Source organism: Symphodus melops (genome assembly GCF_947650265.1).
Source record: "Symphodus melops genome assembly, chromosome: 14".
NCBI classification, from domain to species: domain Eukaryota; kingdom Metazoa; phylum Chordata; class Actinopteri; order Labriformes; family Labridae; genus Symphodus; species Symphodus melops.
The window spans coordinates 21858213-22001021 of NC_136704.1; the positions used below are offsets into that span (position 1 = coordinate 21858213).

General features: G+C 40.8%; 9 protein-coding genes across 14 annotated transcripts in view; 4 read left to right on the forward strand and 5 right to left on the reverse strand.

The window, feature by feature from the left end:
• The first annotated feature begins 14012 nt into the window (after nt 1–14012).
• On the forward strand, nt 14013–21718 carry LOC306835003 (acyl-CoA-binding domain-containing protein 5A-like). Of its 2 annotated transcripts, XR_013780554.1 has the most exons (14): nt 14013–14528; nt 14832–14970; nt 15312–15432; nt 16013–16085; nt 16169–16286; nt 16752–16967; nt 17292–17477; nt 17733–17827; nt 17950–18154; nt 18513–18715; nt 19685–19744; nt 20081–20190; nt 20282–20641; nt 20674–21718. XR_013780554.1 is itself a non-coding variant. In XM_079361366.1 (13 exons), exons 2-13 carry the CDS (start codon nt 14868–14870, stop codon nt 20292–20294), a joined length of 1503 nt encoding a protein of 500 aa, XP_079217492.1. In that variant the 5' UTR covers nt 14013–14528; nt 14832–14867; the 3' UTR covers nt 20295–21718. The 2 variants fall into 2 exon arrangements, 1 of the variants encoding a protein (XP_079217492.1); XM_079361366.1 differs by having other exon boundaries at nt 20282–21718.
• Nucleotides 21719–22514: 796 nt separating this feature from the next.
• Nucleotides 22515–28851, reverse strand: mastl (microtubule associated serine/threonine kinase-like). Its single transcript, XM_079361426.1, has 12 exons — nt 28540–28851; nt 28323–28460; nt 28092–28231; nt 27893–27981; nt 27681–27787; nt 27429–27588; nt 27118–27266; nt 25962–26969; nt 25196–25337; nt 23917–24030; nt 23628–23729; nt 22515–23402 (listed from the first exon to the last, which is right to left on the reverse strand). Exons 1-12 carry the CDS (start codon nt 28693–28695, stop codon nt 23245–23247), a joined length of 2463 nt encoding a protein of 820 aa, XP_079217552.1. The 5' UTR covers nt 28696–28851; the 3' UTR covers nt 22515–23244.
• A 659-nt stretch (nt 28852–29510) lies between these two features.
• Nucleotides 29511–38088, forward strand: LOC306835418 (ATP-dependent zinc metalloprotease YME1L1-like). 2 transcript variants are annotated; one of them, XM_079361922.1, is made up of 18 exons: nt 29511–29790; nt 30401–30520; nt 30708–30876; nt 31063–31164; nt 31257–31366; nt 31458–31608; nt 31698–31805; nt 32172–32345; nt 32449–32601; nt 32716–32848; nt 33947–34009; nt 35052–35164; nt 35629–35784; nt 35903–36054; nt 36153–36279; nt 36585–36658; nt 36966–37052; nt 37170–38088. In XM_079361922.1, the coding sequence occupies exons 1-18, from the start codon at nt 29767–29769 to the stop codon at nt 37314–37316; spliced, it is 2163 nt and encodes a 720-aa protein (XP_079218048.1). In that variant the 5' UTR covers nt 29511–29766; the 3' UTR covers nt 37317–38088. The 2 variants fall into 2 exon arrangements, with proteins under 2 accessions (XP_079218048.1, XP_079218049.1); XM_079361923.1 differs by having other exon boundaries at nt 31698–31781.
• A 983-nt stretch (nt 38089–39071) lies between these two features.
• On the forward strand, nt 39072–46246 carry pks1 (polyketide synthase 1; the record flags this gene model as incomplete). Its single annotated transcript, XM_079360771.1, has 6 exons — nt 39072–39129; nt 39226–39379; nt 39466–39626; nt 39726–39929; nt 40024–40205; nt 40310–46246. The coding sequence occupies 6 exons, from the start codon at nt 39072–39074 to the stop codon at nt 45800–45802; spliced, it is 6252 nt and encodes a 2083-aa protein (XP_079216897.1). The 3' UTR covers nt 45803–46246.
• Nucleotides 46247–46946: 700 nt separating this feature from the next.
• Nucleotides 46947–54545, reverse strand: LOC306835186 (phthioceranic/hydroxyphthioceranic acid synthase-like; the record flags this gene model as incomplete). Its single annotated transcript, XM_079361613.1, has 6 exons — nt 46947–52511; nt 52748–52929; nt 53089–53295; nt 53394–53554; nt 53889–54042; nt 54488–54545. 6 exons carry the CDS (start codon nt 54543–54545, stop codon nt 46947–46949), a joined length of 6327 nt encoding a protein of 2108 aa, XP_079217739.1.
• Nucleotides 54546–55357: 812 nt separating this feature from the next.
• rdh12l (retinol dehydrogenase 12, like) lies at nt 55358–59617 on the reverse strand. Its single transcript, XM_079361542.1, has 7 exons — nt 59466–59617; nt 59096–59211; nt 58100–58255; nt 57906–58010; nt 56521–56730; nt 56193–56385; nt 55358–55943 (listed from the first exon to the last, which is right to left on the reverse strand). Exons 1-7 carry the CDS (start codon nt 59477–59479, stop codon nt 55841–55843), a joined length of 897 nt encoding a protein of 298 aa, XP_079217668.1. The 5' UTR covers nt 59480–59617; the 3' UTR covers nt 55358–55840.
• A 29567-nt stretch (nt 59618–89184) lies between these two features.
• On the reverse strand, nt 89185–95747 carry LOC306834751 (carbonic anhydrase 1). The gene is made up of 7 exons (XM_079360901.1): nt 95532–95747; nt 95081–95278; nt 93284–93402; nt 92637–92729; nt 92473–92535; nt 92224–92379; nt 89185–90701 (listed from the first exon to the last, which is right to left on the reverse strand). The coding sequence occupies exons 1-7, from the start codon at nt 95563–95565 to the stop codon at nt 90582–90584; spliced, it is 783 nt and encodes a 260-aa protein (XP_079217027.1). The 5' UTR covers nt 95566–95747; the 3' UTR covers nt 89185–90581.
• Nucleotides 95748–97343: 1596 nt separating this feature from the next.
• On the forward strand, nt 97344–99842 carry rbis (ribosomal biogenesis factor). The gene is made up of 4 exons (XM_079361297.1): nt 97344–97467; nt 98684–98799; nt 98904–99023; nt 99112–99842. The coding sequence occupies exons 2-4, from the start codon at nt 98689–98691 to the stop codon at nt 99178–99180; spliced, it is 300 nt and encodes a 99-aa protein (XP_079217423.1). The 5' UTR covers nt 97344–97467; nt 98684–98688; the 3' UTR covers nt 99181–99842.
• A 24944-nt stretch (nt 99843–124786) lies between these two features.
• Nucleotides 124787–142809, reverse strand: part of ralyl (RALY RNA binding protein like) — a 94766-nt gene continuing 76743 nt past the window's right edge. For all 4 annotated transcript variants that reach the window (XM_079361927.1, XM_079361926.1, XM_079361925.1 and 1 more), the window contains 7 exons: nt 137760–137835; nt 136635–136682; nt 134957–135135; nt 129926–130042; nt 128249–128418; nt 127160–127198; nt 124787–125781 (listed from right to left, as the gene is read on the reverse strand). In XM_079361927.1, the coding sequence (XP_079218053.1) occupies nt 127166–127198; nt 128249–128418; nt 129926–130042; nt 134957–135135; nt 136635–136682; nt 137760–137835 (623 nt within the window). In that variant the 3' untranslated portion in view covers nt 124787–125781; nt 127160–127165. The remainder of the gene's footprint in view (nt 125782–127159; nt 127199–128248; nt 128419–129925; nt 130043–134956; nt 135136–136634; nt 136683–137759; nt 137836–142809) is intronic.

Here is a 142809-nt window from a genome sequence, read left to right on the forward strand (position 1 = left end):
AAACGCCTTTTTGCCTCTCTTCGCTCGTCACCATCCATCTTCAATTTCCCTTCCGACTCCCCTCTGATTTGCTGGATACCGTCTCTCTCTCTCTCTCTCTCTCTCTCTCTCTCTCTCTGAAGCCCTGGAGTCTTGCAAGTCATCTTTTCTTCCATTAGACTAAAAATCTGACCTTCAGTGTTTCCTGAAGGAATTTCTGGCACTCTGAACACGAAGGAAAATACAGATAAAAGACATGGGAAAGAAAATAGGAAACTTTCCCCTCCACACTGTTTTGAAAAACAAACTAATATCTCTTTATTTATCAAATTCTAGTTTAAATGTTTGGATTCCACCATGAGACTGTTACAGATATTCCACGTTTGTTTAATACATCGTATTTCAACATATAATCTCAATATAACGAGTTCACTGACAGACCTTTAATAACACGACTTCATGTGTTTCTGTGCTTCTCTTCATTGCAAAGCAATAAAACGCAGGATTAAAAACTAAAGACCGACCACGCTAAATGTCCTCCAGTATTTGTGAAACTCTGAAAACGACAGCAGCATAAAAGAAGGACAAACAGAGCAGCAGTCATTAAGCTGAACACACATTCAGTCAGACAAAAAGACAAGACTGAAACCCCCCAAAAAAGGGAACCATGGATTCCACTGAAGGCCTCGTACTGTGTTTGAAAATAACCGAGTCTGTGTGAAAGTAAGAGGAGAAGTGGGAAATGTGGGCGACCATTCTTCACAGCTGTACGCTCTGTGGTTTGTGTAAATATGTGTGCATGTGTGTGTGTTTTTGTGTGTATTCTGACCTGGGAGATGTGGTTGATGGAGGACTCCATGCGTCGCAGCTGCGAGGCCTGGATGTCCAGCAGCTGGAGCACATTGTTGGCTAAGGCATTGATCTGGTAGGCCACGCTGGCCAGGGATTGGGTGGTGTAGGCTTTGGTCTCCTCCAGAGCTTTTCTCTTGTCTTGGGCCTGTGCACAGAAGACGGAAACAGAGAGGAAGGGGGGAAAAAGATGGAAAAAGGAACACAGTCAGTATTATTAGAGGTAACGTAGCATAACATAACGTTTGCATCCACCCTATAGCCAAGCATCCAGGTCAGGTTTGTGGTGGATTTGGGCTAATGGAGGAGGGTAAGACAACTCTCTCCCCAGCTTTCATTCCTGATGCCTCCTTATCTCTTCAGATTTGAGATGATGCAACACTTCCTGAAGCAGCCATATTTTAAGCTTTGAAAACTGAAGGTTACCACATTTCAAGTTAGCTAGCTTGATAAATCTAACAAACACATTTATCAAAGCGTGGCCAGATTTTTGTTCATTTAGTATAAGAAGTCAATCTTTGCTATGGACATGCAAAATATGCTTAAACACATCAAACAAATTCTAGAGATTTTCCCTTTAGCCTACATGCTTCGAAGTGTAAGCTAACGCTAACATCTAACTGCACAAGCAACAACACAGGAAATATGTATTATTACAAAGAAATTCTAAGATGTGACATTAGAGATCTATGAGTATGTTTGAAGCACAACCGTTGCTAAAATCTTCTGTTACCAAAATTAGGGATTGAAAGTACAGCTAACATTTACGGGTAAGATTTAAGCTAACTAATGTAGCTACAAAGTTATTTTAGTGGACTTAAACATTCAATGGTCAAAACACGAATTTTGGTCGAATATGGTATCATATAAAAGAAACTCATATCAAAAAGAAAAAAAAGAAAAGCGAGTTTAGTTATCAAACAAGCTTCTTGCTAGTTAGCAGCCAAACGAAGAAGCTAGTTGTGTTTTTGTTTTTTCAGTTTTCTAGCCTGCGAATTATATTCTAATAATGTTAAATTCAGCTTTATTAAGAAACTAGGAATAATAAGAAAGTACTACAATTTAATAAGAAAATAAAAATACTTCACTATTGATGTCTACAGGAAATGCTAGTTTAACCAGGCTAATAAGCAAAGTGTGCTTCTTCTTTATTTACATGTTAAATGAGCTAAGACAGTCTCAACCTTATCATGCTTGGAGAAGTATTTGTTCTCCACAATATCCTAAACATGTGACACACACAAATACCCATTACAAAGCAACTCGTTCTTATTTGAATAAACTTTGTGGGATTGATTTCCCAAAATAGAGAGTCCTGAAGGAAACACTGACAGTTTGAAAAACAAGGTACAAAAAGTGGTCGAACCAGACAGACTGAGGTAATGACGTGTCATACATCAAACAGGCAGAGGCAAAGAGCTGAGCTCCCAACAGAGCCACCATGTTTGATCTCTGCCGTCTCTTCACTCATAAAGTCCAAAGAGCACGGCCTGGAGGGACGACACACAAGGGGCTTTGATAACAGGCGGCTGTAAGAGGGGAGGAGATGATTACTGGTCGTAGTGGTTTGGGGGGAAAACGAGGCCGGAAAAAAAAGGGAGCTGTCTGCCACATGAACAAAAGGGGCCAGAACAATAAAAACAACCACGTCAGTGTGTAACATTACTGATTCCTCATGGCACTGCGCAACTAATCCAGCAGCAATCTGTACGGCTAAAAACCTTTTGACCTGCAGAGCTGACGTGTTGGTTTGCCCCGGTCCGGGTGGGGAGAGTCGGGGCTTCTTTTAGCGGGGAATCAGAGCAGCAGATGTGTAGTGAGATAACAGCCTCAAGAAGGAGGAGAGATTCCTCCAGAGGGCTCAGAGCAAAAGGCCATCTGTTGAAAGCACATAAGTCATTCATGTGCACACACAGACACCTACTACTGACACTGCAATATGCAATGTGGTAGAAGAAGGAGCAGCTGCAGGAAAATATACGAATCAACAAAAACAAACAAACAAAAGACTTTTATCCATGTCGGCATTTTCTAACTTGCAAGTGGAGGCTGTTTTCGCTGTATAGGGACGAGATTTTAACCAGATTACTGAACAACATATGCTTGGCTGTGCAGAACTGCTGGCCTACATATCACACTGTAAGCCAGAGACTCTGAGTTTCCTTAAAATCAAAGTCCTCAGACGATCTCTATATTATTTGAAAAATACACATTTTTCAATAAAGTGTCTGAATACCAGGAGAAAGAAATTTGATTAAGCAAGTTTAAAGACACAGAGGTTAATGAACAATCAGGGAGGCTTTCCTGTTGTTGTATTCTGGGAAATGTAGGAACAAAGGTTTTGATGCTTTACTCGTACTCGGGACAAAGGTCGTCAAATTTGTCAATACTTGAGAGAGAGAGAGAGAGAGAGAGAGCATTGGTCCATTTGAATTCACAATTCAGTCCAGCGTGGTTTGACCTTGTTTGACCTGATCAGCCCTTGTGTGAGGTTCAACAGAGAGAGTGATATTTTCTGTGACCGCCGTTGTAATCGTGATTATCCTTGTAATTATCCTCACACGATCTGCACACCACTGCTGAAGCAAATGTCCTTTAATGCCTGCGATCCACTTTCACACCTCTTGAGTTTGTCTTGCATCTTTAATTTGTGAGTTGCGTTAATGTTTAAGTAGCCGACTCATTTTTAGCTTCAATGCACAAACACATTGTCTTTCACACAGCTACAAGAACAGACACAAAAAAAAACAGAGCAAGCTGGCTATATCAGTATCACATCGAAGCCTGTTAAAGTCAGCTTTAAAATTAGTGCACCATAGACTATTACCAGTCGTTTTCTCTGTTACAGTTTCAGTTTTATTCCTCCCTGCTGTGAGAAAGTCCATCCCTTCTTTTCCTGTAAATCATGAGATTAGCTTGTTAACAAAATGTCATTCTTTAAGTACAGAACTTAACCTGTTCAAGAAAGCAAAATAAATTCAGGCAAATCTGCTTTGTAGTTCTTGATCGAATGACCCAAACTGCACAAGTTGTCGGGGGCTGTGATGTGAGGTCAGTGGGGGCCGTTGGGAGGACAGATGAGACACTTGATTGCATCCACACTCACTGGCAGCATCTTAGCATGCCTGCTCCAGCTAAAGCCCCTCGTCCTTTTGAATCAGAGGCTGGATGACCAAAAAAAAAATCCTCAAACTCTACCAGACTTGTTTGAATCCTCTCTCGTTATATGACATCAGGAAACAGCAGATGTGAAGTGCAAAAACAGTGAGACAGTGGGGAGAAGAAAGAACAAAGTGGGTGCATTCACCGTGCGAAAGGTAAACAACAGCAGCATAGAGGTGAGGGTGCGATATCATAATAGGAAATGCAGAGAACGGGGTAAGCTCCCAGAGAGCTTCAGAGCTCCTGGGGCATTTTATCTCATATTTCTGAGCTGAGTAATGACTGGAAGAGACTGCAGAGGATCCCGGCAGTATAGTAGAGACGGGCTGTCAGCACCTCAGCTGAGCCTAAAAAAGGAGTACAAAGGAATGCATGGCCCGTGTAAACAATGAAATTATAGCTGGGAGCTGAGGCAAGCTAGATCACCAAATAACCAGTTAAAATCCAGTCCTGGTGTCGCAACGATTGTTCGTCAGAACTTAGATATTCTCAAAAAGAGGTAGACATGTTTAAAGCTATTGGCTGTGAAGACTGCATGTAAGCATGTCGGACTGCACGAGCGGCAGTCAATAGAACAGATCTGTCTCCAAAGATGTTAATCAAGACTTTCATTTCACTTTGTCACCCATCCAGTCTGGCATGATGATAGCCGGTGAGAGAGTGCAAACAGGTTTTTTTGTTTTTTTTTAATCATTGCGACATGTTTGTGTGTGTCAAGGCCAAGACACAACTTCTGGGACTAAAACAGGAAGCCAATGTGGAAGTGTCAAAAACTGCACTTCAAGATGACACTGCAGGCTGGCACTGAAAGCGACGTAATCCTTGTTAGACCTCATGTTGAAAAACTTTACAGCAGAATTCAACATATTTCCATCCTGGTATGAAGAATGGTTTTGGTCTCTATAGATTTAGTATTAATTATGTTTACAATAGTCGACGACAGTATAAAGGTTATTAATGTTATGAATGATAAAACGATAATTAACACATAATTGGGCATATTGTTAGATTGTCTGGCGGCTTTCAGGGACACAGAAATGCTGCCATTAACTTAGCTGATAAAGTCTGTTCAGCTGGGTTCTTGGTTTCGTTGCCTTTTGGACATTTTTTGAAGCGAATCAAAAGTGTTTTTTTGTGAAGAATAATGTGAGCATTAATAGGTACACGAGGTTTTCCTGGTGGCCTCCATTTGAGACAGGATAAATATTGGCTTTTACATGCAGAGAAGTCGGTGGGTCATCATGAGGACAAGCTCGTGCTCCTTTAAGTCACCCAGTTTGAACAGGGTGACTTAAAGGACACTCATCACAAATGGACAACAGAGTTCTTTGGGAAATACCGTCATCGTGTATCCCATCAGTCAGCCAATGAAACGGCTTTGGAAACTGATCCAACCCCTCGCTCCTTTCTCCAAATATGGTCACTTCAAGCCCCAAAAAAACAGCAACATAGCAACCACTATAATGCCCATGCCAAGGCTTCAAAACTTCCCCACCAATGGGCGATGTTACAGTGGATATGGTATGTTTATACAATCCACGGTCAGAGCTGCTGGCTTGGTTAAGACAGTTCGACTTCCTCTCCGGGGATGAAAAACTCTTCACCCTCCACAAGAGGCCTGAACATAGAAGGAAGGAAACGGACAAAATGAGTATCCCTCCTGACTCCGGGACATGACTAATGGAAAATCAGGGGAAGTCTGACAAAGTATCTAAATCCAAACTCATGAGTAGATCGCACTGAATCATCCCTCCAAGTGTTTGGAACATAAACATGCGTCCCTCTTGACACGGGGTTTAAAATAAATAGCAAGCTCAAGTTTGTGCTGCACTGAATGTTCAAACATGTCGTTACATTTGACAACCAAACAGAGTTTCCACTGTGCTTATCTGCTCCTGGATTTGCACAGTTGACAACCACATGTGCTTGTATGTGCTCCCACTTGTCCGGAGGGGGAAAAGCTACAAGGAACAAAAATAAAAAAACTTTCAGGAATGTTTGGAATTCAGCAACATGTCAGAGATCTTCAAATGTTCAAGTACTTGCTGGAGAGCTCACGGGAGAGTCAGGGATACATGGACGGATACAAAACAAACACTCTGTAACCAGACCAAAGAGGGGGGGTTTTTTTTGGTTCAGTGATCTTGAAGAAACAAACAACAGCCGGAAATGACGTTCAGAGACGACCAATCACAGTCCTTGCGGTTCGCGTCGACGCAACGCGTAGTCAGGATTCTTTGGAGGTGAATCGACCGCGTAGCTGCGACACCGACGCGACGATAAATTAGGCTTCAGTCGACCTCAAGTCAAGTGCTTTAAATCTGCTGAATGAAGTTTCTTATCCTCAAACCCCATCTGAACAGGTTCATACCAGAACTGTTCAGTGCTCTCACAAAGACTGGACTCAAACAAACATCTGCATTGACCTCTCATTTAACTGAAGGGTTGCTGGCCTCGGTGCGTTTCAGAAGCACGAGCAATTAATGGAGATCAATTGTCGTAATGGTTTTAGAATTAACCTATTGATCTTTCTCTGGATACACCGGCCCACTATCTCTTCTACAAACTGTTTATCCAATGGAGGAGTTAGCTCATTTACAAATGTTGCTTGTGAGAATTTCAACACAACACGGCGAAAACCTGTGGACCTCAGCGTGCTGATCCTTCCTTCAGTCGTAGCTCGACAAAAACTCAGCAGTGAGTCCATAATTCTTCCTCCTCCACCTGAGGCAGATGGAGGCTGACAGAGAGGCCATAAGGTCCACCTGACCTTGAAGATCTGCCAACGCACAATTAAAAATTCCTTCAGTGCGTCAGGGAAGAGTCACGAGGGGGGGGGGCAGAAGGAGGGAACTCATTAGCCTTTGCTGAGTGACTTGTTAATTGTTTCGACGCGGCAGAGACTCACTCTTCTTCACCTGAAACAACACGAACAACGAACTGATCAAGAAGGAGAAAACAAAACGCTCTGGGTCGGACTGACACAGATGGTGTTTGGATTATTCATACTAAACGATACAAAAACGAAAAGAAAAAAAGACGACTAAATCAAACTCCAAGGAGACATTTTAAGTGTTAAACAATGAGTCAGTAAACTCTGAAACTCCTACATAAACTCCAACCAGACTGAGTGAGATCAGTCCTACAGTCTGGACCGATCTGACCCCCGTCAGCCGAGGAGGAGGAGGAGGAGGAGGAGGAGGAGGAGGAGGAGGGGCAGATAGTCAAAAGGATGAATGATGCGGCCTGGTAGGCTGAGAGCTGCAATGCCACTCTCCATGCTGCGTGGAAAACCAGGCCACTCAAGAGAGAGAGAGAGAGAGAGAGAGTGAGACAGAGCGAGAGAGAGAAACTGAAGGACAGGAAACGAGGCCTCGGAGTAACCCGGAGAGACAGAACTGTGTTAGAGGAAAAAAAAAAAAAAAAGTGTCACATTCGCCACCTGCTCTCGTCAAACTCTCTTTAATCCTCCTGGGAAAGGTACAGGACAGGTAACACCAAAGTCATACAAGCAGGACACAGAGAAGACGTCACAGCTGTCCTCTTAGACGCTCGGGGTGTGACTGTGGTGTTGAATTAAAAAACCAAACCCCAGAAGACTCATGTTTTAAAAGCTGCTCATTTCTAAAAACGGTCCCGACCAAAAGCACAAGCGGGCATCATGTCGGCTCAGTCGGCAGTCACATGCTCGGAGATTACGACACTGGATCTGACTGACCGTGTGACCTCCTTCTTTGCTTCACAACGTCCTGCTTCCATTTCCCCCCCCCCCCCCCCCCGGTCGCTCTTTATGTCAGCTGTCTGACAGAATTCCTGGTGCAATCAATGTCAGAGGCACAATTAAAATAATGTTTTGCACAAAAGAAGGGGAAAATCAATGCAGTGGTACTAAACCAAGGTGTCACAGTTAAAATGTATTTTTGAAGGCAGTGCGTCACTTTCTTTCACACGGGTCTTGGCCTTTCTTTGGGGGGGGGGGACACAGGTTGGGGACCCCCGGTCTGCATCATAAACTTGGCATGTTCCTTCTGTTGGGACGTGGTCAAAATAAGGTTTGCAATTATATTATTTACTTGCTACTGACACTGACATTTTCTCGTACGAACAAAACGTCTCAATATTTAAATCGTGTCGAGCTGGAGCGGCGTGCGGCCGGTGCGATCTTCACGCGCGTTAAGAAAAAGCCTCTTAACTTTCATCGCTTGATATTTTGAAAATGTCGACCGAGAAGTAAGCTCCGATATAAAAGGCGGATATTTCTGCACCGTTGTCTTCCCTCCCGTCCGACATCGAGGCGGGAGAGGGACGGTGTTTCCATCGTCTGCTTGGATCTTCATGCTCGCAGTGAAACTTCTTCCTACTCTTTTGCTTCTCACCACTTTCTCTTTAACACCTCCATTAACACTGTGGATGCATTCACTAACAGGCTGCTCTAAAGGCTCTCAGCTGCCCCACAGTCCTTCATCATGTTTAGTCTCCTGAGGAATAAATGCAAACAGAATCTTTCTCTCATTTAGTTTTCAGCCATGAAGAATTAAAAACGGAATAGACTTTTAGTTTCAGCTTTTCAGACACCAACCCGAGGCTGAGTGTTGGGTTAGTGTGTTGAATAAAGCAGCCAGCCGCTCTCTCCGTCAGCGAGTCCTGCCAACACGGCCAGGTGGCCCACTTTGCATACAGCCAGCGTGTCCTTGTCACCGAGGTCAAAGCCACTGCTGCGACTCGCTCACAACAGTAAAGAAAGAGAAGTTATTGGGGGGGGGGGGGGTGTCATGTTTATTGTTATAAACACTACACCTTTGTTTATCTGAATAATCTGTGTGCATGTGTCGTAATGTGACAGGGTGTTTCCACTTCCTGTCATGGAGAGAAGGCATTTCCAGGGAGCTACAGTCCTCGGAGTCAGCAGGGCAGACAGGAAACATAACTCTGTCCTGTCAGTGTGTCAAATAGGATACACACACACACACACACACACACACACACACAACAATACACACACACACACACACACACAGCGAGAGAAAAAAAACTTCCTGGGATGAACAAGTCACCATGAAGTTGAGAAAGTGGGGCAGTGATGTGTCCTTGTTCAAATGCAGCGTTCTCCATCTGCTTCAGCCTGCTGAGCTGCAAACAGTGAACGGCACAAAGCCTCCGTGGCCGAGCGAGAGAGAGAGAGAGAGAGAGAGAAATGTGAGGGGAGGAGTGCTGAGAAGACGAGCCGATTCAAGCTGAGGCAAGTTGATGTGTAAGTGCCACAGTTTGAAGTGTGTGTGTGTGTGTGTGTGTGTGTGTGTGTGTGTGTGTGTGTGTATATCTGCAGCAGACAGGGAGGGTTTATGAAAAGTACGTGTTAGTCTGACGCTCACTCTGACGTGAGCTCAACAGCTTAAAATCCTGATTTTTTTTCTCTCTCTCTTTCTTAAACGTCAGCGCTTCAACCAAAAAGGTGTTTTCGCCGAAACATGAGGACACAAGTGCAAATCAGCCAGACGCATGAAAAGCAACTGAGCTTGTTTTTTTCTCCTATGGGAAGAAAAAGAGGAAAAAAATCAAGTTGGAGACGGGATTTATTTTAATTTTTCCATCAATTTAACTTCTAAAGAATTAACATAGAGATCCATTTTCTTCATTTCATATCCCATTTGGACAGTAAATATATGACATCCTCTAAATTCAATTCTTAGAAGCCTCTTTCTGTTTACCAATAGAAAACATCGAAACACACAAAATACTACTCGTCACTTAATGATGCTGAAATGATCAAAAGAAGATAGAAATACTTCTCCTGCCTTGTGTTGGACAAAATATGATCAAATATCAGTGCTCAACAAAAAGCCTTCAAAACTCAACTGAGCATTGTTTGTGCTGCTGACACCAAAACAAGTCTCTCTGCGATACCTGCACAGCCTCCCTCTTTTCTCCTTTAACGACAAAAGGAGCCAAAGTTCAAAAGTGTTTAACGTGGTTGAAACACAATCAACACAAATCAAGGAGCTGTTCTTATTCTTGATGTCTAAAGATGGTCACACTTTGGTTTTTATGTCAGGAGATATTCTGAAACAAGGCACCGAGTAAAGTAAAAAAGGATGAGACTCTAAATCAGACCAGGCATTCAAGGCTCTTTGAGGTGCTTTCACACATGCACAAAACTCCTGAAAATGTCCAGAGATGTTCAGGGTGATCTTATGTGTGAATGCAAACAGACAGTGTTTTACTCTGACTTCACCCACATTTTTTTTTTCCCCCCCTGCCATCCCCGAGGACATTTTCCACACGTGAAAAATCTCGGGGGCTGAAAAGATGCGAGAGGAAAATATTCGGGAAGATTCACGGCGAGCGAGTGGGAGGGGACGTTTACATCCTGTAACTTGTGCACGATTACACACTCCATAAAAAGCTATGAAACAGCTTCATCTGCTGATACCGATATCTGTAACACCAGTCGAACAGTGACAGCCTCCCGACCTGAGATGCATGAGTGACACACCCGGGAAGATTTCAAAGGGCAGCCTGCCTGAAATTGTCTCGAAATTTTCCGGAGTGCATCCATGTGTGAAAACAGCTAAACACATTTTTGGATGCAACAAACTAAATGACCAGCACTTTACAGAAGTCAATTTTTACAATGGAGGAATGAGAAGGGCCAAATTTAGGACGTGAGGAAGTATCAGCTCAACATGAGCGGAAGCAGGTGTCGGTACTGGACGGACAAAAATGGCTTCAGCGCAAAATCCAATCAGAACATCTTTCTTTGAGAATAACTCCTCTCCCAGAAAAAAACAGAAATATGAGCAGGTGAACGTTTCCGATACCTCACAGGGTCGATTTCTGTCAGTTTGAAGGTTGAACATGCCAAAGAAGAAAATTAATCTGACAGCAGGAGAGACATTTCAGGACACTACGTTTCTTTTTCACTGTTCTTTTTCACTTCTGGCTGACCACATGTCGTTGTCTTGTACTCGCACATCGCACAATGACAATAAAGTTGAATCTGAAAAGTGTGCTTGTTGTTTTAGGATACATTTCAGTATTGGCCTTGAACACATGAACATCTGCTTCCAAAGACAGTGGTGCTGCAAAATATAAAGTCATGGTTGAGAGATTTCAAGTCAAATGACCGGCTCATTGTTTCTACATGACTTTAAAACTGCATCATGATGATGAATAATCATGACGTGTCTCTGCGCTCCCGTGTGTCCAATCTGCACTTCCTGACGTCGTCTCCTCCTCTCTGGACTCTTTCTTTGGATCAAAGTGTCTGCTTATTGAATTGTAGAATAAGTTTGTTACGTCTCCGCCTCTGGAGCTCACTGTGCTCGACGTAACAAAGTTCCCACATTCAAATCCCCAGTATGTCATCTTTCTGTAAAGTTAAATATAGCACTAAAGAGATTTGAAAGTTGCAGTAAAAATAGAAGATTTAGTGACTTCATTTCAGTCCTATTTGGGGCAAAGATGACAACCGTGTTTGCTTCAAGTGGCACGAAGCTCCATCGGAGGACGAGGAAGAGAACCAAATTACAGGGAGTCCTCGGGGGAGTACAGCTGGAGCGGACACACCCTCCGTCTCCGGCTGATATGGTGGCTTGCCTTCCTGCTGAAAATATTTTCTCACCACTGCTTCTGCTCCTCTACTGTCACTCAAGCTCTTCTTCTCATATAAAGAGAGAGGGAGCTCTTTTTAGCCGAGGAAAACCACATGCATCATCGTCCTAAACTCAAACAAGAGGAAGCCACTCGAGGTCAGCGTGACACTAAACATATTTACTTCAAAACCAGATTTAAAAAAAAAAAAAAAGAAAGAAAAGAAGCTGTCACCACACTAGTCAAGGTAAAAAAAAATAACAAGCTACTTCATCAAGAAGAAGGGGGACTTGTAAAGGCCTGTAGAAGTTCAGAGAGAGAAATCAATACCTCCAACATTTATTGACCAACCAGCAATTGCTTTAAATTCCTCCCTGAGTCTCACAGCTGCAAGCCTGCCTGCAAAAGAATTACCTTGAATAATCCCTACTCCCCATTGAGCCCCTGAACGTAGCCAAAACAAGCTGCCTTTCTGCATCCACTGTACGCTTTTATGTTGCACTTTAAATCATTTAGGGCTTTAAAAAAATAAGGCAGGAGACAATAAAATCCATGCACTGGCATTATAATTGCTGCACTGAGTGCTTACAAGCCCATAATGTACACCTTCAATAATGTAATATTGCTGTAGTATCCCAATTGGGAGTTGATTGAAGCGTTTTTGCGGTATTAAATGGTGCGTTTGATGACCTTACGGAATTTAATGGACTACACAGGAGTTACTTTAATATTAATGTTGTGACATTTCTTTTTCCCCTTACTCATATTATAGTGATATGTTCAAAGCTACTGCAAGCTGCAGCAACTTTCCAAATACACGTGAAAATATATATATTTTTAAGCTGCAATAAAAAACTTGGTTCAGCAAGCTGTGGCCTTCTTGTGAGCAATGAGAGTGGGAAGCAGTTTTACCTAATGTAATAATACACAAAAAAAAAGTAGACACACCCTCTATGTACACCGGATAAATGTTCTTAAATTATCAAAACAGATAAATGATTGTGTAATTTCCCACGCTCGGTGAAAGCAACATGCTGTTTTTTAAAGATTTCAGGCGGATAGTTTTTATTCCAACAGCTTCTTTATCCACATTTCCTGTCCCATATACCGAGCTTTTTTGCGACAAAAGGAGCTTGAACGTAGCGCCGAGGTTAACTCACTTACCTGGACATAATTGTTCTCACAGTAGTCCGCTACTCTGGTGAGGTTTTGGTAACTCTCCACGAGCGCTCTTTTGCCGGCCGGAATCTCTTCCTCTAACAACATTTGTAGCTCTGCCATCTTACATCTCACCCCGCTGCAGAGCCTCCGCTTCCCTCTCTGGCTTCCCTTTGATTGAAACAGCCACACCAGCCCAAGCTCTGCTCGGCTCGGCTCGCTATTGTGGGATTCCTGCTGCCCTCGCTTTGGCGTAACCCCAAACCCAAAGATCGTCTGCATCAGGAAAGAGTAGTCACTCCCTGTCTAAAAAGCGCGACCAGGGTTTGGTTCGCCAACATCGTGATTTGTTTTGGTAGAACAACATTGTTTGGTTAAGAAATCAAATTGTCAAGCTGATATGTCTTTGTTGTGCATAATGTAATATTTATATAAACTGGAGTAACAGCACTTTTTTTTTTAAAAACGTTCAATAGGCCCTATGTATCAAAACATGTTTACATGTTTGTTTTGTTATGTTTCTTTGTTTTGAGGTCCAAACGGCACAATTTTTCATTAAATAAATTAGATCCAAAAGAAAAATCAAGACCAAATTAAAAACCATTAAATTTAACAAAATCACCTACAAACTGCTTACACTTAATCCAGTATGGTGCTGTATTCCCCAACATCCCATTACCTGTTAGATTTTGTACTTACTAAAAACTAATTTGACTTTCTTTCACAGTTACTGACTGAGTGACACTTTCATTCATGGCTTTTTATTCACTCTCTGTAAAAAGATTTATATATTTAAATATCCTATAGAATTGGGGCCTTAAATGTTGGACATTAGAGGTGTCTGTTTTAAATTGCGTAAAGTACCCTAATTATTTTTCAGTAATACTTGAAGATGACAGGTTAGCTCACTGACCGAAAATTGGTTAATCCAAGTCTTGTTGTTGATCCTCCCTGTGAAAAAAAAATCTTTACAGATGGCTTATTGTGTTGAATCAACAACCAAAATGAGTTCTTGTTTCATGTATTCATAATTTTAGTGTTGTTATATTTTTGTCATGTATTTTTAATGGGTTATTAAGTATTTAACTACTGGGAGTAGATGACTGTTTTAAGGCGATAAACATGTTTATATTTATATTGACGTAACTCCGCTGTGAATATTTTACAGCGTCTTCAGTCGCTCGTAAATGAGTACAGAGTGAGATCTCTTATTTTTTAAATCCTTGTACCTATCACCATTCCCACAGAAGAAGAAAAATCCCAGGATTTCGATAAGTGCATTGTGGTACATGTAGTTTTCCCGCTTAACGGTCGATACAACAGTTGAATCTGCTTTGAAGTCTACACGTTTTGCATTTTTAACCTATATTCATTTTTTAAATAAATGTATCCAGAACACAACTGTAGTTCTCTGACAAGAGGCGTTTACGATCTTGAAACTACAAAACATTTTCGTAGACAAGGTGGATTGTGGTACATTTTTCCCGCTTAACTGTCGATACAACCGTTGAATCTGCTTTGAAGTCAACTTGTTATTAATATTTAACTTTGAATCATATATTTTTAAATATATCCAGAAAACAAGAGTAGTTCTTTGCGAAACTACAAAACATTTTCGTAGACGAGGTGGATTGTGGGACATGTAGGAAATGCAACATCCGGTCAAAAAAAGAAACCTACAACTCCCATATTGCAGCCGTGACTCGCTTCATCATTATTGTTGATGGCGTCTGGTCGGGGGCTAAAGACAGGTCGCACTGTGACAACCAGATAGTCCTCTGACATTCACGGTGAGTTTATTTGTTTTTGAACATTTACGTCGTGTGTAGATAGCATGTAGCACACATATGTGATTATTTAGACGTGTGTCGCACATTGGATAGTGTGTCCTACATTCACAAATGACTCAACCTCCTCCTACTGGTCACGGTAGCTCACTGGATCAACAGTAACTTGCAAGTTTAGCTCGTCGCAATGGTGTTAAAAAGTGTAGGTTTATCGCTTTGAATTCACATGGATGCCTGGCAGAAGAAGGTTGGCATGTTTAATATTCTGTAATGTTGTGTGTTTGTGTGTGTGTGTGCCGTCTGTAGGTTATTTAGTGTTGTTGACCGTCTCAGCGTGACACCATGGAGGTCCAGAGTGCACCGGGGGAAGAAGAAGAGGAGAGGCGTCTGATCCAGCTGAGGTTCGACGCTGCCGTCAAAGTGATCAAGAGTTTACCTGCGGACGGTGAGTGAGTGAAGACACAGGTGCAGCCTGTCGTTCAGGCCAGTTTAACCAGTTCATGGATCCAAACGGAACGGTGTCAGACTTACAGGCAAGGTTGTTAGTGAAACAGATTGGTCCTCGACCCTGGATCTTATCCCTGGACTTAAAAGGGACTTAATCCACTTTATCTGCAGTGTGTACACAAGCCGGCTTCCCCTGTCAGCAGCGTGCAACTTAAGGCACAGTAACACGGCTGTCACTTCTAGAAGTCTGTCTTGTTTCAGAGTCTTCACAGATGTGTATAAGGTTGAAAAAGAAAAAAATAAACAAGCTACATTGTGCTTTTTTTTCTTCTTCCTCAGGTCCCTTTCAGCCGTCCAATGACATGATGCTGAAGTTCTACAGTTACTACAAACAAGCCACTGTGGGTGCGTGCAATATACCGCGGCCTGGCTTCTGGGATGCAGTTGGCAAAGCAAAATGGTAAAAATGCCCCCCCCCCCCTCCCCTAATTGTATTCCTGTACAGTATGTATGTTCTGTTAAGTAACACACACTCGATTTGGAGTTCCTCTTTGGTTATGTCACTTTGAAGAACAACTTTTCCCTTGAGGGTAAAGCCGACTAGCACGAGTCTTCAAGACTTATCGAGCGACTCAACTGTGCACAAACGAAAATCACAGCAGCATTCGACTTGTGCACGTTGCACAACACTTTCGCCTTTTTTGCTCACCCTGCAAAGCAAAATGAAGCAGAACCCCCCCCCCCCCTTTCTGGTCTCAAGTTGTGTGAGGTGATCTCTGCCGGTCTCGACTTGGAATGCAACCTCTTACCCACTAAGCTGGACAGGCGTCCCTCGTGGTCCCAGACAAAGACAACAGTCCAGGAATCATAAAAGAAGTCACTTTGGAACCGCTCTAGTTACTCATAAACGTTTGACCCACAGCTCACAGAGAATACGTTGGCCCTGATTGAACTGGGTTGTTGACAGAGATGAAAACAGTGCAGATAAATATTTATTTATGCTGTTTTTTTTTTGTTTTTTTTAAATTATATTTACTCAGGGACGCATGGAGTTCTCTTGGAAATATGTCACATGAAGAAGCAATGGCGGCCTACGTGGATGAGATGAAGCTGGTAGGTTTTTCCCGCTCGCGGCAGATCCGCCGGCTCGTCGCACAGGAGCGCTCCCTTTAAACGCCTCTGTTGCTCACACGTAGATCCTGGAGGGGATGCCCATGACGGCGGAGGTGGAGGAGCTCCTGCGTGTGCTCGGCCCGTTCTACGAGCTGATCGAAGAAAAGAAGAAGATCTCGCAGATATCCGACCTGAGCACCGGTGGGTTGACTTCAGCGGGTGTGACCCTCGTACTTTGTTTGTGGAAGGGGGGGGGAAAGGAGAGCGTGCGTAGATTAATGTTTATATGATTTCCCTCTTGTCTGATGCTCAGCCCGTTTGACAATGTTTGCTAGGCAACTGGAAGGCAAGTACACCAGCGTGTAAATATTAGATTCTCCTGATTGTAGCTTTGTATTGGTCTGGTGTTGTAGCTTAGATTCCTTTAGCGCTGATTAGCAGTTAACTCAGGCGTGTTGATGAAGGTCAGGTAAGGTTTACACTTTTTAAGGTCAGATTAAATGTTTGCCTGTAGATGAAATAAAAACTAGTCCTCCCTTTAGTCAAGTCTGTGACTCTGAACCGTGACGCAAACTGTTTAATTCTCTGAAGTGATACTTGGAGAGTGTGTTACTAAAAACGGCGCCCGCTCCTTTCCGCTGGGACCAAATGTTTCCTGTCGCACAGGGTTCGGCACGATGCTGAATTCGATGCCATCGAAGAGCGTCACGAAAAGCATCATCAGGACCATGGAGATGAACGGCACCCTGCAGACTCGCCCGGCAAGGCTCAAATCGAAGGAAGGGAGGGAGAGGTCGGAGGACGAAGCACAAGAGGAGGAGGAAGAAGAAGAGGAGGAGGAAGAAGAAGAGGAAGAAGGTGCAGTACAGGAGGTCAGAAAAGGTAAAGGCAAAAGAAGAGTCCTGACATTTTCAAATAGACACACAAAGCTCCTGTATGGACTTTAGAACTGCTTATGAAACGCACTGAAATGAACACTGAGGCCCATTAAAGCAGTGAAGTATTTCTGTGCTGTTACTTTTTTACATTTCAAATATTCACGACAGGTGGTTCATGTTTATACTGTTTAAAAAAAAAGATCAGATTTTATTTTGATTTATTTATTTATTTATTTATTTTTTTTTTTTGTAGAGAGATCAGAGGTCACGTTGTGTCCTCACCGGAGCTTTAAGTTGACCCAGTTTTCCTTTTTTTTTTTTTCCCCAGACAAGAAATCCGCAGCGTCGCAGCCGAAGAAGAAGGGTGCAGCAAGGAGACACAAAGCACCCCAGTCCAACGGTAAAGTGGCTAACGGGGGCACCCATCTAACAAACGGGAGTCATCATTCCAGGAGCGCCCTGAGCAATGACGAGTCCCAGGAGGGCGACGCCGTGCTCAACGGTCACCACACGGGTAAGGGGACGCGACGCTTCGTGCTCTCCACTCAGAGAAGGGGCGTCTGTGTGCGAGCGCGCCGTGTGATCGGTTAATCTGCTTAGCCGCGTTCCCAGAGCTGCAGCACTGTTTCAGACGCTCCTGGAGAAGTTTAATAGCTCTGTTAGAAGAGAACGCACAGTGCCAAAGTTCACAGAGAGCTTTCTTCCTTCACTTGGTTCAGTCGAGTTTTTACTGAGTTTTTTATTTTTTCCATCTTTCACCCGATCTCAGATCCTGGTTTAGATGCGTCCGGCCACGCTCACCTCGCCAGCGACTCGGACAGCGAGGTCTACTGTGACTCTGTGGACCAGTTCGGCCAGGAAGAGGCAAGTCCCACAACTCATCAGCACTTTTTTTTTTTTACAGTCGATTGGTTGTCCCCCTTGCTGCCAGCATGAAGGGCTTGTTTTCCATCCCTAACGCGCGCTGTGTGTTTGCTCTTCTGCAGAACTCGGAGCACAACCGCTCTCTGGACGAGCTGGACGAAGAGGAGAACCACATCCTGACACCGCTCAGCGAGCCGGAGGAGATTGACGATCCGTCTCAGGCGGTCAGGTGTGGAGGAGAAGACGGAGACGACGGTGGAACGATGTCACAGAGACAGAGGCTGAATGCAGACGTGCCCGACAGCTCTTTGATCAGAAGAGGAAAGGGTAAGAAATCCCAGACGACGGGGGCGCCGATAGCGCAGCGGCAGCGTGCGCGCGCGTACCATGTTGCGAGGCTTTGCTCCTCGCGCGGGCGGCCCGGGTTCGCGTCCGGCCTGTGGCCTCTTTCCCGCATGTCTCTCCCCACTCTCTCCCCCCTTCCGACTCTATCCACTGTCCTCTGACTCTATCAATAAAGGCAAAAAGGCCAAAAATAAATCTTTAAAAAAAAAAAAAAAAAAAAAAAAGAAATCCCAGACGAGAAAAAAATATTAGCAGCTTACTGGATGATGCGAGATAAAAATCTGCTTTATTCTCATACATACTTATGGTATTATTATTTTTTTTATTATTATTCTAAAAGGCTCCAGGTCTCCAGGCCTGGGCTCGGGCTCTCTGGTGCCCATGTACAGCAGTGGAGACGGGGATGGGAGCCGGCGAGGTGGGACGGTGACACCCGGAGGGAGCCTGAACGAGCAGATAGTGGTGGCGCTGGCTCGGCTGCAGGAAGACATGCAGAGTGTTCTGGAGCGGCTTCACACCCTGGAGGCTCTGACTGCCAGCCAGGTCAGACCAGTCTGTTCGCTCGCTCGCTCACAGAGGGGAATTCCTTTTTTTTTTTTTTTTTTTTTTTTTTTTATACAGCATATTTAGAAGAGTAAAAGAGTCAACCAGCTGGTTGTGTTTCAGATTCTTCACAACACACTCAGCAAAAGTTGACAGAGCCCAGCGAAATCTAGAGCTCGACAGAAAGGCTTCAGGATTTTATTAAACGAGCATGAATTCTGGAGGCGACTGGTTGGATTCAGACATAAAAATACAAAGACTGCACAGCTGCATGGATTCTTCAAACAGAAGAAAATAAATAAACCAAAACTGTATAATAAACTTTTCTAAATTTTAAATCAGCAGTCGGTGAGAGGAATCTCCCCGCTTAGCTGACAAAGTTTTGCTAACGCCACTTTAGCATGCCGCTATATTGTCCATGCGTTCATTCGGTTTTGCTCCTTCTTCCCACCTCCGCCTCTTCCTTTCTTTTTCCAATAAAGGTCGGGCTCTGACAACACCAGTGCCGTTTTGACCTTGTTATCAGATTTTTATTCTCGATTTTAGAAGGCTAACGATAAAACGAGTTGTGACAGACAGCGGTGTGAAAATGGTCATCTTGTATCATCACAACGGGCTAACGCCGCTAGCCACTGCTGGCTGGGAGAGTTATTTCCTCTCACGCGCAGAACGTACGCGGTGTTTCGCTGTCTGCTGTTCGGCTGCAGTTCTTTGCGTCGTGATGTAGTGCGACTTTTTGCTCGGTGTGCTCGTGATTGTTTAACACTCAACACGGTGGTTAGATAATAAACTGTAAAAATGAAACTGGGCCTGTCGAGTTCTCATTCCAGTGTAGTTGAAGAGATCAGAGGTTTGCACTTTGAGACTGTAAACAACACTCTGCAGTAAAGTTCAGCACTGAAACAATCAGATACCCTTTTGTTTCTTTCAACGTTTATTGACTTTTCTTTTGTTTCCTTCTTCATGCAGGCGAGATCGATGTCCCTGTCTCCGACGTATGCCCCTCTTCCAGTGAACAAGAAGAGACGGGTAAGCACTTTAGAAGATGTTCTTCCTCTCACTTTATCTAATTTTTTGTAACCATATTTCAGCATCATTTTTTTCATCGCAACTGCAGTGATTTGCCAAAAAGTTTTTAGTCAGTGTAAAGGCGCTTTCACAGATGCACTCTGGGAAATATCGAGATAATTTAGCATGGAGACGTCACTCCTCCCCCTCATGGCTCGAGCGGACTTCTCCTGCTGCTAAATGTAGCTGTTTGTGTTTACTCGTACAGATCCCCCTTGTTTCCGGAGATTTCTTAAAAGCCCGTTGAGGTTATTTCACTCAAAATAATGCTGTCATGTTTGTCCTCTCGTTGCCTAGAAACCATCCTGGTGGCCTTTTGACATTTCTCCGACCAGCTTGGCCTTTGCTGTCATATGGCCTTTCGTGGTTCAGTGGCTTATTCGCCTGTACCTGCAGAGGAGGAGGAGGTGATCTGTTACGCCAAAATATCAACTCGAACGTGGAAGTGCACAAAGTCAAAACTCACATTTAACCCCTTGCTGTCTGCTTCTTTCACAGAAGAATCAACTGAACCTCCATATTGGCATAGATGACGAAGATGAGTCACCTTATTGTCTTTGGTTGGGCTGCTAATGGCTGAATCTCCCTCCCCTTCCCTCCGTCCCCGCTTCAAACCACAGCCCAGTAATTTGCTTTGCACTATGAAGAAGGCGTCTAAAGTAATCAGCGAGCGGAGGATATCTCCGGAGTGTGTCGTACTTCGGATGTGAAATCAGATAGAAACATGAATGTAAGGGCATGCAGCCTTTGGTTATACAACCTTTCTTTTAAGATGATACCACTGTGAAGGAAAGGTGTTGTTTTTTTTTTCTTCACTGTATGAAATGCTTCGGTGATGCGAGGGGGGAAAATGTACAGGTGGGAAGAGGTTGGCGTGTTTAGAAACCAAGAAACGGTAGCTTCTCATTTACTCCCATAACTACGGCTTTGTTGCACAAAGAAGGGCCCGAAACAATAATTTTTGAGCTTCATGCGGTTTGACGTTTTCACAATTCACTGTCATTGGTTGCCCAGGTAATGCTGCTAAAATTGAAAATGTTGTAATAACTGTAGTTTTAAGGAACGAGGATTGAATGTAATGTATTGATATTTTGCGATTCTTTAAAATTCAGAGATTAAGTTAATATTTATTGCTTTTAGGAATAGTTTTGATGGAGGCGTAGCTGGCCAGATTGCAGCTGTGTTATTGAGGTTTCATGTTTAAAGCGAGTGCTAAACGTTGTTAATAAGTTAGAGCAGGTTTCTCTCGTCACACCGGTCACATCTGCGTGAGCTTTACTTGAACTTTGGTCTCCACTTCATTCTTATTCGAAGAGAAAAAGTGCCTCCTCATCAAAAGGTACATCATCCATCCTGTAGGTGGCATTATGAGTGTTTTCACATTCACATACTGTAGCAGAGCCGTTCCAGTGCCGGACCAAATTAACATCAATTGTACCATTTAGTGAAACCACGAGGCAGTGAGAATCTGTGACGACCCGAGTTTCCACTCAGCTGTGTGATCATTAACGCATAACTCTTGTCATCGTCTGTGTCGTTAACGCTGTTTTTCTATATTGTATAATTTTTGATGTGTGATGTAATGTTTGTGAGAATACTGTTGAAATATTTGTGTGAGAGTGAGTGATAATAATCATGAGATGTGAACATGCAAAGCAGTGAGATCTACATGAATTGTATCTATAGATGTACAGCTCAGATTATAATGCAGTATTTTAATTGCATTCCCATTAATGAATATAGAATATATCATATTTACAAAAGGTCTGCTTCTGCAATAGCACTAATTTGCCAGAGCCATTTTGTTTTATTAAAAATTTAAAAAAGTATAACTTTCTACTGAAACATACTAAGGCTTTGTCTCCCTCTCTGCCTGTGGTAGAGAGGTGTTTGCATGTGATAATCCAAGCCTCTAATAAACATTTTCATAAAGCATTTCAACTTGTGTGCTTTTATTAGAAATAAATTGTGCAACAGTTTTGGAAAATGTGTCTGTAGAGAGCGGAAGCGCCTCAATTGGTTGGACTACTGCCAGACTTTGTCACGGAAATCTGTGTTGTAGTCATTAGTGTTGTGACAACACAAATATCCTAATTGTTCATTTTAATTAAAGGGGACACGGGAAAAATCCACTTGTTTCCAGTGTTTTTGAATGTTTGTTTAATAAGAATTTCAACCGATCCAGCCCTTTGTTTGTGGTCTGCGTAAGTCTTACAACACAGGGAAAAATGCTCAGTTTCAAATGTTCTCTCCTTGTGACATCACAGTGGGATTCTGGTTAAAAAAAAATTGTTTTTTAAACTCAATTTTGCTGGTATCTCCACCTCCAGCCGAGAGAAAAACTTTTGTGAAGATATGCCATATTTATTCTCACTACAGAGGAGTGACGTGTACTGAGAAAACTCAGAGGGGGTCATTGCATTTAAAGAGACGCACACCAAAACAGAGCGTTTTGAGAGCTGGTTTCTACAAAAATCCCCAAACTCTGTGAAAATGTCCATTGCCTTTTCTATTTAAATTTCTGTGACAATTTCCAAACATTTTCATGAAAATAGTTTACAATTATTTTCATCAGTCCTCAGTTTTACGTTCCCTTTTTTTCCCCCTGAATATTAAAGTAGATCAACTCACTTGACGTTTTAAAGTCCTGCCTTAAGAAATAAAACCCAGGACATTCCCCTTGACCAGGGCTCGATTTCAGATTATATACCAATAAAAGACAAAACATACATCAGGTTACAAACTGATTTTATTTGTTCTTCGCTTTTTGCTGAGAATAAACAACATAAAATCACACACAAGCAGCGAGGAGCACCACATGAAATGATCTTTAAAATACGAGTAGTGTGGAAACGAGACATTGAAGTTACAAATAGAAACGACATAAAAGCATCCGCAACCCAGAGCTGTCAAAACCAAGTACCTACCAACATCTTAAAACAATGACACAAAATATTAGGAACAAGATTTACATATAAAACTTGTGAATGAATATATTAGCATGTTTTAGTTTAGCCCTTACAGTGACATTTAGGAGGCCCGCCGTCTCAGCAGGGGAACATTGTAAAGGTCACATCAAGCAGCAAGTGCCACATTTACATGAACATATTTATTTAGTCTTTAACCAGAACGACACCATAACAACACAAACATATTATGAACTAAAGCAGCAGTAGCTAAAAATGCCATTTAAGAGACTTATAATACGGTAGAGTACGAATTAAAAGATCTAATGCAAACCTAACTACTGTAACAAATCGGTCAACAGATTCAGCTTTATTCTGGCTCTTATGACCTGTGATTGCACAACAAGGTAAAACCTTTTTTAAAAAATGTGAAGGGAAAAACTATATGAATCGAAGATCTGATTTGGAAGATTTATCAACAAGCATGAAATTCTAATATTATTTTCTTAATCAGAAATGTGTTGTTGATGAGTGCTGTGGATAAAACTGAAAACTCTACAGACTAAAGCCAGACACGGCGATGTGCTGAGCGTTGTTCCTCGCATCAAAGTACGAGGTGTCGGTTTCGTCCTCTGGCTGAGGGATGAAAGCCATCGGCAGGTTCTGCAGGTTGTCCCAGTCCAAGCCTTCAAACAGGGGATGGCATTTCAGCTCTGGGGGTGGTTCAGACAAAAAAATGATTACAATGCACACAACGGGCGTCCTACAGCTAAATGCACTTCATGTGCGCCTTGAAAAAAAAGCTAATTCTTTCATTACTAACCAGAAATTTTTAAATGAAATGTTGTCATTAAAGAGGCAGAAATATCCAGAGAACATTTTTAAAGATAAAGACTTCTTTGGACCTTTAGAAAACACATTTAAAAAGTCTCCCTCACCCTTCAGTCCCGCTCTTTTTGTCATGTCCATGGTCAGGAGGATCTCAATGGCATTTCTTGCATTTGCAGACAGTTCCTCGCCTTCCTCGGGCCAGGGGATATCTGAAGGAATCAGCAGCATGTCGTGAGCACTATCAACGTGATTCAGCTTTAAAATGCAGAACGATGGAGATGAATAAAAGAGGTTGTCAAACAGAGGGCGCCACAATCAGCCCAGCGCTAACGTCACACATTGAAGCTGCGACATTCACGTGAACATACTCAGCATGGAAAAGAAAACAAAACCAACCTCTTTTGAGAATATTCTGGAAGACCAGATGAGGCGTCTCGTCGTTGAAAGGTGGCACACCGGTGAGGAACTCGAAAAGGCACACACCGAGCGCCCACCAATCCACCATGTAGTCTGGATGGGAGTAAAGAAAAAGTCACATTTCATTCAGCTGCTATGGACCAAACACAGCCCTCCCCCTTAGATTACTGTTAGAGTGTGCACTTTTTCTACTGTGGTGGCAGAAGCAGGGGCCAAGTTACACCGAGAAGGGAGAGATTTATACACACATGGAACAACCAATACCGAAAGAGAATTTTTAAGGGATTCAGTTCAATAGAAATTTCAAAATCAGGAAAAACAAATCCTCATGTTTTTTTTTAATCAGAATGTAATATTATTTACCACACATTAAACTGTGAATTGGTCTGTAGTTTTGAAGCAAAAATTCTGCTTTTAAAAGATGCAGAGTTGAAAATTACCATGATCAAAGGTATCTTATATTGATTAAAGTAAGTGATAAGACAGGAAATGAATGAAAACTGACAAACAGAATCATTCATGTCACAGACTGGCTGTTCATTCAGCGCTGGCTCGAGCCATTTTGGCGTTCTCGGCGACTGTCTATGCTGCCCTGTGATTATAAATCCAAACAGCAGTGAACATGCTAAAAGCTAGCATTGTGTAACATAAATACTGCCATCAGCTTGAATACCTTACATAATGTCAAATCAATAAGATATCACCTGATGACTCTTTGCATATAGATTTCTAAATGTCATAAGTAAAGCCAAGACTTAAACGTACAGATCTAAATAGCAGAAAAACACGTTTGTCCAGTTAAAAGCACATGAGCCTTCACAAATCTGATTTCCAAACCTTAAACAATGGTGTTAGTTAAAAGTTAAGAGATGATCCCATTTGTTCCAGCTGCTGAATCACACATTTTAAATATGCTTCCCCATTCCCTCTGATCAGGCCCACAGTTTATCAACCAGTCCAAGGGGCAGAACCAGAACCAGCAGGGAAAAGAAAATGGGAGAAGGATTAGCTCATTTCCTCTGGCACATTAGCAGGCTGGGTGAACATGCAAGCTCGCTCGCAAAAATGGTAATGTATATCAATATAAACTTACCACACTGACAACTGTCTGAAACCCAAAGAAAATACCCGTCACAAGGACTTCAATATCAGGGATCCAGTGCAATAACATGAGACTGTGTAAGGATGTTTTGCAGGGAAAAAACAGCCATTGTTTTGGTGCCTGGATTGTGTATTTTTGTTTCTTTTCTTTTCTTACCATGAGGTTTCCCCAAAAGAAGCTCTGGAGCCAAATAGTCAGGGGTTCCCAAAATGGGTGCACCCTCAACAGGCAGTGCACCCCGTCTCACACTCTTTGGTGTCCTGAAAGGAGTGTGAGAGGTCGACATGGGCTGAGGAGTCTGACAACAGAGGGAAATACAAGGAGATGTAAAAAAGAATGCACATGATAAACATTTTATTGATCCCTCGAGGCATTCTCCAATAAAACACCCCTTCAATAACGAACCTTTAAAAAGTTAAATATTAAGCAAAATACACTTTACCATGTTTTTCTAACAGTAATGTGTCCCTAGTCTGTAAACAATCCCCCCAATTATGAAAAAAGTCCATCCTCTCCAGCTCATGCCTGCTCCACTTTTAGGAAAATGTGTGCTCAAACAGGCCATTTGGAGAGTTTCCCTTTATGACATCACAAAGGGCAGTAACCCCTCCCCCAGGTGGGTGAAACTACCACAGCGAGGTGTTTGTTCTGCCCTCTGAGTCTGCCTTCTCAGCATAAACAATAGGACATGGAGCGAGAAAGCCAGAGACACCCGAGCCCTTAGAGAGAGGGGCGTGGTCAAACACAGCTCATTTACATATTTAAAGCTACAGACACAGAAACAGCCCCGCAATTACCACGAGATGGTTGTTTTACATTTTAAATTAAGAGACTAAAGAAAGTAAAATTGAGACCATGTAGATCTGTTAGGCTTTAATCGAAGTAAGGACCAAAGTGAGGGTCCAGACCCCCGTACACTCACCTGAAACAGAGAGCTGCTGGAGTTTGGTCTTCTTTGCACTGGTGTTGCATTACCAGATGAATAGTGATGAGAAGCTGCGGTGGACACATCCATAGCGTCAACAGAGCCCATGCTATGTCGGGACATGTTGGAACGGTTAATAGAGCTACAGTAGCTACGGAAAGCCACGACATTTCGTGGTTTGAGAAACGAGGGGGACTGCGTGACGGCACACAGATCAGGGAGCCGGTTCAGAAAGGCACGCTGAGTTTCACCTCTCTGACCAAGGTTAACTAGTTTTGGAGTTCCGAGAGCTGCAGAAGATGCAGATTGAGGGAGTGAATCGATGAGGGAGCAGTCTGTGTTTTCATCTTGCATCTCAAATGACAACGAATTCTTGTCGGTGGAACCCTTGTGTGGCTTTAGAGATGCATTGCTGTCAACAGTGAGAGACGTTTCATGCATGGAGCCATCAGAGTCAAGGCTCAGGCTCCTGCAGACGTCGCTGTTCCCTGTAAGAGGCGATGTGAAACTCGAGTGAGACAAGTCTTTGTCTCCGTCTTCAAACACGTCCTCTGGTGGCTCTTCCAGCTCACAAAAGAGACTTTTTGCCACATTGATTGGACTGGAGCGTTTGGGAACCCAATCCCCGGATTGCTCGACCCCCTCGGCGGAAGCTATGAATTCATCCATTTGGATGGTGGAAAATGTTCCAGTCAGGCCAGTGTGAAACCTTGAAGTGTCCTCTGGAATCTCATAGCATCTCTTATAACTTGAATTACATTTTTTAGCTCGGATTTCCAAAGGCTCAGGACTTTTCTCAACATCAGAAAATGTTCTCTTTACAGAAAGAACTGATGGAAATGAATGATCCTGGTTGGTGTTGTGGGGCTTTTTTTCTGCAAGTTGGCCTGTGTTGGTCTTGCTAGACAGATTGCTGGTGGCAGAAATGCCTGGTCTGTTGGACACACAGGCCTGTGAAAGCCTTCTGGCCTCAGAATGTCGCCTCTGCTTCTGTTCATTTTCTTTCTGGAATATGAAAATAAAATGAAATTATTAGGAGAAGAAGGAGATATATATATTTTTTTTTTTTTGGTTAGGAAAGATCTAAGTAATCTAAATAAAAATCTCCGAACACGACAGGTTGCATGAAGTAAGAGGTTTTAAAATGACCTACCTCTTCACACTCCCACAGTGGACTGATTGCACCCTCAGTGTCCGTGGTGCTGCCTGCACTAATAGTCTCAAACCTCCTTCTTGTCTTCATTAGAGAAGGAGTCAGGTTTTTCGTCAGGTTTTGAGAATTAAACACAACGCTGTTAGACGCTGGGAAGACAGATAAAAGAAAACAGTGAGTATATTTGACACATGCGTCAAACGCCAGACTATCACCAGGAGAATACCCCATGTGTTGGTGATGTAATTATGAGTTAATAATGCTGTTGGACACACAGTCATTCCACAAGGTTCATGTATGTAACTACATACTCCTTTTCCAAGGGTAGCGAGTTGGAGAGAGCAGCTGATCTTTTGTCCTCATTAACGGAGAACCAAGAGAGTTGTTTTTCGGCTTCATTCTGTCACAGGACATGGGACTTGGCGCAGCAGATGCGCTGCAGTGACGCTTGCCTTCTCCTGCAGGCGTATTCTGTGTTGAAGGAAGAATAATTATTCAAAACATACTGTGAGTACCTTTTTATGAAGACATCTCTATATGCAAATATATATATGTTCACTCACAAATCCGAGGGAGGTGATCAAGGAGAGGACTTGACCCGGCGTGCGGAAGTAATCTTTTTTTGGTTTAGCCAAGGATGGAGTAGTGAGGATATCCGTAAGATTCAGCTCTGATAGAGAGCAAAGAGGTATTATAAAAATTTTTTTAAAAAGACAACCTTGATAGGAGTTGTGGTAACAATTTGTTCAAGTTTGACCCTGATAAAAGTTCCTACCTCTGTCGAGCTTGACTTTAGAGAGGCCGAAGTCAGTAAGTTTTATGTGTCCTTCGTCAGATAAAAGCATGTTGTCTGGCTTCAAATCCCTAAAAATAATAACTACATGTTAATATTTGGATAGACAATGTATTTCCCCTCTAATTAAATGTTAGTCAGAGTTATACACATTTCAGGATGTAAATGGAAACCGTAGTACCTGTGAATTATACCATGACGATGAAGGTAATCCAAAGCAAGAGCCACCTCTGAAGTGTACTTCACAGACATATCCTGGTCAAAATATCCATAAATGTGAAGCAGAGATTTGACATCCCCACCAATGAGATACTCCATAACCTGTAAGCAAAAATACAAATATTTAGATTTTACCACAGCTTACACATTTTTAAAATGTGTGTGTCATCATTATTGTGTGTCTGGTTGTTACCAGGTAGATCTTGGTGGCTGTCTGGAGAGAGTAAAAGAGGTGAACGATGAATGGGCTTTTGCTTAAAGCCAGTGCATGTCTCTCTGCCTTCATTTGGCCCGTCATATTCTTATCAACCATGTCTGCTTTTTTCATCACCTGAAGAGAAAAAAAACACAAAATTAGCTTATTGTTTTTGTACAAGCAGAATATGTTGCATTTGATGAACCCAGCTCACCTTGATTGCATATAATCGTGCATTGCATTTCTTCCGTGCTAGGTACACCTTGCCAAAAGCGCCTCGACTGATGGGCTTCAAAATGATAAAATCCTCGATAGAAGGCGCTTTGGGAACTTCCACCGATTTTGAGTCGTGCTTTTCATCTGCGTCCATGTTGCTTTGTTGAGTTTTTACGTGTGAAGATGAACTGTGTGACTAACAGCCGACTAGCACAGTGTAAACAGTTTCATGGTAAAACAACAATCCAGGGATTGTTTTGAAATTTTGAATTCTGCTGCTGGACCGCCGGGGTCCTCGTGACGTGCCGCTTAGGTATACCATATGATTGCCTGTGTAAAAAGCCTTGACGTTTCCATCTTTCTGTAAATTATTTGTAAATCACTTTTGTAGTGTACTAAATTGTAACGTAGATTTTGTAGTATGTCAAAAAACGATAAAGAAATTATATTCGTAATTTTATAGTTTTAGTTTTGATCAGGCAGTGAGGATAATTATGAGAAGAAAATATATATTTTTTAAAATGCACATATCTTAACAAAGCTTGTTTTCTAACTACAGGCAGAAAAAAAAATAAAGTTTAATTTAAAACCATATATTATTGAAGGACTGTTAGTCTAATTTCATCAAACGGGTAGTTTACATAATTGTTTTACCGTCTTTAAGGGCAATTTAACATGTACAAAATGGTAATACAAACTCGTTAAAGGATCAACAAACAACAGCAGGATAGAACAAATTAATTCAAAAGATGAATCAAGACTACAGGGGGATTATAATAATTTAAAATCAAACGTATCAAAAAAAAAAACAAGAGCAGACAACAAACTGTAGCAACGAAAGATAAAAACAACAAGGGCCAGGAATCCAAATAACAAGAATTTTGAAGGGTCGTTTACATCATAGACATAGGTTTACGCAGAGCCTGGGTTTACGTCACTCTCCTCTAAACGGCATTGGTGACGTAGCACAAGCTGAACCCGGTAGTAATTTGTCGTGACGTAATTTTGTAGTCAACTTGACCTCCGAAGAAGAAGCCGGAGAAGAATCCATTTGCTGTTGTTAGCTAAGCCTGAAAGTTGTGTAACAGGGAAAAACAAGAGCACACGCCGCCTTAGGGAGGTATCATCGGAGCAGTAACACAGAGGGAACCCCTCCTCATACTAAAAACCCTCCGGTTCCCTGACTATTATTATTTATTTATTTTTAAATATCATCCGGCAAAAAATGTTTTCATTTCAGCCTCAGCAGGTAAGCCGACTGGGTAGCATTTTTTTTTTTAAATGTAGCTATCCTCTGACACTTTCTTTGTCCTTTAACTGTACATTCGTGCTTGTCTTGACAAGTTGTTTTAGAGGTTAAATCCATACGGGATGAGTTCTGTAGATATTTAAAGTCATGTTGTTGGCAATATTTTTGTCTAGCGGTCAATGACACATTTGCTCGGCTAATGTTAGCATGCTAACAAGTGAATAGTCTGTCATAATGAACAACCCGTGCTGACGTCACGTTGTATCGTTTTAGCCGTGTAAAGCTCTGCACGTGCGACATCTGTAAAATGCTTAACTGTGAGAATATGCATTAAAGTTACTGAACTCGAAGCTTACTTAATTTAGAAAAAAGCTGAGGTTACATAACTCGGCATACACGAGACGTGTGAGGGACGAACTGCTCTATGTGGAGTCAGCTGGAGGAGCACTGACATAACACTCCTCTAGACCAGAGACTTACTGTACACGTCTTTATATCAGTGCCCTTTCTAAGTATATGGTACATAAACTAGGGTAATGTTGTGTTTGTCACCATGTGATGATGAGAGATGATGATTATTCACCCTCCTCTTATTGGTGTTTTTTGGAAGATGGTGCTGCCCCTCAGCCAGCTCATCAATGCCCTCCACTCTCTGAAGAGCTCAGCCACAGCTTCAATCCACGCCTTGCACAAGGACATCGCTCCAGACCACAGTTCATTCCTCAAAGAGGTGAGATGCACACCCAGATACGGCGGGTGCACAATGCATAAGCATCATATCTATTTCAGAGCTCCTATTTTGACTTGCATGTGTTTGTGATAAAATATAATGCCAAGTATATTTTCAAGGGCTGTAAGAATCCTAATGTCATTTGAAATATCAATGGTCTTCATTGTGTGTTGTTGACCTCTTCCAGCCCAGCGTGAGTCTGAGGGATCTCGGCCTGTCGGAGGTCAGGGCGAGTCAGCTCGATGAGCTGGTGAGGAGGTTGCTCCCTACATCGGGAACAGAGGAGCCTCCCACTGTCCCCTCTGCATGGAGGACAAGTTATGTTTCTGCAAACAGCTTCTTTCACAACAAGCATGGTGAGCTTTAGCGTCATCTTCAGAAATCGGTCAGCGTACTTCATTGAAAGATGTCTGGTCTTGGTTTTGTTCTGGAAGTAAAGACATTTTTCAAATTTGCAATTCAGGGTAAGCAAAACTGACCTTTCGATGCTTTTTTTTTTTTTTTTTTTTTTTTTTTCTTTCTTTCTTTCTTTTCTCTGACAGGGTTTACACACAGAAGGTCGGGAGGTTTGGGCTCTCAGATATTCCACAGACAACACCACAGTCCTCTTAGAGACATCTGCTCAGAGCTACAATTTTTGCCTGGTAGGAATGTGACACAGAATACTAACCCTGCTGTTTTTACGTAGCCTGAGTGTAAATGTGAGGGTCATTTTTTTTCATGTTTCTCTTTTAAGTTTTAGTCCAGAGTCGAGGTTTTAAGACATTTAGAACAAAGACCAGACGAGCGGCGACTGACTATGATGGCCCTGTGGAGTCTGAGCCATACATACCAGCCTTCATGAAGGTCAGGTGTTCATTCTGCGCACTCTGATTTTTACAGCACACATTTTGAATCTTATCCACTTATGCTTACTTTGTTGTTTTTTTCCTTGCAGGGATTGCTTCAGAGGGAAAAGGGACCAGAGGCACACTCACTGGACCAGGTGATGAAACAAAAGAACCTTCCAGAGAACCAGCAGGAGTCTTTCAAGACTGGTTTCGCCGAGGGCTTCATGAGGTCTCAGGCTTTCACTCAGAGAACACAAGGCATGTTGGGATGCTTGTCATTTGTTTTTTTTTAGATGGTATCGCTGAGTCAAAACACATGGAGTTTATTTCTTCTCTTTTTTCGACAGACTCGCTGAAGAGAACCAGGTTGATCCTGGTGATCCTCCTTCTTCTGGGTATTTATGGCTTGTCAAGAACCCCATTTTTCTCCGGTAAAGGCTCCTTTTCTGATGCTGGTTTGTTCCCGTTTTTATTCTCTCCTATGCATGCAAGTCATCTCACAACTCTTCATGCACCCTGACAGTCTAACGAGGCTGGTTATTGTCAACAAAGTGTGCGTTACCTCTGGGTATAAACCTAACAGCACTGGTTCTTGCTTCTAAGATAGAAGCAAGATCTCCTGCAGTGTGCATGTAGAGTGTGATTGATTGTTCTGCTGCATAACAATTTATACCATATGTATGCCAGTTACAGGTAATATAGAAAGGTAGAACACATTTTTATGTACATCTCTGCATGCTCAAACAGCAGTTATGTTGTCTGCCTTTGGGACACATTTGGAAATATTAGAAAAAGTAATTTTTTTGTTTTGTTTTTCACAGTGAGGTTCCGCACCACGTCTGGTCTCGACTCAGCTGTCGACCCCATCCAGATGAAGAATGTGACGTTTGAGCATGTGAAAGGAGTGGAGGAGGCCAAGAATGAACTGCAAGAAGTTGTTGAGTTTCTCAGGAACCCCCAGAAGTTTACCGTCCTGGGGGGAAAACTGCCCAAAGGTATATTATTATTTCCTGTGCTTTGCCCGTTTCCTTTTTTTTAATTATTGTACTCGTTAATCTAAATGTTCAAAAACGAATGTCTCCTGTTCGACCTTCTCAGGGATCCTCCTTGTCGGTCCTCCGGGCACAGGAAAGACTCTGTTAGCACGCGCTATAGCTGGGGAGGCTGATGTACCTTTCTACTACGCCTCCGGATCCGAGTTTGATGAGATGTTTGTGGGTGTAGGCGCGAGCAGAATCAGGAACCTTTTCAGTAAGTGTGCTTGATGTAAAAAAAAAAAAAAAAAAGAAGAACCAGATGAAAATGTCGCCAATAAAACAACCATTTTGATTTTGTTTTTTTTCTTTTTTGTATCGTGTTTTGCAGAAGAGGCCAAAGCGAATGCTCCCGCTGTGATCTTCATCGATGAGTTGGACAGTGTAGGTGGAAAGAGGATTGAGTCTCCTATGCATCCCTACTCCAGACAAACCATCAACCAGCTGCTGGCTGAAATGGACGGGTCAGTTTTCCAGCTTTGATTTATTTTTATTTTTTTTCAGACTGCAGGGTGTGAAAATGTTCTGCTGGAGGTTTCTGCCTCACACAGGAAGTTCTTGCTCATGATGGATTAATGTTGGGTCTTTGTAGATGATATACCGTAAATTCCGTACTATTGAGCGCACCTGGATATAAGCCGCACCGGCTAAAAATAAGTAAATAAATGTATTTGTACATATATAAGCCGCACTTGATTATAAGCCGCAGGTGTCCACGCTATAACAAGAGCTATTTACACAGACGTAGGCTACCGGTAACATCCGCAAATACTGTAGCGTCCGTACGGACGTTAAAGGACGACGAGAGCGTTCAAATAATAACTTAATAACCCGATCACTGTCGGCCGTGACGACGCCGTTTACAGCAGAGAGCAACACATAACTTGCCGTAACAATCCAACTCTCTCACCCAGCGTTCTCTCATACAGCCACTCAACACGTTCTCGCTGGTGCATTCACTGACTCTCCACATAATCGGAATTATGAACACATTATCAACTACTGACTTTACAACATGAACCGTTACAATACGAAGCCTAGCCGACGGTGTCTGTAACACGGCTGAAGAAAAAGATGACCGTAATATATTTCACAAGAAAAAGTCCATCCATTCACTGCCTCAGAATGACTTCATTACTCACTTCCTCAGTCTCTGTTGTCGCTGTCAGTGTCATCTTAACGTGCAGCAGCTCTGTTAGCTTCTTTGACAGCCAGGTCGATCGCCTTTAACTTGAAAGCTGCATCATATGTATTTCTCCGTGTGTTTTCCATCATGAGGGTGCGTGCATGAAGCGCAAAATGACTGATATTAAGATCCGACGTGACGAAGTCAAATGTTTTTGCGGCAGAAGCTCATTGTCCCCCATAAAAAATCCATGCATTAGCCGCACCGGAGTAGAAGCCGCAGTGCTCGAAGTGTGAGAAAAAAGTAGCGGCTTATAGTCCGGAATTTACGGTAATAAAGAGTGAGCGCTCTTTTCTGAAGTGTCTGAAGATAACATTTGTTCTTCACAAATAGAAATAGATTGACTGATCCATTTTCATGTTTTGGTCTTGTACAGGTTTAAACCAAACGAAGGCGTCATTGTCGTCGGTGCTACAAACTTTGCCGAGGCTTTGGATAAGTATGTTTCCCCTTTCTTTTATCCCAGAGGCTTTAAAAAGAAGTAACAGCTACTTTAAAATGTGCCGAGTTTGAGTTGAAGTTGACAGTATGTGGATCTAGTTAATGATACAGTGTTTATTTCCTGCTCTGTAAACGTTGTCTCCGGTCTGATGCCTCAGGCCTGTTTGAACCTTTAGCCTCGTCCTAGTTTCTGTGTTTGAATCATTCCACAGACACAAAAAACAAAACAAACACTCTGAATATAAATGAACTACTGACTTGTTTTTAGATCAGCTAAATATGAAAAGCAGCTTAAAGTGGAACAGGAAGTTTTTTGTTGTTTACATAGATTAATGAGAAGTTAATTAAAATGTGCTGTGCAGCGAGAAAACAAACATTTTGAGTTTTTGTGCCCCAGTAGAAAATGTTCTAACTATTCAATGTGAATACTGTGATACTTTTTTGGACACAACAAGCACAGAAACCAGAGGTTTGACACTGACTACAGGGTTTAAAGCTGTTCAGTTGAGTCTTGTAACAGAAGTACATCTTTGTGCTTCTGTTTTCACATAAACACTCCTGAAAGTATCGAGGTCATTTCAGCAGGAGATTCTCCTGGCCTGAGTGTTCACATGCGCTCCTCAGAGCGAGAGCTAATTCGGCTTTTTGCTTCCTGTGTTAAGACGTGACCTAAACGAAGCAGGAGTAGAAGTAACGTAGTCGTATATACGACGCTATAATGACAGCAAAGTTATCCAACACCACTCGATCAACGATTAAAACAAACCTCCAGCTAATATCACAAGCTGTCTAAAGCATAAAGGGGAGTGATTTGAGAATTTGACACTGATTTTTATGTTGCTGTAATAATTATAGCAACATTCTCTGATGTTCTCACATTGGCTCGCTCAGACTTGCTGCAGACAAAGAACTCGGGGTCTGGCAGGAGACACTCCGGGATGTATAATGTAAACAGTATATATATACAGCTCCTCTGGGAAATCTCAGGAGTTTTTCAGGAGTGTAACTGTTAGTCATTGCTACTTTGCTTCGACTTTCAGCGCTCTTGTAAGGCCAGGACGGTTCGACATGCAGGTGACAGTCCCTCGTCCAGACGTGAAAGGACGCACCGAAATTCTCAACTGGTACCTTTCCAAGATCAAAGTGGACCCGGGTAGGTCTCAGTGGGAAATATTCAAGATATTTTTGGTTTTATCAAAGAGCAAATCTTTCTCTTTAAAAAAACAGATTAGATTGGAATTAAAATAGATTTATTGAGTGTTCGCCTTAACTAAGACAGAAACTTGGACAGAGCAGCAAATCGGGGAATATGTGGAGAATGACTTGTGAAAGGAGCTAACCACTCGCCATCAGCGCCCCATAGAGCAAACTCTTTCAAGATACTTTTCTTGCTTAAGGGATTTCTGTCATTTTCTATCTTTTTTAAATCAGAGCTGAGGAAAATGATGCACATTTTGCTGAAACATTAGCCAACCTCGTTAACTGAAACTATTTTTAAAAAAAAACAGTAAATCCATCAGAGGATACCTTTGTTTACCTTCCAAAGAAAAGTCAGCATATTGTCTCTTTACAACGGGTCGACTCTATAAGGAAGCCTTTGTGTTTGTTCTGTCACAGCTGTAGAAGCAGAGATCATTGCCCGGGGCACAGTGGGCTTCTCGGGGGCAGAGCTCGAGAACCTGGTCAACCAGGCAGCCCTGAAGGCAGCCGTGGACGAGAAAGAAATGGTCACATTGAAGGACCTGGAGTTCGCTAAGGACAAGATCCTCATGGGTGAGTACACACTGTTTGACTCTGCATCACATGAGAACCATTACCTGGATACACACGCAAGGAAGGAATGAGGGTTTCGTTTTTTAATGTTAATCCCTTCAAATCCTTTTCACACCAGGCCCTGAGAGGAAGAGTGTGGACATCGACAAGAAGAACAAAACCATCACAGCCTACCACGAGTCGGGCCACGCAATTGTCGCCTATTTCACCAAAGATGCAATGCCAATCAATAAGGCCACTATCATGCCCAGGGGTCCAACACTCGGCCATGTGAGCTTCTCCTTATGTCCCGGACTCCAAACCAGTTCTGCCCGTGTTCCCTTCTAGAGGAATTGAAAGCGTTTCATACTGCTGTCGTCTCTTTCCAGGTGTCCATGCTCCCCGAAAACGACCGCTGGAGCGAGACCAGAGCCCAGCTGCTGGCTCAGATGGACGTCAGCATGGGCGGTCGAGTAGCAGAGGAGCTCATCTTTGGAGACGACTACATCACCACTGGTGAGTGTGAGAACAGAAACTAAATGTTATCAAAAATCAATTCGAACTAGATGTGCTGTTAGGATCAACATGTTCCACCCATATGGTACACTCACAACAATAACTCCCAATTATAAGCACATTTTGGTCTTTTTAAAACTTGTTAACTTGACAACTATTGCATGCCATTTTTTTATCCAATGATTCTCTCTCTACTAGTCCAATCTTACAATAGTGATCACCTCAACTACTACCGCCTTTAAAAAGTCTGTTATATTGGTGATTTTAAAGACTTTGTCTTAAATCTGTTTTTTTTCCTGTTTTAGGAGCATCCAGTGACTTTGATGGAGCGACTAAAATAGCCAAAATGATGGTGACCAGGTTCGGAATGAGTGACAAGGTATAATATGTTTCAGTGGTTGATGAGTAATAACTGTGATCCTTTAAACTACCGTAGTCAGTTTCTATTAAATAAACAGTGTTGTAGTCAAGACTAGCCGAGTCATACCAGAGTGCTCCGAGTCAAAATTATTTTGAATCCTAGATAAGACTGAGACCTTAAAAAAAAACCAATATTCTTGTACTACAACACTATCTTAAACTGGGGTTAACTTTTTTTTAACTTTATATAATTAAGTGTTTCCGTATTATCGATGAGCTCTGTTTTTCAGTCAAACTAATTTCTGTCATTTCTGGTTTTGTCGCAGCTCGGTGTCATGACCTACGGTGATGTGACCAAGCAGAGCCCCGAAACACAAGCTGCTATCGAACAGGAAGTCAGGACTTTACTAAAGGTGAAGTTTGTTACAAATTTACTTTGTAATTTAATATAAGTAAACTGTTCTCACCAGACATAATTCATAAAATCTCTTTATCAATTTCTAATTCGCCAATCTTTCTCCTCCTGCCAGGACTCCTATGACCGGGCTAAAAACCTCCTCAAAACCTACAGTAAGGAGCATAAGACGCTAGCTGATGCTTTGCTCCAATATGAAACTCTGGATGCCAAAGAGATCCAAAAGGTGCTGGAGGGTAAATCACTGGACATACCTCAGTAGATATTTTAGACTCTTGTACATATATACAGGACACTGTGCAATCGTGCACAGGCCTTTTGGAGGCCTTGTATTTCATTTGGTTGTATCCTTTTTATTAGTATGAAGACGGCGCTGAAATGACTTAAGTTAAACCCTTCTATACTTTTTTTTCTTTCTTTTTTTCTTCCCCATTTTCTGTGGAAAAGTTTTATTTTCACAGCAGTTTGAAAGCACTTCACAGTTCAAGTGGATGATTTGTGTACAGGTTGCAAATATCTGCGATTTCATCGAGGTCTTTTCAAGACAGAAGAAAAAGACTCCTGCAATAGTTTTAAATACATCACAATCACGTATGACTGGTAATGAATTTTAATACGGATCCCAGTTAATTAAGGTGAGATGACTATATTTGTGTGTCTGATCTTTGTCCAGACTCGTAGGACCTTAAAGTACCTCAATCCAGAATGTACCATTTCGCTGTAGCAGAGTCCAGTTGATACCTCTGTTGAGTCCACTTGGTCCTCTAAATTGTCTCTCTCAGTTACATCCACCTATGCTTTCTATTGTGTGTGTTCTTATTTATTTAAGTGCCCAAAGATGTTTTCTCTTTTTGTTCTCTGAAGCTAGTGATAGGCCTTCATGTGGAATTCTAAGCTCATCTGTAACAGATCAGTGAGGGTAAATCTATGTATATATGTCATTGAGCGTGTTTAAGGGTTGACTTTGTGCTTTTGTCTGTTTCTGCAGACGAAAGTCTTTGAAGCTGAAATAAAGGTTTCTTTTACTCATAAAATGTGTTGTATGATATGTAACTGATGAAATCCTAAAGTGAGACTTTCAAATACAGCGTCTTCATTTCTCTCACTATTGACAAATCAATACAAACAATAAAACATGCAAAAGTCTGAAAAATGTGGCTCCAAATAGTCAGAAATACAGACATGTTGATACCTACAATACTTTAACATTGTATAGTCCCAAATGTCTGAACAGAAATTGGGAAAAGGGCCTTTGGGTATTCTTCACCCTCAGCCTGGAGGTCTTTGCAGACTGACTTAAAACTCATGGATTTAAGGTCCTTACATTTTTTTTAAATGTATAATGAAAGATATGAAAGCAGATTCTATTCAATGCCAATGTTTTAGCTCTATTGCTTGAACAACTGACTCCCAGATTTGACTCACTCGTGGTTCTATTTTAATCCAACAAATTTGAAATTGAATTTTGTCTGTCGTTCTATTTCCGTCTATAGCTTTGTGTGTTTGCTGCTGCCTGTCTTAGCCAGGTCTTCATTGAAAAAGAGATCTTTAATCTCAATGGGACCAACATGGTTAAATAAATAATGAAATAAAATCAAATGGAAGGAGGCTGATTTCTAGAAAACATTAGCAGTAAAGAGCATTTAATCAATTTTGCTGTAATTTGGCCAGAGGTTAAAATCAAGGAGCAGTTGAAGGTTATTAGAGTGTAACACTTGTCCTATTGTTATTTTGGAAACAAGAACAGGGTTATTGAGTGCTGCTCTCGAATGCTCTTAACATATAATTAGCGTATTTAGTCCCAGAAGAAGACAACTGTGATGCAACAAGCCAGGGCATTGTTGTGTCCGCTTGTCTCTTCTCACAGATCTCTGGCTCAAAGATTATAAAAGTTGAGAGTTTCAGAAGCACTAGCTCTCTCATCTCAGTAAGGATAGCCTTTAAATTCACAGAGCCAAGTCATTGCTCTGCATTTGGAATAAAGTGCAGAGTAAATCTCGACCATCTCAGAGGAACAATGGAGGATGACGAGGACGGTATAGCTGTTATTGGAATTGGATGCAATTTCCCAGGAGGTAAGACTCATCTTTCATACTATCCCTGGTATTCTGAATTTCTCTGTGTCAATATAGTCTTTTTAAAGTTGACTGTTCTATGGTATATTTATTTAGGTGAGGGGTTGGACAACTTCTGGAGGGTTCTTTTGGAAGGACAGAACTGTGCTGTAGAAATCCCAAAAGAGAGGTTCGACACCAATTTTTGGTATGACCCTGATGAAAACAAACCAGGAAAGACACAGACAATGAAGGCAGCTCTGATTAAAGGGTCAGTATTTTTCACATTTACTGAGATCAACTCTTTCTTTTGGAAGCTGTTTAAATTTTGATGGTTCTTTGTTTGTTTTATTCTAGGTTTAATGAGTTTGACCATAGGTTCTTTGGCATTACTGAGGCAGAGGCTGATTTTATGGACCCTCAACAAAAACTCCTTCTGCAGTGTACATACAGGGCATTAGAAGATGCAGGAATAGCAATGGAAAGCATTAGTGGTAGCAGAACTGGGGTTTACACAGGTAACTCAAAATTTTCTGTTATACTATTAATGATCAAGCCCATTTCAATTTCAAGTAACAACATTTTCAACAAAGTCTGTCTTTATGATGGTGTTTCAGGTCTTATGAACAGGGATTATGAGATGCTCAGAGGTAACCGTTCTACTACAATAAACCACTACAATGGTACTGGGACAGCGATGAGTATGGCCGCCAATAGAGTTTCCTTCACATTTAATCTCACTGGCCCTTCTTTAGCCATCGACAGTGCCTGTTCTTCATCTTTGGTGGCTGTGCATTTAGCCTGCCAGGCTATAAAACAAGGTATTTCGTTCCCCTGCACCTACAAATGTTATGCCTAAAAGTTAGCTTCAAATATAATTGTTCTATGTTTCATATCCCTCTTTTGTTTAAACAGGAGACTGTGACATGGCTCTGTGTGGAGGTGTGAGCTGTATAATTGAGCCGAGAGTGTTCATTGCTCTCAGCAAGGCCAACATGATCTCTCCTGAGGGAACCAGTAAACCTTTCTCCAGCAGAGCAGATGGTTATGGCAGAGGGGAGGGCTGTGGCGTAGTTCTCCTAAAACCTCTGAAAAATGTAAGTATTTTAAGTAATTATTGTTTTTCCTTTCAGTATTTCATGTCCTTAGAACAGTTTATATCGGATATAGTGTGCTAAAGGGATGACTTTTTATTCTAAAGGCTATAAAAGACTGCAACAAAATATGGGGGATCATCCGCAAAACAGCAGTCAATCAAGATGGACGCTCAGTAATTCCAATCACCAAACCCTCCATGTCACAACAAGAAGAACTCCTACGAAAAATCTACTCAGAATCTGATCTCACAAATGTCCAGTACATAGAGGCACATGGGACTGGAACGCCAGTAGGAGACCCCATAGAAGCAGAAAGCATCTCAAAAGTCATCGCCAAGGCTAAACCTCCTGGTTCAGAGACACTCTGGGTTGGCTCTGTGAAAGGTAACATTGGTCACACAGAATCAGCATCGGGGATGGCAGGACTTATTAAGGTACTCTTAATGATGAAACACAAGAGCATTGTTCCAACAGTTTTCTTCTCAAAAGAAAGTGCAAGTATAGATTTCGAAGCTCTGGGAATAAGTATTCCATCTAAAGCTGAAAAATGGGAGACAAAAGGCTCATTGGACAGGCTGGCTGGAATCAACAGCTTTGGGTTTGGGGGCACAAATGCACATGTGATTTTGCAAGAGTATAAACACACCCACTTACCCACTATGCTCACAAAAAGCTGCCCAACACTCTTTGTAATATCTGCAGCCTCTGCGGCATCATGTAGTCTTACCATCGCAGACACCCAACAGAGGCTTTGCAGAGATCAAAAAGTTGACCTACAGGCCCTGTCATACACTTCAGCATGTGGTAGGAGTCACTCTAGACACAAATACAGGAAGGCCTTTCTTCCATCTTCCCTCTCAGATTTGGAACATCAGTTGACATCTGCATTGAAAACAAAAGTTGAGTCAACAATGTCTGATATCCAGTTGGTCTTTGTGTTTTGTGGAAATGGAGTTGCCTATAGGGGCATGTGCAGGGAACTCCTGAGAGAGTGTCCTGTTTTCCGAGATAAAATCATGGAAATTGATCATCTCTTCCAGCATCATAAAAGTATCAGCATCAGTCAGTGGTTTTCTGGTGATTATGCAAATGATGACTTCAGGATGCCAGATGTTGTACAGCCTCTTCTGTTTGCAATTCAGGTTGGCATTGCCGCTCTCCTTAAACACTGGGGTATCAGACCTGATGCCATGTTTGGACACTCTGTTGGCGAGGTTGCTGCAGCTCACTGTTCTGGTCTTTTGTCTCTTGATGATGCTGTAAAAGTGTTGTACCATCGCAGTGCTCTTCAGACCAAGGTTAGAGCAGGGAAGATGCTTGTTGTTAGTAATGTGATTGTCGAAAAGGTTTTAGATAACCTGCTGGCTTTTTCTGGGAAAATTTGTGTTGCAGCATTCAACAGCCCCGAGTCCTGCACTCTGTCAGGGGAGTCAGATGCTATAGACATCCTCCATCAGAAGTTGAAGACTCTGTTTGAAGATGAAAATATCTTCCTCTATGAGTTAGATGTTCCAGCAGCATACCACAGCCATATGATGGATCCTATTCTTAAAGACATTGAGAAAAGTATTGATACCTTGACTGCCAAAAGCAAGGTGTGCAGGCTTTATTCAACTGTGACTGGAGGTGGTTCTTTAACTGGGGACTTCATAACTGGCAGGTACTGGGCAAGGAACATCCGAGAGCCTGTTTTATTTGAACAAACACTGCATGCCATCACAAAAGACAAGCAATCAAAAAGAAATGTGGTCTTTGTGGAGATTGGACCACGTAGGGCTCTCCAAAGGTACATGCAGGAGATTTTGGGAACTAACACCATAGTTCTTCCTTCTGTCCAGCCAGAAAGAGATTATGACACAATTTTGTCAACTGTGGCAAAACTGTTTGAACTGGGCGTCAATGTGGACTGGCATCACATTTACAACGGTTGTGAGTTACTTCCCACTGCTTTTCCAGTCTATCAATTTCACAATACAAAAAGGGAATTGGATTTTGAAGCTATGCGTAAAGGAGAAGAATCATGGGATTTCTTCCCCCATGTAATTATAACCCAAATAAAGCAGGGTAGCAAAGAGTACATGTGCAATCTGTCCCTAGAGACTGCCCCCTATCTTTGGGAGCATAAAAACAATGGTGTTCCCATTGTGCCAGGCGCTTTGTATGTCGAACTAGCTTACGCTTCAGTGTTGGCCACTTTAAGCCCAATAAAACCTGTCTCTGTCCTCCAGCTCAGCGTAAGATTTGAGAATGTGTTTACACTGACCTCAAACTGTCATCAGTTGAAAGTGACACTGGAGCGAGAAAAGAACGAGGCTTCATTTAAAATTCAGTCTTCAGTCGCAACACATGCCTCAGGCACATACAGATTTACAGATTGCCAACCATCGTTAGAAGAACCAACCATTTGTCTTGGTATGATCTTCCAAAGGTGCAAATTAATCATGAAGAGAGAAGAGATGTATTCAATGCTCTCTCAAGCAGGATTTGAATATGGGCCTCTCTTTAAGCAGCTTGACGATGTGCATTTTGGAGATGAATTCAAGGAAGCTGTGACAGCAATTAAAGTCCCAGGTGAACTCCTACGGCACCTTCATGAGTATTACATTCACCCTGTGCTATTAGACTATTTCTTGCAAATGACTGCTGTTGTGGCTATTGGACGGCTAGCAGCTAAACAAGGATTCCCTTCAGCCATTGGCAGTGTAGTTATATCAGGACCACTACAGCAAGAAATGGTTATGTATTTACGAGCCACTCAAGAGACTCAAGGTTTTCTTGATGTATGTGGTAGCTTTTCCACCCCAGATGGTGAAGTACTGGTGGAACTTAAAGGGTTGAGGATATCCTTTTTGGGTAACTGCTCAAATGTTGTTCAGTCATGGTTCTTCCACAATGAAATTGTTGCAGTTCCAGGTGAGACAAACTTGCAAAATCACCAAATGAAGGCAATAGTTTTCCAAGACAAACTTGGAATTGCTAAAGGACTCAGGCCATACATACATTCAGAGTCAATATTTGTGGAAAGCAGGCAACATTGGACAGCAGACCAAGTTAGAAATGTGGTTTTCCACTTACTTGACACTAATCTGGGTTTGGAAAATGTTCTCTTCATTTGGGGTGTAGAAGACCTTAGTCACTTGTCTTCTGAGAAGATAATGAACTGCTTGGTGACTTGCTGTGAGTTATTTCAACAGATTGTTTTGGCCTTGAAGGAGAGCAAACACAACTACTCTGTACAGGTGATCACCTATAGATCGACAGACACAAATGTGGACCACGTCAGTGCTGGTTTTGTGCTGTCTGGTATGACAAGGGCATGTGCAGCAGAGATTACAGGTCTCTCTTTTCAGTTGATTGATGTTGCTTCTTTAGCCAGTGAAGACATTCAATCACTGGTCCACGTAATTAACACCTGCAAACAGCAAGAGGTCATGATTAGCAAAGGGAATTGGTCAACAACAAGAATAACGCGAACACTTGCAACGGATGGGGATTTGTGTGCAGAGGATATGCTGCTTTCAGATTATCACAGCAACTTTGTTGTGCAGACAACTGATCCATACAGAATGTCTCAGTTGTCTGCTATTCCATGTGACAAAAATGAAAGTCCTATCCAAGAGAAGTCAGTTGAGATTCATCTTACAAATGTATGTGTGCATTCATCGGATTATTTTCCTGTCACCACCTCACATTTAAACTGTGGCAAGACAATATATTGGAACAAGCAAACATCACATAATCACAAGCTACTTGCTTTAGATTTTCATGGAACTGTCACAGCTGTTGGGAAACATGTTAATAGCCTTAAAGTTGGAGATCACGTCGCTTCTTGTTATCCAGTTGCTGCCACTGCAAAGATTATAATTCCTGAAGCAGTGTGCTACAGTATAAAGAGACTACCATTTCTGAGAGAGACGCCATGTGTGTCTTTCTTCATACTGGCATGGGAGATTCTGCAGAGAATGCTGTCAAAAGTAAAACAACAGCCAAGAAAGCTGGTGATTATCTCCTCCAACACTGCCTCCGCTCTGACAAAAGTTTTGGCTATGACAGCAAGCAGGTCAGGCTGGAATGTTTCCTCTTTGCCACTCTTAGGAAGAAATTCTTTCCATTTTGACCAACATCTTGCATTTGTTTTCCTTCCCCCATTTGACGACTCTTGGAAGCAGCTGTTTGAAATTGATGTTCAAGGTAGACATGCTATTTTTGTAAGTAGCAATCAAGTGTCATGCTCACTCTCAACAGACATGCTTGTATTGAAGAGTGAACACATGCATGTGCATACATTGGATGTAACTAAAGTACTCCAGAAAGCCAATCTGCAAGAAGAAACCAGGAATATCTCTTGCTGGCTTCTATCATTAGGCTTTGATACAGCATCTCTACCTCTGAAAAGGGAGACTATTCAGGTGTCTGGCACAAAAGAGCTTCAGACGAACGCAGATTCTGATTCCTACTTTAAAACAAAGACTGTAAAGCAAGTTGTTCTAAGAGATTCTGATTGCCCAGTGTCTGAAATCCACTTGCTTACAAGGCCTGGTCAACTCTTTAAACAAAACAGTGTGTACATTGTCACTGGAGGGCTGTCTGGCTTAGGACTTGAGACGGTAAAGTTCATTGCCAGCAATGGTGGGGGTTGTATCGTAACACTGTCCAGAAGAACTTTGATTGATGAACTGCAGTTTCAAATGGAATGCCTGCAAAGAAGACACAGAGTGACAATCATGAATGTCCAATGTGACGTTTCTGTGTCTAAGCAGGTAGTCAGTGCAATCTCAAAGATTGAACAAATGTTCCCCTCTTGTCTGATCAAAGGAGTGTTTCATAGTGCTGCTGTATTGCATGATGGGTTGATAGATACCCTTGATCGGTCCCTTTTCGAAAAGGTTCTGCAACCCAAAGTTAGTGGGGCTCTAAACCTTCACTATGCAACACTTCACAATAACCTGGATTACTTTGTGTGCTACTCCTCCATCTCATCATTCATTGGCAATGCCTCACAATGTAACTATGCAGCAGCCAATTCTTTCCTTGACACATTCTGTCATTACCGGAGAAATCTGGGCCTTGCTGGACAGTCCATTAACTGGGGTCCTTTAAACCTTGGTCTCTTGTTAAACAGAAACCATTTTCAACAGTTCCTGGAGGCCAAAGGGATGATGATATTGGATGTATGTGACGTTCAAAAAGCACTTGAAAATTGTCTTCTGATAAACAGACCACAACAAGTCATTTGCAAGTTTAACTTCAAAAATCTGAACATGCATGTACTTTCACAGAATGCATCTCTCAGAGAGCGACTGTCAGCTTTAGTGGAAATTGAGCTAAAAGATGATGTGAGTAATGAATCTGTGATTCAGTCTTTGTCATCTACACAGGAAAGTGTGAAAGAAATTGTCAGCAACATCAGCAATGTTAGAGTAGATGAGCTGGAAGAGGACTCAGCTCTGTGTGATCTGGGTATTGACTCAATGTTGGCAATGACTCTGCAGAATAAGATATTCCAGGAGACAGGTGTTAACATACCATTAGTGCAAATTTTGGACCCCCACAGTACACTGGGCACTTTGGAAACGTTAGTTATGAGTAGTAAATAACTTTTCTGTATTGCAATACTTTGAATTTTGAGAAAGAAAGTTTTTTGTAAATTAATTAAAACATACCTTTGTTTAGTGTTTGCACAGGGAGTGCACCATTCCTCTACTGTGATTCTGAGCGTAGTTTGTTTCATACAACCCTAAAACAATCTTTTAAGGTTAATGATGTGTTTCCCCATATTGTATAATTGATCAGTAACAGTTTTTGACCACCTTTATTTACTACTTTCTGGTTAGGATTTAAATGTAAATGTATTTTTCTAAGGAGCTTCAAATCTCTCTTAATATGTCTCCCCAAATAATTTTGTTTATGTTGCACTTATACCAAAAATGTGTCACTTGAACTACAATTGTTAAGAGAGCCACTTGACAAGCCCCTCTTGGCTTACAGTAATTGGCTTCTCCAGCACATTTTGTTCAAAAGATATCCTTCTTTTTGTATCAACTAATCATACTGTCTATTATTTTCCTCATTTGAGAATTTTGTTTGTTTATTTTAAGTGCAATAAATAAATACATTTGAAAAAAAAAAAATCTATATTTGTTTTGTGTCGCTTGCTGTCTTCAGAGTGGGAAGAGTGAGGGTCTCATCATGTTATTTCTTGGTCCCCATAGACTGGGGATATAATACTATTTTCATTTTACCGGCTTGTGTTTCCATTGCATGGCAATTCCCCCAAATATATACAATTTGATCATCCAGGCATACAGTATGAGACAAAAAAAAAATCGTAAGGCAAATAGAAACCAAAGTTTATTAAATCACTGAATAGATAGATAGGAACTTTATTAATTCCTTGGAAAAGTTTACTCAGGGAAATTCTGAATCCTACAACCAAACCAAAACATTTGACAAGCTTTAAATTTTGTCTTTTCTTTATAAAACACCAATTCAAATGAAGCCCATTGCACAGTTGGTGTGTAAAATATATCCATATTCAAGATTCAAGATTGTTTAAAGGTACAACAAAACAATTGAAAAAGTTGAATGCAAAAATAGCACAAGACAATTCCTAATTGGAAAAATTACAGTGTGAAAATGTGACAATATTGATGGTTTATTATTGCTGAGTGCCACAGTAAACCTCCTAAATACAGTGAGAAATAACTTTGGTTGATATGACTTCTTCTTTGCTGGTCTTTATTACAGTCTGGTGGAAACATCATCCATTTCTTGAGCTGAGAAAGACTTTGGGTTATCACAAATATTTTCACCTTCGTCATTTAATATAGCTACAATTGTTGATAAAGTAGCATTGGGATCCAACAACCTGACCAAAGGCACATTCACACCTCTCCCTTGAAAGATGACATTCTGCAAAGTCATAGCCTGCATGGAGTCAATGCCTAAAGTTGAAAGAAGACATTCTTCTTTTAGCTCCTTTTTATCCATGCCAATTGTCTCACAAAGCAGAGAGATAACATATTCTTTGGGTGAGACGGGTTTAGTTGGTTTAGAGTTAGAGTCTATCTCTTTGGATTTTTGGAAAGCTTCCTCTACCAAAACTGATAGGCGCATGGTCAATGCTGCATTTTGAGAGAGGATGTTGTATCTGATGTTTCTGAAGTGAAACTTACATACAGCCTGTTGGGGTTGATTCAGCAAAAGACATTGCTCCAGGCTTTTATGAATCTCGGAAACATCCAAAACCATCATCCCCTTTGCCTCAAGAAACCGCTGGTAATTTTCCTTGTGCAAGAGGAGACCAAGGTTGAGAGCTCCCCAGTTGATAGACTGTCCAGGCAGCCCAAGTTTGCGCCGGTAGTGACAGAACATGTCAAGGAATGTGTTGGCAGCTGCATAGTTTGTTTGTGCTGCATTTCCAAGAAAAGCTGACATGGAGGAGTAACATACAAAGTAATCTAATGGACAGTGCTGTGTTGCATGATGCAAATTCAGTGCACCATTTACTTTGGGTTTGAGAACTTTTTCATAAAGAGATCTGTCAAGGGTCTCAATGAACCCATCGTGCAAGACAACTGCACTGTGAAAAACTCCTCTGATTGGACTATTAGGGAATTTCTGGCCAATGACACTGATAACCTTGTGTACATCCTGAGATACAGATATGTCACATGCTATTGTGGTGATGGAGTTTTTAAACTTCTTCTCTATACTATGTATCTCCTGCTGTACTTTTTGAGTGGGTTTGCTCCTGGAGAGTATGACAATGTATTCACCACATCTTTGTGAGATAAACTTGACAGTTTCAAATCCCAGGCCAGAAAGACCCCCAGCCACTATATACACTGCTCTCTTTTGGAAAAGCTGTTTCCTTGTTGGAAGCAATGGGATGTCAGATAGTGTACAGCCAGTATCTTTTTCCAGACTAATAACAGCCAACGTCTTTGAGTGGAAGTATGACTGTGCTTTTTCTGTGTTTAGGCTCTCGTTGCCATCACATTTCATACTTTGAATAGTGTGGCTTTCAAGAGCGAATTTGCTACTCAGGTTCAAGGACTTCAGCCACTGATAAATGTGTGGCCTTTTTGCACTCAAGGATCCCCTTTGCAAAATGACAGGCATCTGAATTGTTTGCATATGAACACTTTCCTTTATACTGTGGAACAAATCCTGAGCAAGCGAACACTGCATCTGAGAATCACAAATGACGACAACATGTTTGACGCTTGGAAGGTTGCAAATTTTAAGAATCAGAGATTCATCAAATGGAGGCAGGATGACAAATGCCTCCGTTTGATTGACATCTACAAAAGTACCATTGGACTGCAAGCCAACAATCACATTGCAACCTGATTTATAAGAGGTGATTGCCAAGACTTTTATCAGAATAGAATCAGGCACACAGGATTCGATTCCTAGATTATGTTTGGCTTTTGGTAATGCCTGATGCAGGATCTCCCATGCTAGCACGAAGTAGGAAACACAGGGTTGTTTTTGAAGGAATGGGAATCGTTTGGTGCTGTAGCATACGTCTTCTGGAACTCTGACCTTGCTGGCTGCCACAACTGGATAACAGCAAGCTACATGGTCTCCCACTTTCAATTTAGTTACATATTTTCCAACTGCTGTAATTGTACCACAAAAGTCAAGTGCCAGTAGCTTGTGGTTCTGTGATGAGTGTTTGTTCCAGTACAACGTCTGGCCAAATCTTAGATGTGAATCACTGACAGGAAAGTAGTCAGATGAATGAATACATATCCTAGTAGGCTGAATTTCAACGAATCTATCACTGATTGGCTGGACATTCTCCTTGAAAGGAGTGCGATTTAGTTGAACCACCTCATGTGCATCAGCTGTTTGAAGTATGCAGGACTCAGACATTGTAAAGGTACAATTATCTTTTGAGCTGTTTATGATTTCAGGTGGAGTACGAACAATAGAGGGTTTAAGAATCAGCCCATCTTTTACCACCAACTCTGGGTACTTGCTGCATGGACAAGACCTGATGACCTTAGATAGAGCTTCAATATCCTTAGCAGAGATCCTGTCTATATCAATCAGCTGAAATAAAAGATCTGGTATCTCTGCAGCCAATGATCTTGTCATGCCAGAAAGTGCAAAACCTGGACTTATATGGTCCACTGTAAGGTCAGATGAACAGTAGGTGATTGTTCTAATGGAGTTTGGAAAATGAACTCTTTTCAGTTCCAGCACTATTTGACGGAAAATCTCACAGCAGTTTGCTAAATTCTGCAGGACAACATCAGCTGCCAGTGAAGTGAGGTCTTCTTTACCCCACAAAAATAAGACGTCATCAAAGTTACACTCAATATCTGTTATGTTGAGACTTGCCAAGAGAGACGGAAACCCTTGGTCCAAGCAATCTTTTGCATATGTCAAAGCAATGTATCTAGACCTTGAGTCCAAATACTGTCGGAGGCAAAATGAGATCCCTATATGGTCACTGAAGACCAAAGCCCTTGGAGGAGGACCAGATGTGATGCTGTCAGGGATTACACTGAAGTTATTATGATAGAAATACTCCTCAAACACATGAGAGCCACTTCCAATATACTTGATCATGACATGCTTAACCTCAACTAGCACTCTTCCTTCTTTATCTGCAAAACAACCACAAATCTCAAGGTGATCAGTTCCCAAATCAGTTGCTCGCAGATAGACTATCATCTCATCTTGCAGGGGCTCGCCTACTATTAGACTCCCTATTTTGGTAGGAAATCCTTGTCTATCTGCAAAAAAATGCTTAACTGTAACTGGAAGAAGCTGCATCAGGAAATCCAGAACGACAGGGTGAATGCAGTAGTCATGCAGCTGAAAACGGATTTCTTGTGGAATTGTGACAGATGCAATAGCCTCCTTAAGATCCTCTCCATAGTGAACATCCCCCTTATTCTGGAGGACATCTCCATACTGAAAGCCTCCTTGAGAGAGGTACCCATAGAACTCGGGAGCACTCACTACGGATTTGCATCTTTGGAGGATGGATTTAATTGAAATGCACTGCTCCTCAATCAGCCTCTCTTTCTTTGAAATCACTGTGCCTGAAGCATACATTGCAGATGGGGAGAATACCATGAACCTAGTTTCTGTCTCTGTTTGTTGTAGTTGCACTTTCATTTCAGGTGAATTCTGGGTTAAAACAAATGGACTGTGAAAACCAATGCTGAGATGTACTGAGCTAAGTGGTACTTTTGGTTTGGCACTGGTCATGAATGCGGCTAAACCCAACTCTGCAAAGAAGGAACCAGGGATGATTGGTATACCATTGTGCTTGTGTTCTTTCAGGTAAAAAGAGTCAGATGTCAGGTCACAGCTGAAAACATTGTTTTCACTTCCTTTCTGAAAGAGCACAGGGTGATTACTTGTTTTTCTCTGGGCTGCTCCAATGATAACATCTCTGTCTGAGCAATCAAACTGGTATTTTGGAATAGGCAGAGGGATTGTCTCAGATCCTCTGTAGAAAGTGTCCCAATTTACATTGACACCCAGTTCAAAAAGCTTACAAACAACAGATGCTAATGTTTCATGATCTTTCTCAGGCTGCACAGATGCAAGAACAGCTGTGTCGTGTCCCAAAATTTCCATTATGTTTCTCTGCAGAGCCCTTCTTGGTCCTATCTCCAGAAAGACTAGATTTTTATGTCCTTTTGCTGCTGATCTCACTGCCTGCTCAAAAGCTACTGGCTCACGAATGTTTCTAGCCCAGTATTCTCCAGTGCAGAAATCTCCCTGTTGGACTTCCTTGCCTGTCACTGTTGAAAATAACTCTGTGTCAAGGCCATTCACATGTAAGGATCCAATTTTCTCCTTAACTTCTATCAGAATTTGGTCCATCATGCAGCTATGGTAAGCAGCAGGTACATCCAGCAAAGAAAGGAATATATTTTTACTGTTGGCTGAGTTGCTCAGCTTCTTATGGAGGCATTCTATTGCATCCACATCACCTGAGAGGGTACACGACTGTGGACTGTTTAAAGCAGCGAGGCAAACTCTACCAGAGTATTTTGGGAGAAGAGAAACCACCTCTGATGCAGCCATGTTGCTAATGACTAGCATCTTTCCTCTCGTGATTTTTCTCTGGAGAGTGCTGCGGACATATATGACTTTTACGGCATCCTCAAGAGACAAGAGGCCAGAACAGTGAGCAGCTGCAACTTCGCCTACAGAGTGTCCAAGAACCACATCTGGCCTGACACCCCAGTCTCTGAGCAAGCTGGTAATCGCGACTTGGATAGCAAAGAGGAGTGGTTGGACAATGTCTGGATTTGTAAAGTCACTTCCCTCAAACTCACTCTCAAGTCTGTCCAAGACATTCAGTTTACTCAGCTGAGTAAGCTGAATGCTTTCAGCCTTTTGGAAAAGGTTTGAAATTTCTCTAACCTTATCCCTGAATGCAGGTTCATGTTTTAATAACTGTTTGCACATTCCATGGTAAGTGACACCATTTCCACAAAAAACAAACACTAACCTTGGATCTGAGTAGGATTGGAGAACATATTTGCCTGCAGCTGCATTTAACTTCTCTTGAAGATGAACTACAGATGAAACCACAATGGCCTTCCTGTATTTATGTTTTAGATGGCTCCTCCTACAAGCTGATGTGTACAACAGAGAATCCAGATCAACTTCACTATCTGCTTCCAGCTCTTTTATGGTGTCTTCCATTAACAGAGTAAGAGATTTTGGTGAATTTGCTGACAAGACAAAATATTTAGTCTGTTTTGCAAAAGTCTTATTCTTGACCCATAATTGTTTGTGCTGTTTGACAATAGCATGTGCATTTGTACCCCCAAAGCCAAAGTTGTTAACTCCAGCCATTCTTGCACCAGATGTTTCCCACTTTACCGCTTCCTTAGGAACCTTAATCTTCAGTGCTTTGACATTCACACTGGCAATCTCTTCAGAGAAGAAAATTGTAGGAACAATGGTCTCATGCTTCATCATAAGGAGAACTTTAATCAGTCCGGCCACTCCAGCTGCAGATTCTGTATGTCCAATGTTGCCCTTCACAGAGCCAATCCAAAGGGTCTCTGCACCAGGAGGTTTGGCTTTGGCGATGACTTTTGAGATGCTTCCTGCCTCAGTTGGGTCTCCAACTGGGGTTCCAGTCCCATGCGCCTCTATGTACTGGACATTTGCAAGGTCAGACTCTGAGTAGATTCTGCAAAGGAGTTCCTCTTGTTGTGACATGGAGGGTTTGGTAATTGGAGTTACTGAGCGTCCATCTTGGTTGACTGCTGTTTTGCTGATGATCCCCCAGATATGGTCATGGTCTTGAATGGCCTGCAAAAGAACAAGAAAACCAAAATAAGTCAATAATGAAAGCAAAAACATCAAACACACATTTCTATGAAGTCCTATTACACATTCTATGACCATGTTTTGGATTTGTAGATCATTATTTAGGACAAGCATGTTTAACATTTGGAATGAAGTTGCTGGGTATAGTGAAACTATATATACGATACAAATATGCAATACAAATATGTTGTTGCACTTTCATTGATTTGGATTCTGACCTTTTTTATTGGCTTCAGGAGAACTACACCACAGCCCTCCCCTCTACCATAACCATCTGCTAAGTTGGAGAATGGTTTGCTCGTCCCCTCAGGTGAGATCATCTTGGCCTTGCTCAGAGCAACAAACACTCTTGGCTCTATGATGCAGTTAACTCCTCCACAAACGGCCATGTCACAATCACCTAACAAGATAAAGCATATTATTACAAACTCAATACATAAATCCTCATTGTAACATGTATACTTCAAATGAAATTGCTGTGACATGGCATTGCATCTGAATTCTATTACAGGTTGGTCTGAACCTTTTCAGTGATGTTAAGAAGACATGCTTAACAGACCTTGTTTAATGGATTGACAGGCAAGATGAAGAGCCACAAGAGATGATGAGCAGGCGCAGTCTATGGACAGTGAAGGTCCAGTGAAGTTAAAGATGTATGAGATTCTGTTTGCTGCAATGCTCATGGCAAGCCCTGTTCCAGTCCAGTGGTTGATAACACTTGGATGCACATGAGCAGCATTTGTTTCATAGTCTCTGTTCATCAGGCCTGAAATAAAGACAAACATATTGGGAAAGAGCAGTAATAAAAATGTCATGGAAATTTTAATTTCCAAAAACATTGGTACCATCATTTTAGTGACGCACCAAAGAAGACTCCTGTCCTGGTCCCACTGGCCTTCTCCATTGGGATTCCAGCATTTTCTAAAGCTCTGTAGACACACTGAAGAAGCTGTTTTTGTTGAGGATCCATTTGTTCCACTTCATTATCACTGATGCCAAAAAACTTGTGGTCAAATTCATTGAACCTAAAATGATTCAAAATAATTAGGTTCCTTTTTTATTGGCCTGAATAAACAAAAGGGTTACCTGTTCATTTTAAGAGTTGTGAAAATCAGGAATACATTGAATAGCATATTCATTTGGTTCAGTTCTCATTGAGCATGTACAGTATACCGTAAGAGGAATAAAAATACATAAAAGGCCTCTTTCTGCCTGAGAACAATTTCAAAGAAAGACCTGAAAAGAATTGGGTAGAAAATATAGAAACATATGTACTGTATGTAGTTTAAAAACATAAAAAAAAACGAACCTATGCAGACCTCATTAATAGGTTTATAAAATTAGATTTAAAGAGCATACCCGTCAATAAGAGCAGCCTTGGCTGTGCGGGATTTACCCGCTTTGTTGTCATCAGGGTCGTACCACTTGGTTAAGTCAAATCTCTCTCTGGGAATCGGCATTGAACAGTTTCTCCCTTCAACCAGAACCTTCCAGAAGTTGTCGAGTCCTTCCCCTGTTAAGGATACACACAATGCTACGAATTATAAGTTGTTGGAGATGGATAGAACAACCCTCACAGTTTTCATGTGGTAATTTATGATGTCAAATTTCCCCAAATGTGAACACAAAGCTTTGGTGAAAAGTTGTTTCATGTCAAAAAATTGTATATAATTTGAACACAATCAACTTCTCTGTAATATAAAATTATGAACAAAAAACCCCATCCTTTGAGCACAACCAGGGATTCACTTTTAGAAAGTTGTGTGTTTTGATTAAACAGTTTTAATCTGTTTTAATGTGTTGAAATGATGTGATATTTTTGGGAGTTTTAGCACTTAAATTTCCTTTTTTTTAAAGATTATGTTCGAGTATCTGAATTGACATAGTGATGGAAAGAAAATCTGTAAAAGTGAAATTTCCCAAAATAAAGATTTGCAAAACATATTGAAGTGACCTACCTCCTGGAAAACTGCATCCGATGCCGACCACAGCGATACTGTCCTCAGATTCGTCCATCCTGACTAATCATCACTTCGAAGGAACAGAGTCATAAATCTTGACAGCACCACCATCCCAGCATCATTCTGTCTTAGACATCACATTCAGACAGAGCTGTGTTTAGCATCCTTTTAAAATGATGTAATTGGTCCAGTTTGGCCTCACACCAGTGCATCCTAACATCCATACTCTTCTCCTTTCCCTGTGTGATGGTATCAGCTCAGGACTTGTTCATTCTTATAGTCTGCTTCTTAATGTTGATAAAAGATTAATGATTCATTGTATACGTGGCCATGGAGATGAAGGACTTCAGTGCACACATTTATGGCGGCTTACAAAATGATTAGACGGCGTTTAAAACATGAATACCCTTATTGAACAATGGCGGAGACTCTGGTCTCCTATTATTGATTCTAGCTAGCAGTATTCAAAAGTATTATTATTCAGAAGAAGACAAAGTTTCATTGGTCATTCATTGGATTAAGGCCTGCGACATGAAAAGATGAACCCTCAACAAATAGACTACATTGAGAAATGAATTTATACCCAAGACCAGAGAAGTGGAAAGTGATGTCCTATACATCTAATACATTCTGAGCTCCTTTTCCAAAACAATGTTTGTGAGCAGCGTTGTTAAAGCTATCTCTGAACACATTAAGCAAAATCTGAAAAATAAAATTAAACATGGTGTTTGTTGAACTTTCAATGCATAAGAAGGTACTGTGATTCTTTTTTGTCCAACCAATCAAAACATCTCATATTCTGAAATTCAGTTTTGGAATTGTTAGTTTAGTGTAGTGAAAAAAACAACAACAAAAAAAAACGGTATGTAGAAGATTTCAAAACAACAATACTTGCTTTACTTTATTGCCTTTAAGTAGAATCATACAGAGATCACATAGTGGTAATGAAGTTAATCACCGTAGTATTTATCTCTGTTGAGGAAAAAGGAGCGGCAGCTGGTGCCAACTTGGTTCTTTAATACTAATTTACTTCTTGATAAGAAAATATACCAAGCTGCCATAATACATGTAGAAAACACATTGGAGACATTTATTATGTACATAACTCAAATCTAACGCATTAAAAAATCTTTTTCGGAGTGATTCCACAATTACACCTAAAAAAAACAATCAGACAAATGGACAGCAAAGTGTATGATTCAGATTATATCTGTCTATCAGTGTTGTTAGGTTTCACATCTATATGTTAGTATATGTGTTAATAGTTTACATAAATTCTTAGAAAACAAGATTTACTCCATCAGTTAGTAAAAACATTCAGCCATCTGTGGAGTGAAGCATTGCGTTGCCTCATTCCCAAGTTAGCGACAGCAACTCGCAGCTCAACTCCCACAACTTCTGCGCCAAGACGTCGTCTTTGCCGGCTGATGAGCACTTAGCAGGAGCGCAATCGCTGCAATAAAACAAAAACAAACGCACATCAACTTAGTTCAGGGTTCAGTTTCTCTGTGCTTTATCTATTTATATCAGTCTGTGCCATTCTCACTGGGAGGGATCATGTATAAGGACAAGCCATCGTTTCAGATTTTGTGGACAAGGTTCATGGGCTGTTTTTTACATCAACACGTTTGTGTCTTTAGAGCAGATCAGGCCAGTGATTGCAGCTTAGCAATCCCAAGTATGTCACTAATATTCTGTGTACCTGTAGTATCCACCGCTCTCTGTCTCCAGTGACGGCTCAACTGCACAGTAAATGGATGTCTGAGCCCCCTGGGAGGAGTTTTTGGTAAAAGGACTGGCAATCTTCATGAAAAACTGCTGAGGGCCGTTCAGATGTCGCCATAAATCGGTCTTGACGACTCCGGGATGGAGGGAATATGTCGTGACGCCTGTGCCTTAAAGAAAGACACAGCACTGATCAACGTGTGAACAATAGAACAAAGATGTCACTTCACAGCGCTCTGAACGATCACATTCTTTTTATAAGATTTCTTTTTAATGAATGCTTGAAATGAAGGAGCAGCGTTTACCTTCTAGTCTCCTGGCCAGCGAGCGGCTGAAGAGGACGTTGGCGAGCTTGCTCTGAGCGTACGCTGCATTCTTGTCGTAACTCTTCTCGCTGTTCAGGTCATCGAGTTTGATGGAGCCCCAGCTGTGAGCCATGGAGGAAACTGTGATGATCCTGGCTGGAGTTGACTTTTTAATCAGGTCAAGCAGCAGATATGTCAACAAGAAGTGACCTGGAGAAAAACAAGTAATTTTATGTTTCATTTCAGAGTAATATTTGAAAAGAGCATATATTATTTTACATTTCAGAGCTTAATAAACTTTAGAGAATGGCTGCCACTAAATCTACAAGGACAACAAATATGTGCTGTGATGTCTAAATCAAATTCTGTCAGTTAGTTTATACAAAATGAAACAACACTTGTTGTAAAACATTTTCATTATCTATACGTGACTAGGTTGCTCTGCTCTCTGAGCTTACTTTGAATAGTAATATACAGTATACTTATAGGAAGTTCTTAAACCTTGTGTCTATAAACCTTTGGTCTGCAAACATTAGCATGGACATATGTTCTGATGTGCAGGTAGATAAAGTCTTTTTCTTTCTTATCAGACCTTAAGTGAGGTTAATATTAGCACCAACATAAAGATAGTACTGCACCACAGTGTAACACTTCATTTAGAGTGATCATTGTGCAAAGTCGAGGTGTTTACAAAGGCTTTTCTTCAGTTTTGCACAAATACAAAAATCTATCAGTTCTGTATACGACTCAATTTGAGAATTCGACACACTCCTGTCATTTTTTTTGTGAGCAAAGATTTACAAAAAACATACCCCAGATGCATTTTATTAAATCAAAAATGAAGATTTATGAAGGTGGAAGAACTTGTAATAGGACAAAACAGTTGTCTCACTTCAGAGAGAATACAGGTCTGCCCCCTAGGGGACCTTTTAGTCAGGTATGGTATAAATACATCTGCTTTTAAAGCTGGACAAAGACTCGGGCTGAGAATCTCTGGGTGTCTCACGATTTGATTCCATCTCGATTCTTGGGGGTCAAATTTTGATTCAGAATCTTTTTTCAATTCCAAATGATTCTGGATTCAGGATCCAAAGTCTATTTTTTAATCTGCACATACTTCAGGATCTACTCCCGTCATCTGTGAGACTGGCTGAATTTCTTGCGGCTTCATTTGGCGTTCTGCTGAGTTAAAGCGCTGACCTCAGCACTTAGTAGGGAGTGACTAATGAACCTCAAAAAAATGATTTTTGGAAGTTATGGATCTATTGTGCAACAGAAAATAACATGAACAGGAAATCATAAAAACTTTTTTTCAGTTTAAAATATAAAATACAGTACATCTGTTTTTTTTTTTTGTAAAAGCAAAACCATGAAGTGTTTTTTACCCAGGTGATTGACACCGATCTGCGTCTCAAATCCATCTGCCGTCTTCCCATAAGGACAAACCATCACACCAGCATTGTTGACGAGGATGTTCAGCTTTGGCTCGTCTGTGGAAACACACATCAGATGTGAAATACTGTTGCTTTTATCAACTCATGGGGATTTTTTTTTGTTCAGGTAACAAGCTGCTTCAAACCTTTATTGACGGCTTCAGCAAACTCTCTGATGGACTTGGAGTCTGCCAAGTCCAGTTTCATGAAAACGACATTTTGGCTCCCTGAGCCCTCAACGACTTCCTTCACAGCCGCCTGCCCTCTCTCTGCGTCCCGGCACGCCATGATCACCTTTGCCCCTAGATAGAAAAAGGAGCACAGCATAAGAACCGTCCATGTAAATATGCAGGTATTGAATATCCACTAATTCATAAATCCACAGGGTTAAAAGGTCACCCCCACTGACTAAATTAAGCAATTTAAAAGCAAGTGATAAACAGTCAAAACATCACAGAATAAAACAATCCTTTATGGTATTCAATATTTAAAGAAAAAAAAATCTATGAAACCAAACAAAAAATTCTGTTTCTCTTTTTTAGGCATCATGTTATAAAAAAACACGTATTATAGTAAATATTCACTCCGAGGTCGATAGGGAGAACTGCATGTTGTTGTTTTCTTTTCTGCTCCACCATGTGAGGCGACGTGTTATGAGGGCCTGATGACTGATGATTATATCACCACAATACGGAAAAATAGTGCACCACTCATTTAGGACACAAAATCATGCATCTCAGCATGACAAAGCAAAAAAAACAAACAAACACAGTTAAGTGCTTTAAGTTTGAATTGACGTGAGGAAGACTACTGAGTCAAAGGTTACCCAAAATGTTTAGCTCGAGACCCCCCATCAATAGGGTGCAAGTCCCTGAAGGGGGTTAAGGCGTAACATAGCTCAACACCATACACACTGATGGGCCTATGATAGGACACTGGTATTATAAAAGAATACAACAACCTAAAAGACATCCCATTATTTCACAAGGACTGCTGTCATGTGAATTATTGTAATTTCTAATGTCATTAATTATGTGCTGTTGATGATTTAACTACTTTTTAAAACACATTTTTTAATTAATGGGTAAAATGTCATTTTGATTCTGTTTGGGTTCTTTTATATATATATATGTGGGACCGACCTCTCTTTGCCAGGTCTAATGCTGTCTCTTTGCCGATCCCCGTGTTGGCTCCAGTGATGATCACAGTTTTGCCCTCCAGCTTCTCAGCAGAGGACCAGGCGCACCGGAACACATTTCTGGGATGTTGTGAAACATGTGTGTCAACCAGCAAAAAAGGGTGTGTGAAGAACAATGACAATGCAAAGACTAATACTAAATAAATCACACTTTTAGACACTGAACTTTGTCACAAAAAAAAGAAAAGAAAAAAGAACTGACATTAATTGTTAAACTACAAACTTGTTTAAATAAAGTGATCTTATCCATGACGCGCAAATCACTCAATTATAAAGAAGGCTGGAGGATTTTCATGAATGTACAAAGTTCCTACCTTATGCTCTGCATCTCAGTTGACCTCACAGCTCACTTTAACAGCTGTAGTTTAACTCAACACCTAAAAAACTACTCGTTCCTCTCAGGTTCAGCTGGTAAACGTCATTAATAAACAAGAGCGTCGGGGAGTTATGCGGAAGTGTCCGTAAATAATAATATTTGTCAGGGCTTTGTTTTCAGCCAATCGACTTCGACTACAATTCTATCGGAGAACACTGATTGGTCATCTATGAGGGTGGTCCCGCCTCTCACTTTGGGTTTGTTCGATTACTAATATGACTCGCGCCGGTGAGTGGGAGGTCAGCTTCTGCCACAAATCTAGGCAAACGTTTATGATAACAGATATAATATATATCATATGATATAATACCGATAGATAGATAGATAGATAGATAGATAGATAGATAGATAGATAGATAGATAGATAGATAGATAGATAGATAGATAGATAGATAGATAGATAGATACTTTATTGATCCCGAGGGAAATTCAAGCTCAGCAGGAGTTTCAAGATATCATATAGGTAACAGACACCACCATAATTAACTGCTACAGTTAAATACAGGAGTAAAACATTTTAAAGATAATATAAAAAATATACAAACTTTAGCCTCTTTGAAAGAAGAGCCGAAAGTGTGAAGAATAGGTCAGAACTTGTCCCTGAGGATGCATTTATCTTATCGTTAAACAGATCACGGTGAACCAAAACAAAATGGTTTTTAATGCAGTTTGTAAAGCCATCACCAGAGAGTTTTGGCTAATGACCTCCACTTCAACAAACAAAACATAACGGCTTAACTTTCACAGTAATTATTCTCAAATGCCCATGTTAGGATGAAAACAGTGAACAATGAAGAGGAATCCTTTTTTTGTTATTCATCTGATTGAAATCTATTTGTTTAATTTGAAGACATGTCAGCTCTTACATAGCCATCTTGTCCTGCTTTGTTTTTGAAAATATGTGTCCACACTGATATACATTGGGTAATGATTTGTCTTTATACAAAGTGACACTGACGAGCTTCAGATACTGACATCAGACAAGAGAAGCCAGATGCTGATAGCGCCCTCAGCTGGTTACAGAAGAGTGAGCCATATACAATTCTGTCAACTCTATTTAAATTGTACTTTGTTGTATCAATGGTTTAACTGTATTATGAGTAGTGTTGTAGTTGTGACCACACAAACTGAGACCAAGACCAAAGTACTCTAAGACCAAAACCATGAAAAATCCTCATCTTGTGTGTCACTGAATTTAGACCGTAACACTTGGAAGGTAAAGCCCTTAAATGCGGGGTAAAAATCAGACTACATGAATTGAAGTTATTTATCCTTTTAGAAACAATTATATTCCTTCTTATCAGAGAGATGATTTGGAAAAAAAGCCTGTCAACGGTGGTCCTGATTTAAAGTCCAGAGTCTGCCCAGTCCAAGAATGAGACCTTCAAACAGTGGTCTCTAGAAAGGTCATGCGACCAGTCCGATTTCGAGTACTGCAACACTTCAAGGTATCTAGTTTTAACAACTTTAATGAAGGTTGCATTGTGAAATTAGTTGTTAAAGTTGTGACATCATAAACTAGTCAATCTGTGTGAATTTAAAATGTCTGTTAAATTGATTTAAAAATAGGTTGATAGTGCCGACTCTGCTGGGCCTGTTTGACAATCCCATTTGGGGTTTCTCTTTCAGGTGAGGTTGACTGAGATCTGCACTCTGAGGAACTTGATGTTTTCCCCTCTGTCTCTCTATGTTAGACTCCTGATGTTAAAGGGGATTGTGCTCGGTGTGACTGTGACCTCCTGAACTCAGAAACGATCGCCTTTGCTTTGTTGACGTTGTGTAACAGATTGTTACGGCACCAATCCACTAGATGTTGAAATGCAAGAAACCCTCAAATAACATGCACTTTCGGTTCTCTCCAGCAGGTGGCAGTAAGTGACCATCTAATAACATGATTCAGCTGGGGTACCTTGTTACACTGTGACACCAGTCCTGTTATGTCTGTACACAAATCACCATGTTGGTATTTGGGTTGATCTTGTCCTTGGCTGCAGATCTCCGTCCCTCTGCTGGCTAATAATCTGCCGGCCACAAACAGAAAAAAAAACAAACCCCTAATCCCTAGTCCTGCCTCTCCGAAGCTCACCATGAATGCTTCATTCATACCTTACACACACTGGGATTACACTTTGGACAGAAGGTCATTAGAACAGGAAACACTGTGCTGGTCATCAGCTGATTGTGCATAAGCAAACATTTCCTTCCTTTTTTCTCGGCAGGATCAGTCAGCAAAGGAGTGTGGGGGTGTGTGCAAATGTTTCTCAAGAACAGAGATAGAAAAACGTGTGTTCATGTTAGCCTAATCAACGCTGATATGAAGAAACTTGAAATGGAGTTTGTGTGCACTTAGCCTAATTGTGACCCCCACCTGGCCCCTTCATCGTCCTTCTCTTGACGCCGGCTTTCAATGTTTATTTAAGCAACAAGTGTAACTGGAAGCGCTTGTAAGTGGCTGTAGATAATATCTCATATTTCGTGTGACAATATGACAGACCCAAAGTAAACCATCTTAACAGGCAGCCATATATTGAGCTTTATCATTCATGTGAATATTTGTTCATCCATTAGTGGTAAAATAAAAAATAAAAACATCAGACACAATAGTTTACCTTAGCTTTTACTGGCGCCTCTTAAGCAGTTTCCCAGATGCCAAAGACAATAGAGAGGCAGGAGGATGCACTGAATAAACTATGAGAACAATCCATTAGCTATTATAAGACTATTAACATCACTTTTCCAGATGCAAAGAGAGGGGATGCAGGGTTTTGAAAAAAAAAAAAAATTAAACAAAGGAGGAAAACACAAACAAGTGAGGGCTGAAAGAGAAGTTCTCATTTTTGTATGACTGCGCAGGTTGAGAAACAGAGGGTGCTTTAGAAATATGCTCTTACCAAACACATTTAAGAAATGTGCAAACTGTCATCGCTCCTCCTCGGGCTTCCTTTACTCCTTAATGTCATAATATGTGATCAACCGTCAAACAGCATCTTGAGAAATGATTTATAAAACATACTTTATTTCTAGGGTATCTCTCCTTTACAAACAAATTCGATTGACACTGAGTTTGTTTTGTTGTAACTTGTCTCAAAGGTTTTAAACATGTCACAAAAAGCCCCCCCCCCCCCCCCCCCCCCCCCCCCCACACACACACACACACACACACCACTCTGAAAATAAAAGGCATCTGATTCAACCTTCACAACATGGCCATAAGTCTCTTTCTTTCTTCTTCTCCTCTGTCGCCCCCCGGTGGTGGAATGAACTCTCAAACTCCATTTGATCTGCAGAGTCCCTTTCCCCCCTTTGAGAAAAAAATAAAGACCCAGCTTCTTTATGAATATCGATGCTATGCAGACCCATTTACTCACATCTTTAACTTCAAGATTGGTTACCAATTTGGATTATGGTATTTTTTCATCCTTAATTATTGGATCTTTACTTTAAAAAAAGAAGTGGGTGCTTGCTTTAAGGCCCCTTGTTTTATGTTCTCCATTAAGACAGCTCATCAATGCACTGCAAGCTTGAAAAAAGTCAGAGATTTATCAGTATATGCTCCTGGTACATTTAGTGCAAAACAATACATATGGGGAAAATGGGAGAAATGACTCTGTAGATTCCTGACGATAAGTGCTTCACAATGTTAACCAAAAAATAAGAAAGCTCTTTTCATTGACAGTTTTTCCCAGTGACTTTGCAAAACCAGAATACTTGGCTTAAAGAGTCCAGAATCAACATTTGGAAACCTAGTAATTATGAGAACAGCTATGTTTAAAAAAGAAAAACCCTTTTGCTTGCCCTGTAAATCAGGTCAGTAGCTGAGCTGGCAGTGTGAGCAGTGCTGTTGTTTATATTATAACAATATCTGTGCAAGGTCACGTCCCTCGCTGCCTCCTCTGACACACACACGCAGGCGGCCTCCTGTCTGGCTGGTGCTGTGAGCTCTCGTCTAGAAAAACCTCAAATGATCTGAATCTGTGGGAGATGATAAACATCTCTAAGTGTCTCCACCTCCGAGCTTCACCTTTACTGTCCTTCTATCTGCAGCCCGACCTACCCCGCCATGTTTCTGTATACAGTTTCTCGCCCTCTTAGCCTCCCTCACCTCCAGAAGGAGGGGTTACATAACACATAAACGGTGCCATTCGTTCGCTCAGATCGTCCCTCTGTACCGATCTAATCTCTGGGCTGTAATAGCTTTCTCAACTGCTGCACCATTTCCACCGATACAGATCTACACGATGATAATTACAGCCTGCCTTTAAACAGCAGCCCTGTTTTACAGCAGATGACAGACACTTTCATCTCAGCCCTGCTCTGTTGCCTAAAACACACTGCAGCATTTTGTTCTGCCACATCATGTCCCTTTTTAATTGGGCCAAAGCATTTTTCTCACCAGTTTTTCGTTTCCTCTGGAGAAATCAGCTCAATCACAGTACAGAGTGGAAGGTCAAGTTCAGGTTTAAAGTGAGGGATGAAGTCCAGAGTTGTGTTGGAGGAATGGAAAATGTTTCCTGACCCATCTATCAAAGTCATTAATCATTCTTAACGGAAAAAAAAACATGGTGAGTATTACGCAACAGCTGCCCTGTAGGCTCCAATCTGCTTTCAATGTAAAGCTTATGTAGAACCGTGTATGCAGTAGAGGGTTGTTACATAACCAGTTCTGAAACTTAAATACCACTCTGGTGAAAATCCAATGAAATTGATAGGTATTTTGATACCAAGGCGAAAAAAAAAAAGTTCTGGGAATAAAGAGTGTGCAATAGCTGATGCATGCTGGGAATTCTGGGCTCTCCATGAGGAAGGGAGCGTCCCATTGGAGGCTAAGATCCTGGGCTGATCGTAATTCTGTAGAGTTTTTTTTTTTAAATCCCTCATATGAAGGAAAACTCCTACACACATTCCTAATACTAATTTTGTTTTAAACCATAGACTATGGAACAGGGACGTAGCCAAATGATGGCGGGTGCCATGCTGAAAATGTTGTCTCAAACTAACTTGAAACAGGCAAAGAGGTGGAGCTCAGGTGGGGCTTCAACCTACATTAGTAGTGCCTTTTTGTTTAGTAGTGTTCTTACTTTTAAAGGGTCATTGTACCTTAAACAGCAGCAGCAGAAATACCATAGACAAGTAACATTGAGATCAATATTTCTCAACATCCTCATCAACTACATTTCCAAGCAGCCCATTTCCCAAATCGTGTTGAAAACAACGTCACACTTAACATTTTTAAAAAGCTGAGACATTGTATTTTCTTCATACATGTAAGAACAAAATACACCTTGTGTACTGTATGACAGCTTGACTAAAAAGTTAAGACAAACAGTATGTTTCCAGTGAAGTCAGTTAACTTGTTGGAGAGTCTGACTCAGATGCTTTTATGTGGTTTGGATCCCGATCGGGTCCAAGACGTAATCACTTGTTCCTCGGCCCCTGCCACACCCTTTCTCCATGTTTCCTGGAAATCTGGTGAGGATGTCGTGTCTGTAATCCTCCTTTAAACCGACCAACAAAGTCACCGAACACTGAAGTGGTAGATGTAACCAGAAAAAAAGTTCACTTCAGAAACACAATTGTCAGGCTAATGCAAGGAAGAGTTAAATTATATGAGACAAAAGAAAAGTACAAAATGACATTTAAACCCCCAAAACAAAACAAATGCAATGATACCCACATGCATCAGTCAACAGCAACTTACAGATGGGCAAAATGTTGGTAACACAAGTCTAAGTAACGTTGTCTATGATAGGGAGACATAACCCTATCAAGTAACAGTAACAGCACTGTGTTTTACGACAGTGCAGTTGCACTCAGAGACCTTCTGTGGGCGCCAAAGAGCATCAACGTGAACTCCTACATGATGTTGATTAAGGGGCTCTAATTGAACAATTCTTGTAATGTCAGATATGATACAATGTGCCTTAGACCTCAAGGTATGGGGAAACATTGTTAACTATTATTAAGTAGTAAAAGTAATGTTAAGTTTGATTTAAATGTTCTTGATCCTGATTGGTTCACTGAAATACAGGGATCCGCCCACTTCAAAAAAGCAAGAGATGCACAAAAGGACATGAAACATCTCATATGAAATGCTTACAGCTTTTAGAGCTGTTGCAGAATATGTTGTGCTCATTTGAAATGAGATCAGTCACTGGGTTTGTACGGGGCAGATGAAGGGCCTTTTAGCGTGTAATGGATGCAACAGTAGCACTGATTACTGTGTAATAACTTGATGCCGGCATACATCATCCCATCCTCTGTGTCACAACAAAGCACAGCCTCCATGCCAAGTGTTTCCTCCAACACGGATGTAAAGCTGTTACTGTGAATCTGCTCCGTCCATCAAAGACATCATGTGAGACAGTGGTGAGATGGCACTGTGGTGAATTTGGGTTATGTTGCCCTTTGAGGGTGAGCAGACAGCAGTCATTAGGGCCCTGTGAGGAGCCCCAGGAAACAGGCGTCAGTGCTATTTATAGAGCTGTCTCAAGAAGTCAATACTGTTGTTCTGCGAGGCTGTATAATGTGCTCCTTTGGGGGGCTGTGGACTGTTTTAATGGATGCTGTATGAACTGTACATGCAGCTGCATGAAATACAGTTTCATATTTTAGTGTCAAAGTCTGCAGGTATCGTTCGGGATAAAAAAGTGACATTTTATTTACGTAATGGAATCTATTTTAAAAAACCTGTTGGGTTGATTTAAAGGGGATTTATGTAACTGTGACTTTGATTAAACTCCTCTGCCAACTGATGAAACTCCTTGATTATAATCCCTGTAGAGAAAAAACACATCACATTTCCACCATCGCCCTCCATGTTTTCCCTCGTTTTGGCTTCGTAACACATGCTCATGTAGTTGCCTTCCATCTTTGAGCTGATCATGCTGCATGTAGGTCAGAGAGAGAGAGAGAGAGAGAGAGAGAGAGAGAGAGAGAGAGAGAGAGAGAGAGAGAGAGAGCGTGTGGAGCTCTGAAATGCCAAAGGGTTGGCATATTGTGTTTTTTAATGAGTGATGAAACCACCAAAAACAGAAGGACAGACGGACACAAAATCACAGCACATGAGCAGATAAATAATCTATTATACTGTTTGTACATTTTTAAAAAAAACTTACGGGAACTTATTTGAATGGAACACCTTTTCTAAAGTGTGGGATAGGAATTTGCTAACTTGCGGTTTATTTGCTTCGGCAGATGACTCTGGAAACTTCCATTTCAGACAGATTTCCATGCGACCTGATTCATCGTGTCGGGCCAGTTAAAACCAAATGCTAGAACTAGAAGTCATAAGAACTTTTGGATGGAGCGACCTGGCAACGATACAGCCTGCTCTGATTGGTTGCAGCCTCCAGATGCATCATGGACTTGCTGGCTCTTAGAACCTTAACAAAGACGTCACAGACAGAGAGCTTTTCCGACATTCTTCTACTTTCTGTTAACCCCCATTGCATGTTTTCTAAATGTCTGATGATATAGTAAGCTCATTTTATGTTTTAATTCAGTAAATATCTTACATATTAGACCTTAGATTATTGATATTTTAAAAATCTTTCTGCAGTGGGAAAACTTTTTTTTTTCTCCATGTCCCCTCTTGGTGGTAACATGGTAACTGAGCCCGTTACGTGTCCCAGACTCATGACACATTTATTCCCTCGTCATTTAAGCCGCCACCTTTGCCAAATATTCTGCATGGGAGCGGTGCGCTCATCTTGTCTTCAGCCGTCACATTTTAATGTTCCTTCACACAAGCAAATACAATAAGTCAACAAGACCAGAAATCAGTTTGATCAGTCTTCTTCACTTTTATTGTTAAAGGGATTGCTGTTAAAGTGCAACCTCATCTCGGCAGCACTGAGCTGTCTCTGTTGTCAGCAGACAGACGAGCCGCAGCAGCTTGTCTGAGGTTGGACTTTCTCCATTAGTGTGATCTACTCGAGTTCAGCGCTCCCTCTTGTCAGCAGCTGAACAACTGGTCTCTGCCAGAGCAGCCACGGAAAATAAGACTATCAGGCTGGATCATCGGATCCCTTTGATGCCTCCATGACCTTGCCAGGAATTCACTTCAGACCCCTGTGACCTGTTGTAAACTGTAACATAATGAAGGGTGATACAGTGATTGGCCTGCTGGGAAGATTATTTAGCCTAAAATAGGCAAGACAAAAAGAAAACACTGCAGAAATCCAAGATGGCGGATAATGCAACAAAATTGGACACTAATATCACAGTTTTTTGCCTTTATTTAAATTATACGTTATTTATTTTTTGCTTCCACGTCACCTGCCCCCATGGTTTAACACAGTAACAATCTGATTTTACGCGCCACTATTTTATTTACATACAGTATGCTTGAGTTTATCTCCCAGTATCATGTGTTTGTGACATACCTGGGTCTCTACCAGCGATGCTTATCAGGGTGGTGTAGATCTCAGGGTGAAGATAAGAGTCCCTGCTGCACGCTTCTCGATGAATGTCTCGATGAAGTCTCATGATAAATTGCATCACTGTGTGCATGCCAACCACTCATGGCTAATGAGAAGACATTGTAATTCAGACCAGAGTGTCTAACTAAACAAATGATGATGTCTTGGTTTGGATGATTTTACATGATTTGTGAGAGTGGTATGCTAATGGAAAACACCACAGTTCCTTTATATCTAAACACTCAGTGTTTAAAAATGCTTCTATTCAGCAGTGAAATCCCCACATTAATCTCTTTGCTCATGATCCTATCCTGTGTTTCACCTGTTTACAGTTGAAAGTCGGCTTCACCAATTTAAAGATCATTGACTGCTGATTTTAGAAATAGCTTAAACCTATGTTTATTATTTAAAGACACTCATGAGTCTGTGTAAAATCTGCCACTTGTACAAAAATTAACGTAAGCACAGAACAGTAGCAACAAATCATAAAATCAAGGCGGACTATAATCTAACGTTGACTTTTGGTTCCACCCAAAGACAAATGTGATGAAGAAAGAAAGCACAAGCGCACTAGAGTTTGTCGTTCTCTACTTTCCAATTACTAACACCGACCTCTTTCACACCTGTTTGCACTATTTTTACAGAAAGATTTAGAAACAATTACTTTAAGTCAATTTTGTTTCAGATGAGTGATTACAAGAGGGGCTTCAGGGGCCTGCTGGTGAGTTCAGGCCTGTATGCACAATCGTGGTCCTCGAGGCGAGGGGCCTATAGGTTCAGATCTGAACTGTGGCTTACTTCTCCTCTGTATTGTTCCCCACTGTTGCTCTCTCTCCCTGGTTTCTGACTCTGTCCCGTCTCGCCAAAAGATGCATAAAAAAGCCAGGAAAAGGAATCTAAATTAAACAAGATACGACTTCAAGCTGCATACAAAGCTTGTTGGACAGTATACTGTTAAGATCCTTCAGCTGTAACCAAGGCTATGGTTACAATGTAATGCATATACAGTAGATCTTTCTGTGAAGTTACCCTAATTTGAATTTGAAGTTACTGTTTCTGCTAGCTGATAAACACTTCCAGCAAACAGTCAAGATCTTGACAAGAGGGTTTTAGAGTGCAGCATAATTTCAACCAGTTACTGCAGAGTCAACATCTCGTTCTGCTCAGTCATTTCATTCATCGATGTCTCCGTAATATTTGCAATGTGTTTGATTAATGAACATGTCGTTTGCACACAAACCTGTGACATTTTAAGTTCTGTAACTACCAGCTAACGGTTATCATCATTTAACAGAAACAAGCACAGCCTGTTCCTTGAGGTATATTGCAGTCACGTACACACACAAACACACATAGAGGCATATATGACACAGAACACACTACACAAAGAACATTTGGTCTGAAGGCAATGAATGATGTTAAATGAGTGGCTAGATAAACAAACATTTTAAAAGCGAACGAGCGTTCTCCTTACAAACAGTGTAAGAACTTGTGTTCCAAAAATACGACAAGCTGAGTCCAGATGATTCATTCGGAGCAACTGGATGTGTGGAGCTGCATTTTATGTAATCTGAGTGGGTTACAGTACAGGCACACATGATGACAAAGTAGAAATCTCTGTAAACTCACGTCTTCATTCACTCAGAACTGACTTATGACACACAAGCATGCAGGGTGTTATTCCTGAAAATATATGGGGAAACTTTAGACTGACATGAAATCTCAAGAGGCTTGGAGGAGGAATGATAAGACTGATTTGGTTGAATGTTTGAGTCGAGACATTTGTTTTCTTTCAGTCTCGCTTGTGTATTCTTGCAGGACATGTGCAGGATATATATGAAGGTAAACGCTTTACACATCTGGTCAGTGTTTGTTCACTGACAGCCACTCAGTTGCATGAATAATGACAGCGGTGGTCCGTTCGCATAATCTTTGAAACCTTTCTCACACAGTTCACGGCTGTTGTGAAACTCAGTGCTGGTTGAAATGAAAAGAACTTCCAAAGTGCTCCACCGGGTCCTAGATAGACCTAGTTTTGATTTAATCTGTTTTCCCTACAGGGATTACATTATGTAAGATTTCAAGTAATCACAATTTTTAGTCCAGCACTGATCTAATGGATTAAAAGTGTTCACAGGCTCACACTGGAGTGGGCCACAGAGTTGCAATGTGTATATTTCCTTTAATTCAAAGTCTAAAAATGTGGCTTGAGGTAGTAATAATGCATTTGATATATGCATTGAATATTTTTAAGAATCAACCACATTTGACCATTCGCATATAGTGCATTCCTAAACAATCTTTCAGCTGGTCATTCATTAGCTAACATGTCCCTAATGTTGGCTTCTAGTGTTAGCTAACACTTAAGTCCCCTCGCCGTCAACATCCAATCAATAACTAACAGCTTGCAATAAACTCCCACAGCCCAAAATAACAACATTTCACAACAGTGGCCATCATTACTTTGCCTGAGCAGAGTGTAAAGCAAGCTGCAAGTGTTTAAAAAATAAAACCACGGCCTCAGTGTAAAAAAAAACACACCTCCAAAAGTGTCCACTTGGGGTCGGCTCCAAAAAAGAAAAAAGTAATCCCACTTGGGTGTAATGTTAAAATGTCCTTTTTACAGCAGAAATAAAGAGGTTTACATCCTGGTATAAAAAGCGATTTGTCTCTGTTGCTTATTTATTTACTAATAAACTGTACGGAGGTTAACTTTTTTTAAATCACAACCTTTATAATGGACAAAGTTTTAAGCACAAGAAACTCCAAGATTTAAAAGTGTGGACATGACTGATTTTTTTTTTTATGATGCATCATAACATTTGGACTTTAAAGCATAACATCTTGAATGCAGCGCTCTCTGTTTATTCTGCAGCCTGGCTACAAAAAACCTGGATATTTGCCATATTTCTCCACTGCAGTGAATCCTCTTGTACATGTTATGTTAAACACTGCACTAGACTTTGCCAGACAAGTATGTCCAACTGCTGCTGCGTGTAAAGACGAGATAAATCAACTCACACAGGCATGCTCACATATACACCAGGCAAACTGTAGGAGTACTGAATGCAATTTCCTCTCAGCTGTTCTAGTCATCACCTGCGTTAGGAGATGAAGAATGACCACTATGAATAGATCCATGTGCATTATGCTCACCAGTGTTACCATGCAAAGCACGCCTCCTCTGTGCAAGACCAAAGCTGCAAAAGGAGCCCAAGGAGCACTTTGCTATTCACCGGACACATTCAGAGAACCCGAGCTGCAGGGCCGAAGGGAAATGGAGGGCTGGACTTTCAAAAGAAAACCGAAGCGAGGCAGGAGGCTGAGAGGGAGAGAGGAACTCCGAGGGTTCATATGCATCTGAATGAGCCTGTAACCAACGGGATTAAAGCTGTGATCCTTGACACTTCCTTTCATTATGGTGGAGAGAAAAAAAAAACGGTCAAGCCGTGGACTATTGATATTCCATTCATGTGCTTGAATGCCTGTCGCTGCGAGTTTCAGGTCTTAGCAGATGCTTCACACACGCCATCACCAAGGAGCCTTTTGTACAAACACCCCACCACCAGCAACAAGACAGACCTTTATTGCTCAAGTTTTAACTCATGCTTCTAATTACTGGCTTTTGCTAGACGTTTTCCTAATACAAATGAGGTTTCTACTTTTTATATTTATGACACTCCTATTTTGTTTGTTTGGAAGGATCTAAACATTGGCAGAAACAAGGACACAAAGCAAACAACAAGACAATGGCTTCTTAAACTCAACAATAAATGTTGACATGAGTCTACTGCAGATGCTTCTAGTTCAAGTTAGAGCATACAAAGGAGGGAAAAAATACCCTCTTAGTCAGAAAATGTTATAAACCTGAGAAAACAGTTTTGTAACAGGCATATAATATAGTCAGATATATTAGTTACATGTTCATGTATTGAATAACTACTTTACATAATGTTAGTTGTCTTTAAGGTAAAAAAGGAGAGCTTTGGGAGATTTATAACAGTATGCTAGCAAGTATGCTAATATTTTAAACATTCAATGAAATAGGATGAAGTAGGTGAATATTTTAAAGTTTATTCAACCAATGACAAAGCAGAAGAGGCAATATCAATTATCATTTGAAAGAAGCTCTTTATTAATGCTCCTTTAAAACATTTACAGTTTGATTTTGGCGCCCCCTGTGCTCAAAGTGGTACATCTCACCCAAGCTACAACCTCAGGTGTTTAAAAATGAAGCTTCAGAAGCACAGGAAGTCAAATCCATAACCCGTCAAAAAAGCCCATTATTACAATAAAAATAAACGTTACATTACAGCCTGGTGAAAAAAAATGAAATGGGTGTGATTAGCTCATGTCTCGATGGTCACAAACTGTAACAGACTGATTTGCTGTGCTGTTAATCATCTTGTCTGACATTTACCTGGTGGCAGAGTTTATAAGCCTTTAAAATAACAAATAGAAATAGTCAGTTTATCTAATATATAATATAATATAATCTAATCAGCTTGCTGATTGTCTCTTTTGATTTTGATGGCCATATAGAGGCATCAGCTTTCATTTCAGTCAGCTTCTTAACCAGCTTACTGACTAAAATAACGAAAACACATTTTATTTTAATCCCTGCCTGATTTTTTTTTTTACAGTGTACTGGAAGTGTGATAAATGGATCTGTTGAAGACGTGAATAGAATATAAAAATCCTTTCAGCTTTTTAGGCTTTTGTCTGATGTTGTAAGCAGCTAACATCCGTGCAATATGAGATAGTCGGGTGGCAGGTGGTGAAAATACAGTCCACTTACATAATGCACAGACGAGACGACAGATATTCACTTCATGTTGTCTTACAATGTACACTGAGGGGAATGCAGGGCTCTGTCTGTCACTGCAGGCGTCCTCTGTGCTTTCACTAGGGCCTCTGCAGGGAAGGACACAATGGGATTGCTGGCCTTGTTTCTTTGCCTCTCAGTTTGAGGGTGCACAGAAGTGTTGTTTGATGGGAGACTTGGCACATGTGATGTGTACGCTGAATCCCCCACACCCGTTATTTCTGACCTCCTGCTACCCGTCTTCCTCCGGTTTACTGGCAAAAACACATTAGTCCTATACAAGCCAAACAAGAGTGTGTCTATGTTTTTGTGTTGGAGGGAAATAGTGTTGTCTTGTCCTAATCTTTTGTGCGTGTGGATGTTGTCAGTGCAGAAGATGAGACCTTGCATCTGTCACAAAGACCGCCTGCATGTTGTTATTAAAAATAGTGCATGCACAGCTTTAGTAAGAAATCTTGTGTGTGCATTTTCCTTTTCACAAAACAACTCCTACTTTTGCATTTCATCGGGAAAAAACCCCAAACCCCTTTATTTTCCCTTTTCCAACCCTATAGCAGGGTTGGTTTAATCCTAGGGTTATGTACAGTGCAGCAAGTTACCGAAACGTGACCAGAACATACTGTACATGAATTTTTAAAAGGACAGAGGATGAATTATGTCTTGGAGAAATGAACAGAAAAAGGGGAGAACACTGATGACTACAGGGCAACAGATCCCTGGAAACCCTGTTTTAATATGCAGAGATAAAATGATGGATTATCCCCCGGCCGGATTCAATCCCTTATTAAAACGGCCACCACTTACATAATCAGCCCTGCAAAGGCTACTGGTACAACAAATCTCAGGCATAGATTGTGATAAATTCTTCATCCTCCGGGATTTGTAACCAGAACAATGTATTCAAAGAAGCTAGAAGTTACAAAATAGATAATAAATTTGAAAGGGAAAAACACAAAAATAGAAACTCTACTGGATTTCAATGAAAGAAATGCTCTGGTTTCCATTTGTAGTGTGTCTGCAGTCCGAAGAGTATCGACCAAACACACATGAGCAGGCAATGGTGTTTGCAGGACAAACAGTCTGTATAAAGAGCAAACACAGACATAGTAATCTGATGATGATTTATTATTCTCTACAATCAGATTACTGCATGCAAGTGCTGCTAACAATCGAAAGTAGAACCCAGTTGAACAAATCTGCTCTTAGATTTCCAGACATGCACCAAATGATCGATTCAATTCAACAAACAAACATTTTGAGAGTAGCTTTCTTTACTTATATTAACCGTTTTCATATCTGAATCACCATGCTGTTATTATGGTAAACGGTAATTGCCAGTAAATCACATGAAAATTGGATTCTCCTCTGGGCTCATGAAGCTGAATTAATCCAGATTTTACTGAAAGTTTGCCATCGTTCGCAGAGGCATAAGTTGTACTCAGGAGAAAGCTGCCTGAGTACTGATACTGCAGAAGAAACGTTTAAATTTGTCGGATAAAAAAACATTTTGGGCTGGGATGAATTTGAAACATGAATATTTACTTCCTTCTTGTAATTTTTTATAACCCCAATTCAGAAATGTATTCTCCTGAACTTCAATTTATCACATGGATTCAGTCCAACATTGGTATTGTTCAGAAATCCACATATTCACTGATCCATATATGCTTTGCTGCAAAGTCCCATAACCATCACAATAAAGATGCATTTCTATCCATCATCTCCCTTTGTGTACTCTTGTTTGCTCACAGCTGAAATGTTAAACCTTTACTGCAGTAATGACCTCATTTCCTGACATAGATCAATGGCCTTGGTGCACCATGTCTTATCATCCCAGGGCTTTGCACTACCAGCCCCTCATACAAGCTGCTCATTTGGGTGTGTAGTAGCAGTTGTGTGTTACTATTAGCGTGAGCATGATATCGCAAAGAAGCATTCAGGCCACAGGTCAAGGATGATTTAAGGTTTTAAGGCAGAGGTAATCCTCCGTAAAACCTGTCAACATTGGCACCAACCCAACTGGTGGTTGCGTGAGGTCATGTCTGATTGTTGCCCCTGCTAAACCAGCATTACTTTAATATTGTAATCCTCTTTATGCAATTGAAAACAATGACTTAAGACAACGAGACAAAGAGAAATCAAATACATTACAGTATTAAGCTGCTGGTCAGTAACAGGTCAATGGTCAAATGATGGTACGTCATGTTTTTGTGGACTTCAATATTCACTCAGTCCCTTCAATTCAGGAGTCATTGAACTTCATCAGACTGAGAATGGACAGTTAAAATCCGATCAATGCAGAAGAATGTTTTCTTTTTCCTCAACCCATTTGTCTTGCTTGTGAGAACTTGCTGCCTGCATTACCCACAATGCAAATGAACCAGAGATGAAGGTGGGTTGTAATTTGGAATTATCAGATTTTCATTTTCAAATTTGTCTGGAACTTCTCCGTTAGTTTTCCATTTCTTAGGGATACTATGAACTCTATCCAGATCTCTGGATGTAACACCCAATCAGAACAACCAAACGTGACACAGGAGTAGTTTATCATTTCAGTGTTTTATTTGTGTAGATGATTGAACATAATACAGGGAAGTTTATAACAAAATATATTTTATGGTGTCTCATTAGCATTGACTGTTGTAGTTAAAATGTCCATAATTGTATTGCTATTGTTGTTCATTTATCTATATTTATGATTTGCAACGTGATAAACGTGATCATCTAATAGTGTTGTATTACGACCCTCTGCCCACCAACGTTTGGTATTTCTTTGTATTATTTTTAATAAATGTCTGCAAGAAAACCTGCTGCAAAAAGCTCTGTTTTACATCTTTGTTCATCCCAATTGTTAACATCCAATCATTGAGAGTTAAACATTGATATTCAAGTTTGCAGAAAGGCTTATTAGGAGATCTTTGGATAACTCAAATTGGGTTCACAGTCTGAGGCGTAAAGTGAAATGTTATTAAAGCAGTCTGCCTCAGATTTCTATTTGCGTTAAGCATTCAATCTCAGAGAATCGCAGCCAGCGACTGCTGCGATATTTGCAGTCTGGCTTGGGATTAACGCGGTTGCGTGCGACAGCATATAAAGATAATGAGATCTACTTTCGAAGGACGGATCTTAAGAACGACCTTGACGCACAAGTGAGAACGAGACACTCATCAGCACAGTTTTGTTTCACAAAGGTTGTCATTGTTTCTCGCAGAAATGCTCACTGGTGTTTTAAAGGATCAGGTTAGAGTCTCAAGCAGCACAACTAATACACAGGTGCAAACGGCCACTGAATTAACACAAGCAGAGCGCTCTTTCATTTCTGATAAATGCAGACCTTTGTTTATTCATAAGCGTCTTAACGTAAAAGCTGTTGATTTGAGTCGAAGGGGGAAATAGGCTGATGTAATCCATGTAAAACCTGACAACAGGGTTTTGTTGTGACCCATAATATTAGCCTCTGAAACAACCTCTTAACCTGTTGGGTGGAAGATCACGTTTTCCCTTATTTACCTGATGTTCTTTATGTTAACACATCTTTTATTGACATGCCGCTTGACTCATATTGATAAGTAACCCATATTTTAGCCTCAGACTGATAAAACACTTTTAAATCCATTTTGACACCAATTCACACACTGTTGGCCGAGGCTGCTAAGCTAAGTGGCCATCAGAAGTAACTAATCCCAGTCATACACATTCATATGCTGCTGATGAAGAAGCGGGAGCACTTCGGGGTTTAGTGTCTTTCCCAAGGACACATCGGACATATCATGCAGCCTATGCACTACCTGTTCATTTACGTCTTACGTGTTAATGGTGCTGTTGTGATGGTGGCTGAATGACATGCAGGAACATTTGATTGACTCTCAGCCAGTGGGTCAGAATAATTCCACGTGGGATGTATCATGCAAATGACCAGACACGAGAATAAATATTCATTCACTCATTCACTTACTACCAAAAGAATCAAAGGCATGTCAGTTGGAGTGATCTGAAAGATAAGTTTCCCTCTGAGTCAATTTAACAATAAAATATGCACCAATGTTACAAGATATTGACACATATAGCTGATAAAATGCATTCCACCATTTGTTTTTATTGTGCCAGAAGCATGAAGAGAAAGTGGATTTATGACCTGGTTGAATCCCAAACACTGGACAGCTCTCTGCATCAGGTGTTTCTGCTCTAAATGTAACCTATACTGTTTATTTCACGTTGTCCAAACCCCTATGAATACATTTGTCTCTTCTGATGAACCTTTGATGGCCACTCCATGCACTGTGTGATGTACAAACAGATAAATACAGTATGTGATCGTTATCCTTCAAGGCCTCTGTTTTTTTCAGGCAAACCAGTTCCCTCATCTCCCATCGTGTTGTTTGTGTTGATACGTGGGTGCCACAAAGATCCTGTCTGGTTGCATAAGGAGTCTGGTCTTTGGTCCCATCATTGCTCGCCCTGGAGCTCACTGGGGAGGAAATGTGATGGTTATCATCCGGTTCTGTTACCCTCCGACTGTTTTCACTTCAAATGGCGGAGGTATTCGTGTTTGCTTTGCTAACACCGAGACACAGTCTACATCTGCGGGGTTGATAAGGTGGATGTTGTGGTGACATCAACGTGCAGGTCAGAGAAATGTCACACAAAAATGAGATCAATTGTCATTGAAGAAGTGGCAAATGAACGTTATAAATAAATCCAAAAAAGACTCTATTTGGAGCTGATAGATGAGAAACCCCGAGCAGTCTATGGAATAAACAAGCATAAACAAAACGCTGTTTTCAGGTCAGCAGGCTGATGCAGCCGATTTAGAGCATCTCACACACACCTCCCAAACAGCTTCCTGATGCCTCTGTGTGTTACTGCTCGACAATTAACAGCCATCATTATAATCTGGGAGCGGATCAGAACAACTCATCAGAGCAGCAGAGAGGAAACAAACGTCTCTGCTGTTATGTAATCACTGATGAACCCCTTTCAAGCCTCCCCTCTTTCCTTTTTGTCCAAGTAAGGACACAAAGGCTCTGTAGCACATGAGGGGAGCCTGTCTATGTATCCTAAATCAGTATTACTGCAGCAATAAATGCAAGGTCACATAACCACAAACATTATATATGACAGAGAGGAGTGTTTGGGGGGGATTGCAAAAAAAAAAAAAAAAAAAGGGTTATGTGCATGAAAGAAAGATGCTGGGAGAATTTGGGCTTGATGATATATTGGGCTGACCTCATTTTGATGGAGGGGGATTTCATTGACATTAGGGAACATATGGGCTGAGGGAACACAGGCGTGACCCCCCGACATGATCAGGGCAGACATGAAGGACTGTCAGAATCCCACCTTTAAGTACAAAACAGATGTTGTGGGAATGTAGAGTACTGTAAGAGACACAAAGAAGGTGCTGAAGAGTAGAAACGGGTAGTCGATTATTTACTCATCACACAGCTAAAGAGATGCAACCCAACAACAACATACAGTATGTACAGCAAGAGATAAATGGAGCATTAAAGGCATGGCAACAGATTAAAAGATTAGATGGTCTAAATGGCCAGCTTTGTAAACCACTAAGACGTCAAGTGAAACAAATAAAAGAGAAGAACCAGAGGATGTGAGGGGCTGTCCTGGTTCATACACTAAAACCACTTCTGAGAGGTGCTTGGGCATGTAGTGCTTTATGCAGTAATAAAAGATACAATAGGTTTTGTTTATCTCAGTCTATATACCTCTCTGGTTCTGCATCTTCTTCTGCATTTCCTCTACGCAAACATCCACACACAGGCACACTTGCATCAACGTCAAACAGATTTTCAGCCGTGACCCCCGAGGTCTTCGTGTCTCGCTGTTTCTCAGATCTACAATGAGGCTGTCATTTCGTGTCGTGTGGTACAGACACTGGGCCTGGAGGCGAGGCGATGAGCTGGATGACACATCAGCTGCGTTCAGCTTTTGCTACACTGCACAGACGGGCCGCAGCATCTCTTGCAGTGTGAGAGGCCAACGTTGCATTGAGTGTAAATATCAGTAAACATACACAAGTTACCAGTGGCCGCGTTCAGAATAGTTTTAAATCCAAACATCATTTCAGTATCTTTATGCTTCAAATGAAATTCAAAATGAGACTAAAAGTCGGCATTTTATTTTGAGCAGTGGGAGCAACTTGGGGTTAAGAGTTTACATTAGGCATGTGGCTGCAGGAGCTGGGTATCGAACCCCCGACAGTACAGTATGATACAATACGATATGATGTAGTACGATAAAGTACAGCAGTATAGGACATGATGAGATACATTCAGATACAGTATAATATATATATATATATATATATATATATATATATATATATATATATATATATATATTATTATTATTATTATAACAGAATAATAATCAATCAAGCAGTCCACATGTAACAATGAACCTTGTAGTGAAGTTTTTGCCCCATTTTTCAGCTGAATGTTATTTTGTTTGTATGTGGAAATGTATCAGAAGCAAAAAAAGACAATTTACATGTCAAATGTAAATCGTTTTTTTTTTTTGTAAATTGATAAAAGAAAAGGAAACAGGAAGGAATTTCCTCTGCTTTCAGTCTTACTTTCAGTAATCTTCAGATTAGAGTGATCTTTTTCCCGCTCAGTCTCCTCATTGAAACATACAGAACATTATCAGAGTGACTGCACGTTATCAGAGAAAAAAACATACGGAACCCTTCAGTCTGGAGCAGACAAGAGACAACCGCACCCTGAATGTGATGCGTCAGATACTACACTCCTCGTTTCAAACACTGTGTACTCATTGAGAACATATTAAACCTTTCTCAGTTAATAATCGTGACGTTTCAAACCAGTCCAGAGCTCAGACTGTGTCCATTATCAACTTTACATATTAACTTTGTGTTGGTGGTCTGAACAAGGTTAACACTGGTAAACCATTAAGCTGTTACATGACTGTACAGAAGCAGAATGCTGTCGGTGGTCTTTGTTAAGCATGACTACAGTACATACAGTACACGTGGGGGATCTTCACATCGGTTCACAGTGGGACACGCATCAAGAGAATCTATCAGCGGTGAACTTGTTCATTTATATTTCAACAATTCCTCGTGTTTGTTCTGTAAACAAAAGCCGACTTTTACTTTTTGTTCCATCTCTGTAAAGGCCTTTCAACGTTTGTCCTCCATACATCAATCAGCTTGACATTTACACAGCTGCTGCATTTCTTTCCCACAATAACAGAGATTTAAGAGGCGTGCTGCTGGATCATCTGTGGAAGAATTTTTATTATTTCAGATGTCACTTTCACATCAGGTTACTCCAACTTACTCGCGATCACCCGTGGGAAGTTGTTGATCTCGGTCTCAGTGTACTTAAGAAGAATTTAATCTCTGCTGATGCCATGATGGATGTGAAACCCATTGTGCCCACATGTGTGAGAACAAACACCAGACTTCCTCAAATGCTTCAGTTTGTGTGATTGACAGACACCATGTGTCTGAGAAAGTGGCTCTAATGAAACTGCGACGAAGTGCTGGAAGATTCAGAAGACAAGGCTGATTTAAATCAAACAAATGGGTTTTTGGACAATTGAAAGTCATACCTATATGTAGTTTTTCTTTGTAAAACAATTCACGTTGCATTGTTAGCTTGGCCCATGTAATCACCGGTTTTGTTTAAACTTTGGGATTTCAGTCCTATTAACTATACCGCTTTTCCTGTTGGAGGTCTCGGCGGGCTGAAGCCAATCCCAGCTGTCATTAGGCGAGAGGCGGGGTTACACCCTGAACTGGTCGTAAGTCAAATCAAAGGGCAACCTTGGAATTTTTCAGATGTCACTTTTATTACAGAACTCCTCTTCAAACGCCCCATGTTTTCTCTCACTTTTTCTTTTTTTTGTGTGTGATATAAACGCTAAATTTTTTACCTGGACTCCAACCCGAAACACTTAAGATTCAATGTAAAAGTCCTTGGCTTCCATGTGCGACCTTATCTCAACAACTTCTTGAACTTCCTGGATCAGTGAAAACAATCCTTGCTGTGATTACAGTTTCCTGTGGAATTCTGTTGGTGAAACAAATAGTTTTTTGTTTTGTTTTTTATGATTAGGACTGGCAGTCTCCTGCTGTGATGTGTATGTTTGAAAGGCAATTCCAGAAAACATTTCAGGACCTGAATGTCCTGAAATTGTCCAGGTAATGTTAAGAGTTCATATGTGAAAGGAGCTACAGAGTCATGTTCTTAGCCCCTGTTTATGGCGCTAAAAATGCACTAATATAATGAAATCATGGAAGAGTTTTTGTACATTAAGTTACTTCTAAACACTTCTAGTATGCCATATTTATTGACTGAGAAGACTGAATCGCCGTACTTATCATCAAAAGCTATGCATTGTCAATGTAAACTCCATAATCAGAATGTAAAGCTCTGTCGGCACTATAGTGTCGAGGCTCACCTCGCAGGTCATTATTCATGGTTTTTTTTGTGCATGGTGGCTTCGAAACCGTGAGATAGTGCATCATGTGAGTGATTTGTATCACCTGTCATGGGACCTGCAGAATCTCAGCCGTCTCTGAACTCGTCTGAAAGCCGATGAGGGCCACTTTATCACCTCATCACCGCATGTTGTTGCACATGTTTCCTCCACTTTTAGACGCTCTCATTGAAGCTATTTAGGCTTCGTCGGTCTATCAAGGGCGTGATCTTTCTGTACATTGCTGCTGAGCTTCCTTCCCTACATACATGGCGCCAGACAAATGCTCCTTTGACATGAAAGAGGCTCTTTAGAAAGTCTGATGGATGTTGTTGTGATGTTTTGTGGAAGAGGTGCTTTGTTGAAAGATGCCTCTTCGTTGTGAGATACGTGCCCAGTCTTTGATTTTTTTTTCTGTCTTATTTTCTTATCTTTATCTTTGTGCCTTTTCCCGGGACAACAATGTGCACTGTTACACCACAGAATGGGTTTGATGTGTTCACACAGATGTATGCAGTCCTTTTATTGTGCAGTTGTGGTCAAAAGTACTTTCAGAAAACTATTGAACAAGGAGAATCGGCCTCTTACTGTATGTTTAAAGCAGTTGTGGGACCACTAGTTATCTGGCACCTGTTTCTGTTCTCACCATTATCTGACTTGTTTCTGACACGTTTGCTCATTCAGTGTTTTTCCTGCACACTTCTTCAAATCAAGTGCTGCCAAATAATGGGCAGTCATATAAGGATGAATGATGCCTATAAAGTAGATTACAGTTATCTGCCGATAAGGAATGCAATCAGAGAGGAAGGAAAACCAAACCTTTAACACACCATTTAACAACCTTTAAATACTACTGGTGTTCATGGTTCAGCGAGATGAACTGTATCACCATTATGTAACACTTCCTCTTAAATTCGAAGGATCTTAAAGGATTTCTTTTAAAAAATTAAAGAATTTCAATTGAGCACACATTGCAAAGCAAACTTGCACATTGCTGCAGTCATCTGCCTTTGAAAGCACCAGCCAAGAGGTGGTAATGTGAGTGAGACGGGACCTCCTGCAGCTCTACAGGAAACCTTACTCCCCGTGGGTAATGTTAGACAGCATACCAGCGACAGACGCACGGGAGCATGAACAGAAATCCGGCTGCATTTATTTCGCTGTGGCCGGGAACAGTGAAAGGGGTAAAATCAGTGGAATACATCGCTGACACGATGAAGAACAAGAAGAAGAATTTTTTTTTGGGGGGGGTGAGCAACTGGGGAAAAAGGAAACAAAGAAAAGAAGGACTGAGAGAGTGAATGAGCGACTGTTGTCGTCTATTCAGGCGAGACATCCCTCCACCTCATAAGTTTGTGTGAGAAAAAGTGTGGGACAAAGAGAGTCAAGAATGGACGGTCGAGTTGACAAAGAAATGGCTTGGACTGGTGCAGGTCTGGCACAGTCTCACTGGGCAAACCGCCGGCCTGATAGCCGAGCTCAATACACTCATTCTTCTTATCAGTGTGTCCAGCAGAGCATGAGGAGGAGGAGGTGCTCGGGGTTCTGTCTAGGTGACCTAGATAAGGTTAGTCTCGCACTGTACCGAGCATGTGTAGCGGCCTCTGATGGTGACACTCCCCTCCGCTATCAGCTCCGCTTCTCGCTGTTATCAGTGAAAAAATACTGACATGTTAGTTTGAAGATATACAAACATGAGGGAACCTCACGCTAAACAGCACATGATCGATGCTTCATGTTATGTCACACGGCTGCTACTTCTGCAGGAAGTCCCACTCAAACTTATTAGAGGTTGTAAAAGTACACACTCAAATATGCACTTTGCACAAAAGCAAACAGCCTGAATCAAGAGGTTACGAGAAGGGTGAAAAAGTAAAAGTCATCTGACTACTCTCTCAAAGTACCTATTGGACCTGAAAACTTTAAATCAGGATGGTACACGTACTCTCATTGTTCCCACCTTTTCAAACAATGCCTCTCCACTATCTGGGGTTAAGGGCTTAAATTTATGAATAATTTGGATAAATCCATGAACGTGACACTGAAATTTTTTATCACATTTTCTGAAAGTTGATACACAATCACAACATCTGACATTTGAAAGGATAGCCACATTGTGTCACAAACAGGGATGATCAGACCAAACCTGACTTTCCTGTTGTTTGGAATGCTGCGGTCTCTTGAGATCAAGTTTTCCATTAACTTTATATCTCACGAACACAAAGGCTGCTGCCTGATGATACTGATATGTTTGTGTACGTTGAGGTTATTGATGAACAGTAAAAGATTGTATATTTCCTGCTGGGGATTTACCATGGAGTCATAATGTTCAGTGACACTGGTATATTTGATCTTTTTTACATCTTTTTTACCTTGTTCTATTTTATTTACCTTTTTCTTATCTACATTGCACCGTGGGGAGGGGGGAAACGTAATTTCGATTTCACTGTATGTCTGACATATTTTGGAATTGACAAATAAAGAACCTTGAACCTTGAACCTTGAACCTTGAACCTTGGTTACAGTGCACATTTAAACATCAGGTGTTTTCAAACCAAACACTTGGAGAATGTCAACCAGGAAGTTCCCTGAGACATACACACCATGGAGGCTTTTTTTCCCTCCTGCATTCACACTGCCATGATTCTGGGGTAGAGTACCCACTTTGAAACAGGAGCTAAATCTTTCTCCAAACAAGGTCCAAGGAACTGAAAGAGTTCATAGTTCCTGCGGTGTGGAATCATTGAAAAAGGAGCAGGGTTCAACGCCTGTGGATGTCATCCAAAACAAGTTCCCCCAAACTGTGTTCAATCGTCGCTCGAAGGGGCAACCTCCAGTGTTGGAAAATAAAGCCAATGAGGAAGTGCATTCCTCAACTGTTCACTTGAGGCTGACCCCAAAAGACCTGAAACTCCCTCACACACCCCTTCTCATATTTTACTCTTCGTAAACAGTTATAATAAATGTTAGCCGTGATATAATCAAAACTCATGAGATTAAAAATAATGAACCCCCTGTTCAGTGTGTACTAGGAAAGAAGTTACTAAGATCAAACCAGACTGTAAACATGTTTCTTTTAATTGGGGCTTCCTGGGATTTGGAAACTAGCCTCAAGTGGATACTTGAGGAACTACAGGTTTTTGGCAGCATCTTTTTTACACCACAGGTTATTGCTTGGTTGGAGACAACTGCAGGAAATAGGATGATTGATTGATACACATAACTGATAACAGATGCTGTACATAGATGTGTCTGTTCATGCTCCATAGGACATCACAGTTTGTTTCCTTCGGCAGCAGCATGACTCGGCAGTTATTCGTGTTTGTCCTATAATGTGATCAAAAGCTGCGGCTATAGTTTGTGGACTTTGTAAGACCGAGTGTTACATCCAGTCAGCAGGAGAACGTTTTTTCATCATTTATTTTCTTTCGTAGCGCTCGCTAAAACCACACGACGTGAGGAGAGTGGGAGGAGAGGAAAAGGAGGCCACAGTGGGAGGTGGCTCATTTCGAGGTTAAGTCTGGATTTCGGTAAATGGACGAGATTAAAACAAACATTTGTGTTTGTTTGCTTTTCCTCATGTGAAACTAAATGAGCTCATGAATATTTGCATTTTTTGTATCTTGTTTATAGACACAGAGAGATGGGGCATGTTTTCTGGCCACCAGCTTCATCTCAAATGATTAACATGTGAAAACACTTTTGTTAATGTCTGAGACAAATATCCTGTTGTCCCTATAGTGTCCTTTCTCCAACCACAACATCCAGACTTTTTATTTATTGATGCACTTTTTCACAGATTGATTATATTTTCCAGAAAATACAAAACATGCATTGTAATGAACATGAAAAAAGTCTGTTTATACTCGCACATCTGATAAATAAAATCCACCCTCGCACACGAAGTATAAGCATGCGAGGTGTAAAATGTGTTTGAATTTCATTGTTCTCATGCATCATATTTACAGGTAAAAGGGAAACATGTGTTTTAAACATTTATTCCCAATTTAAACACTGAGCGAGAAATGAATCACACTTAGTCAGTGTGCATTTCAGATGTCAGCGACACACTCTGGAGACGTGGATGTTTAGATAAAACTTCAATGACGACAGAGGGCAGGAAATCACAGAGGAAATGTGGGGCATTTCTTGAGAATTGGGTCGTATAAAGTGAAGGGCTTCCTGAATCTGCTCTTTGAACTGATGACTTCTAGATTCTGCACATTGAGCGTGAGGAGTTTAACTTCAGGGACAGATATGAAATGAATATGCCATTCATACTTATTTTCTTACTTTATCGTGCAAAGAATGCTCTCAAAAGCTAGAGCAGGAAAAAAACAAGATTTCATGTAAAGGAACAAAACGTTTATCCGTCTAACAATCTTCCTTCCATCAGCTTTTGAACAAACCACACTCTCGCCCTCGTCACTTTTCTCAGCTTACCACCTCTCTGGTTGAAGGTAAAAACTGAGTCAAGGACCAACAACGACTTTTAAGTGACATGTCAAACACATTGCGGTGCACTGAACAAACAAACCCTCCTGAAGCAGCAGCAGAAGTTCTGTTACATGTGCTCATTCACACCAGTGATTATAACACCAAGTGACCCATCTGGATTTATAACTAAAAGAATTCTTTCCACCACAAAGATGAAAACTTAATAAAAAAAAATTAAATTCTTCATGGGATATATAAGTTCCTCTTTTTTTCCCCTTCCTTTTTCTCCCTTAAATTGTTTAAGTAAAAAAATATAGTTTTACAAAAATATCTAAATCACGTCCCAAAAATGGGACATAAATTAACACTTCATTTAGATAGCAGGTTATAGCATCCCTTCCTCAGGGAATATGGCCGTCACTGTCCTTTAATAGAGGTGAGATTCGCCTCTGGTTGTTTTAGACGCAGAAGTGCAGCGTCAGATCCATTGAGCGCTTACTGCAGTGGTGTGCATACAGACAGCTTGAACTCCCTCACTCTCTCCTCTCTTAGGTTATGGATGGGTGCGCAGTTCCTGTCTCCTTAATATATGTCACCCGCCTGCTATGCTTGATTATGCAACAAGCTGCAGCACTGGTAAGAAGCCTGGGGGGAAACGTGTAACATGCTGACCCTGGTGTGTGTCAAATCTTTTCCTATGCACTGACCATAAAGGATTAGCCCTGATTTGTTGTCCTTTAACGTACATGCTTAATAAAATCCATTTAAACAACAATGCACCATCGATATGTGACCGCCATATGGGGCACAGGCCTGAGTAGCAAATATTTATCTGTTGTGACATTGAAGGTTGCGACCTTGCTGCAGACCAGGCCTGTGTTATATTCACAGGCCTAGTCAGTTTCTGGAGGTGTGTGCTCAGGGAGACAAAACATGCAAATAAGCATGGACACATCTGTGACACCCAGCAGGATCTTTCCACATACACAGCTGTCACAACACGAGTGGGATAAAAAGACGGTGAAACAAACGGACTGTGGGAATGGTAAGCCTCAAGGAAATGGCAATAGGATACGAGATAAATGCAAGCTTTTTAAAATAAACAATTCACCACAAAGGAAGGACACGTGTGCTTTAAACCTTCAGGTCAATTAGGCCATGTAAAAAATTAGCAATTTGATAAGCTAACTAGCAAGCTAAGTGCTTGAAAAATAGCCTGGTGGCTGTCATTTCAGGTGGTAAAAGCAACAGTAGGTGGCTAGAATTCAAGCTTGCCCTTGTACTCTAATCTAAAATCAAACGGTAGTCATTTAAAAGAATGTCTTATATGGTGACAGTGCTGTTGTAATCTCTGTAGACTTCGCTGGAAAGCTAATCAGACAGTCTAACAAGCAGGGTTGCACAAACAAACCCCAAATACCAGAGTTTTTTTGAAAGAAAAGTTAAGGTATATGCACATCTGATTAGAAATAGTTCCTCATACTGTCAAAGCCTGAAAGAACAAGATGGAGTGATGGTCATTGTTTGTACCTGAGGGTGTGTGAACGTGTTTGACCAAAGTGGGAAGAGACATCACTGGTGTCATCCCGTTGTCTCCTGCTGTCACTGAAATAGCTGACCTTTTGGGATGACTGGTTATAAAACATTTTTTAAATGCTGCCACTAATTATCAACCTTTCCATTCTGGCTTGTATCAAATAGAATTTTTTTAATTAGGCAGAATTTTATTGATTTTGACTGGTGTAGTCAGACACCAGCTCTAGTTTTCATTGATATTTTCTTGGACACATCCTGCAGTGAGTTCTTGGTGGGCTCACTGGGGACAGAGGATGAACCGGTCCAGCTCTATTCAGAGGTATGTTTATTCAAGCCAACTTTTGCTGGACACGAGTCTCACAAATTTCACACGGGAATTGAAAGACCAGCTGAAAAAATAGGTAACACCCTCACTCGAGCAGAGGAGGTAAAGAAGGTCTTGATTAAAATCTGACTCATCTTCCTGCTGAGGGGTTTATAAAAGAGGTGAGAAGTCAAGTGCTCACATTTCACACAGGGTGAGAAGCCTTTGCTGATTAAAATCTGGGTCCTCTGGCCCACACATGATGAGGAGACTTTTTGAAAGGGTTTATCCCAAGTCGACTGCTTAAGGCATTTCGATTGGCTTAAAAGTCTCATTTACAAATACCTATTGGTTTAGGTAGCAGATTCATATATTTCACTGAAAAATGCTGAGTCTGCACAACGTCGGACTACTGCCACTTAACTAAGTCATAGCAACTTTCACAAGTGCTTGCTAATTCTCAACGACTGGAGCTACTGTTTCAGAAATGTCGGCACAAAATGAACGAGGTGGGAAAGGAAGCAGCAGTCGTAGACTTCATATATTGATATGCAGGTCTTACTCGTAACAGAGTGTTTTTACACTTTGGTGTTAATTCTACTGAAGAATTAGTCAAATAGTTTTTAAACCCACTTAACACATCATTTTTTTAGAGTATATGAGTAGATTGATACACCCCCAAATCTGCAGCTACACTAAATACTACGAATGGGCACAGCTAGCAGCTGGTTAGCTTAGCTTAGAATAAAGAGCTGCTAGTTTTGAAGGCTGCGCAAGTTGACAGATTTCCCTCGTCCCCAATGTTTTCTAGCTCCTCTTTGGGCATCCCAAAGCGTTCCTGTGCCAGAAGGGACAAAAATTATGGTAAATAAAAATAGTGTTGATTACTTATTTTTTAGTAACTTCCATATATATCCATTAAACATAAAACTAGCCTACCAACTAAAAGCAGTGCAACATATCTTGCAAGTACTTTATGTTAATACAGATAACTACTTTTTATTGTGAGTTTAAGAGCTTCTGTCTGTCTGGTTTTAGTCCTCATGCTAAATTAGGCTAAACCTATATATATTCTGGCTGCAGCTCAATTAAAACAATGCTATTTATCTAAAATGAAGAAACTATGTATTTATTTACAAAGATCCTTACTTCCTTAAAAAGCAGCCTTATAACCTGCTGTGTACAAAGGTGCACTAGAAGGTTGATCAAATCTAAATGTGTTGCTAATGAAGACATCAGGGACTTTCTTCATGCCAAGGTGCTTTTCACAACTTTTGAGATATGATCTTAAAAGGTGCCGAAAAAAATACTGTGGCTATAAAAACCATAAAACCACAGCGTGAAAAAATGCATGCACAATTTCCTCTGAAATTTCCAACCATCAAGATAAAGTTCTGAAAAAACCTGAAGTGTTTTTTGTTTTTTTTTAAACATAAAAGATACTTTAAGCAACAAACTGCATTCCCCAGTGAGTGTTTAAAGCATGACATTTGCAAATGTGTATTTTTGTTTCCAGGTGTTGACAGATAAGTCACCCTAATGATGTTCAGGAACAGATACAACCTGCATGCTGCAGAAGGCTTAAAGTCATAGAACTATAATTACCGGTAGTGATAATTGAAAGAACTGATTATCGCTCAGTTTTATATGAAGAAGGAAAACAGCATAAAACTTGGTATTCATAAAATATTTTTATTCAACTAGTAAAATGTCCACTTCCAAAATAGAATGACAACAACAAAAACTCATGGGACGGCCCTAACAAAGATTGGCATAAGGCGATTTGCTTTCCTTTTTTTTCAAAAGTTAATCACAATCTTTCTGGAAATACATTGCGTTACATACTCCTTCATTTGTTTTAAAAATGTCTGAAGGGCCCAAACCAAAAGGACTACAGGACCTCATGTTGTCTTTAGTTAACTGTCCCCCTACACATACTCTAGGCTGACACTCTAATCTTATACGTTGGCAGATTCACTCCTTCCTTGGCAGGCTAATTTCTTCCTTGGCTTTAGTCACTATGGCATTGCCAACGTGACAACTGTGCGTTTTAAGCTTTAACACTCAACACATTGCAGAACGACACGTTTACATTTCATTTTCCAGAGGAGAGTCAATCCTCTCGATTGCTAAATTATCATCAAAAATGCAGATGATATTTTGGTAAAAAAAAAAAACAATCAGGTTTAACTTAAGACTTATTTTACTTAAGCTGTTAGGCGAAAAAAAAGAATCCTTAATAACAATGAAAACAACACAGGATGACAAACATGAACGATTTGAAGATTACACTGTAAAAACAGAGAAATAAGCCTTTGTCATGATGTTCAGTACTAGCAAAAACTCTGTCCTCATGTCCTTGGTTGGTTTACACTGAATTCAATCAATAAGCAGGTCAATGCCAACAGGCATCATGTCTGCACGAGGCTGTGTGTGTGCGTGTATATGCACCAGAGGGGGATTTTCCGAGTCAATTGGTTGTGATGGAGGCGGCTGCAGCGTTTCATTAAGCTGCTGTGATGCAGAAGCTGGCAGTCGGTCTGAGATTAGAGACAGACTGGCAGTGGGAGTTTCCTGCATGTCTGTGTGTGCATCTTTTTATCTGCACCTTACCGTCCTCACAGATGGGCATACCCTCCCCCTGTATACTGCAGCAAGCTTTCAGCTCCATGTTGGATCGAGAGCACCATTTTGACTACAGTTGATCTTCATTTTCCAAGTGGTGGTTGTTGGAGCACACACTTGTAATGCCGCTTTAAAAAAACTGGCAGGAGATGCTTAAGCCGAGTTAATGTGTTGCAGCCACCGTGAAGTGTTTGTCTTATAAAATAAATTATGACAATACACATACAAACAGAGAGGAAAATGCTGTAAGAGCTCCATCTCAAAGCTATAGAGCCCAGCTTGAAAGCAATGGGCCACAGGAATTTATTTTCTTTTCAAAATTGGACGGAGAGAGATATGTGTGCTTTGTGGCTCACTGCTACAGAGGTAACTCCGGGCGTTTGACTAAAGGTTGGGGGAAGGGAGAGGGCAACAGGGCAGAAAGGGCAAAATAGGGGGAGGGTATTACTGGAAGGAAGCACGGACAGCGCGACCCTTGATCGGCTGGGGAGGGCGGTAGTTGTCCACCATGCAGCATTCGGGCTCACCCTCAGCGGAGAAGAGCAGGCCGCGGAATTTCGCCATCTGTGAAAAGAGAGAAGATAGTTGTGTCACTCCTGCTGACTGCCTGTCATTGTCACTCACAAAACATGTGACTAGGTCTTCCAAAGAGTCGCCAAGATAAATATAGAGCCTTGAAATAAAGTGAAATAAAGTCCAGCATTTTTGATACTTAAAGAATATTATGCCATTTTGGGATTTTTTTTTCACTTTCTAATAATATCAGAAAGTGAATACCTCTCTCAATTCCCTTAAAATGAAGCTAACGCCAGTAACAAGTTAGCTAAGGCTACAAATAGCTAGCATAGCTCTGCTAAGGTTAGTACAAATATTTTTACTAGCATCTCTAAAGCTTACTTATTGAAATTGCATAGTTTGTTTGTTTTTGTCTGCAAATTTTAGTTATTTTTTCCTCGAGTCTTTAAGCTAGGCTGCTCCGCGATGTAGCGCCATTTTTAGTAAACAGACCTTGTGTTATCATTGTCTTCTAAATGAATGGCAGTACACACTTAATGCATTAAGACAACTTTATCTATATTAAGAAAGCTAGGCTAATGTTTCACATTTAATAGGCTAGCTAAACAAGCCCAGGATCTAACTTTCATCTGCTGGGTCTTTGCAGTGAGGTGTAGGCTAACCAGAGATTGTTTGGTTAAATGAATGGAGATATCACGTTTATATTTTAGCTTTAGGGGTGTTGACTTTGACTAAGCCATGCTAGCTGTTTCAAGTCTTATGCTAAAGAACGCTTCTGCTGGAGTTCGCTTTATTTGAATTTGTTTGAAGTGTTTTCGCCAAAATACCAAACTTTTTCTCAGAGTCAGTGGTTACCTAATCATTTACTAATTGGACTAATTTATTTATGGTTTCCTTTTCATGAATGACTTCCATGTCTTTATCTCCCCGAGAAGCCTTAAATAGCACCGAGTATAAAGGTTATGTCAACTCTTATCACATGTTCACCTTTGAGAGACCCACTCACCGCCATGAAAACAAACTTTTGACCATGATGTGTTAATTTTCACATCGCCCAAGGCCAAGCCTGCCTGGGGAGGCTGTTAGTTTACATTAATGGGTGTTTAGAAGTCAAATATCTATTTCGGTTGGAAGGATAAGCTGTAGTTTTAAAAGGCAAACACACAGCAAACGCTGGTATGTGTACTGTGGTTACACAGTTATGGCTGAAATCCCACATTGAGGTTGATCTTTTCACCTACTGAATGTAATGCATGTGTGGGATGAACATTTCCTGCTAGCTCCCCACACACTGACACACTGTGGTGAGGCTACCTCACCGGTGTCTGTGCGAACTCAAGTTTGCTCTTGTTCTCATGTCTTTTTTTAACATTTGAAAGTGAAGTAGTCCTCTGTTCATTTTATGACAGAGGTTTCTTCTTCTCCTTGCAGCCTCACAGCTTATCTGAACAATTAAGCCCTTGATTTAGACTGTAGCATAAGAGAGGATTTGCAGACAGGGTTATTTTAGACTGTAGGCATGCAGCCAATCCTTCTGCTACCGCTGAATGGGCTCTGTGATCGCACATACCTGTTCACAGCTGACGCTGATTGGCGTCTTGCAGACGATCCAGGAGACGCTTTCTAGCAGAGGGGGTGTGGTCAGAGAGCCATCATAGGTCCAGTAGTCCAGGCAGCCAGGAAGCAAGGTTGTAGGGTCAAAGCCTTTGAAAGTGGTCTGCTGGCCCTGGAAACAAAAATAGCAATGCAGTCTTGCATATAACATCATAAAAATATAAGTTTTAAAAGGGTCTTAAACAAACTGTTACTATAAACTTACTTTGGTCTTGATGGAATCAAAGGCATCAAGAACTTTCTGTAGGCCGGCATGTTTAGCACCAATCTAAAAACAATAAGACACAAAATATATGAGATAAGTTACATGATCCTCAGCAAACCATGTTATGAATGACATAAATGGGAACTTCATGTCACGCTACTAACCTCCAGGAATACTCCGACAACAGCGAGGCCATCAGGCTTGCTGGCAGCTTCACCAAAACTTGGGTATTTGGTGTTCCAGTGCACAAGATGAAGCTGGGGGAAAAATAAATGGATGAATATTGAAACAAAGTTTCTTCAGGTAATTTCATTACAATAAGTCATTTGTAGATCCATGTAAATCCTGTTTTTTTTATATTTTGACCTTGTGACCAGTTTCCCCAAACACAACTTTTAAATTCTTAATGATATTTAAGAGTTGGCAATTATCCTAAAAAAACTAACATTTTTTGATGACTCATACTGCATGCAAATTTTGCAGGCCAATGAAATGCTTTCTTTGATGATAATGCCTCTCCCCCATGACACCCATGACCCCATGACCCCGATGACCCCTTTGACCCACAAGCTATCCATCGGTTCTGGGTCCTTTTGAAGGTATTATATTGAGCTCCCTTTTCTGTGTTTTAAATGGAACATTTAAACATGTTAAAATCAAGTCACGCTCTACTGAGTGTTGGATTTAACTTACTATAGAGAATAAATTAAAAATGGTGGTTTGGCCACTTTCTCCTTGATAGAGCTGGCCAGCATTTAAAGGTCAGAAACTAAAGCTCAGTATTGCATATTATAGCTCTTGGTATTCTTACCTCAGCAGGATACTTGGTCCCGGCGACGGTGTGTTCAGAGCCTCTGCTATCAGACGCTCCCCAGTGGAAATGAAACTGCTTGAGCCTGTAGGTCCCTGAGATCGGTCCGTCTTTCAGAGCTGCAGCAAAACACAAACATCACTTCATCACATATACTGAGCGTGGGCAGTGCTGCACTCAGCCACAGTGAGACTTCACTTGCCTCTATTGTGAGACATTGTTTAGAAAAAAGGATAAAAATAGAGCAACAAAAACCAAGGAACAAGTTTAAGAAGGGTGAGTAAGATGTATGTTTACACACAAAGTCTGTGTCACTGTGACAGACTTCCTTTTTCATGGAAGCAGACTCAGTTCCTGTTATATAAGATGTCCAAATTGAGCGTCGCAATCAGTCTGAAGCGATGTCCAGGTATTGTTAACATCAAGCCTCCTTTCAGTGTTACATAATCGATCTATTTGCAGGTTACAAAGTTGTTGAAACAGTTGCAGATAATCCTGTATATTGAACTATTTATGGCACAGTGTTGTGAAATACACACACTGCCCTTTCCTCACAGGATGTTTCTATACGGCTTTAAGTGATAAGGCTAGAGGTGCAGAACTGGTCTTGAAGATTTCTGAGGTTGTTTTGGACTTAAAGGGATTATTGGAAACCAGAAAAAAAGAGGATGTGATTTTAATCTTCTCCACTGTACACACTCACGGTGCATGACATGATGTATGACTGTGACACACAGATTTAGCCTGTCCTTTATTTAGAAGGGCAGGGTGGAAAATAAGCGCAGTGAAATATGAAGGGGGAACAAAGAGCCTCTAATTCATCTAGGTCACATTCTTCAAAAAAGTGATTATGTTTTTGAATCTAGATGTTTGTCTGTCCAGCAGAAATAATCCATGTGATTGTGCTGAATATGTAATCGTCATTATCTTTTGTCAGATCAGCTTAATGACGACAAAACATCCAAATGCTAAAACATACAAGAAGACAAAGCAATTGCTTCTTTCTCAAATAAAATCTTTCTTATAGAACTGGACATAACACAGGCAAAGACACTTATTCCCAAGGCAAGATTGTCCCACTTATAGTGAAGCAAGCCAGTTTACGCTCAGTTTTTTTTTTTTCATTTTCGACCTCAATGCCTGCAGAAAAGAGTTGGCGTGGGAAAGGTTTAACAGGGGTTGCATTACCAATTCAATTAGTCTGTGCATGCTTTGTGCAGAGCCTTTTGAATAGACCCCTGCAGCCTATTCACCACAAATGGTCTTGTTTCAAAATAAAAGTAAAAAGGACCTAAATCACACTTTATTTTACAATTTATTAGTGGATTTGTGTTTTCTTTTTTAAATTACCGAGCGTTAATTAAAAATCTTTTTTTCCCCTTTTTGATCAATACATCCTTCCAGCCTTAAACTAGAGAACACAATTCATTGATCCAAATAGATATATACACAATAGTAATGTGCTTAAGTTCTATTACAGCGGCAATGAAAACAAATAATCATCTATTAAACCTCAATGGCGCATTTTGGAGGTTGCTGCGTCCTGTAAATCAGCATCAGGACCCTGATCTTCTTTGTCTGCACCTATTAAATGCATAAGCCCTATAGCTCATCTCATGTGTCTAAAAATATTAAAGTTACGAGTGTAATGAGTTTTTTCATCAATAAGGCGATATATATATATATTTATTTGAATTTTTTTGCACATTTATTTATCAGATTATGTGGATCGTTGATATCATGCCGTGCTGCCTTCTCTCTATGTCTCTATTCATACAATATTAATGTCACACTAACTTGAGCTGTCGGACTCATCTGCGAAGGTCACTTGGAAGGAATGTCCGTTGTTGAGAATATCGAGGCAGGTGGAGGGGTCGTACTTCAGGTTGAGCGGCTTCAGCCCCCCGTCGAAGGATGCTTCACCAGGGACGATGTCAATGGGAGACTGGCGAGGTCCATTGGCAATTGGGAAGTTACCGGCCCATTTGTCGGGTCCTAAAATCATTCAAATATAAAATTGTGATTAGTATTGCATTAGTATCCTATGCTTTTATGAATTAGGCTAATTGCGCATTTGGGGATGTTGGTGCCAACAAAAAGCCCCCATATGCGCATAATTAAAAATCTCTGCAGTGACCGGTGCTTCCATTCATCCTGCACACTCGCTGCTGGTATGTCTGGTTTTAACATTCCTTTCAGAAATGTCATTCCTACATTACAGCATGCCTACGTGCAATTAGCGCCTCACCGTTGTCTGCTGCGTATCCCCAAGAGTGAGACATGTTTACAGAGTGAATCTATGAGTGTTTGTAATCCCCAATAAAGCGACTCGTCCCACAGTGCAAAGCAGCTAGTGTCCTCCACCTGACAGCTGCAGAGCTTATATAGGGTCCCCTGTGAGCTGCCTGTCAGGCTGTTGTTGGCCACATGATGTCCGCGCAATGACCGGGAGGAGTTTCGATGAACCGCGACGCAGCGCTGCAACACTGTGGATCAATGAGCGCTCTCTCTCTCTCTCTCTCTCTCTCTCTCTCTCTCTCTCTCTCTCTCTCGCTCATTTAAAAGCTTCAGTCTGAAATAATCTCAATAATTTTCCTACATTGTTTTTTTTTTTTTTTTTTTTTTTTTCCATCTAACGGGTTCAACTTGTCTGTCAAGGAAGTAACGGAATTACGTGGCAACATGCAGCCTCGTGTCACCTTCAAACCGAAAGCTGTGACATTTAACCAAAGAAATCGTAATTTAAAGTGGCCTGACATATTTGGATCTTTAATCAAGGCTACTTCTTGGAAAGCATAAGTAGATAAAAAGAAGATGAATGAGAAAACGTTAACTGTGTAATTCATTGCTACTTTGAAGTCTACTCTGCCTGCTGGATGAACTCTGTGCCATGATGAAATATTAATCACTGAAGGCAAAGTTCAAGGAAATTTGGATCGGAGTCTAAACATCAAACTGGATCTTCAAACTAAAAAGGAAAATAAATTCAGTTATTCTGAACATTTCAATAAAAAATATAAAATAAAATAATGATAATAACAAACAAAAAAGATAGGCATTTCATATGTTTATGAACCAAGAATTTTTGGATTGGACAGGAGAGTTATCTGGCTTCTTCTTGCACAGCTCACTAAGACCGATAACGACAAACTGAAGGCCTGCTGCTCATGATTTGACTATCTGGGATGGAAATACACATGTAAGGAAATTACAAGGAAGAGAACCACCTGTTGGATGTTGTCATAAGAGGCTCAAAATGACTGACAAATAATATTATATATTCTTAATACGTGGTTAAATATTCACGAAAATATCAGAAATATACCTTATTGATTAAAATATAATCGATTGTGATTATTACAATTACAATAGAGTAAACAATTAATACCAGGACAAATTGTGGTTTTCAATTGATGTTCTCGCCTAAAATGTGGAAACTATTCCTAAAAATCCACATCTTTCCTCTAAAGTTGGATTTCATCTTATAGCCTAGTGGCCAGTATAAAAGTGTTCAAGGAATGATCACATTTTCTGAATATCAGCCACCTGCCACGAAGTCAGCTGAGACGGCTCCACAGCGCCACCTGCTGCTGGTTAAACAGAATTGAAGGCCTGTAGCACAAGATCATGGTAAGAGACGTGAACCTTTTTTCTTTATTTTCTTTTGGCTGTTTTACCCTTAAAAAACAAATATTGCTCAAAGAAAAAGAAGATAGATTCAATTAATTTCGATATTTTGGTAAAATAAATAAAATTGAACGTCTTTTTAAAAATACAATCGACACGTATAACTTACAAATAAGATTAGCCAGACATTTCATGTTGTTATCAAATAATGAAATAAAGTCATTTAATGTGGATAATGAACAGCAGTTCACTGAGGGGGAAGGAACAATATTATTGTGTTTCCTGTATTACATTATTATTATGTTTTTTTTTTATTTTTTACAAGCAGTTGAAAACGATTTAACTTTGGCATCGAAAAACAAGTTTTTTTACAGTCTATACTATTTTGTGGAAACGAAGCTTAACATTGATCTATGAGGCTTAAGGTGCGAACCAACATTGTCACACAGTGATGACGTAGCTGCACAGTGATGACGCAGCTGCTCGAGCGTGCTGTTTTTTCCCCCATAGATATACATGAGGATAGCAACGTCTCTACACGTCGCTCTGTGAAAACGGTAAGTTTCTATGTATCTTGTGTGTTTATTCAATCAGTAATGTACTCACTTTTTCCTCAATGGAGTAAAATTAATAAATAATAATAATAATAAATGTCTCTCAGCCTCGTGCGCACCGCGAAACAAATAGACAGCTAGTCTGCAGCAACAACAACAACAATATGCAATCTCTCTTCGTTGAATAATGATCATCCATAGAGATATTGCTACAGTTTAGTAGTGTTTATGTTTCTCCAATAGCCACGTCAAACTCTCTCCCTTTTTAGTGTGACACTTTTCTGACCTGATCTGGAAACTTCTCTGTATGATATTAACTTCCAGCTGTGCAATCTGTTTGGAAACTGCTCAATAGTTTGTTCATGTGTGCAACACTGATACTAATGTATAACATAATGCTTTATGTGCAATACCCGTGCAATATCTACAAAGTTTACACAGCACAATTTTTACATTTCTATGTTGGTCATATCTTCACTATACTCTGCATTTTGATACCTATTGCTTATTTCTATTTTTATTTCATATTCTACATGTATTTATCGGCCTATTTCCTTCGACTATAAGAGCAACTTTCACAACCAACATTTTTCTCCAGATTGATAAAGTAATTAATAAAGACAATTTTCAGTACTTTTTAGATTACTTAAAAGGACCGTTTACCTGCTACTATCTCTTATGTCCAATTAATCTACAGTCCTTTCAGCCCTGCCCAGAACAGGCTGTTTCTGTGTCTGTAGCTTTAAATATGTAAATGAGCTGTGTCTGACCATGTCCCCTCTCTGGGAGGGCTCGGGCTTTCTCGCTCCATGTCCTATTGTTTACAGTGAGAAGGCAGACTCAGAGGGCAGAACAAACACCTAGTTGTGGTAGGGGCTACTGCCCTTTGTGATGTCATGAGGGGAAAATCCTTACAAGGATGTAGTCCTATGAACTCTTAGGGTAATTTATTAGAAAATATGATTAGAAGACTTTTCTCAGAATTTTGTAACTGGGAGAAACTGTCTGTCCTTAAAAGGCTTTGAGAATACGCTGCCGATTTATAACCTGCTGTCATTGGTCTACTCTGAAGTGCTATCAAGCTAATTTAAAGAGAGGTCGGTCTGTATGATCAATGTACAAACAACCACTTTAAAGCGAGGGTTAAAAGAGAGGCTCTACAAAGGAACTTAAAATTCTGCAGGCAGCCTTTCCATGCTGATTGTTTTTCTTTCCCCAGGTATCATGGGAAAGAATAAGCAAAAAGGGAAAAAGCAGAAGAACGTCTTTCATGTTGCAAACAAGCACATGAAAAACAAGCACAAAACGAAACCCGTCACAACAACGCTCAAACAAGTAAGAGCTCCTTTTCTTGTTGTCGTTTTGCTTACAGGTTGTTTGTATTCGCCTTTGTTTGACGTTTTCCTTCACCCGCTCTTACATGATTGGTTGCCTCGCAGATAAACGCCGTGAAGAAGAAGGAGAAGGTGGAGAACCTCAATCAAATCTTCACAGAAGTCCAGAGGGATGTGACGAGCGTTTCAAAGTCGGTCGCTCCTGAACCGAAGAAACTAACACAGGTAGACGTTTAAAATCCTGACAACTGAAACTCCCATTTTTCTTTTGTCTTTAAATATTATAATGTGATCTTTTCCTTCATCTGTTTAGGTTGTCAGAGAGCCTCCAAAGGAATCCGTAAATGTGGACAATGCAGCTCAACTCTTTTCTCAACTATGATGGACTTTAAAAATCGGACTGGTGTAAAATCTTCCCAACAACCTATCAGTGCAATTGGACATTTTATGCCTACATGGCAATAAAGCTGGGAATGTGAACACAGCATTCTCTTGATGTTAATTTAAACACTCTGTATATTCAACAACAGACTTGGAACATTGTGGATGTTTTTGTCTTGTTAATAGATAATTGTCTTGAATAGACCTTTGTGCAGAATTGTTGATTGTATCAGAGGCTGCAACCAATAGACTTCATGAATGAATTAGACTATAAGATTAACAAAGACTAAAAAGTGACTGGTACAAGTTTCCAAGAACCCGATGTGAGTTTTTGACTGAAACCCCCTGAAGCATCTGTGAACTGTCTTGGCAGCAACCTCCGGAGTTAAAAAATGTCTCAAGTGTCCACTAGAGGCTGGAAGCATAAGCACAAGAAGTCACATACACGCCCCATTCAACAACAAAAAAAAAAGGCAGAAATGGTCATCAGTTTTGAAAGAGTTTGGCTGTTGTGTAAATCTGAAAAATCACAAAACGACCTCCGACTTTGAAGGAGGGATGCTCAGGTTTTCTGCAGGTGGTGGACAAAATGACAGCAGCATCTGACAGTGTGATGTGTGTACTATTAAATGGCCCTTTATTATAAATATTAATTTTTCAGTCGGTACTTTGTGTGTTGCTGTGCTGAACTCATCAGCAGGTGTTTCTGGTATTTTCTCTCCTGCTAAGAGGAGCTCTATTTCAGCATTTCACACCATCATGCCTGTTAGTGCATCTGAAGATGAAGTATAGATTTTTCTGGCTCCACCTGTGAGCGCTGGGCTGTTATCAATATGCTGCGGCCGTCTCCTCCTGCAGCAGCTTGACATGGGAGGTCATAAGTGGACCAGAGCCCGGCTGATTGCTTGTCTCTGGGCTGACCTCTGACGGAGTTAGTTGGTCGATAAATGTGTAGCGAGTGGAAAGCAGGTCTGAGGCGGGTAAACAATCCGACACATGGCTGTAAGGACAACATACTGAGGATGAGATTTGAAATGTTAAGGTCTCTACTCACGAGTGGGGATAGTTGTAGAGCACTAAAAAGTAAACCTGGAGAGTGTGAGAAAAATATGCAACGTGTGAATACATGGTTCGATTTTGGAATAATGACATGAAGTGTGATACATTTAAAAGTGTGCATATTTGCTTTAAATCACAGGTTTTTATAAAGATCTGCTGTTTTGATGTTTTAAACGACACACAGTGTTCACAGTACGTCATTTCTGGATCCAAAAGGTGGTGGTTGTTTTTTTTTACACCGCTTAATTCTTCAATGTTTAAACGTGAAAGATGCTGATAGCTTACCTAACTCATAAAGGTGGGAAAGTACGACTATCATGCATAGGGCTCCCTCCACTGGTAAATATGTAAAACATGCTGAGTGCATTTATTCATCAAATACATTTTCCAATTTCTTGGAATAAATTCAAAAATTCAATTGAATTTGAAAACAGCAGAAAATAAACATTCTCTCTTGGATTTGTGACGCCACACTTGTCAGAGGGTTGTTGTGTTGTTTTTACACAAAGTGTTTATGGATCATTGTTCAGATTTAGAAAAAGGAGTTATAGTTGTGTGCATATCACGTTAGGTGCTTGGCCGTGCAGAAACAGTTGTCTGAGGTAAGAATATGCTTCCACATGCTCAAATGCCACAACAAGGTTGAATTCAAATTTGGACCAGAGATCACCTGATAAAAAGTGCGGACATTTAAGGGTACATGACTTATACGGGACCTTTGATTAAGACCAAATGATTCTTGAAATGGACTCTAAAGAGAGCTGCAAGGGAACAAAAACGTTCATGTTGCGTAAGTCTCAAAAACAAAATGATGAGCTTTAAAGTGCCTAAAGGCGAAGCTATAAGGAGCACCAAATAAACTCTGCTTTTGTGCTTGTTACCTTTTTTTTATAATAAAACTCCTCAAATACAGGAATGTAACTGCACAAAGTGAGATTCACCTGAAAATGGTCAGAAACATTTTTAAGTGTCAATAAAACCAGAAGCTCAGGGAGTCTGGACAAATGTGGCCGTTACGGTCTGAAACACATTAGATCAACACCTTTGGGGCCGAATATTTCTAATACAGAGTAGAAGCCTCTCAGTGTGAAATGTTTGGCGAGGAGAGTGTAGCAGATGCAGTGTTAAAATCTCAGGTGCGCCCCACTGTGATCCAGATGGCTGCACCACAGCACAGGCGAGGGGTTGCACCAGTGCACCCTGGGGAGACGAATATCATGCCAGAACTCACACTCATTGAATTTCCTATGTAATCTACATGAGCAGGCAGGGGGGACTGCGGGTAAATGAGGAGGGTGTATTTGTCATTTCTTTGTCACTTTTATTCATGCAAATTCTTTTTACAGCTTTAAGACATTCATTATAAATGACAACAGACTATGTTAGTGATGTTATATTTCAAAACGGAGATTCATAAAAAATCAAATTTAGTCCTGAAAAATTTGAGAACACACTCCCACACACTTTTGGTTGAACCTGTTTAGTTATTTCTTTTTTAATTTAATGTAATCATCAGGGATGTTTCAACAACCACCAGTGCTGGAAGTGTCCACTAGATGGTGCTCTAGATGGGTTTATCAACATGCACAGTGAAAAGAGAGGAAGTGGCTCTTTCTGTGTGTGGGTGAGAGTGGGGGGTTCAGAGAAGTGTTAGGCGCCCTGAATGCCAATAGGAAGTTGAAGGCCTATTTACAGCATGTCATCCCTGCTGCACAGCTGGGGATTTCACTCCGACAGAACTCGCAGCAAAAGGTTACAGAACCTGCACTCCTCTCTGTGACAGAAATAACAATCAGTGTGTTTGTTTGTGCATGAAACTCGCACACAAATAAGTGTTTTTCTGCGCAGGTTTTCCTTTTTCAGAGCCACTCCTGAGATCTGCAGTCGCACAAGCCCGTCTTTGCAAAACCCTAATGGTGACACGCTATTCTTCTCTTTGCTTTTTCATATCGCATGAAAGCCACAGGTGTCAAGGACACACCTCTTCTTCTTAAATGTCGAAAAGAAAATGCTTTTAAATGATTCATGCATTTACTAACAGCCTGGTCCCATTTTATCCATCAAAAGAGACCACAAACTATTCACATCAAAGCATACTTGAGTCTGAAAAAGGAAGCAAAGGGAATTATCAGGTGCAATTATGGTGATTTAAAGGTCAAAATGTTAACCCAAGTTAAATTATTTGTCAGAATGAAATGTTAAGAGTATGTTTGAAATGTATCACCCTGGATCAAAAACTAAAAATCGCATACATATATCCGAAACTCAAATTGCGTTTCCCTTTGAGTTGTCATTGAAATAACTAGTCCTTCATATTTGAATGACCGCTTTTGTCGCTGTTTTGTAAGCGAGCAGCAACATTTTTAAATTTGATGTGAGCAGTAACTGGGAGCCAGAGTATGGAGATGGACAGCATAGTGACTGTCTCTTGGGTAGTTTGAGGACAAGACCCGCTGCTGTGTTTTGGATCATCTGCAGGGGTTTGATAGTGCACGTAGGAAGACCTGCCAGTAGGGAGTTGCTGCATCGTTTTTTTTTTTTTAAATCTGGCTCTGTGCAACCTTTCAAGAAATGTGTTAAGAATGGTAGTTATTGAATATTTGATCATTTCCTTGATGTTTTTACATTTGTTGCTCCTAACACCTGGGGTACAGTTAAAACGTCTTGATTAAAAAGGCTCCTCGCTGAGTTAATTAAAGTGTATAAATGCCATCTGTGATTAAAATGTTCTGAATTCTTTCATTACAAACAGAAAAAGGTGATTAATGCTTTTTTCCCCCAAATTCTCCATTATGCTTCGAAACACAGTAGGGTTTTTTTTTTGCGTCTTGAAATTCCTTGCTTCAGAAGTATATAAAGTCGTATGTGTTTACATCAAGGTCAAGGAAGAAACAGAATTTTAAAGAGTACAGATCCAACCTGAGCTTCTAGAAGATCTTTGGTGAGGAAGAGACGCCTCGGAAACTCAATATCTGGGCTTTTGACCCAGCTGGGCCGAACACGTTCAAAAGTAGAAGCTTTAAGATGTTCACATACATTGATTTCACTTCTTCAACATTTATCTTCTACATCTTTGAAGTATAGTCATAGGAGCGCTGTTAAAGAATGAAAAAGAAAACTGCACTTCCGGCTACACTTACCTGAAATGAACCTGTTGACACACAGTGTATTATGGACGACTGATTTGAAACCCTGAGTTTAGAGATGGATGGATGGAGGCCATCGTTGTCATGTTTTTATACAGCATAACACTGTCAGAGTAAGTTACTGTATATGTATACACCTTTTTTTTTTCCCTTTTTTTTTACCCTGGCTGAAGAGATTACTTTTAAAAAAAAAAAAAAAACCCGACAGCTGCTGCGATGAGGACATGAGCCTCCAAACATGGGGCACACAACATAACCGTGAGCCTAACCCCTTTATTTGTGATTTTTAATGATGTTATTGGTTGAGACTCCTATCTGCTAAACACTCTGATTGGTGGAACCTCCCAAGCTTGAATCATTTCATGTTTTTGATCATGTTTTAGTGGGTTTTACAGATTTGTTTGTAATCTGTGTGTCCTGATGGAAGTCGATCTTGCTGGCTGCAGACAAATCTACCTGCAGGTATGAATAGATCAGATATGACTTGTTTAAAAAACGATTATAAATGATGACCTGACACACATGTTCTGTCATGTGTTTAAAATGGATTTTTAATGGTGATAAATATCTTTTAAAGTCACCTAAAAACCTTCAGTATAGAAACACAGAGGCATTGTATTTCATCATGTTTCGAGGCGGTCTCATCCAACCTGTTACGTGCTGACCGTCTATTATAGTTTATAGGTAGGCTTTAGTTCCAAGCTTAGTCAAGATCCTTGTTAACTCCACTCCTCAGACTGTACCTGGACCACATCCAAACACCAAAACAAACACATCCAAACCTCTGCAGCACCACTTCCCATTTGCAACAAACCACCAGAGCGACAAGCCCCTGCAAGCTGTTCGGCTGGTAGGGAAGGAAATAGGCTTTACACTCGAGAGGACGCGGCACACAGAGTTCCTTTCTTTAATAGGATCCCAGGCACGTTGTCGAAGTCGCCGGTGAGGTCCCACCTGCGGGCCTGCGGCGTCTGTGGGGCCGGTTTTGGTGTCTATGGGACAGGAGAGGGAGGCTGGGGGGAGGGAGGGGAGCACGGCTCAGAGGAGATGTGCAGAGGAGCGGCTGTTTGCCTGTCAGTGAAGTGAGGAGGAGAGAGATTTCTTCTCCACCTGTCAGACGCATGAACAAAGTACATCTGTTCATCCCCTCCTCCTCCGTCAGATGTCAGCCCACTGAAAACACGGCACACTTATTTCTGCCTGCTGCTGTCTCTTTGGTTTTCACACGCGTATGGGCACACAAACAGTTCGAACCACGCAGACAGAGAGGAAATTGTGCAAGTGCATTCATCCTTTAGCCAAACTTTCAGACTTGCCCTCTGTGCTCCTGTTTCTTTGTCTCTCCAAACGTTTGTCTGTGAAAGTGAAAATGTTGTTAAGTTCTGTCTTCTTTAAGTCTATTGATGTCTTGTTAAGTTTGGGTTTGATTTGTCTCTTGGGTATCTATTGTTGTGTATTTTAGAGACAGATCTAGGGATGCTGCACTTTAAATTGGCTTAGTTTAGAAATTATTTGCTTTGTAAAGCATGCATTTGAAATGTTGTACTTGATTGAAAAATATCCATCCATCTATCTATCTATCTGTCTATCTATCTATCTATCTATCTATCTATCTATCTATCTATCTATCTATCTATCTATCTATCTATCTATCTATCTATCTATCTATCTATCTATCTATCTATCTATCTATCTATCTGTCTATCTATCCATCCATCCATCCATCCATCCATCCATCCATCTATAGTATATATAGTATATAATGTCATAAGGTATATAAAGGCATTTCCTTTGCAGAAGAGAAATTCTGAATTCTTTTATTTCAATAACAGAGAGGTTGTGATAGTTGAGCTGCAAAAAAAAGCACCCAGATTTGATTTACTTTACTACTTGATTACTTTTGATTAGAGTTTTTTACTCCACTCTCAAATGTGTGGATAAATGTGTGAAATCGTTCTCTAATAATGGCCCTTGACACCTTAATGGGGAAACAATTTTTCTCCTGACTTGAGAAAATGTTGTTATTTTGTTTCTATTGCCAGAGTTGATTTAAAACGTGCAGCTCGGTTGTAAAAGATGATTTCTTCTACTTCACGTTCACAAATCGTAGTTTAGCAACATCTGATCCAAAACGCACTGAATGCACTTGATGTGTTTAAGAGGGATAGATCCTCCATGAATAATAAGTCAGGGTGTTGTTTTCCCTCAAACTTGACTTTAATTATTACTGTTTGCTCATGAATATTTATTGCCATAGTTAAAGATTTAAACCTCTTATTTTGAAGGGCTTTTTGTATTTCTTTCCAACTTGACACTTAAAATTATAGATGTGGAAGTTTCCTCCGCTTTCTGGCACATTGTTTTTTCATGTTAAAAAAACGAGAAAATACAAAATGAGACTTGGTTATTCATATATTTGACATACATAGTGGAAGTGATCTGATAGTTTTTAGTTTTCTCACTTAACTTCGATATGAAAAAAGTTGTTGCATCACTTGAATGTTGTATTTCACTGTTAGTTTGTGTTGTGTTGGGGAACACTGGAGCTGCAGACTCAGTCCTGGTTGTGTTCAGGACATTTTTACTCCAGATTTCATCATCTTTCTCCTCAGGAAACCGTTATTCTACTTTTAGTATTTGGTCCAGATTTTAAAATGTTTTTTTTTCTTTATCACGTCGTGTTTGCAGTGGACTTGGTCATTGAGTGCATATAAATCCTTTCTATCCATGAGGCTTTAGCTGCCTATGATCTCCCTGTTTTCTCAGCAGCTGCTGGTGACTTCCCTTGAGCTCAGTCAGTCCCATCTCGGGTTGATTTTAATGGCACTATATGATTATAAGGGCTGTCGCACAATAAGGAGCCTAAATATGTAAATAAGGGTGTAAATCTGAAAGTGATGAGCATGGCTGCAGGAAGTGGGGGTGCTGGGGGTGCTGCAGCAGCTTTTTTTTTAATTATTAAAAATATTTTTGCACAATTTATAAATTCAATTTTCCCATTCCTTTATGAATGGGAAAAGATTTTGACATGCGTAGGCTATTACATGTATTTCTTGATTTTGATTTAATTATTTTTAGGCCTAATCAACACAAGTTCACGGAAGTTACGTTGTCAACGTCAGGTAGGCTCGTGGTTGCAGACGCCGAGTAAAGTGAAAAGGTTCCCCGCTCGCTCCATGCTCGGTCTACGAGTGGCACGGTTCAAGATGTAGCATCGTGTTGGACCTAGCTCCAGTAACAAACAAGAGCTACGTTTTCAGAGACAGAAACATTGATTGAGTTACGCCTGTGCCTACCAATCTCTGTGGCCTCACCTGAGCGCACCTTCTCAGCCTCGCGTCTTTTGAAGACACGCAGCACCATGATGACCCAGAAAAGACTCACAAACCATGAATTGATGTATGCCAACACAGACATCATGAACTCTCTGGACATTCGTCCCCTCATTAGAGACTTTGTTTCCACGACCCCAGAGCGCACCTGGATATTTGGACACCTGTAACCAGGGCATCCTGCCTGCAGCTCAAAGTAAGATCATGGTGCCGCCGCGCACTTTCATATATGCAGTTTAATGTCACACTATAGTATTTTGGCAAGGTGGTGAGGATTGAGTGTTACTTTGATCGTGTGTTCTGTGCGTAATGGATTTGGAGAACTGTTTAATGTATAAATGGTTTGGATTGTTTCCTTGTGGCTTGCGTAAAAAAGGTTGGAGATGGAGAAAAAAGTGTGATTTAGTGTGTATGTTTGCGTAATGAATGTGGAGAGCTATTCAACAATGTGCTTAGATTGTCTGAAATGATTTCTTTGCGCTGTGCGTAAAAGGATTTAGGAGTTGATAGAGTCGTGCGTGACATAAATGTAGGTGCAGTGACTCAGGTCGATGCAAGCTGATCAAACATATTGCATTGTTAAAGTGTTATTGTGAAGTTTAAGTAATTGTGCATATATTCCTCTGAGAACTGATGATGTCTGTGTGTGGCCCTGGCTGTGTTCACTGAAGAGTGTAAACAAATATTTAAATGTATATATTCTAAATAGGCCTATAGGCTCATCGGTTTTTTTTTTGTCCAAAAAAGAACAAAATATTTTTTACAGCACCCCCTATTCAAAATAACTTCCATCGGCCCTGGTGCTGAGTAAGCATGCTCAGCAAAACCTTCATGAATGTTAGAAAACATGCTCCAATCTATACACAAAAACGAAGACTCTGTTCCAGGTCTGCAGTGTTTGTCATAATACGTAGTCTTAACCCTTTGTTTGTATCCTTGTGCACAGTCTCTTATTTTGAAAGGCATTCCAAATAGATCATGTCTGCCTCGAAATCCCAAATTTCGGGCTGAAACGGGATAAGGCAGCAAATGAAAACTGACCTATTTACATTGACATTTGAAATAGCCAAAGGCAAATTTCCAAGCATCCAGTGCTTTTAAACCCGGTGGAGAAGTTGTGCAAAAGCCAAATGTTTCCCATACGTTTCAGAGTCACGGCAGGAAGGTTCATGGAGGCAGGCAATAAGAGAGGGAGTTCTGTGATTCAGGAGAGAAAGGGACAAGCGTGAAGTGCTTGTTAATGAGGGGAAGTCTCAGTGGAAGACAAGGAGACTTTGCTCTCCTGAGCAGGGTGAGCAGGGTCAGTGGACCGTCAGAGGTTCAGCTCAGGTTCTTCAGGGGCTGCAGGGATGGGGAGAGTGAGGAGCCAGGGTTGTGGTGTAGCCTGAAGGAGAAGTATTGCCAGCTCCAGGTTCGTGCATTTTGTTGTAGTTATTTTTCTTTTTATCACAGAATTTCAATGTTGAAACTATTTCTCATTACAAATTCAAACTATAAATATTCTAATAGATTTTTATAACTTTCACCAAATTTTGAAAAGAACTGTTCCAGTATTTCCTATAGTGGGCTTCACCATGATAGATTACTTCAAAATAAAATCTGACCAACTCAAAACAACAACATCATTTATAAAAACGGGACAAATAAAGATGTTCAGAAACACATTTCTTTAAAATCAACTTTGACTACTTTCTTGCCTAAAATCTTGTTTATTTTTGTTTACCAGTGGCAGCAAAACAAAAAATTTGACTAAATAAAAGAGGAGTCTGAGAAACAGCTTTCGACAACAGAAAAACAGGGAAGAGTTCACCATATTGCTCGCAGGGTTTGATTGACAGGCGATACCTGAGAAGTGACTGCTCAGCTGCTTTGGAAGCAAGATGTCACCAAAATAAGATTCAAAAATAGAAGTTTCTCTTTCAAGGATTTAGGCCTTAGATCTGAAATTATGTTTAGCGTGTGGGTTGGTAATGTAATCTTATAGAAGCTCAGGCGCTTTGACACCGAGAAAGGCTCCTCTGTTGATGTTTTCCTCGACGAGCGAGATTTGAAATCCTGTTTCTCCGTCTGCTGTTTAGGCCTCTTCAGACTGTGCAGATAAGAGTGGAAGTTTTCAACCTGCAGACAAGCAGAGTGAAGATGATGACAGCAGGGCTCACCTCACCCCAGGGAGTTGAAGGGGGGCCCAGAGGTGCTGTGAAGAAATGGATTTCAGGAGCGCTGCTGTGCGCCGAGACGACTAAAATGGTGGAAAGTGTAGACAGACAGACAGACGTACACAAACACACACACACACACACACACACACACACACACACACACACACACACACACACACACACACACACACACACACACACACACACACACACACACACACACACACACACACAGATAGACATCAGAGATAAAATATAAATAAGGTAGTTAAGAATCTAAGAGGAGGGAGAAGACAGGAAAAGGAGGAAGTGTCAGATCAATACGTGGTATCAACAAGAAAAATGAGAGCGAGGAATCAATATGCAGACTGTGTAGAATATGAATGCAACCCATATGTCAGCTACATTTATGAACAATAATCCTCTATGGGCATAAACCATGCTTGCAGATCTGTTGGCTTTGATTAAGCTCAGGTAAGGGGAGTTTGTGTCCTCTGTGTTGACTCATTATCTCTGTGATTTCTCTCGTTGTCCGTGTGTATATAAAAACACCAACAAAGATGTATGACCATGTATGACTTTTCCACAGTCTACCTTGGGCTGCTCCTCCAGCCTTTTGTGGTAACTGTAAGGCCTCCCTAGCAGCTTAGGCTTTTTTTGAAAATGTCTCCTGGACAGTTTTGGTTTTGAGTCGGCTGCTTGGCAGCTGTGGTTCAGTTCATCAGTTTCTGTGAATTATTTAGTTCAGGGAGCTTGTTGTGGCTCTAAACAATTTTGTTGTTTGTTGATGTGTTGATGTTTTCCCGAGGAGTGCTCTGGATATTTTCCTGATCTGGTTGTTCGCATACAGTATGAATGTCACAGCAGGAGACTTTCCCTGTCAGACTGTAGGGGCCGTGGGGGTCTTCCAAGGTAACAAGTGATGCTATAATGAGAATATTTAATGCTACATGAAGTTCACAACGTCAACCAAAGAGTGGACGGAAAACGGAATTCAGCTGTTCCATCAGGTGCACAGAGATCATGGCGGTCGCGTCTACAGTATATAAATGTCCCTCCCCCTCCCCCCCCCTGGCTGGAGGTGAATTCTCCGGAGTATATCCTGCTGCATTTTCACATTTGCTCACACAAAGCTTTTTAGCTTAATCTGCACTCTGTTTATATTGTTAATATTTTAATTTATCTACATACATACTACCTCATAGTGAAATACTCACAAATGCCCTTGTCTGTCGATTGTCTGTCATTCGTTATTTGTTGTCCAAATGTCTTTAGTTAAGTTATCTGTTTTATAGTATTGTTTTTTTTTTATTGCTAGTTTTTAGTGCTCTTCTTTTGCACTGCAGGTTTGCACTGCAGGTTGGGGGGGATTGCAATTTCATCTGTGCTGTATGTTTAACATGGAGCATATTTGACAATAAACAACCTTGAACCTTGAACCTTGAACCTTGAACAAACTGTTGCTGCAGAGAAAAAAAAAATAGGTGTCTGAGTGAAAAATGTGTCTGTTCGCGTTCCCTCATACAGCTCCTCCTAGAGTTTTCTTCAAGTTTGAAAGCCCGATGTGAGACACCCCTGGTTCCGCACCTGCATCCCATGGGGTGGGGTGGGGGGGGGGGAATGGGACTCTGACAGTTTGCTGTGAAACAAACTATGTAGAATAATACCCCCATGATGTTCTTCAGAAGCTTATGGGTATTGATCAACCATGGACCAATAATCCAATTAAATGAAAGAATCTGCAGGATATCAGACGCTGACTCCACAGCGAAGATGACTTAATATTCAACTGTGTAGAGTTTTCAGTTACCATGCAATAACAAGCGAGCCTCCACTGGTGCCACACTGCAGACCCTGAGTGGTATTCAGATCTACATGCAGGCAGCTGTTGTCGCCCGTACAGTACACAACTCATCAAAACCCACACCCCCTGTATTTCCACGATTGTGTTCTCAGAAGGCGAAAACAAGTAATGAACTGTGAGAAAACCCATCTGTGTTCCATTTTCAATTTGGCACATCTCTGCGATGCTATTAATGATCTCACAGACACATTTGTATGCAACGAGATTTTTGGTGGATCTTTTCACACCACACACAACATATTGATATGTGAGGCCTCGAGATTGGATTTGGAATAAAGTCGAACGTGTTGTAATGTCTCCACGAGCGGGAACAGAAGTCATTTTCCGACGCAGTGGATTATTTGAAACATTAAAAAAAAGTTGGTTGTGAAAACGTTTATTCATAACAGTTAAACTCATTGAGGGAGAAAAAGTGCCTGAAGTGTTGAAGTCCTATCTAAGAGAAAACGTTGCATTTCGGTGTCCTCGGCTGCAGTAACAGTGGTTTGTGTAGGACAGGCTGGAGAGCTGTGGGAAGTTTTTGCTAGTTTGGAAGTCAATTCTCAGGAGTAATCCCAAGCTAAACAAATTCTATAGCTGAGTCGTACTTGGATATGGGGGTCAAAGAAATAAAAACAGCTGCATAGCAATAACAATCTCATTTTAACACAACATAATCAAAGTTGTGTCGACTCTGCTAAAATTGGAGACGGCAGAAAATGAAGCAGAAATCAACCTGCTTGACATTGATTTGTTTATGTCGAGCTGAATCAAGCGAGGCATTACATCAAACTTGATCTATCGCGTTGCCAAAGTCCATTTTCCATTTGTTTGATGTGTTTCCATCTGACAAATGTGAGTCAAATATTCAATCTCTTTTCAACTCTGTTCAGAACCTGGCAGAGGCCTATTCACTCAAATGGAAACTGCTCAGTGCACGAAGTAAAAAAAAAAGTCAGACATCTGCATGGAAAGGTAGCTCGAGCTTCCACATTACTGGGCCCATAGAGCATGTGCACCTGGAGTCACAGTCAATGAAAGCATCTCTAAATCTGGCTTTAATTACATTTGATAACTTTTGATGATTTTAGAAAGGGTAACTTAAGTGTTCGTGTTACGAATTTGATGACCTCAAAAAAGTACATAGACATCTCATTTCCAGGAAAAAAAATAATTTTGCAAGTGACGCTGCAATACCAGGTTCTGCCACCATGTAAAATTAGCTTCAGTGGTTGGTGCACTTCCTGGGGGCTTTAATTCTAATTAGCTAGTTGATAACGTTGTATGTCTGTTTTAAGCACTCTTTAGGTTTGTTGTTTGCTAGTTTGTGTCTAACTTTGTCTGTCCTGTTTGTTGTGAAGCATGCTGAGCAGGTAAAGTATGTTTCTCAGAGCTTTATTGGCTAAAAACAACCGACTGCTGATGCTTTATATGTAAGCTTAATTAAAACGCAGCTTTAGATTATTTCAGAAACAAAAGCATTCCTTTACTGCATAAGCGCATGTTCACAAATATCCGATTTGAGCTCCTTTCCCGATTTTTACAAGGTCATTCACAAACACTGCACATCAGCGTTGGATGTGGACAACAAACCTCGTCAAACACTGAGGCATCACAAAGCTATTGGAGTTGTGTTTGCTTTGAATCTGGAAGGCTAATGTGAGTATTTGACCTGCAGTATTCGGTAATTCCAACTACACCTGTTTAATCCCACCTCATTTAAAACAGCAGCCACTTCACACGTAGACGTAGCCTCGAATCGATCACTCCACATCCTTTAATTAAAAAAGTCATTAAATCAGATGAGTTTTTCAGCCTTTCTAATCGAGCTGTAGGTCATCTCTGGATCCCTCCTCCCTTGTTGGATTCTCTGAAGCTTGCTCTATCAGCCCCCCCCCCCCCTCTAAAAGTCCTCTGCATTCCCCCGAGCAGCTGTTTGGGAAAATCAAATTATGCCTGCAGATGAATTTCAAATTCAGCAGCCACCCTCAGTGTAACTCATGATTTATTGAAACTTTGGAGCAGACATTAATATTGCTGTTACGATGATGACTCATCTGACTCAATCTACGATTGCCTCCCTTTCCCATGTCTTTATTATCTTTCCGTCACATTGCAGGGAGGTTAATCTGGTGTCAGGGCCGCACTGATTGTCAGACACTGCAGGTTCGTACAGTAGGTCTTCCCTTGTTATGCCTAACCTTTCCAAAGGTTGCACCTTTTCTTTTGACATTTCAGAAACATCCAATTTGATTCAGCAGTCACGACATCTCTGACTGAGAAAACGCCTTCCTTTGACCTGCAAAAAAAACCCCCATTAAAAAAAAAAACCCTCGAACACGAGGAACATTTTTTTCCGATGGCGTAGTTTTAAAAGCTCTACCTCCTTTTAAATGTTGCAAATGTTTCTTTATTGATGAATTATCGGAGTTCAAGAATTCACAGGATGCTGTTACAGGAGGTAAAATGACTTCCTCCACTATTACCTTTTTGCACATTCTTTCCATTTTGCCTGCTGAATGCTTTGACAGCAAGGTTACATTACAGCGATTCCCACTCATAGCTTTTGACAGGCTCTGTCTAATTGCACTAGTTTGGACTCGGATGTTTTAATAGAAGCCCTCTTACAGCTAAGTAGGAAAAATACATCTTACATAAAGAGAAACATGCTTTGACAGAAAATATTTTCAGTCACCCTGACCATACTCTTGATGGCCTCAGAAAAATGTAACAAGATGAATCGCAGCTATCCCAGTCAACATTTTCATATCGAACGAGGACAAATTCTTGTAAAGCTGTTATACAGTAGTGATGAGCCCACAGGTGACACAGAAGTCCCAAAGTGTCAGTCTTGTTCCTATGCTGATCTTTACCTGCACACATGTAAGTGATGTTTTTTTTTTAATGTGTATTGTACAGCCCCCCCTGGCCATCTTTCTTTCCTTTTAAATGTCTAACATGGAAATCCAAAAAGAATTTTGGCATGAAGAGTGTGAAAAAAAGACTATTTCAGCGCCGTGCTGTGAATTGCCTTTAAAGACATACTCTGGTGAAAGTCATTTAAAATGATTGGATAGAATAATCTGCTTTTTTGCTGATGGATTTATTAACTTTAGGCCTCACTATAAATTCAAGTCAGCAACATAACCCCCCCCCCCCCAAAAAAAAAAAACAAACAAACAAAAAAAAATCCTTACGGGATCTCTCTCACCAAATAACACACAGACTTTAGCAATTACAGAACGTAGATGTTGAATGAGTGAAGTATTTAGCAGCCGAAGAGAGGGAACATCCCTCTTTGATTTGTGGAGATAACAATGGATCTAAACGACGTGTGAAGACTTCAAGACTTGTCAGTGTTTGCTTTGAGCCTTTTTTTTTTTTTTAAAGAGCATCAAGTACTGTGAAAAAGTAAAATAAAACTTAATCTTAGCATGGATGAATGAAACTTTTGTTGCCCATGGGGGGATTTGTCTTCCACGGAGAGCCTAAAAACGCAGCACAATCAGGCATATACAGGATACACATCGTTCACATCGTAATGATCAGATGAGTCAGAAGCACGATGTCTTTTTTACATCATTAAGTTAATGAAATAAACATATGAGCTGATTCCATTTCATGGTTCCTTATAGTAACATTAATAAAACACCAAATGCATGTCTGGGTGAGATTGGATTTGTTCTCATTACCATTCATTTGGTTTTTACTGTTGTTTTTTTTTCATGATCAGCATTGGAATATTACTGCACATCCTGTAGCCTCACCTTAAAGAACCAGAAACAGACAACTTTAAAAAAAAAAAAATCAAGTGTTGCTTAAAAAGTTCTGCAAACTACTTTGGAAAATCTCTGTTCTTGCAATCACATACGCAAACTTGTACAATAACTGGATAAAAATAACTAAGTTCAGAGGGATTTTTGAAAATCAATCCACTCTCATTGAAACCAGTGAAAGCCACAAAGCACATGCAGACTCTCGGAGAAAAGAGAAATCAAAGCGACTCTTGTTCTCTCACTGGGTCACAGTGGGGGGATTTTCCTTTCTTTCGCTTCCTTATACAATACCACAGTTAAGTCCCTGCATGGCTTGTAGCCTCTGCTCCATCAGTCCACTCTGCTAGTATTGATTGCATGAAGTCCCTCCGATCGGATGAACGGAATAACCTTCCACTCAGTATCCATTTCCCTTTCAACTGATGGCAGATACATAGGGTGTGGGTAATGCTGAGCCAAAGAATCAAGGCTGAAGGATCCCTCTGCTTGGATCCCTGCTCTACTGATCATGTGCATCGACTGGCAGGCTGACAGAAACCCCAGACAATCATCCTCATCCTCTCTCCCATCAACCCTGGTTTGGCCCGGCCGGCCACAGAATCAATCAGCATTGAGATATAGGCAGTCGTCAAGCGGTGACCAATTTTGGCATGCAAGACTCTCCCTTAATAGACAAAGAGACCGAGATCAATAGGCAATTTGGCCTTGGAATGAAGAATGGATCTGGGAAAATGTATTTTATACTCCTCGTCTTGGCTCAGACAAGTCAGGAAAAGTATGATGAACATCCACACCCAGTGCAGTGCAGAAGTGAATCAGTCATGTGTGCTTTGGACTAACCTTGGAGGTGCAGATGAGATTACTATGATCTACAGTTTGGCTATTTGTGATGTACAGTGTGCTTGGTAGAAAACATTACAATTTGAAACGGATTATCTGCTATGTCTCGTGTACTGCAAATGGTTTTACATGTGGTATTTTTTCATCTCACTGAGAGTGGATAACTGCCACTGTAGTTGATGGACTTAATTACCTTCAGTTGAGCTTACTTACCCTCCCGCTGCTTCACATCCAGTAGGGACCATCGCAAACAGCTCCAGTTTTATTTCGTCTTGCACGTTTACGATCACAGCTTTCAAACTGCTGGAAAGAACAGCCACAGTCGGCTTACCTGAAGTTTCACTCCTCCTCGTTGAGTATTGAAACCCTCTGATTTGCTCCTTGGATACCAAGCGAAGCGAGTTGGCGTCGCAGAAAGAATTGAAGAAGGACAAGGTCACAGAATGTGTTGACATTGAGTGTGTTGGAGACATTTTCACTGTTGATTTCAGTGTTAGTACCTTTCTATTTTTATGTCAACAATGAATTAGAATAAGATTTCATTTCATTCAGTTTTCATTTTAAGTTTTTGTTCAACACTTGTTGCAAAATATGCCTCTAATTTTTCATCAGTAGAAAACACTGTCATCTGTATCAAAAAGAATACTAAAGGCTTATTCAAAGTCACTCTTTTCACACACTATGTATTTTTTCCACCCTCCTTAAAAGGTCTGTGACAATATGAATGATAATTATGACATTTGGGACTAAAGTGACAATAATTTGTGCTTTTGCATGAATGGACAGCGGCCTCTCGAGAACATAATTGGAGCAGGAGCGTATTCAGTCACGAAATTCTGAAGGGTTCCTTTCAACCAGCTCACTGCTCATAATTATAATGTGACAATTTTCTGTACTATGTTATCAGTTCCCCATTGAGATGCATAATAACTTTTCCCATTAGGAGTCTGTCTACATGGAGAGTTATCAGGTGGCCTTACAGCTCACACACACTGTTATCAGCAGGGGGAAACTGTGGCCTGCGGCTCCTGGAGGTGTTCACGTCGTCGTCCTCAGGCTGTCCTCGTGCCTCCTCGGCCTCATCAAAGTACAAAGGAGAGGATTCAATTATGAAGTGACACCTTGAGGGGTGTAGCAAAAGCATGCGGCTTCAAAAGGGATCACTCAAAATGCAACCTCCCCTTTTATCTCCTCCTGCCTGCCTGTCTCCCCCTCTCCCTCTTAAGTCAGTTCTTCCTGCTCCCCTGGAAAGCAGAAAACAGATTAGAGTCTCCTGAATGTAAAGGGCTCCTCAAGGTCATGATGCCGTAAATGCGACTCAGAACTTTTCCGTTGGATTATGCAGTTTTATTGATTCAGAGCAATTAGTGCAGAACTGAAGGGATAACTCAGCCCACACAGCTGCATAGGTAATGAGGATTACTCCCTTCTTGTTTTCAGCAGTCAGATGTTTCACTGCATGGGGATTTGTGTTTCATCCTCCTTCCACTTCTTGGGCGGACTGTTTGCTATTCTTATTTGAGTTTCCTCTGCTGTTGGTTTTTCATTTGACTAGATATGTTTTGTATGCAATGACTGTTATATCAGAGATGTCACTCAAAATTAGAAACCACACAAAGAGTAGTAGGAACGCTCTGTTCTCAAGCGTCTATTCAAGGGTACATTGAATCTGTGTGCAGGTAAGCTCATAGTGTTTAGCAGCAGTAGCATTAGTGTTAGAGAGCTTTATGCACCTGTTTTAGGATAACATTTAGCGTCGTTTGAAGGGGTCCTCTTCAGTAAATTTCAACACAATTTCTAGCATCTGTTTCAGCTAACCTTTAGCGTCTATTCCAGGGCACCCTTTAGCATTTATTTTAAGGTACATTTAGTATATTTTAAAGGTAAACATTCGTATTTGTTTTACAGTATCCCTTTGTTTATGTTTAAAGGCGTTTGTTTTGAGGTACCCTTTAGTGTTTAACTGTAAATCGAGCTGACCTGCTAGCCAGCTAGCTAGCTTACGCTCACAACTCTACTTTTTATAAAACCATAACTAATTCATATTCCAGAAAAAGCACATTATTTTTTATATATTCTTGTCCTGTGAATTACCTTATCCCTTCAAATGTCTTGTGAGGGTCAATAGCTTTTCATCTAGTCTTTTTGATTTTCTCTTCTTGTGTGACATTTCATTTCTGCTAAAACTGCAAACTCAAACCTTACAAACCGCATGGCCGTCTCCTCCTGACTCTGATCTAACAGGATTAACCTTTTATGGTGAAACTGTGTCTCCACTCTGCCGTTGCTATACATCACCATGACATGTTTTCAATCTCAAATTACCCCATGATGGATATCATCTGAAGAAGCTGATGACTTTCCCAGTCCGGGGACAGAACGACTGATTGTTCTCCCCGGCTCCTAAATCAATGGGATATCATCCTATAGGCATAAAATTGTTCCCGCAATAAAACAATTTGTGGAAGATGTACTGTCGCATTCAGATGCCTCCATTCCTCACAGAAGTGCTGATTCAACATTCAGTAAAAATGTTGGTTAAAGAAATGTACCAAGAATTACACTTTTGTAATTACCCTGCGTATTCTACGTTTTCCCAATGAACTGATTGTATCACATATGAGCTCATGGCTAATGTTAGACTGCTAACATCTAATTGGACTAAATAACTCTGCATCACCTCATCCTTCACTAATGTCATAAATTCCACTGATTACATTTTAGCCTCTGCAGAGATGAAAATCAGGACTCATCATTCTGCTCTTGCAGCTTGACAGCCAGATTATTGGCAACAAATGCAGAGTCATTTAAATATTTTTCAAATCAGACGTGGAAATTATGCTCATCATGCCCCCCTGAGCTAATATAATATAAATGTTAATTAAGATTTGTGCATTGAACTGGGGAAATTCATGTTTGCATTATAGCAAACGCTCTCCAGCTTTGAAATGAAGTAGAGTGTTAGAGCTTTTTTGTGGGGTATATATACATGTTATTTAAGCTTTATCTTCAAACTGACATATTGTAGGTACTGTAAATTGGAGGATGAGCTTTCTCACAATGTGCCTTTTTTACTTTATATGCTGTACATCTGGCTCGAAATAAAGGTCATTTTTCCACAGTCATCCATGCGGATGCTACTGTTGAGATTATTCCAAGATGGAAATCTAAATGCCCAAACAATTAGCCTGAGAATGACCTGATTTATTCCAAAATGGAGCGAGATGAGCACTAAATTAACTTGTTTAAATTAGCAAATATACCCACATTTCCAGAGACCACTGACAGGCCAGCAGCAGCAGCATGGATAATTTTTATTTATTTTTTATTTCCAGGGCTGTGAGAGTAAAAATGCAATATTGCAGCAACTGAACAGCTCCGGTGGAATTAAAATCTTGTCTCATCTGACTTACTATCACAGCTGAATTCCTTTTTTTTTCTTTCACTTCAGCAGTTTCAGACGTTTCTGTAGAAATGAATAAACTCTGGAGCATTATGCAGGGGTGAAAGGTTTTCTTATATATAGGTTAAACGGGAACAGCTGTCGTGATCGTGCCAGCCACGGGTGTTGTGCACTTAATACAGCGGGCTAATTGTGTGTGGCACCATAGCTGCCCCCCATTAACCTTACTGCATTACCTTTTACTGAGGATAAATTGGGGGCTTTAAATCAGCCATCTGTTGCCGTCCACTTCCGTTAATGCAGTCGCTCACAGAAAGGAACTAACATCCTGAAACCTTTCAAGGACAATGATGTAGTATTCTTACAAAGAGGACATCTCTAATAAGACACATTAAACCCCCACAGAGCTCTTTTAAGTCACTAAACACTCATTCATAAAAGGATTTGCTTTAATGTCAGGAGCTTTTTTTGTTGCCTTTTTGCTTTCAGACTGTGAACATTTTATGCTTTTATTGCAGCAGCTGTTAGTTGAAAAGCACCTTCTGTTTTAAAATAATCAGCACAAATAACATTTATTTAATTTACAGCATGGCAAGGGTTTAGGATGATGCACCCGAGACACGAGGAGTGGACTGTCAGTCATCGGGGAGGTTGCTGAAGAGGTCGTTTTCAGGAGAAGCAAAGTCAAAACAGATGGTTCCATGAGTGAATACAGGACAGTTGTATAGAAGTGTAAATCAGATGACACAATATCTGAGAAAAGTATGGCCTACAGTATGGCTTTTATGTTGAACGTTTGGAGACATTATGTTTATGAATGTACCTGGAGAGTTGGAAATTGTTCAGATACTAAGACTAAAGTGTGATTTGAATAAGGTCAAAGTGAAATGGTCTTTTTTCGCCAATATAGTCAGTCTTGCAAAATGCCAGCAGTGACTGCTGTATTATTGAAATGTTGTATTGTTACGTTTAGCACAGAATCAGTCGACAAAGACTTTAGATATTTTTAAAAGAACAGTTTGTACAGTAAATGGACTTGGTAAAGGAACTTGAGCGTGTATGGCACTTTTATAGTCTTTATAAAACGCTTTTTTACAGCTGCAACTCAAGATACGTCATGCTGTTCATGCCGCGCCACAATGTTATGAGTGATATACAAACATTGTCAAGGACAGGGTTGGGAACTGAATTCACTTCAAGAACAAAGATTTCAGTCAAAGTTCAGACATTTTCATCATTCAGCTGGAAAAATCACAGTTATCAGAGAGAAATGAGAGACAGCTCAATGTGGGCAGATTGTCCATGCTGCTCTGCCGCGCTCTGCACAGTCTCTCCACAATCTTCAAAAACCAAGGTCAAGTCAGAGGCATAATCAGTCTTTGAATCACGTCGGATGCTCCCAAGTGCAGCATAAAATCTGGACTGTTTGTTAATCTGACTGAGGGCCGGTTTAATGAGTTTGGAGACGACTGCTCGATCACTGGGCCCAAGTACAAGTCCCATAAGTCCCGCTTAAGCGTCCTTGAGCAGGACAGCGATTACCCAGCACTCCAGATCCTTTGTAAAGTTGACAACCGAAATAATATTTCACTGCATGGATCAATAACGCTCTGAACTTACTCTCAAGGACGATCCGTTTTACGACATCTTGATTTAACTGTCAAAAACATGTGAATGGATTTTCTCGTGGGCTTTGTGTGACGGAACAATCAATCAGTGGCTTCATATATATATATACATATACTGTATGTCATTTACATATAAATATCATAATCATTTGTCAGCCATAACGGGAGAAAGACACATAATGAATTCTAGTGGGATGTTGCACAAAAGTGGAGTCTCAATGCATGCTTTTTTTTAGACCAATCAACAGTTCCTCCCATTTCACAGAGTCCATAAACGGAAACATTCACCTCTGCTCTGTCACTGCAATTTTTGTCTCGTTCCAGTGCTGGGTTTATAAATCTCATCACTTCTCAAATCTGTATTTAAATTAATTATGTGTGGAGTGATGGGTTGAAGCCTCGATGCCAAACACAAACTATGTTCTGCAGCTGTGATCCATTACAAATGTGAGTCGTCCGCCTGAACTCAGGTAGGAATTGATTTGCTCCAGAGCTCCTTTCATCTCGTGAACACAAAGATCATTATCTTTATGCAACACGTTTTATCCCATCATCCTTATCTTGTGGGAAGTTATTCTGTTTCCACAAGATAAAGACTTGTAAATTATTTTGAATTTTTGCCTAACGACAGAGGAAAAGTTTTGAAGTGTCTATAGAAGGATTTACTTTTTTGGCAACAAAACAAAGAACATCACATTTTATGAGGAATTAAGGATTTGTAGACTGAAAGCGTCGACATTGCCATCGCTAGTCAACATAAGACTTTTTTTATGTAGTGTTTATTTGACGTGGGCATAGCAATTACATTGGACAAACCAGATGCGTTCTTTAAGTGTTTTAGCACACATGCTAATTCGTAACCCTTGTCCACAGGCGATAACTGTCGATGCTGTAACACAACTACCATCACTTGCCGAGGCTGTAGCTCTGGTGAACAAGCTAAAGCCTAAGTCTTTGTCCAGACATAAAAGACGGCATCTCACAGGAGCAGCCCGGTTTGACAGCACTGGGGGACAGAAGGCTGGTGTTGCTAGCACTGCAAACGTTAGCCACTTTTAGAAAACCAGTTTGGAATTGCTTACCAACAGATGTTGTGATCCCAATCTGTCTGAAAAGACAAGATATGCTTCCCATTAATCTTCAATAAAATGTGCTCAGCTCTGACTGTTTGTTGAGTGTTGTCATGAGTGTTAAATTGCTGTAGTTGACACGTCTGATTTTCAATTTCAGTTTTATCCACAGGGAAATTAGTCAGCAGAAACATCTCTAAAGTCAGTAAGTCCACACTGCTGTGGGTCTTACTTCTTATGTTATTATTCAGGTGTAGAACAACCTGCCAAAGGTGGACATGTTGTTTCAGTCAGATTGTATTACGTACACAATGTTATCGTCTCACAGCCAGCAAGACGGCTTCCATTACTGAAACCGACGATGACAAGCCGCCTGGATCGTGTCCGGTCTTCTGCTGACTGACGTTAATGTGACATGTATTCAAACACAGTGCGGCGCTACTTGTTAAAGTGTCACTCTGATGGAAACTGTGTGCTGCATAATCAACGAGATAAATCATGATTAAATGAGCAGTCTGCAAAGAATGAAGATGCATGGTGAAGAAAATGGATTTTTAAGTGGCACGCCGTAATGATGCACCAAATATTTACATACATCTGCAAACCATCGGCGTTTAATTATCACATCTGTACTCATGACAGCCTCCATTACAAAAACGAACGCTCTGCTACTTGAGCTCCAGGGGCGTGTCCAGACTTTTTGTACTTGGATGGCCCAAACTGGGGGACTGACTTGTGCATGGGGTCGCCTGAATTTAGTGAGCACACACATGAAAAAAGAGAACTGAATTTAAAGAGACACAAGATTTCTAAGATGAAATCTCCAAGGACCAAAGAACTCATTTACATCCATCCGCACACTGAAAACTACGAGCTCCCCGTTTTAACACAGCATAATTGTGGGATTTCACCTTGTCGAAAGTCCCACCTTTGGCAAGGCAAACGACCAATCGTAGTACGGGGTGGCACGTGGGATGGCGAATTCAAGGGGGGCCCGTGCCACCCCTCGCCCTTCCTCTGGAAACATCCCTGTTGAGTTCATATTTATTTGTAAAATAACGTGTTGATCATTGAAGCTTTTGAATCTGACACAAACATTTTATTGACTGATAAGAACACAAACTTATCGACAATGACAATGACTTTTTGAGCCTTACAAGTTTTTTTTTTTACATGAACAGAAAATACAAAGTTACAGTAAACATGCCTTTTGATAAAAATATCTTTACAAAAAAATGTACATTTCTATACAACAGTTGTCAGTAACACATCTCTACAAGCTCCAAGATTCCTGTTAAAACCTGCAACACGCCCAACAAACTGTCAGTATATTGTTTCAGCTTCATTTAACTGAATAAACCCTTTTTTTTTAAAAAGTCTGTGGATATTTAAAATAAAACAAGATAAGGACTATTTACACAGCAAAGTCAAAGTGAGTGTTTTAAAGTGACCCAGGTTACAACAGTTAACAGCAATGAGTTGTTTTCTTGCAAAATGTTTGACACACCATCACCATACTGCTCATTAATAAACAGGCCACCAGCGAAACAAAAAAACAGAAACATGTAGCAGAGCCATTTCCTTTAGCGGTATTTTGGGGTACAAAAATAGTGCTAAATATGACACATTATCATCATTGAGCAGACATTTATTTTCAAAGAGCTGCAGGACATTTGCTTTTATGTTTTCTTCCCAGGCGCACTGCCACCGTTGACTTTTGTGTTCATAATTTGCGCAAAACAATAAATTCTGTTGAAAAAGGTCAGTTTCATCAACTCAACGACAAAGACATTTAATTTTTCCTCCCTGGTGGTTTTGTCTTATTCACCGAGGTGTAAGAGAAAATAAGAAGTAATAGGGATGAATACAATTACGTTAACTGAGTTCCAAAACAAATCAATAAAACCTAAACACTGTCAAAAAGGTTAAAAAAAAAAAAACATTTCGAATAAATGCAGTGGTAACACAGGATTCCCCAGAATTATGAAGGTGTTGCTTCTGAAAAGAGACACTGCAATTGGATTTTCAAAAAGACAATTTAACACTTCAAGGGCCACAAATGAATTGGACTCTACCATATTTGCACTTGATTGGCTGTGATTCTCCAGTCCTGGAATGATTAAAAACCCTGTGCAAATGAATCCACAACTACCTGGATCAAAACAAACCAAAGAACTCGTTAAACTACCAACAATACTGAATCCAATGATTCAACTTCCGTACATTTTGAGTTTCCACCGATCAGTGTAAGAATGTGTCAGAGTGCTGTCAAAAACATCCTCGGGTCGACAAAGTGAGCAGTCAAAGTGAATGAAATCCTTCAAAGGTTCAAGTCGAGCAAAGGAAGAACAAGTTTCCATTCTAAAGTCTTTTAAAGAAAGTGAGTTAAACTGACTGTTTACATTACTGCAAAGTGAAATTATACAAGAGAATTAACTTGCCTGCAGTCACTGTATGGGCAATGATGAAGTCACTGAGTGTTTGATGAGGAGTTAAAATAAAAAGTTCAGCATGTCTTCTAGCTTCTCAGTCTTAAACACATGGATCAGTGTTTTATTTGGTTCCACACTTGATCATATTCAATCCCATCCACCCTAAATCAGTTTAGGCAACAGTTCACCTAGTATGTGGGCTGTTCTAACATAGACCTCAGTAGCCTTAAAAACATAAAAAAAAGGAAGATGGCTGCCGCTGATTTTAATAAAATCAGACGGACAAGTTTTTGTGTAAAGGGGAAGTCGTGGCTACTAATATTATTGAATTAGACGTTGGAAGTAGCTACCTTTGCTTTGATTGGCTCCAGAAGTACCAGCTGATGGCGACATCCTCTTGGAATTTAAAATTCACCGAGAAGTTCCAGACAAATTTTAAACAAACTTTAGCCACTTTTCTTTGAAGCATCATTTTTTTATTTGCCATGGGGCCCAAAATCCATGAAGGCCCATAGATCCGGGAAGCTCAAACTCATTGATATTATTTGCCAAATTCATTTTTAACCAACCGATGAGCTTGAACACCTGGAGCATTAGCTGAAGCTGAAAAACTCCATTTGAGTACGGCTTGAAGTTACTGAGAGGTTGAGATGCCAAACATGCCTCTATAATGCCTCAGTTATATAAAGTATGGTGTGAATAATGTATAGCAGAGAACATTGACATTCAGTCACTTGTAACATAATTCACTGTGAGTGGATGTTTTTATAATGAGGTTAATTATAATTGTTGAGCAGTAGCTCAGGCTACATCTGAAATGTTGGCAGCTCTACACGGAAGCAACATGAGCGACAAATGGGAATCTAAACGAGTGAGAAAAACCACCACTGACAGCCAGTTTGGCTTCGTTTGACAAAAGTTAGAACTTTTTCTTTACTTTTATTTCAAGTACAGGGAGATTATGTTTCAATGCAGCAAGATCCAAAGTGCCTTGCTGGATAATCGCAAGAATAATGTCAAATCTAATCAAATATTAAGGTCAAAACACTTCATGAAATACATTTTCATCAGTTTCCGAAATGTTACCCTTGGCCACGTAGGGCAGATTCACTTCAGGTCGCAGAGGGAGATAGTGGTCGAGGCGCAGGAAGGGCGTTGGCTCCTGAACAGCCGCAGTGCATGTTGGGATGTGCAGGCTGAGCAGGGGAGCTGCACATCGAGACATTAGGGCGCTGCTCCCTGGCAGGAGGCCTACGCTGGTGTTGGCTCTCCACCACAGGGAGCCCTTTCTGCTTCTCAAACTTGGCAGGAGGAGGAATACATGATGGAACAGCCCCTCAGGGTACTTGTGTGATAAATGGATAAAGTTATGCTCACAGCTATTGGCTTATGTACAAGTCAAATCCAAAGGAGACGGCACCAACGTGTCATTCATTTTCCTGAATATCACACAGCGGGCACAGATTGTTCTGTCAGTTATACATTGGTGGTTTAAAATAACGGTTTGTAAAATTACAGCGCTAAACACATTTCATAAAAGCAGCAACAATTGATCAACAACGTCATATTCCTTCTCCCACCTGATTCAATTCATAAATCAGAATAAAAAGGCTCTATTTTCTTCCAATCGGTTTTATTTTCAGGAACAGGATTAGTGAATGATTCCGTCAAGTCTCTTGAAATGAAATAAAGGTTGCACAAAATATCCATCAGGCAAACTGCTTTAAAATGGGTCTTGAATACATTTTCTTTAGAAAGCACATCACACTTGGGCGTCTTAATGTGATTGAGCGTCTCTTGAACACAACTTACAGTCCAAAATGGATGTATCGATCCCCTCAGAGATCCTTTTCTGCCTCTTGAAGGTGATGATGAATTCTAATACCACCGACCGTGGGTGGCTGCCGCCTCGTCCTGCAGTGACAAAGGAGAAAAACTGATGAAACGCATTACAGGAGCGTGTCCCCTCCTCAAACATGGAGGCTGTTTATAATGCTCTAAATCTGACGAGGATTAGGAGTTTGAAAGCTTGACCATTTTGAATGGACTCCGAAATATCTTAGGAAGTGCTGGAATATGTTGCTGGCAGCATGAGATGCCTCTATGATCCTTCTGGACATGACTTATTGGAGGTTTCTCTCACACTGATTTTCTATCCTTGGTAGTGCTGCGAGCAAAACATTCGACAATTCTCAGCAACCTCGAGTGGGATTTTCTGGTTTTTAAATGTTTGCGCTGTGAGGAGCTTTTGTGACTTGGCTTCTGATAGAATTTCAAAAAGGCATATATGTGGAAAGGAAATGGAAAACTGGAGAGAAACATGTGATCTCCTAGGAGGACTGGACGGGTTTGGGAGGTTTTGTGCTAGATGTGAATTTCTTTGCTCGTATCTTAAAAAGAAACAACTTTACAGCAGTGTTCATTTTGCAGAACAAAACTATGACAATATTTGTATATAATCTTTAACCAATATTAAATTTCTTTTAAACCATTTAAATACGTTTTAGAGCTTCTCAATAGAGGTCTGTGAAGTTTCTTGTTGTAAATCCACTCTGATCCTGTATTTGATCATGTCTATAAAACCATCTATTTCAGCCCTGCTGAACAGGCTGTTTATGTGTCTGTCGCTTTAAATATGTAAATGAGCTGTGTCTGACAACTAACAATTAAATAACCAAAATGTGATTAAAACTAGTAAATATTTGTTTTTAGATGAAAGCTAAATTAAAATCAAGTGCAAAATTTAACACTGCCTGAAAGTCTCAGATAAACAGATCATTTTTGGATTCCTCCCTCTCACCCAGAAGCCAAAATGAGACTGTAGCAGAGCTTTACTCGTTGCTACACCAACTGTGTGTGAATCACAAACACTTCTAAGCATCCCCGCTATGAGAAGCAAACCAGCACCGAGCCAACTGATGATGTGGCTGCATCATTACCCACAACACCCTGAGAGGCTGGAGGCACAAACTCTTTACCTTGGGCCCGGCCATTTAGACCCCCTTCCACACAATTCAATTAAACGGAGATTGTTTATGGGCAGTTCTGCCATTATTGCTCTCTGTGTTGAGTTCGGCATTAGCGTCCCTTCAGTGGAGCTGCTCTTTCAAATGTCATAGAGCTTACAACTACGGTTGATTAATGAATATTTAGAGATGCTACAGACACACTTCGGTGGTTCTGGCTTTTAATGAAGACTGGATGTAAGGCCTTTAACGACGACTGGCCTCCAGGAGCTTCAGCGTTCTTCTGTGAAAACTTAAGACTGTTGAAATAAACTCAAATAACTCACCTTCTCTCAGTTGTCAATATCTGATACGTGGTTCTCTATCTGTAAAAAGAAAAGAGCGGAAGTTAAATCCCAGATATTATATAGCCTTTTAAAAACTGAGCATACAGGTCGTATTTCATCTTTTCTAAAGGTCACAGCTGATGTATGCTGAACAAGAGCCGCCATGCCAACCTGCACAACTGTCTTTGTGCTCCATTATCACCACCTGTGATCACTGTGACCTTCATGGGAGAAATAAATGTCTCCCACCATGTCTCTGAAAAATAAGGTCTTCCATTAGCAAGGGCACCAAGCTTTTATCGAGGATAGTTTGCCCACGCTCACCCTGTTATTATGCTAATAAATATAGCTTAATAAAAACGGCGTAGTCAGGGCCACACTTCAGTACCTTAACATGAATTACTGCAGCATCAAATTAAACAGAAATTATTATATACATATATTTAACACAAATTCTGTATAATATGGAGCACTCTGGAAACCTTTCACTCCTGTAAAAAGGCCATATCTATCAAAGAGGAGAGGAATTATAACATCAAGTTTAAATCCGACAGTGGCACAAAGAGTTTTGTTTAGTAATTATAAACGTGACAGGCATGCTGTTATTTAAGCAGAATGCTTTCACCTGTCAATATTTGGTTTCAAGTTCTTTCTGAATACTGAATTTTCCAGCTGAGTTTCAAATTAATTTAATTTAGTAAAATTTACTAGATTGGTGATTTTGAATACTGATTTTTTTTTTAAATCAGTGAAACTTCTTTAGTGAATGTGTGAAAGAAAAACTTCACAGTCAGATCCACACCAGTCCATGCAGCTCTTAAACGCTCTCTGCTTTAATTATTGCCTGTGTGGTGAGAGTGTGTGGGCCTGTGTGGAGCCACTACTGAGCCGGGGTCAACTGGGAGAGACTGTCAGTCCAGGCGCCCTCACCATTCACTCATGTGAAGCTGGGCTCTCTCTCAGATCTGTAGCCATGAATAATTCTAGAAAATTAACTATCAGAAGGCAAAGACTGCCAGCCCACTTGAGATCTCCCAGAGTGCCTTGCTCTCTGCCTCCCTGTCAGTGCTGTCAACTTGTTTCTCTTACCAGATGGTGGCTGCCCTCTTCGTCGTAGTCGTCCTCACCGCCATCGGTCATCTCTCCGGCCTCCACGTCAAGCGCCCCCTCGCCAGCCTCCTCCCCAGAGTTTTCCGCCGTCTCTGACACGGACTCCTCATGCAGCGAGTCGCAGTTGTCCTCGTACTTTCTCTGAGCCTCTGAGTGACAACAGAGGGCAAAGAGAAAGTTCACTCAGCTGCCCTTTGCAGCGCTGCGGCGTTAGCCACACGCTAACTTAGCAGACACACCCCTATTTAACCAATGTAGCTTTTGACACCAGATGCTTAATTAATATTTGACAAATAATAGAGCAAAATAATAACACAACAGCAACCCCAACAGACTGTTCAGTCATCCTCAGATGGAAAGCAAAGCAGATGTTCCCTTTTCCTCATTAGCATTATTTTGACTGTAAGAGTGTTTGTAATTATTTTACCCAAGAAGCTAATGTTGAGCGCTAGCATCGTCTGCAGGGACTTGGGTTCAGAGCTGGAGGGAAACTGGTTCAAGTTCAGGTACAGACCAGAGGGTGCCAGGCCTCTTTATCGAGTACTGCAGAGGTGCCCTTGAGCAAAGCACTGAACCATCAACAGCTCTGGGGTTAATGGTTCAAAACCCCCTCACTTTGACCCCTTCAGAAATAGCTTTGTCTGTACACTATTGAAGGCTATAAAGCTCGACAGAATTGTTGTTCGTTTCATGTTTTGTTTCTCAACTGACTGAACAAAGTAATAATCTGATAAAAGCTAAGAGGTGCCGCTTTGCTTTTTGCCATTATTATCTTTTTGGAGGTGTTCGCATATCCAACTATCTCATGAAGAAAGTGGGCAGAACATCTGCTTCCCTCTGGACTTGTGTCGAGCGTGTTGTATTATTATTGTTTAACACCAGAAAGGCACATTTTGCTATCTTGCTAATATTACTTATGATACAGTATCAAGATATTTCTTACAAGATTTTCTTTTGTTACAATACAAACAATTCACTCTTTGTTTCTTTCCAAATTAAACTGAACACAACCTCTCTGTGTCAATCCTGTTTTCCTGCATTTCCACATTTCTACAATTCCCTCCCATCAAAACATGGAACATATTCCCACCTTTGTTGGATGTGATCTGGATCTGTAAGCTCTCTGACTTTAAACTCAGCTGTCTGGATTTTACTTTTAATTTCCCTCCTCCTGGCGTGGCTGCACTGCCTCGTCGTTGTTTTTCGAACTGATTACAAAAAAAGATTACGTTTAAAACCCTGACAGATCATGCAACAAAGATTAGTGGTTCAGTTTCATTCTCGCTTTGAATAAATCCCTGAACAGTTTGCCTGGAGGACGACCAAGACGAGACGTGATTTATTCACTCTTCAGCCGTCAGGGAGGTAAAGAGAGAAATTGCTCCACTTTAAATAAACTATTGCAAACATTCACAATATGGTATACAGTCTGAATGACCTTCACACTGAGACTGAAGTGGAGGGCATCTATAACAACCTCTCATATGAAGTGAGTCAGTATGGTGCTGACAGCTGTCTGCTGCTCTTATCTCCCTGTCTGTCACTGTGACTTATGGACGCTGTTTGCTCTCCATTTCCTTCCCTCACTGCTCCATTTTTGTTTTCTTTCTTTTTCACTTCTCCTCTCCCCCTTCTTCTTCTTCTTCTGCTTCTCACCAGAATCGGCTCTCTGCTGCTTCTCGATCTTCTCCAGGCGTCCCAGCAAAGAGTCGATCTTCATCTTGATCTGAGTCAGCTCCCGTTTAATTGTCTGGAGCTGGTCCGTTTTCACAGCTGAGGAACACAAACACAAAAACACACTCAATTACACAAACTTCAAGCTCTTATTTCTTTTTCTCTCTTTCTAACTTCTTTTAATGAAGATGCTTCACAGTTGATCTCAGGCTGCACGCTGTCATCTGTTAACACTCTCAGTTTTGGGTGGCACATCATCACTTTGAGTCACACTTTCCTCAGGGAAGAACTTCTCAATCTGGCCAACTGCAAAGTTACTGAGCTGAAACTGAAGACCTGCTGCTTCCAAGTTGAAGACGACTGCTTGGCTTACGCCCACCATGCTGTGCAGAGCTGCTCAAGTTTTACTCAATAATAGAAATATCTGACAAATGTTGTGCTATACCTCAGCAGACAGTGGATAAAGAAAGCATCAGCATTGTTTAAGCCTTAGGGCAGAGTGTGCAGTCAGCTGACGGCCCCATCCAATCAAGGCAGACCACATGTACCTGGAGGGGATTATACTTCAGTTTGAAATCAGATGCAAAACAATTCAGAAGGCATACAAAAGGAATGATTCAGTTTTCATGTAAAAAACTTTACTGGCTTTTTTAGATTTCAAGTCTTTGACCCTCACGCTTTGTAACTTTCACAGAGGATTATTCAACAGGCGACACGAGGGCGGCTTTTTATGTCGCAGACTATGGAACGTTTTTTCTGAACACTGAAGCTGCATACCGAAGTGTTTTGATTCAGTACACAGCAGGCAGCCGAACATCTTGAAAAGTCAAATTATCCCAAAAGTAAGCAGACTCTCCAACGGATGGAAATATGGCACCAAGATGCTCGTTATTAAAAACGTTGGCTGTCTTTATCCGGCTTTCCTTCAGCAGCATTTTAAAGACACATGATGAGATCTAGAACTTCTTTTAAACTCACAAATAACTTTTGTTTCAAAGAGAGCAGATAGAGTTGAAATTCAAAGAGAGAGAGAGAGAGAGAGTGGGCAATTTAAGGGGGCAACGCTTAGGGGACGATAGCCTCCGTACATGTGGGATGTGCATTAACCACGAGGCTACCGGCGTCCCCTGACGCTTCATTTTAAGGAATATTTGATTGAAAATAGTCTGAACATAACAGTCCAGGTTGACCCCGCCTCTCGCCCAATAACAGCTGGGATCAGCTCTGGCTCCGCCTCCAATCTGAACGGAAGAAGAAGCCGCTAGACTGATAGTCTTAACAGCCAATTTCAACGTAGCGCGTGAAGCGTAGCGAAACAAAGTGAGATTTAAATGTCAGAAGAAGCGAAGTGCAGAGAAAACAATACTTCTTTTTAATTAATAAGAATAATCAAAACGCTTGCTGAAGGTTCTTTTTGAAGCATGAATATTAATGAGCACGATAGAGGTTTCCGTTCATTAGTCACGTCTAGCTGAAGAGAGATTATACTGTCACTGTGATGCTCAACACTTTTGATTAGAGGTCTAATCTGTAAAAACTCAAATCAGAGTGTTTTGGTTGTATTTTCATAAATGCGCCTCAGCCTGATCATTGCCTCAGCAGCTGAGAAACAGTGGGCACATTATGCCCTCCCGCTGCTTCTGTTTACTGCCTCATGAATATTTGCTCATCCTGCTCGGCTTCCGATCTCACCCTCCCCGTGTACTTCACAATACGGATCGGAGATTTGGGTAAATGTGGCGGAACCGTATCATGTCAAAGTTTGAGTTTAAAACCTTGATATGCTAATGAGATCCGCTGTAAATAAACAGACAACACATTCCCTCTGAAGGGCGTCGACGCTCATTCAATCTGTCCCGACTCGCGGCTGCTGAAACGCGGGTGTACTTCTGAGCAGCTTGAACTGAGCTGATTAAAAGAATTGAGTCCATAAAGTAACGAGTTAATCTCGTTCTTTAACCCTGGGCGGCTGAAATGTGTCATCTTTTGAGCGGAGGAGGGGAAGAAAAAAAAAAAGAAAAAACAAGACATCAGAAGTTGAGAGGGAAAATTCTCTTTGACACCTTTCAGATTCTGTCAGTTGCTAAAAAGACGACGTCTAAACAAACCCACGAGTTTCTGTTGGGCGGCAGCCGGAGAAATGGAGACGCACGGAGGCAGGCGTGGAATATAAACATGACTCGCCTGCCTTCGTGTCTGCGTTTAGCCCCTGTAAGTTCACCTGATGTTCATGTGCACGCATTCCACATCTCAACGCATCGCCACATGTCTGCAGGGACAAGCATGAAGAAGCCATAATCCGTGCAAAAAAAACATTTAACCGTTTACTGTAATTCACAGTATGAAAAATGAAAAATGCAGGCTGATGGACAGCCTAGCGATCATGATGCACGTCATGTGTAAAGAAGCTGTGGACCTCAATGCAGCAGCAGGTTCAAACTAGAATTGAGCCCTTTGCTGCACCATGTCGTCCTCCACTCTCTCTCACCCCACCCCCCCCCCCGCTCCTCAGCTGTCAATAAAGGCAAAATGGCCTCAAAAATACAATATTTTTTGAAGCCTGAGGAGCGTCTGATGCGTTCTGTGTGGCTGTAAACACAGCAGGATGAATCACGTGTGCATGAAAAGGAGACAGAAAACGGTTCTATAATGTGGCACTGATGGCAGCAGGTCGGGGTCGAAGTCAAAAGATAGAGTCTCATGTTGTTTTGTGAAGCAGCCTTCGACTGTAAAGCTCCACAGAAGCAGAAAATTGACCTTCCTGGGTGGGGAAAGAGCAGAAAACCGAGCATATACAATGATATCTGGATGGTAAGACACACTCCATCTCCTTCTCAGTATCACCTGCCTGCACTGTGTACAAACCACCATCCCTGAATACACACTCACACACTTCCTTATTCCAGCATTATCTCAGCTCGCTCTGGGCAGCTTACAACTCGTCCTTTGATGATAAGAAAGTGTGGAACAGTTTTTAAATTATCGCAGCCTCCAGGCACTTTTTCCTTTTGTGCTATCAGTCCTCTAAAGCTGCGGGGAGAAAAAAACGTACACATCCTAATCCAGCATCGTTTCATCAGCGCTGCATCTTTAAATAGCTCAGGTTCAAGGAAAAGAAGGGAAAACCGCATTGTTCTTCTTAATAAGCATTAAGGAAGATTTAGGGAATGAGGAATGGATCTGATTTGATGAAGGTTTTTTTTTTAATCTTTGGAAGAATCCGGACCTCTTGACTCACGGGTCGAAGAGGAACAGGCTAAGAGGCTGATGGTTCTGATGCAAATTTGACTCTTGAATGTTATTGGAATGTTATTCTGAACCAGCTGCGCATCACTATTATAGAAGTATTATACGTAAATGAACCACGTTTCACTCCCCTCAGTGTTAAATGGAAGGAACCCTTTGGGCAGAAGGGAATGAAACAGTCACTCGTCTCCAGTTTCTCTAATGATGTAGCACCGATTTCTATTCCATCACCTTTCTGCTTTTTGACAAGCCGATCTTCCCAGTGGAATATTTCCTCTTTAAGAAGAAAACTTCTCAACAATTTCCCCCTTACATACACTGATTTAAACCCAGTGATGAAAATAGAAAAAAGATCAATTTATTTTACATAAATATGATCAAGATAGTTTAAAGGGAAATGTTACATGACTCTGGGTAGTATCACAGTTCATTTTCACTCAATTGAAAAGCACCACACCTCATCCTTCTATCAGAGTGATCCTTCATTTGAAGACTGCCTCTCTGTATGGGGCTGAAGAAAACTGTCAGATTAGTGTTCATGTTTGGAAAAATATTTTTGAGCAAATTAGAGCCCAACCGATCAATCGACAATATCAGCCGAAAATATCAGTATGTTAGCGTATCCAGGTATTATCGGTCTGCTACTTTTATATGAGTGATATTATTAGATTTATTCCCCTGAAAAAAGGATTGATTTAACTTTCAAATAATCAAATAATAATAATAATAATAATAAAAAAAAGACACATGATGGCTCCTATAGCCATGTTTGTTTAGAAACAGCAACAGGTGCCGTTACATCATGATTTCATTTGTTACGAAGTGAGAAACAGAAGAACTTCATCATTACACAGGGTTTCATGTCGGAAAAGACAAACCTATCCATCCCTGGAATCCATACATCTCACTGCCGCTCTATGGTGACTGATTACTTTAACAGCCAAAGTGGTCCAAATTGCACACACTGACCCGCCGTCTTGTTTGGACAGGCTAACCTTATTTTGCCCTCCAATCTATCTGGGCCAGAGCCAATCCAAACATTGATTTTTCACACAAACTGGCAGGGCCAAATTAGTCTACCAAACATAGCGCAGACAGAGGAGAGAATTCACTGAGTTTGTCCAAAAAAAAAAGAAAAAAAAAAAAAAAAGGAGGAGGATGGGAGATGGGTTTTTTCTCCCCTTCTCTGTAAAACCATCTGTGACTGGGTCCTCCTGTCAGACCACACCAAGCTGCTCGGGCTGATAACACCGGACCAGACAGGCAACAATGAAACAAACATTGTAGCCAATTACACACAGGCGACGGATGGAGACTAACAGAGCTGACCACAGCTCCGCAGAGATGGCCCCAATCTCACTTTAATTACATTTACGGACGTTATAATGCATCACCAGTTAATCAGACCAACCAAATGAGATCCAGATGGATCGTGGATGACAGGAATAGTGCTGTTTGCTGAATTGGAGCCGCTCGGTAAAGCATGGATTAGACTTGTGTTTGTGAATTTGCTCTACATTGCAGTGTGGCTTGTACTGAGCTGCTGGAGTGAATTAAAACGTGTTTTATGGCGAAGCACACCACCGTTTTCTTCTCTCAGAGCTGCCGTTTGGAGATCTGCATTAAGCTCTCTCTCCTTTAATACGGACAGAATGCCATTAGCGTAATTACTCAGAGCTCTTTTGAGAAAAAATAAATGAAATAAAGTGAAAACTGACTTCTCCACACATGACAAGTCATTAAAAAAAAGAACCTCATTGTACGTACGTTTTAGCCCAGAGGAGGAGGATGATGTGGGAGGTCTGGAGGACGAAGAGGAGGAGGAGGAGGATTTGATGGGGAAGGAGGTCTTCCCACGGCGGGTGGAGGGAGCGAGAACCCTGGAGCGTTTGAGGGGGATCACGGCTCTGGGAGGGGGGGCCACTCTGCCGTGGTAGTCAAAAAGCCTCCACAAAAGGAAGACACAGTAATATTAGACTTCATTTTGTACCCTGTTTCATTCATTGGACGCCGTGCAGAATTCAGTCTATCTCCTACAGCTAAAAGGTTTTTCCTCTTTCTAAAACCCATTATCTGTTCCCAGGATTGTTTTCCAAGATAGATTTTCGGTTCTCGCTCACACGGTACACATGAAATACAAGACATTACTTTTCAAATCTACCGATATCCCTCTTCTGCGAAACTTTTCTGGCTATTTCTTTCATGCAGCTACAGTCAGTCCCCCCCCCCCCCCCCCCCCCACATATCTTGTTAAAGTGGAGAAGATGGCAGAAGAGTGTGCTAAATGTCACATGAAGGTGTCAGCTCTTAATGCTCACAGTGACAGAGGACGTCTGTCAGGCCTATCAACAAGTTTGACATTTAGAAAATATCTCCACAGATATGCTCTGTGATCACAGACGGATAAATGACAAAGAAAACAAGTGTCCCCCTCAGTGCGCTTTGCATGCTCGATCCGCTCAGCTGTGTTGATTTGTTGACTTTTTAAATGGACGTCTGTAGGAAGGTTACTGAATTGCATCTGACAAGGAGAAACATTTAATGAGGAACAGGAAGTCTTGAATCAAGACGGAAGTCCTATGTGCTGTTGTTTTAAGCTAGCACACAAAGTAGCCTTGTTAACTTCTCCTTCAGTTTGAATAACAGGATTTGTGTACATTACACGACAGCTAGAGATATTTAAAGGATTGCAAAAGATAGCCTTTACCGTGCTCTACTTTTATGTTCTTTGTTACTGTAACCAAAAAAAAGAAAATCCCTTGTTTATGTAACACTGGTGATAAACTGGGCACTGAATAGCATGCTAGCTTTGCTTAGCTAGCTAGTTTGACAGTTTTTTTTTTCAGTGATAGCTTATAGATTTTAGAAACTTGTAACCTCCGCCTGTGTAAAAAAAAGGGAACCTTTTGAATAGAAATTATTGGGAAATGTGTTCGATGTTTGGTAAATCACTGTATCATCTGTATACTGTATGCATACAGCTTACAAACCTGGACAGGGGGGCTTATCTTTGTGCCCAGCTAAATGTTGTCTTAGTGTCACACATTTCAAAGGGATTTATGTTCTCAGCTGGGTTTCTCCCATGAGTCAATATGTTAAAATAATCCACCCACAGTTCCAGCCTACTAATGTTAGAGTCCTTAACGCCGATAGGCCTACTGCTAAGTTCCCAGGAAGCACTTTATAAATGACCAAAGACATTGGTTAGCTGATTGTAATTTTACCATTTAAACTCCACATCACACTTCATCTTAATTTGTCTTTTTCTATATGAATTTAAAGAGCCATTACCTCATCTCCTATAATTTATTTCAAGCTAGAAGCTTAGAAACAAAGGACTGTAGGAATATAGGGAGTGCCCTTGAAGTGTGAAGGAAATGTGCTAAAAGTAAAGTAATTCCTTCTTAAATACCAAATTTCACAACATAAAGGAAATGATACATACCTGTTGTAAAAATCATCCCTGTAGTACTCGTAATCGAATTCATAACCACTATAAGAGACAAACACAAAGACAGACGAGGAGGAGGGTGCAGACAGACAAGGGAGTAAAAAGGCAAAGAAGAGTTATATTAAAAGCAGCCATATTGGATCTGTGAAGAGTAAACAGATCAAACTCAAACACTTTGGACTTGGATTGACACGCTTTAGTTTATACCGATAGCTCAGTGCAGGTAAAGCAGCAGGCCAAAGCCAAGCTGGCGTGCAAGATGACAAATCAACAAAGAAGATAAAAAGTTTACAGCTGGAGATCGAAAGAAAAAATCTTTTCTTAGAACCTGGAGATGAAAATCGATGTTAAGTAAATGCTCAGGACGGCAACTTGTTGAGAATACAGAGGAGAGACAAAATACAGAGACACTGTTCTGAACTTTTACTATTCCCTCAATCATTTTAATTAGGATGAATGTATTACTATTTCAATTTAGGGCAGAGTAGTGTTGGTTTTTGCTTCTCCTGTTCCTGCTCCATCATTACCATATTACATCCTGGCTGTTTTTCAGCTGCAGCTATAAAATGCAAATGCGGGTTCATTTTACCACAATGCACAACTAATAAATTAGTAAAATAGGACACGTAATGTAATAAAAAACAACCATCCTGAAAGGGATACATGAAAGGAGTTTTTTTTTAGAAACTTATAGGGTTCACAAAAAGTGCCCAAGTGAAGAAATAAGATGTCCGTCACTCCATCACATTAGGCCTCAGTCAACAAGCAGTGCTTTGATCTGTTTGTGACCAGGAGATGTGTGTGTGTGTGTGTGTGTGTGTGTGTTTATGGGGCAGAAAATTAGGGTCATGATTAATGAAGCTTCAACAACAGCTTCTCCTTTGAGCTTTACAGACCCGTGCCAAATAAACCCCAGTCAAGGTTGGGGAGGCATCAAAAGCTCAATTAGAAATTCAAAGTTCAAAAGAAGAAAAAAAAAACATAACAAGAATCCTGTTATTCAAATATGACTCCACATTTACATCAGCCACAGCAGCAGGATGTGAAAGATAGTGAATATTTATGACTGGAGCTGCACCTTTGCTTATAAAGGAGTGCGTCGGGAAGAGTCGATCTTACCTGTAAACAGCTGACAGCGGCCGTTTGGAGCCTGCTTTAGGCCTGTATGGCTTCGGCTCGCCCGCCATGTTTATGTCTGCAAAAGACACAAACGTAAACACAGTCAGTTACTGTTTAAAATAAAATCTTTTAAACATGATGCATATATTTAATGATTATACTTTTATACCCCGTTTAGCATGCATGTCGATGGGCATTTCATTGGTCACCACCAAGGAGCGTATAAATCATGCACGCAGTCTCGCTGACATCACCCACTGGTGTGTGAAGAGGCGTTATAAAACCTAACAATGGTGGTCATCATATTTGAAATGCTGACTCAACCCAACTTTTGATCTATCCATAAACAGGCAAAGAGGTGGAGCTGGGGCGGGCCTTAAGCCAGCTAGCAAACAGCTACAATGTGTATACCGCTCAGTCAATTTAGCCCCGCCCCCTGGTTATGCTTTGGCTTGAAAAAAAAATCAAAAACTGATGATGTTTTTCACTCTGCTGTACAATGGGTTCCATAAACGAACCAGACTTGAAGGGGGTTCTTAGGTTTTTGAAGTCAGCCTCAAGTGGACACTCAGGGTACTGCACATTCCACGTTGTTTTTTGACATCATGTCTCTTACCAAATAAAAATCCCCCCCTCCCCCCCATATGCATATGTGAACGGCCGGAGCAGTCCTCCCCTAAGTATCCAGATATCAACCCGGGTGCATATGTGAAAAAGGCTAATATACTGTGTTGAGTTTTTTTATAAAGTGCTTATCAATTCTGAATAAGACGGTTAAAAGGAAGTTTAATTATTGGAGCTAATTCATAAATATTCCTGTACTCAGCATTACCCTACACTGTTGGTGTTATAAAGGATTTCATTGAACAGCAGAGTTTTCTTTCCGCTGCAGGGCGACCTCATTTAAGAGCCGAGCACTGTCAATGAAAGTGAATAAAAGTTCCTCTCTTCAGAGCTCCTCACACACAGCCGCGGCTCTCGATGGCACTGAAGGTTCTGTGTGTAACTCAAAGCACCGCCTGAACACAAGGGAAACATAAAAGCACTGCTGCATAATGAAGAGCGTGAAATATCAATTCAACTTCTCAGGAAGCGTCGTGTGCTGATTCCTCTGTAAAACTGAACTTTATATTCAGCTTTCTGAAAAAAAATAAGTAGCACACAAAGCAATTGTACTGTAGGATATTTTCACTAGTGTGGAGGTGCATTGTGGGAGCTGGCGACCTTGGCATGGTGCAGAGAAAAGATTTGAAAATGATATTCTTGCAACAAGGGCAGAAAACAAATCCTTGAATACATAAAAAAAGAAGAAAGAGCATGCAAAGAAAAAGTGGGATAAAAGCAGGATGATTTATAGCAAGCTGTGAGCGACTGTGTCCGCAAATGCTACCATCATTTTTTTTTTTTTGACCCAGTCAGTGATGCAGATTTTTTTTTTTTTTTTTCTTCAAATCACTATCTTTGCATTCATTGCCAAGGGTGCTGCAAGGTCCTCGCTCGTCTAAATGGCTTCTGGGAGAGGAGCCAGGGGGTCAAAAACGAGCACTGTGTCCCTCAAAAAGCATGAAAAACCATCCAGGGGCATTATGGATGGGATGCAGTGTACGTTTAAAAGCAGTGAAAATCCAAAACCTTTCACTGAACTTCCAATTTCAAAGCAGGATTCTCATGCTTATCTGAGGTCAGGGTAGAGCTATCCAAACATTATTCTGAAAGAAACAGCACGGAGGATTATGAAGACTATCGATCGCCGAGGGCAAATTGCGGTCGAAATATGCAGGCAGCATTTTTCCAAAGGCGGCAGCATCTTCTTTCTTATATTATCTTTGATATAATTTGCATTCATCTGCATGTTTAGAAGCAGCAGCACACTTTTGAGAGGATTATTTGACAAAACTGCTCGGATAAAAAGTTTTGCACCAAGAAAACAATAAAGCCATCAACGGGGTACCCTTAAGAGAATAAACCTCATCACAGCACAAGAGCCTACAAAGATCACTCGAAGACACTTTGTCATTACTGTTTTTTTATTTGCATGCAGAAACATCTTCGAGCCATCCTCGTGTCCCCTCCAGCAAACATTTACTCAAATTATAAATGCCTCTGCCCTGCCATCCAAAAACCAAATAAGTGGAAGCAACCCGGTCGCTGGAAGAGGAATATCACTGGGGTGAAAATAAGCTCCTGGAAAAAGTCTGGCCTCCTTCTCCCAGTGGCTGCTCTCAGGAGAAATAGGATTAGACCCCGGTCTGCTTGTAGACTACCAACTCAGACATCTAAAACATGAGCTTTTTAGGCAGAGCTGCATGACCAAATGTATATGAGTATACGAGTCTTTACTAAAACTGGAGTTGACCATGAATCAGGCTGCAGAGATAATTATGATTTGCTAATTAAGCCAAAGTTCAGCCCGAAGAAATGTGGCTATATATACACTTGGAGTTGGAAACCCAATGCAGTCGTGTAAATCCTCTGCCCAGATTTTTTTTTTTTTTTTTTTTTTTTTTTAATGTGATTACAGAATAACTTTATGGTTCACAAACTGCACTCGGGGAAAGTCTAATCCTCCCCTTCCTACCTTAACATTCAAGATCAACCTCGGACTTCTACTCAACATGTTGAATGAGTGATTGATAAAGAGTGCTTAAAAATAACGTAAACCTCTGAATGTAATTGTTCATCATTTGTAATTCCCTAAACTATATTTGAATGTTTATGCTCAATTTGTGTTGTTAATATTTAGTTTGGTTAAGGTTGAATCTGGGGCTGTTAACAGAATACATGTAAAAACTGGTCAAATCTACAAGATGCTTCGCCACCATCCTTTGAATATATTCTGTATATATGTGGAAAACTACTTGAGATATACTGTCCGTACATATCCATCCACTGCAGGCTTCTCTTTGTGTATGAAGTGTTTAGACGGCACTATCATCTCGTCATTCTGTAAAAGGATCATCTCTGCTGCAGCTCTTTGTAAAATCATTTGTTTCTGTGCAGCTCCAAGGACTGAACGCTGAGAAAAATCCGAACGCTCTAATTACTTCAACGGTTATCATTTGCTTTCCCGTTTATTTGTGCTGTTGGTTTGTCTGCTCGCTCGCTCTGCAGCTCAGTCAGACAGGATTAGCAGTGGAGCTCTCCGAGGTGCTGGACGAGTTACACTTTTTCACATTTTGTCGGGGTGTGTTGCTCGGCACTGTCTGGGCAGCGAGTAAACAAAAAGGTCTTGACCTGCAGCGCTGTGAACACACACATGATGCAATTTGAATTTTGCAGACGTGGAATTATTTATAGATGTTCGCTCTCGTCTTTCTCTCCTACACCGTGCATGTCTGTCTATGGATACAGAGACAAACACAGCCCAGGTATGTATAAATATTTAAAGGTAATGGTGTTATTTGTCCGGGGGATGGGGTGAAAGGGAAAGGGCTCAGGAGGTAAATTGCAGTGGAAAGACAGAGGCATGCAGCGTAACTAATCACTGAGGACAGACCTGTGTTCCCCCGTCAAGAAAACAAGGATCCGTGACTCCCAGAAGCAACCTGCCCATGTGTTTTATTGCTCTCATTTGTTGCCTTACATCTCTGTCTCCCTCCGACTCCCGCTCAGGCGTCCTGTTCTGCCCTCGGCCTCAACCTATCCCTCAACATCTTTTTCTCTCCCTCTCCATTCGCCTCAGTTTCCCTCGCTCGCCGTCTAACCCCACCTCTCTAATCCATCACTCTTTCTCGTTTCCAATCCATCTTCCCGTGTCTCAGAGGAAGCTCATTATGAGACATTTGAGTTCAGAGCATCACCTGTGGGGCCTTTTTTCTGTCCCACACCTGTGCAGCCCAACGAAAACCTCGCAAGTCTTGTTCCTCCCCTCCTTTCATTAGCAAGAGATGAAACACAGCCGAGCACGGAAAGTCAATCCGTTGAATAAGTCAAGCCTTTAAACTGGGCCATATGCTAACATATTGAAGGGGAATCGTGGGGATAAAAAAAAGAGGCTCCTGTGAAAATCTACAGGACCAGAAAACATAAGGAGAGGCTGAGTCTAGAGACGCGAGCAGAGCCATCAGTTTGGGTTTGTGACTGCGTTACAGCTTGGGCACGTTTGTTGAGCTTTGAAGAACAATTAACAAAAATATTAGTTTGTTTAACTGACGTGTAATTCTGGTAACGACATCAAACTAGTCGGTGATTGGGTGCATCCCGAATAAAAATATTCTTCAAAATCAAATTTATCAAACTATCATCACGATAAATACTGATATTGGATAGCTTAACGGTTTTGTTGCACCACTGGGAAACGGGGGCGCGCTAATGCGCATGAAACACTAGTTGCCACCCGACATAAAACAAAAGAAGAAAAAGACAATGAACAGCCAATCATGTCGCAGGGATATGGGTCGGCGGGCTCGGGTTGGCGTTAGCGACAGAAGGCCACGGAGAAAACATCGTTGACACGACGAAGCTAAGTGTTACTAGCCAGCAGCTAACGGTCATACAGCGTTTCCAGCTCTGTGCACTGAGCTTATGATGGTGAAATGTTCCTGTTAAATTATAGTTTGACAATAAATAATGAAACCACATTTAACCATCTGATTTACTCAACTTCCACCCAGGAGCAAAAATCGGCTTTTAAAAAAAATAATCAATGATTTAACATTTATCGTGATAATTATCGATGTGACAACATTTTTAGTCATCTCGCCCAGGCCTTGTTTGAATCCAACCTTCATCCCCCCCTCTCTTTCCTGCTAACATTCCCTCTCTCTTTAGTTTCCCCATCCAATAAAGGAAAAATATATAAAAACAATATTGATGTTTCGATAATGTAAAATAATATATATTGCAGCTATGATGTCGTCGTGACTCTGTAGCTGCAACAGATTTGTCTGCGTTCGTTTAAGCTTTCAGCGGAAAGAGATGCTCAAGCTTCCTACGAAGAAAACAGCAGAGAGAAATAGAGCAAATAGCCCCGAGACTTCACAGAGAAGCTAATAAGGGTCACTCAAGGTCACAGAGAGAGAGAGAGAGAGACATTCAGACAGATTGTGTC

What these genes read in the sequence shown, in the direction of transcription:
- LOC306834751 (XM_079360901.1), bottom strand. Translation starts at nt 95,565, where the DNA reads ATGTCTCACTCTTGGGGATACGCAGCAGACAACG. An exon ending in AGATGAGTCCGACAGCTCAA is followed by an intron (nt 93,403 to 95,080) that starts GTTAGTGTGACA and finishes GTTTTGCTGCAG; the next exon opens with CTCTGAAAGACGGACCGATC. An exon ending in TCAGCGTCAGCTGTGAACAG is followed by an intron (nt 90,702 to 92,223) that starts GTATGTGCGATC and finishes CTCTTTTCACAG; the next exon opens with ATGGCGAAATTCCGCGGCCT.
- rbis (XM_079361297.1), top strand. Translation starts at nt 98,689, where the DNA reads ATGGGAAAGAATAAGCAAAAAGGGAAAAAGCAGAAGAACGTCTTTCAT. An exon ending in TCACAACAACGCTCAAACAA is followed by an intron (nt 98,800 to 98,903) that starts GTAAGAGCTCCT and finishes GTTGCCTCGCAG; the next exon opens with ATAAACGCCGTGAAGAAGAA. An exon ending in AACCGAAGAAACTAACACAG is followed by an intron (nt 99,024 to 99,111) that starts GTAGACGTTTAA and finishes TCATCTGTTTAG; the next exon opens with GTTGTCAGAGAGCCTCCAAA.
- rdh12l (XM_079361542.1), bottom strand. An exon ending in TGCTGAAGCCGTCAATAAAG is followed by an intron (nt 58,011 to 58,099) that starts GTTTGAAGCAGC and finishes GTGTTTCCACAG; the next exon opens with ACGAGCCAAAGCTGAACATC. An exon ending in GAGAGCGGTGGATACTACAG is followed by an intron (nt 55,944 to 56,192) that starts GTACACAGAATA and finishes GTTTTATTGCAG; the next exon opens with CGATTGCGCTCCTGCTAAGT.
- mastl (XM_079361426.1), bottom strand. Translation starts at nt 28,695, where the DNA reads ATGGACGCAGATGAAAAGCACGACTCAAAATCGGTGGAAGTTCCCAAA. An exon ending in CCAGCAGCTCTCTGTTTCAG is followed by an intron (nt 25,338 to 25,961) that starts GTGAGTGTACGG and finishes CTCTGTTGTCAG; the next exon opens with ACTCCTCAGCCCATGTCGAC. An exon ending in AAAAAGAGCGGGACTGAAGG is followed by an intron (nt 23,403 to 23,627) that starts GTGAGGGAGACT and finishes AACCACCCCCAG; the next exon opens with AGCTGAAATGCCATCCCCTG.
- LOC306835003 (XM_079361366.1), top strand. Translation starts at nt 14,868, where the DNA reads ATGGAGGTCCAGAGTGCACCGGGGGAAGAAGAAGAGGAGAGGCGTCTG. An exon ending in GATATCCGACCTGAGCACCG is followed by an intron (nt 16,287 to 16,751) that starts GTGGGTTGACTT and finishes CCTGTCGCACAG; the next exon opens with GGTTCGGCACGATGCTGAAT. An exon ending in GCTCAACGGTCACCACACGG is followed by an intron (nt 17,478 to 17,732) that starts GTAAGGGGACGC and finishes ACCCGATCTCAG; the next exon opens with ATCCTGGTTTAGATGCGTCC.
- LOC306835418 (XM_079361922.1), top strand. Translation starts at nt 29,767, where the DNA reads ATGTTTTCATTTCAGCCTCAGCAG. An exon ending in TTTCACTCAGAGAACACAAG is followed by an intron (nt 31,609 to 31,697) that starts GCATGTTGGGAT and finishes TTTTTTCGACAG; the next exon opens with ACTCGCTGAAGAGAACCAGG. An exon ending in GGGGTCCAACACTCGGCCAT is followed by an intron (nt 36,055 to 36,152) that starts GTGAGCTTCTCC and finishes GTCTCTTTCCAG; the next exon opens with GTGTCCATGCTCCCCGAAAA.